Source organism: Oryctolagus cuniculus, chromosome X, assembly GCF_964237555.1.
Source record: "Oryctolagus cuniculus chromosome X, mOryCun1.1, whole genome shotgun sequence".
NCBI lineage: Eukaryota > Metazoa > Chordata > Mammalia > Lagomorpha > Leporidae > Oryctolagus > Oryctolagus cuniculus.
The window spans coordinates 123644433-123788611 of NC_091453.1; positions in this window are offsets into that span (position 1 = coordinate 123644433).

The window sequence follows — 144179 nt, forward strand, 5'->3', positions numbered from 1 at the left end:
TCAGACCCTCCCAAAAAAGAAAAGCCCAGAACTGGATGACTTCACTGCTGAATTCTACAGGACATTTCAACAACTATTTCCAATTCTTCTCACGCAACAGTTGAAAGGGAGGAAATCATTCCAAAATTCTTCCATGAGGCCAGCATCACCTTAATTCTTAAACAAGAAAAAGATACAAAAGATAGAGAACTACAGAGCACTCTCCCTGATGAACATAGATGCAAAAATCTTCAACAAAATACTAGCAAATCGAATCCAACAACACATTAGAAAGATCATTTCAAAAATGATATTCACGAGATTCCAAGATGGCATATTAGGGAAAGAATGTACTGAGTCAGGCTAGGAATAAATAGTACAAAAAAAAGGGTAAGAAGTGCACTCTCAGGTGAGAATTAAAGAGAAAGCCACACTGCCAATTCTGCAAAAGGAAAAGGAATGCTGTGGACCAGTGTAGAAGGTGTGGGCATGTAGCAAGAACAGACGCAATGCGTGACTGCAGCAGCCTAGAGCCAGAGCATGCGGCAGCTTGGTGACAGGTGTGACCAGTCTGTAGCAACCTGTGGTGACATACCTGGAGGGAGAGCATGGTGTCAGTTTGGACTGGACCCATAGGGACTAGCAGTTACTAGTGGTTACCAGCAAACTTAGTGGAAGTAAAAGGGGCATATTTGTCTCAGCCAGTCATCCCCACAATGGCATCTGCTGCCTTGCTGAGAAAGGACTGGCACCATTTTGGTTTAGGTGGCAGCTGCGAAAGCCTTTGTGCATGTGCACAACTGGCTGAGACGGGATGCCATTCCTTGGTTGCCTGGCAGCATTGGCAGGGAGAGGGCAGCATTCAGTCAGTGGCTCTTGTATATGTGTATGATCCAGAGACTCTAGTGGAGGGAAAAATCCACAGTCACCACTGACTTGGAGCCTGGCTGGCAGGATCGACAGGTGCCTGGGCACCCACGTAGGATTTTGAGGCATCCTCAGACTCCAATATGCCACAGGCTCAAGGCACCTAGGCAGAGCTGGCTCAGGGAACATCTGCCTCTCTGTTGACTAGACAGGCTGGAAGGGCAAGAGCCAAATCTCTACACCTAGTGGATGTGGGAGCCTTATGTGGTGAGACCACAGGGACTCAGTTGCTACATGTGAGGGTGCAGAGTGTAGCTGGGTCTCTAGGTAATCACTGGGTACAGCTCCACACTCTCAGAGCTCCTTGGTTGCCTGGGGCAGGTCACTGCAGCTGGAGCTTTACTAAAGCTGAGGATGCTCAGATCATTTGTGTGCTCCCTACAGCAGCGCAGATGAGCATTGAACCCATTGGTGCTAACACTGGGCATTGCTTAGCTTGGAAGAGAGGAGGTGAGGGAGCGATCACCGCAATAGAACTACTATATAATACAGCCATCTCACTCCTGGGAATTTAACCAGACCTAAGAAATCAGCATTTGAAAGAGTTATCTATACCCCCCATGTTCATTGCAGCACAATTCACAATAGCTACAATATGGAGTTAATCCAGATGTCCATCAACTGAAGATGGGATGCGGAAATTATGGTATATATATATATATATATATATATATATTTATATATATGGTATATATATATATATATATATATATGTATTTGACCATAAAATAAATGAAATCCTATCTTTTGCAAAAATGTATGCAGCTGGAAATCTTTATACTTGTGAAATAAGTCAGTCCAAAAAAGACAGATACAATACGTTTTCCTTGATCCAAGGTAACTAATAGAGTGCCTAAAATGTAAGGTACTGGAGTGAAATGGGCATTTTGAGATTTGATGATTGTTTACAGCCCTTGTCTCTTCTGTTGAGAAGCAGTAGTTATTTTTCTTATATATACTTTTTAAAAAATATTTGTTGCTTGCTTTCTTTTTTGTTCCACAAACTTTTTATTTTGTTTAAGGAATACAATTTCATGCATTAATATATACAAAACTGGGAACATGGTGATCCTTCCCACCCATTCTGCCACCTTTCTTCCTCCTCCCTCTTCCTTTCCCATTCTTACTTTGTTGAACTCTTTTACTTAATATAGGGTTAAGTTTATGATCATTAATTAAACCAAAATTATACCTTTGTAAAAAATTAACAGTGGGAATGGGAGAGGTAGAAGGAAGAAAGGTTGGAGCATGGGCAGGGTAAAATGTATTATTCCTAAATCAGTATATATGAAATTATGTGTTCCTAAATCAGTATATATGAAATACATGAAACTTGTATAACTTAAATAAATTTTTTAAAGATTTTTGTTTATTTATTTTAAAGCCAGAGTTACAGAGAGAGAGGGGTCTTCCATTCTGTTGGTTCACTCCCCAGTGGCCAGAGCTGAGCTGATCTGAAGCCAGGATCCAGGAGCTTCTTCCAGGTTACCTACGCAGGTACAGGGGCCCAAGGAACATGGGCCATCTTCTACTGTTTTCCCAGGCCCATAGCAGAGAGCTGGATCGGAAGAAAGCAGCTGGGACTGCATCCAGCACCAATATAGGATACCAGTGCTGCAGGCTGGGGCTTTAACCCACTGTGCCACAGTGCCAGAAAATTAAATAAAATTTTTTTAAAAGATAATATTCGAAAGACCTACAGACACATGACAAAGGGCTCAGAGTCACTAGTCATCAGGGAAATGCAAATCAAAGCCACAATGAGGTTTCACCCCATGAGCCTGTTACAATGGCTCTCATACAGAAATCAACAAGCCATAAACATTGGCGAGGATTTGGGGAATGGTCCCCTAACCCAATGTTGGTGGGAATGCAAGCTAGTACAGCTGTATGGAAGACAGTACAGAAATACCTCAGAAATGTGAATATAGACCTAGCGTATGACCCAGCCATCCCACTCCTGGGAATTTATCCAAAGAAAATGAAATCAGCATGTGAAAGAGTTATCTGTACCCCCATGTTTATTGCATCTCAATTCACAAGAGCTAAGACATGGATTCAACACAATGCCTATCAACCGATGACTGGATAATGTAAATATGATGCATTTATACTATGGAGTAATTACTCAGTCATAAAACAGAATGAAATCCTGTCTTTTGCAACAAAATGAATACAACTGGAAACAGTCAGACATAGTGAAATGAGCCAGTCCCAAAAAGAGAAATATCATATGTTTTCCCTGATCTGTGGTAACTAACAGAGTACAAAAACGTAATGTAGGATTATTTACATTGTAATTGGCATAAAAATATTCTTGTGCGTAAACTGTTAAGAGAAAATGGCTTAAAGTCTAAATGAACTTAATTGTTATAACTACACAAGAAATATTTAGATGTTACATTGTCATTGATTGTATTTTATTGAAAGAAATTGTGGATGACTATGACAAAAAACTGTATAAAGTGAAAGGTTCTTTTTTTCTATTCAATTATTATCTATAGCCATTGTCTATATTTCATCTACACTAGGGTCTTTTTGCTTTATACTTGTTAAACTTTTTACTCAGTGAAGTATTAAGTTTTTTTACGGTAATGTGAATTTAAAATGTTATCTCATAAACTAAAAAGAAAAAAGGGTAGAAATAATGAGGTGTAAGGGACAGAGTGGGGTAGAGAATATTGTTATGTTCTTAGTCTTGTATATACAAATCACATTGAATTTGTTACTAATTAAAATTAAAATAAAAAGTAAAAAAAAGGAATAGAGGTAATACAAAACAAAAATTAACAGAAAATGCATGTTATGAAGAAACAATACATGAATATCAGAAAATTTCTTACCACAATGAACTTTCAATTCAATTCCATCAACTTTTTGATGTATCCCTGCATAAAAGTATTTTGAACTATGCTTAAATATATGCATACTGGTGCCGGCGCTGAGGTTCAATGGGTTAAAGCTGTGGCCTGCAGCGCCAGCATCCCATATGGGCACCAGTTCAAGTCCCGGTTGCTCCTCTTCTGATCCAGCTCTCTGCTATGGCCTGTGAAAGCAGTAGAAGATGGCCAAGTCTTTGGGCCCCTGCACCCACGTGGGAGACCTGGAAGAAACTCCTGGCTCCTGGCTTCAGATCAGCTCAGCTCTGGCCATTGCAGTCATTTTGGAAGTGAACCAGCTGATGGAAGATCTGTCTCTCTCTCTCTGTCTCTTTCTTTCTCTGGCTCTACCTCGCTTTGTAATTCTGTCTTTCAAATAAATAAAATAAATTTTAAAATATATGTATGCATACTAAAGTATTTAAGAAACAGTATACTGATATATATGATAGAGGAAAGATTATTATGTGCATCAGAACATAAAAGATATATTGATGAGTACACGTGAGAAAACAGTGATAGAAAAAGATTAAGGGTAGACGCTATCTAATGGCTATATGAAGTTTCACATTTAACATACCATAACATACCATAGGCCAAATATTTTACTTCTTGTTAAAATTCATAGGCTGAAATCCTTCCCAATGAGTCTGTATTAGAATGTGCGGATCTTTCAAAGTAATTAGGTCACAAGGATAGAGGCCTCATCAATATGATTAATGCCTTTTAAACTACTCAAGAGACTTGATTGTCTCTCCGTGGTCTCCACCATAAGAGGACACAGCAGGAAGATGTACTCATCAAACCCGACTATGCTGGCACCCTGATTTCAGCCTTTGCAGCCTCTAGAACTGTGAGAATTGTATTTCTCTTGTTTAAACTGCTCAATAAATGGTAATTTCTCAAAGCAGCACAGACTAAGTCAAAGCTCTTACAACTTCATATATTTTAAATGATTCTCAATAAATTGTTTTTTAATCATGTTAATAAGACAGACAGAAGAGAGTTATATTGTATAATTCTAGCTATATGATATTCAAGAAGAGTTAAAAGTACTTTATGGGGAGAAAAATGAAGACAGTGACTGACGGTAGAAAGGGGACTGCCTGGAAAGTGTAAAAGGAAACATTGTGATATGATAGAAACACTCTAAGTTGGGGTTGCTTACATGGATATTTATCAAAATTCATTAAATCTACACTTAAGATCTTTGTATTTTAATCTATGTAAATTTTATCTGAATAAAAATGTAGCAAATGTTAAAATAAAAAAACCATTGTGTAATATTGGACATGTTTAATTACAGTAAAGGGTGCTTCGTAGTGAGAAAGTGAACAATTCACATGTACATGTTAGGTGGTGATATTAATGTGTGAAATAAAATAGCATCAGAATTTACAGTGGAATACCACCAGTATAATAAAGTCAGAATCCATTGTTGTGCTTAGTTGCTGACATCTTTCAAGACCAACTAATCCTCTTTCCCTTTCTGTCCTACATCTGATTGAGGTGATAAGAAAGTCTAGGTGCTGCCTTCTGTGATGCTATTAAGAAGTTCAAATCATGCATGCAACACCCACACATAGAGATTATCTCACACCAACCCTACCCTCATGAAAACCTCTAATTTCCTTTCCCTGTGTATCACTTTATTTTTTGTACTTGCTTAGAAGTACCTTCACTCTCTCTAGAATATTTCATTATATGACTGAGATAATTTCAGATGCTGTTTGTGCATATGTGGCTTTATCAGTGTCAACATTTGAACCAGATTTTGAATGACAGAATCCATCTTCAATGGAGTGATTACTTACAACAGAGAATGCAATAACTAGCAAAAGAGCATAGAATACACTTTAATTGACCACTTTGCCCTTGAATTGTCACATACACAATACAAAAGGCATTCTTCTTACCTATTGCTGAATAACAAGACACCTTGTAACTTACAAGTATAAAAATAACATTTCTTATAGTTCTTAGTATTGATGAAGCTCAGTTGGATGTTTCTAACTGGATTGTTTCAAATGTTGTGGATGGAGTCAGCACATGTCTACTTCCTGGGGTCAAGTGGCTAGAAAACTGTGGAGACATCAGCTTCTCCACATAGTTTAGGGTTTCTCACAGCATGTCATTTTCAGGATAGTCACACTGCTTACCAAGAAGCAGGTTATAGATGCTGTTAGGTTTATGCTGTTAGGTTTACTATGTCCTGTGCCTGGAACTGGCACAATGCCATTTCTACCATATTTTATTAACAATCATGGAACTTTCCTAGACACAAAGGAATGGAGAATCAGGCTCCTCCTTTTAGTGGAAGAGTGTCAAGTTTCATTTCAGAAGAGCATGCATAACAGGAGTAAATGCTGGGATTATTTTTGGAAAATACTATCGACCATGATAAAGGAGTGAATTATATAATATAAAGCTGAACTAAATTTTTTATTTAATGCAAGTGCCCCCAGAAAGGCAGAGGTTTTTTTTTTTTTTTTTTTTTGACAGGCAGAGTTAGACAGTGAGAGAGAGAGGCAGAGAGAAAGGTCTTCCTTCCGTTGGTTCATCCCCCAAAAGGTCGCCACTGTCAGCGCTGCACGGATCCGAAGTCAGCAGCCAGGTGCCTCCTCCTGGTCTCCCATGCGGATGCAGGGACCCAAGCACTTGGGCCATCCTCCACTGCACTCCTGGGCCACAGCAGAGAGCTGGATGGAAGAGGAGCAACCGGGACAGAATCCGGTGCCCCGACCGGGACTAGAACCCGGGGTACTGGCACCGCAGGCAGAGGATTACCCTAGTGAGCTGTGGCACTGGCCAAAGCTGAACTAATTGACATGTATTAAACTCTATAACATGCAAACTGACACCTACTCTCTTAAAATACACATAAGACGATCAGAAAACAGAGTATATTCCAAATAGCTACAAGAAAAACAGACTATATTTTCTGATCAATATATCCAAACAGTAAAACATGATATCAATTACAAAACCAAAAATGTAAATGTACATTATCCCCACTAGAACAATTTTTTTTTAGCTTTTATTTAATGAATATAAATTTCCAAAGTACAGCTTATGGATTACAATGGCTTCCCCCCCCCCCCATAACTTGTCTCCCACCCGCAACCCTCCCCTTTCCCACTCCCTCTTCCCTTCCATTCACATCAAGATTCATTTTCAATTCTCTTTATATACAGAAGATCAATTTAGCATATATTAAGTAAAGATTTCAATAGTTTGCACCCACCAGAAACACAAAGTGTAAAATACTGTTTGAGTAGCATTATATCACAATGTACAGCACATTTAGGACAGAGATACTACATGAGGAGTAAGTGTACAGTGACTCCTGTTGTTGACTTAACAAATTGACACTCTTGTTTATGCCGTCAGTAATCCGCTTAGGCTCTTGTCATGAGTTGCCAAGGCTATGGAGGACTTTTGAATTCGTGGACATCAATCTTATTTAGACAAGGTCATAGTCAAAATTGTTCATGAACAGTCAGGGCTGATCAAGTCACTGTTTCTCAGTGTCCATTTCACTTCAACAGGTTTCCATTTTGGTGCTCGGTTAGTTGTCACTGATGAGGGAGAACATATGATATTTGTCCCTTTTGGACTGGCTTAATTCACTCAGCATGATGTTTTCCAGATTCCTTCTTGTTGTTGCAAATGACTGGATTTCATTGTATTTTTGCTCCTGTATAGTATTCTACAGAGTACATGTCCCATAATTTCTTTATCCAGTCTATTGTTGATGGGTATTTATGTAAATTCCAGGTCTTAGCTGTTCTGAATTGAGCTGCAATAAACATTAAGGTGCAGACAGCTTTTTTGTTTGCCAATTTAATTTCTTTGGGGAAATTCCAAGGAGTGGGATGGCTGGGTTGAATGGTAGGGTTATATTCAGGTTTCTGAGGAATCTCCAGACTGACTTCCACAGTGGCTTAAACGGTTTGCATTCCCACCAACAGTGGGATAGTGTCCCTTTTCCCCACATCCTCGCCAGCATCTGTTGTTGGTAGATTTGTGTATGTGAGCCATTCTAACCAGGGTGTGGTTTTGATTTGCATTTCCTTGATTGCTGGTGATTCTGAACATTGTTCCATGGGTCTGTTGGCCATTTGGATTTCTTCTTTTGAAAACTGTCTATTGAGGTACTTGGCCCAACTTTTAAATGGATTTTTTGTTAAATTGTTGTGGAGTTTCTTGATCTCTTTGTAGATTCTGGTTATTACTCCTTTATATGCAGCATAATTTGCAAATATTTTTTCCCATTCTGTCAGTTGCCTCTTCACTTTCCTGACTGTTTCTTTTGCAGTACAGAGACTTCTCAATTTGATACAATCCCAAATGTTAATTTTGGCTTTGACTACTTGTGTCTCCGGGGTCTTTTCCAAGAAGTCTTTGCCGGTGCCAATATCATACAGGGTTTTTCCAAAGTTCTCTAATAATGTGATGGTGTCAGGATAGATTTAGGTCTTTAATCGATGTTGAGTGGATTTTTGTGTAAGGTGAAAGGTAGGGGTCTTGCTTCATGCTTCTGCACGTGGAAATCCAGTTTTCCCAGCACCATTTATTGAATAGACTGTCCTTGCTCCAGGAATTAGTTTTAGATCCTTGATCAAATATAAGTTGGCTGTAGATGTTTGGGTTGATTTCTGGTATTTCAATTCTGTTCCATTGGTCTATCCTTCTGTTTCTGTACCAGTACCATGCTGTTTTGATTACAACTGCCCTGTAGTATGTCCTGAAATCTGGTATTGTGATGCCTCTGGCTTTGTTTTTGTTGTACAAGATTGCTTTAGCTATTTGAGTTCTCCTGTGTCTCCATATGAATTTCAGCATAATTTTCCTAGATCTGAGAAGAATGTCTTTGGTATTTTCATTGGTATTGCATTGAATTTATAAATTGCTTTTGGGAGAATGCACATTTTGATGATATTGATTCTTCCAATCCATGAGCATGGAAGATTTTTCCATTTTTTGGCATCCTCTTCTATTTCTTTCTTTAAGATTTTCTAATTCTCATCATAAATATCTTTAACGTCCTTCATTAAGTTTATTCCAAGGTATTTGATTGTTTTTGTGGCTATTGTGAATGGGATTGATCTTAGAAGTTCTTCCTCAGCCGTGGCATTGTATGTGTATACAAAGGCTGTTGATTTTTGTGCATTGATTTTATACCCTGCTACTTTGCTGAACTCTTCTATGAGTTCCAATAGTCTCTTAGTAGAGTTCTTTGGGTCCCCTAAATACAGAATCATGTCGTCTGCAAAGAGGGATAGTTTGAGTTCTTCCTTCCCAATTTGTATCACTTTAATTCTTTTTCTTGCCTAATGCCTCTGGCTAACAATTCCACTAGTGGAGAGTGGGCATCTCTGTCTGGCGCCAGATCTCAGTGGAAATGCTTCCAACTTTTCCCCATTCAATAGGATGCTGGCTGTGGGTTTTTCATACATTGCTTTGATTGTATTGAGGAATGTTCCTTCTATACCCAATTTGCTTAGAGTTTTCATCATGAAAGGGTGTTGAATTTTATCGAATGCTTTCTCTGCATCTATTGAGATAATCATAAGGTTTTTCTTCTGCAGTCTGTTAATGTGGTGAATCACATTGATTGATTTGCGAATGTTGAACCATCCCTGCATACCAGGGATAAATTCCACTTGGTTTGGGTGGATGATCTTTCTGATGTGTTGTTGTATTCTATTGGTGAGAATTTTATTGAGGATTTTTGTGTCTATGTTCATCAGGGATATTGGTCTGTAATTTTCTTTCAATGCTGTATCTTTCTCTGGCTTAGGGATTAAGGTGATGCTGGCTTCATAGAAAGAATTTGTGAGGATTCCCTCTTTTTCGATTGTTCTGATAGTTTGAGAAGAATTAGAGTTAGTTCTTCTTTTTTTTAACTTTTATTTAATGAATATAAATATCCAAAGTACAGCTTATGGATTACAATGGCTTCCCCCCCATAATGTCCCTCCCACCCGCAACCCTCCCCTTTCCCACTCCCTCTCCCCTTCCATTCACATGAGGATTCATTTTCGATTCTCTTTATATACAGAAGATCAGTTTAGCATACATTAAGTAAAGATTTCAACAGTTTGCTCCCACACAGAAACATAAAGTGAAAAATACTGTTTGAGTACTAGTTATAGCATTAAATCTCAATGTACAGCACACTAAGGACAAAGATCCTACATGAGGAGTAAGTGCACAGTGACTCCTGTTGTTGACTTAACAAATTGACACTCTTGTTTATGGCCTCAGTAATCACCCTAGGCTCTTGTCATGAGCTGCCAAGGCTATGGAAGCTCCCTGAGTTCACCGACTCTGATCATATTTAGACAAGGCCATGGTCAAAGTGGAAGTTCTCTCCTCCCTTTAGAGAAAGGTACCTCCTTCTTGGATGACCCGTTCTTTCCACTGGGATCTCACTCGCGGAGATCTTTCATTTAGTTTTTTTTTTTTTTTTCCCCAGAGTGTCTTGGCTTTCCATGCCTGAAATACTCTCATGGGCTTTTCAGCCGGATCCGCATGCCTTAAGCGCTGATTCTGAGGCCAGAGTGTTGTTTAGGACATCTGCCATTCTATGGGTCTGCTGTGTATCTCACTTCCCATGTTGGATCGTTCTCTCCATTTTTCATTCTATCAGCTAGTATTTGCAGACACTAGTCATGTTTATGTGATTCCTTTGGGTCTTAGTCCTGTCATTATGGTCAATTGTGAACATAAATTGATCACTTGGACTAGTGAGATGGCATTGGTACCTGCCACCTTGATGGGATTGAATTGGAGTCCCCTGGTATGTTTCTAAGTCAACCGTTTGAGGTAAGTCACCTTGAGCATGTCCTGAATTGCACATCTCTTCCCTCTCTTATTCCCACTCTTATATTTAACAGCAATCACTTTTCAGTTAAGTTTCAGCACTTAAGAAGAATTGTGTATTGATTACAGTATTCAACCAAAAGTATTAAGTAGAACAAACAAAAAAAAAATACTAAGAGGGATAAAATGTTAAGTTGTTCATCAACAATCAGGGTGAGGGCTGATCAAGTCACCATTTCTCATAGTGTTCATTTCACTTTAACAGGTTTCCTTTTTGGTGCTCAGTTAGTTGTCACCTATCAGGGAGAACATGTGGTATTTGTCCCTTTGGGATTGGCTTATTTCACTCAGCATAATGTTTTCCAAATTCCTAACAGGTTTGAACTCTGTAATTAACACACAATTATTCTTAGGTGTTTAAATTTAACTGAAAAGAGTTAGTTCTTCTTTAAATGTCTGATGGATTCAACAGTGAATCCATCTGGTCTTGGACTTTTCTTTGTTTGGAATGACTTTATTATTTTTTCGATTTCTTTCTCAGTTATGGGCATATTTAGGTTTTCCTTGTCTTCATGGTTCAATTTAGGTATGTTGCATGTGTCCAGGAATCTATCCATTTCTGATAGATTTCCCTGTTTGCCAGCATACAAGTCCTTGTAGTGATTTCTGATGATTCTTTTTATTTCTGTGGTGTCTGTTGTTACATTTCCTTTTTCATCTCTGATTTTATTGATTTGGGTCTTTTCTCTTCTTTTTTTAGTTAGTTGAGCCAATGGTGTGTCAATTTTATTTATTTTTTTCAGAAAACCAGCTATTCGCTTGGCTGATTTTTTGTAATTTTTTTGATTCAATCCTATTGATTTCTTCTCTGATTTTAATTATTTCTCTTCTCCTAATAGATTTAAGTCTGGTTTGCTGCAGTTTTTCTAGATCCTTGAGATACATTGAAAGATCCTTTATTTGTTGCCTTTACAATTTCTTCATGTAGGCACCTATTGCTATAAACTTTCCTCTCAACACAGCTTTTGCCATATCCCATAAGTTTTGATACATTGTGTTGTTATCCTCATTTACTTCCAGAAAGTTTTTGATTTCTCTTTTGATTTCTTCTATGACCCATTGTTCATTCAGGAGCATGTTGTTCAGTCTCCATGTGATTGCATATGCTCTAGGGATTCCTGAGTTGCTAATTTCCAAGTTCATTCTGCTGTGGTCTGAGAAGCTGCATGGTATGATTCTAATTCTTTTGAATTTGCTGAGACTTGCTTTATGGCCTAGTATGTGGTCAATCCTAGAGAAAGTTCCATGTACTGCTGAGAAGAATGTAATTTCCTTAAATGTAATATTGAAAGTTCTGTAGATATCTGTTAGATCCATTTGGGCAATAGTGTCGATTAAATCTGCTGTTTCCGTGTTGATCTTCTGTCTGGTTGATCTGTCTATTTCTGAGAGTGGAGTATTGAAGTCCCCCAGTACTATTGTATTGGAAACTAAGTCTCCCTTTAAGTCCTTTAACATATCTTTTGAATAAACTGGTGCCCTGTAATTAGGTGCATATATATTGATAATCATTATATCTTCCTGTTGAATTGATCCCTTTATCATTTGTCTCTCTTAACAGATTTTGTGTTAAAGTTTATTTTGTCTGATATTAATATGGCTATGCCCACTCTTGTTTCATTTCTGTTGGCATGGAATATCTTTTTCCATCCTTTCACTTTCAGTCTGCATGCATGTTCGTTGGAAAGATGTGCTTCTTGTAAGCAGGAAATAGATGGGTTTTGTTCCTTAACCCATTCAGCCAATCTTTGTCTTAACTGGAGAGTTGAGGCAATTAATGTTCAATGTGACTATTGATAAGTAGTAAATTTGCCCTGCCATTTCCCCAAAGATAAGTTCTAATATATGCTTTGAGCTTCCTGTAATCTTTTACTGGTAGGTGTTCTTCCTTTCCCTCTTTCATATTGATGAGCGTGTTTCTGTGTTTCTGTGTGTAACACATCTTTAAGCATCTTTTGCAGGGCTGGACAAGTGGCGACAAATTCTTTCAATTTCTGTTTGCTATGAAAGGTCTTTATTTCACCTTCATTCACAAATGAGAGCTTTGCAGGATATAATATTCTGGGCTGGCAGTTTTTCTCTCTTAGTACCTAGGCTATATCTCACCATTCCCTCCTAGCCTGTAGGGTTTCTGATGAGAAGTCTGCTGTGAGTCTAATTGGAGATCCTCTGAGAGTAATCTGACGTTTCTCTCTTGCACATTTTAGGATCTTTTCTTTATGTTTCACTGTGGAGAGTTTAATTACAACGTGTCATGGTGAGGATCTCTTTTGGTCATGTTTACTAGGGGTTCTATGAGCTTCCAGTACTACGATGTCTCTGTCCTTCTCCAAACCTGGGAAATTTTCTGCTGGTATCTCACTAAAAAGGTCTTCTGATCCTTTCTCCCTCTCCATGCCTTCAGGAACTCCTAGAACCCGAATGTTTTTTTTTAATAGTATCCTGTAGATTCCCAACAATATTTTTTAGATTTCTAATATCCTATTCTTTTCTTTGGTTTGACTGTGTACTTTCCTGTTCTTGTCTTGTAAGTCCAATATTTTCTCTTCTGCTTCACTGACTCTGTTTTTAAGGCTCTCTAATGAGTTTGTCATTTTATGTATTGAATTCTTCATTTCATTATGGTTTCTCTTCACTATCACAGCTTCATGTTCTACTAGTTTCTTTTTGATTCCTTCTTAATATTTCATTTTGTTGAAGGAGATTTTCTTTTTTTTTATTTTTTTATTTTTTTTATTTTTTGACAGGCAGAGTGGGCAGTGAGAGAGAGAGACAGAGAGAAAGGTCTTCCTTTGCCGTTGGTTCACCCTCCAATGGCCGCCGCTGCAGCCGGCGCACCGCGCTGATCCGATGGCAGGAGCCAGGATCCAGGTGCTTTTCCTGGTCTCCCATGGGGTGCAGGGCCCAAGCACCTGGGCCATCCTCCACTGCACTCCCTGGCCATAGCAGAGAGCTGGCCTGGAAGAGGGGCAACCGGGACAGAATCCGGCGCCCCGACCGGGACTAGAACCCGGTGTGCCGGCGCCGCAAATTGGAGGATTAGCCTATTGAGCCACGGCGCCGGCCTGAAGGAGATTTTCTATCCTGTCAAGTAAGGATTTCTATAGTTCAAGAATTTGTTTTTGAGAACTTCTTAATGTTGCTACAAATTTTTTGAGATCCACATCTTGCATTTTTTTCTATCTCATCATCTTTATAATCTTGAATTGGGGTGTCTTGTTCATTTGAGGGCGTCATAATGTCTTCCTTGTTCTTGTTTCCTCTGTTTCTGCATTTGTTGCTTGGCAATGTGGAAATATTCTTTGATTTCTTCTTCCCTCGCTGTAGTCATTTTTCTCATTATACTATGACTCTAGATTAAGTGGACTGTCTGCTTTTGATGGAGCCTTAGAGGCTTGAGATGGGTGTGGCTAGAGAGCTCTGTTTGGTTCTTCAGGATTAAGGATGTGCCAAATGTGACGCACCCAGGTTGGGAATGGTAAATCCTCTCTCTCTCTCTCTCTCTCTCTCTCTCTCTCTCTAATTCATAATGGAAATAATTCCACACAGATGAATGGAATTGAGGGTAATCAATGTACAAAATCTGGCTCCTGTGGTTATAATATTCGTCTGCTCTGCCCCAAGAACCACACAAAAGTCCTCAGTGTGATCTCAAATTTCTCTGCAGTCTCCCACCAGGTTGCCAAGGTTTCTGAGTTTGTGTACTCTGTGAGTTCTCTCCCACACCCTCAGTTTTTCCACAGTCTCAGTTCATTAGCTTCACACCTTCACTAGGTCCTAACCTCCTGTTATTTCTCCCCACCAGAGTCAGGTTTTTCTGCTTGGCTGATGGTGAGTGCCACTTTACATATGTCCAAAATGGCAACTGCTCTTTTGTCTTGCTTGCCTTTGTAAGCTGAGTGGAGACAGAGACTCATGTCCGAGCCAGTCCCTTTTATTTATTTATTTTTCTCTCCTCTAGTTAGCCTGGTGAACTTTTTCCCACGGGGTTTCAAGCCTCGTTCCCTCTAGGCTCTTTTTGCTGTTTCCCCGCCAATGTCTCAGGCTACTGAGGTTTCACTTCACCTCCCTTTCCAGCTCTGGTGTGTAGATTCGTGGCTTGGCTCCTGAGCCGTGGGCACCCATGCCGTCCACATAGGTCCTCCTTGTCACATCCACTAGATCTGGAAGAGTTTCCTCTGCAGTTTTTTCCCCGAACCTTTCCCTGAAACTAGAGTAACTCCACTTTCATTAAACTATATTTTAACGGATTATCAGTGCGTACCCTCACTATTCCACCATCTTCCCACTAGAAAATTTAAGCATGAATGTTATAAATCTGCTTTTAAACAACTTGTTTTGCAGAGCTAATCAAAAATAAAGTTTTGGAATCTCAAGAGATAGCAGTAATGAAAATGCTACATCTAAGAAATTTTAAGATATAGCTGAGAGGTAAATTTATATGTAAATATTTATTAGTTAGGATAGACTAATGACAATAACAAATAATCCATAGTACAATGGCCTAAGTGCAATAGAAATATATATTTTGCTCATGTAGAAGTACAATAATATATGTATAGAGTTCATAGGGCTGCCCTCCCCCGCATCGCCATTTGGAGTCTGACTAATTTCTGGCATTCAAGTTTTCCCTAGGTGTTATCTCCATTCTATATACTTAGCAGAATAAAAGAGCAGAGAGGCATGTGTACTGTGATAGGGAGTTATGGCTGAGACCTGAAAGTGGCACTACCCATTTTGGCTCACATTACTTTAACTGGAACTCAGTCACACATTTGCACATAACATCATACCTATGTGTGATGAGCTAAAGAAACAGAGTCAATTTTTATGAAAACAATCAATCAGTCAGCAAGTGTTTATTGAGTGTGTAGTGTTTACTGAGTACTGTACTAAGAATTTGGAATATAGTGATGAATATAAATGAGATGCATTATACTCTAATGAATCAGTCTAATGAGAAAACAAGTAATTATAGTAATATATGAATTGTGATATATTCAATTAATGAAACATTTCAACAGTGAAAATAGATAAATTTTAGCAATGTCAACATGTGTAGATTTTTAAAAGCATTATGTAATGAGACACAAGTTGCATGTTACATTTTATAGGATATACAAATATATGTATTTGTATTATTTGGGAATCTTAGATATTTTAACTAATTAGGACACATATGTGAATGATAACTATCAGATTCAGATCAGATAGTGGTTAGCAATGGGAGGTTTTGGAAAGGTGAAAAGGGGAGGGAATGTCATTTAAATGAATTTCAGGGAGGGAGCTTTAATTGAATTATTGTAGTGATCTGTTATTTACCTAGATCATGGGAACACAAATGTTCATTATATTATACATTGTATGTTTCTATATATCTGAAATATTCATAATAATAAGAAAATTATGAATGTTGTTAAAACTAAAATCATAAGCCTGTGCATTTGTTCAGTAAACATTTATGGAAAGCTTATTTTAAAACATGTGTGGAAGAGATACAACGTGCAGTGTTTACTGGTCCAAGGATTGAATGCATCATTCTTAGACAAGGATGGAACTAGAATGTTCAGTGACTGAATTAGTGTCTCATATGAGCATCTTCTGATCATAAAACGAATTCCTTATATGGCCAATCTGTCCATCTATATTTTTCTTATTCAGATGATTTCCCTTTTAAAATGTCCTTCAACTTCACTGACATATTAGTAAGGGTTTCTCATGACAGGAGCAGGGTGGAATTTTCTACTTAGATTGCTATAACTTCTTGATGATTGTTTGGGCATTTAGGATTGACTGAGAGGCTGGGCAACTATAAACCATTTTGCCAGATTTTTTTTCTGGAATTGTACATCAAATAGCTTCTTACTTATCTCTCTGACAATTAATTTTGGAGATTCTATCTGACAGCAACCATGCCCAAAGTACCACTGGGTCAAGCAGTTTAAATCCCAGAATGATCAAATGGAAAAAAAATCAAGGATAAATTAACTACATGGGGCTTATTTTGTTAAATCTATATGCAAGGCCCTTTTTCTCCTGCTCCCATTAAATGGTTTTTACATCACAGTTTGGATGAAAACTATAAGTTGGGGTGTTGGTTTGGGAGACATTTTTAAGCTGCCTTGAATGTAAATTTGATCTCAATGTTGCATTCTGCCATACTAATTGTCACTTCATTTTACCTAATGGAGATAGCACATTAGATGTATTGGAGAGACTTGGAGTTTCTAGGCTCTCAAATTCTTCTGACTCCTCCCAGATGACCTCATTCAAATAACCAAATTGCATATTTACTCAACCAACACATCTACTGTGATATTAAAAATTTACTGTAGTATGGAATTTAACTGCTACATTTCAATAAATTTCAAAATTATAGAAATCTTGGTAGTCTCAAAACTTCATTTTATTACCGTTTATAGTCCTTGCCTATATTCCTGCTGAACTATGGTCATTTTATTTTTATTTACTGAAGTCTTTATTTAGTGTAGCATTAAGTCTTTGACTATAATTTTGACTATAATGTAATTTAAAAATATGTTATCTTGGGGCTAGCACTGTGATACAACAGGTTAAGCTATCACTTGCAACTCCAGCATCCCATATGAGCAACAATTTGAATCTCAGCCAGATCCGCATGCCTTAAGGGCTGATTCTGAGGCCAGAGTGCTGTTTAGGACATCTGCCATTCTATGGGTCTGCTGTGTATCTCACTTCCCATGTTGGATCGTTCTCTCCCTTTTTTATTCTATCAGCTAGTATTTTCAGACACTATTCTTGTTTATGTGATCCCTTTGGTTCTTAGTCCTCTCATTATGATCAATTGTGAACAGAAATTGATCACTGGGACTAGTGAGATGGCATTGGTACATGCCACCTTGATAGGATTGAATTGGAATCCCCTGGTATGTTTCTAACTCTACCGTTTAAATATGATTAAAAATACAGTTGCATCAGCCACCTTTTATATGCTTCCTAGGCATGTGTAGATCATGGCAACACTGACACAGAACCACTGCATCCTGGTATGAAGTTCTACTAGCCATATGCTGCCCTATGTGAACATACACCAGCTCTTAGCTTCTGCTCTTGTTGCCCTTTATTCCTGTGCCCCAACCTCAGTGTCCCCTTTGTGACAGCCTCATTTCTTAACAGTTTTTACCTGCCAGGTCCCATCAAGAAATATGACATACTCACACTGAATATCTTGTGAATATTTTGGAATATTTTTAGAGTTATGTTCAGGATTTAGGGAAACCAGCAATAGAGAGGACTAAGAGCAAGAGGTATCTCTTATGATCTTTAGGCTTGAGAGTACAAAGGGAGATGCCAGTTCCTAAAACCTCTGGTAGGAATTGTGGGCTCCCATGGAGTGACCAAACAATGGTTACTCTACAGAGTGAGAATCAAAGGAATGAAAGCACTGATGTAACTCTTCTTTTTATTCCCATCCATTTCCTCACACTAGGGAAATCACTGCCATAGTCTACACAGGTCTGCCATGATACAGAGCCAAGTTGGGGGAAGGGAAAAGGGTTCAAAAAGGACAAATGTAAGACATCCAGCACACCAATCACTCTCTTTAAGTTTGTTACCAAAGATCACAAGAGCAACTTACACACTCTGATAACAACTTACTAGCGCTACATCTTAAACTTAAGCCACAGCAGATACATACACTGAATCATTTAGTCTAGTTCACATGATTACATGGATCAATGGAAGGTATTCACCCAATATTTTCTGAGGTTGTTTGTGGTAACTCCAGAAAACCCAAGGAACTCTGATTTGTGTCTCCTTGTCCTGATTAGGACAAAGGAATTCTTTGGAGACAAGACTGATTCAGGACCAGAACGATAAGGCTACTATTTCACATTGGGGCATATAAAAGGTCACAAAGAAGAAATACAGATCCTTGGAGCCACTCCTATAATTGGGTGAATTGGAGAGTGCAGTACATCATTCTGTAGATTGAAAAGAAAATCCAGTAGTTTTTGATAATGGCTGCCATGCTTATTTATGTATACCATGGTTTGAATGTCCCCTTCACAACTAAAGTTGAAAATTTAATCTCCAAATATATATGTTGTTGACACTTGGTTGGAAGGCTTTTGAAGGATCATTGGCATTAAATAAGACCATCAGGGTAGGAAAACCAAGATGTGATGGGTGGCTTTATAAGAAGAAAAGGAGAGAATAAAAAAAAACGTCTGATACGTGCCTGTTCTGTTTCACCATTTGCTGTCCTGTGCTACTTTTTTGTGATGCAGAAAGAAGGCCATCACCAGATGCAAAGCAGATGCCTATGCTATGGTCTTAGAATTCCCAGCTTCCAGAACCATAAGTCAAATAAACTTCTATTCTTTATAACTTATGAAATCTCAGATATTTTTTATAGCAACAGAAAATAGACTAAGATAATGTGATATATTTTGTCCAAATAAAAGCTAACATTATAATATAGTGAAATGATCTGTAGACTCAGATTTGTAAATCTTGTTTTTAATTACTATTTTGTGACTTACAAGTCCTGTGTTATTCATAAGTCACTAAACTCTCTGAACCCTGATGCTATTATCTCAAAAATTACTTTTAATTATACTTGTTCTCACTATCTATTAGATTTTCAAGATCAAAGATCTATAACTAATCATTAAGATATAAGATGAGATAATGTATGTAAAAGTTCTTCCAGAAATTTTAAGCTTTTGGCATTATTTAAATAATTCCACAGCAATTTATTCTATTGTTTTTTCTAACATCTCAAGTTAGACACATATACCATTAATTTGCAGTCTACTTGCTTTTAAGTATAAAATTAAATGATATCCACTTCACTTTTAATGTGATAACTGAACTGCTAAGATTTGATATGTTATTTTTATTATCATTCACTTCCAAATGTTTCCTATTTTCCATTATTATATATTCTTTGTTCCTTGAGTTTTTTTAGAAAGGGTCTTTTAAAACTCCAAATGAATAGATTTTTCTAATGTTTTCTAATTTGATTTCACTGTGGCTAGAGATTGAGGTTTGTATTGTTTGAAAAGTATCATGGTAGATTGTTGCCTTGCTGTCTTTTTTAAAACAAGATTTATTTGTTTGAAAGTCAGAGTTACAGAGAGAGACACACACACACAGAAAGAGAGAGAGATCTTTCATCCACCAGTTTACTCCTCAAGTGGACATAACTGGGCAGAGCCAGGCTGAAACCAGGAGCCAGGAGCTTCATGTGGGTCTCCTCCATGGGTGTCAGGGGCCCAAGAAGTTGGGCCATATTCTTCTGCTTTTCCAGATGCATTAGCAGGGATTTGGATTGGAAGTGGAGCAACTAGGACAGAAACTGGCACCCATATGGCATGTCAGCATTGCAAGCAGAGACTCTATGCCACAATGCCAGCCCATATTCATTCTCTAATATAATATCCTTACTATATTGACTCTGGACTTGGCCATGTGATATACCATGGACAATGAAAAATTAGCAATCCTGATTGAAGATAACTTTAATAAGCACTAGCAACTGAGGCTTGTCCTCTTAGAATATTCCTTCTGGTCACTCAGCTGCCATGCTGTGCAAAAGCAGAGAGGCCACATGGTTTAGTTATCCATTGCTTTATAACAAAGCACTCTTGAAATTTTAATGGCTTAAAACAACAATTATTTCTCATATTTTCATGGGTTGGCGAGGTGGTTCTTCTACTTGATGTGTTGATGCCAGCTGGGATATTACTACAGCTGGAAAGGCCAAAGTGGCTTCACTCACAGGGCTGGCAGTAGGTGCTGGCAGCTTTCTAAGAACACAGCTGGGAATGTTGGCCAGGGGCCTTGGGTTTATGCTATGTGGGCATTCCTAAATGGTTCCTTGGGTCTCCTCCTAGCTTGGCAGCTGGGTTCCAAATAGGAGGATTTCAAAAGGGCATGGGATGAATTAACAACAGAGCCAATTACTCCAAGGAGGAAACTTGTTCACAAAGATAAAAAGTTTGTGAAGCATAAACATTAAAAAATCTAGCATACTAGATATTGATTCCAAAAAAGCAAACCTATTAGAACTGGGAGGCTAATGATATATAATTAGTCAAATAAACATACTAAGAAAGATAAAGGGAAATATAAGCAATAGGTAACAAGAACCATGAAGAAGGAAATAATTTTTGATAGCAAAAATATAATCATTGAAATAAACTACATAATTGATAAGATGATGAGCAAAATGAATACAGGTGGAAAGAAATTGATACTTTAATAAAATTGAAGAAATCTCATAGAAAGAAAAAGAAGATATAGAGATATACATTGAGAGGAAAATATATTAATAGAAAATAGAAAGATAAATAAAATCTTTAAGAAAGAAAAGAATAAATTTAAAATTGTTATATTTTTTATTTACTATTATTTATTGTTATATTTTTAATGTAGTCAAATTTTTGAAATGCAGAAGGAAAATAACAGAATCTGTAATTCATATCTACCTAAATTTTCTTCGTGAAGTCATTATAAAAATATCCATCAGTACATAAGACCACCAGAATTTTTTCATACACTCACTCACAATGTAAACAGTTTTGAATGCAGTACTTAAATAAAGGGACAATACAAATGTAAGGGATATCACAAGAGAAAAATGAAATTATGGTGACCAAATATTTTGGTATAATTATCAATGTCATTAAAAATCTAATACCAGGGATACATGGTATGCCACTGTGATATAAAGTTACATTTATAGTAACTTTTACGATGTAAATTTTAGATAACATTTATATTATGGAAGTTGAGAGTAAGGGAGACCAATGAACTTGATATCAAATTAAGTTTCTGCATTATTCAAGGAGAAATAAGAAACAAAAAATCATGGTATAAAATATATTTCCAGCTAAATCATTAGTTAAATAAATTAAAATGGCATGGCACAGTGGGTTAAACTACTGCTTAGGATGCCCGCATCCCATATCAGAGTGCTAGCTTGAGTCCCAACTACTTTGCTTACAATCCAGCTTCCTGTTTATGAGCCTTGTAAATAGCAGATGATAGCCAACATATTTGGTTTCCTGCAACCTATATGAGAGTCTCAGATGGAGATCTGGGTTTCTCGCCTCAGCCTGTCCCAGTGCATCTCACTCCTGGCTGTTGTGGGCATTTAACGAGTGAACCAGCAGATGGAAAATCAATCTTTCTCTCTCCTAAATAAACACATGATTAAATAAACAGATAAATCTAAAAAATAGAACAACGGAAATATGCATATGACTTAAAAACACCCAAACACTGATGCTTTAAGTATCCCCAGAGTCCAGCACAGCAGGGTGTCAGGTTAACCCGAAAGAGGAACAACATCACATAGATTAAGGAAGCAGACTCAGATTAGATATTTTAATGTGGAGAAATCAGGGGGCACTCTGTCTACCAGCAGAAGCAGAAGAAGAGGCCCAGATGTCTGATTACTCCAAATATTTTTTATCAACGAAGATGTGATCAATTAATCATAAAAATTGTACAGTTTCAAAAAAACAGGATTTCATGATGATGGAGTTTAAAGATAGTGAAACAGGGGCTGGCGCTGTGGTGTAGTGGGTAAAGCCATCGCCTGCAGTGCCGGCATCCCATACAGGCACTGGTTCAAGTCCCGGCTGCTCCACTTCTGATCCAGCTCTCTGCTATGGCCTGGGAAAGCAGTAGAGATGGCCCAAGTCCTCAAGCCCCTGCACCCGCATGGGAAGACCTGGAGGAAGCTCTTGGCTCCTGGCTTCGGATCGGCACAACTCTGGCCATTGCAGCAAATTGATGAGTGAACCAGCAGATGGAAGACCCCTTTCTCTCCTCTGCCTCTCCTTCTCTGTGTAACTCTGACTTTCAAGTAAATAAATAAATCTTTAAAAAAAAAAACAATTACAATGTGCAGGAACCTTGTGGAGGACGAATTATTAACTGGAGCGAACAATCCACTTGCTGTTTATTGGAGCCCATGACATTTCCTTAGCTGCTTCAGTGTCATGTCAAATGACCTTTGCTATTGTTAACACAACTTGAACAATCACCTTTGCAATCTGGCCAAGAAAGCCTTCAACAGAATTCAGGCCATGCATTGGTCTCTGACACTTTTCCTCTAAACTTTAGGCTCCAATCCTTAATTGCCTACTTGGCTTTTTTGTATGTTTAATAATAGCATTGAGCTTATATTCAAAATTTAACTGATTCCTCACTCCAAAACCTGACCTTCCTACAAGTGTTTTCCACTCAGTATTTGTCAGATACATCCTGCCAGTGCTTTAGAACAAAATAATCCATGATATACTTTTCTATTATATTATTACAGTATGTAGTCAATACATCAGCAAATATTGTTAGCTCTACTTTAAAAATATATTCAAAGTCCAACTATTTATCAACACCTGTGCTGCTACTATCCTGGATTGAGTCAAGTCAGCTCTTGCCTGGGTTATTACAACAACCTTCAATATGATCCCCTTGCTTTCTCTCTTGTCCCCTTGTAAACCATTCTCAATATAGCAGCCAGAGCAATTTTTCACAGTAGTATGTTGCAAAATTCTTGTGTTCGAATCTCTCCAATGTTTTCCCACCATACATGGAATAAAATGTAAACCTGATCATAACTATTAAATAAGTTCTGGAAAATGTACACTATATTTTAAATCGTTTTTTCATATATTCTGGTATCTTGCCACCCCTAGTTATATTTGAAATTACTCTTCTACGTCTTTAGAATATATTTTTTATTGTACAGGTAGAGTTATAGACAGTGAGAGAGAGAGGCAGAGAGAAAAATCTTCCTTCCATTAGTTCACTTCCCAAATGGTTGCTACAGCCAGCACTGTGCTGATCCAAAGCCAGGAGCCAGGTGCTTCCTCCTGGTCTCCCATGCGGGTGCAGGGCCCAAGCACTTGGGCTATCCTCCACTGCACTCCCGGACCACAGCAGAGAGCTGGCCTGGAAGAGGAGCAACTGGGACTATAACCTGGCGTCCATATGGGATGTGGGTGCTGCAGGCAGAGGATTAACCAAGTGAGCCACGGAGCCAGCCCTACACTACTCAATATTTTATATACTTTGACCTTACTGCTGGTGTTCAAACAACCCAGGAATATTCCCAGAGTGATGTTTCCTCTCCAGTATTACAAAAGTCTTAATTCAGTTATCTCTCATATAGGATATTTTTTAAAAAATATTCTCACTGGCTTTTCTAGCTATAGTCTTATATCTCCGAAATGTATTATCAGTACTGCTACTAAGATGGCATTTCTATGACACGTATTTGACTATGTGACTCTTTTATCTGAAACCTTTCAAGGTCTTCATTGATTTTAGTGTCAATTTTAAACACATGATCTCAGTTTGGCCTACCTATATAGCCTTATCTAGTTAAATATGCCAAACATGTCCATGATTTGGTAACTTGATTATTAACATTATTTAAATAAATAAGTAAATGGGAAGGGGGGAGAGGGAGAGAGAAAGAGAGAGTGAGAGAGCAGCGTGAAGACAGAGACCGATAGGTATCTCCCATCCGCTGGTGCACTTCGCAAATATCTGCAACAGCCAGGGCCAGGGCCAGCTGAAGCTGGGACTGAGAACACAATTCAGGCCTCCCATGAAGGTGACAAGAATATGAATACTTGAGACAACACTTGCTGCCTCCCAGGGAATGCATTAGCAGAAGCTAGAATTGAGAGCAAGAGCCAAGAATCAAACTCAGGCACTCCATTTTGGGATATAGGTATCCCAAGTAGCATCTTTTTTTTTAACTTTTATTTAATGAATATAAATTTCCAAAGTACAGCTTATGGATTACAATGGATTCCCCCCAATAACGTCCCTCCCACCCGCAACCCTCCTCTTTCCCACCCCCTCTCCCCTTCCATTCACATCATGATTCATGTTCGATTCTCTTTATATACAGAAGATCAGTTTAGCATACATTAAGTAAAGATTTCAACAGTTTTCTCCCACACAGAAACATAAAGTGAAAAATAGTGTTTGAGTACTAGTTATAGCATTAAATCTCAATGTACAGCACACTAAGGACAAAGATCCTACATGAGGAGTAAGTGCACAGTGACTCCTGTTGTTGACTTAACAAATTGACACTCTTGTTTATGGCATCAGTAATCACCCTAGGCTCTTGTCATGAGCTGCCAAGGCTATGGAAGCCCCCTGAGTTCACCGACTCTGATCATATTTAGACAAGGCCATGGTCAAAGTGGAAGTTCTCTCCTCCCTTCAGAGAAAGGTACCTCCTTCTTGGATGACCCATTCTTTCCACTGGGATCTCACTCGCGGAAATCTTTCATTTAGGTTTTTTTTTTTTCCCCCAGAGTGTCTTGGCTTTCCATGCCTGAAATGCTCTCATGGGCATTTCAGCCGGATCTGCCTGCCTTAAGGGCTGATTATGAGGCCAGAGTGCTGTTTAGGACATCTGCCATTCTATGGGTCTGCTGTGTATCTCACTTCCCATGTTGGATCGTTCTCTCCCTTTTTATTCTATCAGCTAGTATTTTCAGACACTATTCTTGTTTATGTGATCTCTTTGGTTCTTAGTCCTCTCATTATGATCAATTGTGAACAGAAATTGATCACTGGGACTAGTGAGATGGCATTGGTACATGCCACCTTGATAGGATTGAATTGGAATCCCCTGGTATGTTTCTAACTCTACCGTTTGATGTAAGTCAGCTTGAGCATGTCCCGAATTGCACATCTCTTCCCTCTCTTATTCCCACTCTTATATTTAACAGCAATCACTTTTCAGTTAAGTTTCAGCACTTAAGAAGAATTGTGTATTGATTACAGTATTCAACCAAAAGTATTAAGTAGAACAAACAAAAAAAAATACTAAGAGGGATAACATATTAAGCTGCTCATCAACAGTCAGGGTGAGGGCTGATCAAGTCACCATTTCTCCTAGTGTTCATTTCACTTTAACAGGTTTCCTTTTTGGTGCTCAGTTAGTTGTCACCTATCAGGGAGAACAAGTAGTATTTGTCCCTTTGGGATTGGCTTATTTTACTCAGCATAATGTTTTCCAAATTCCTAACAGGGATCACTTTTCAGTTCCCTGAAGGGGTTTCTGGCATCTGGCTTTGGCCTACACCAGCCCTGGCTATTGCAGCCGTTTGGGGAGTAAACCAGCATGTGGAAGATCTTTCTTTGTCTCTTTCTGTGTAACTTTTCCTTTTGAGTAAATAAATAACTCTTAAAAAATAAAATAATGTTGCACATACTTAAGCCTTTAATTGGCTGCATTTTCTTGCAATTATAGTAGTTAAAAGTAATATACAGTTAATCACTAGGTTGGTTCAATATTTCAGAGGAAGATGGAACAAATGAGCAATGTGGTCAAGCTTTATAAATTAAGTGACCCTAATAACTGGCACTTCATTTGGTTGTTTGCTATTTCTTTAATGAACTGGAGCAGTTCTCTTAATTAGCAAGGGCCCATCTGTTTCAGGAACAAATATCATCTAGTATAACAAGGGCTGAAACAATAATACAGCTTAATTTTGGAGCCCAAATGGCAATACTAAGTGATATAATTACTATTTTGTGTTTTCCAGATACAGTTTAGTAGCTTTTCTAGAATAGAGGTCAATCTGGTCATCGTATTCTCTAATAATGAATAATGTACTGATTGTTGCTATTTCTTCAGAGAACAAGCAGTACTATCTGTGAGAGGACAAAATTAAACATTTATGAAACAATAAGCTTCTTCTCTGGATTTATAATTTGGCATATACAATAAGGCCATTGTTTTGTGGCAAGTGTATTGTTTGTAAATTGAGTTTTCCATATTAGGAGATTTCATAGGCAAAAGAGCTATTTTTTCTGTAAAATTTTCAACATACTTATTATGCAATCCATATATTATAATCTTTTACAATTTATGGTTCTTTTGGGCTCTTGCCAGATTCAATGATTATTTCCTTTATTGGGTAGACCTATTTTTGGTCCTTTTAAAATAAGTAATGAGATGCAAATTTTAGAAAAAAATAATGCAAACTAGTTAAAGAACTTTTTTCTGCTTTTTTACTAACTTAAACATATTTAAATAGGATTTAGATATTATCTTTCCTACTTTAAGCCATCTTCTTGTTCAATTTTTCTGTTTTCCCATGATATAAACCAGGGGTAAGGAATGTCGAGTCCATAGGCCATATAATGCCTGTGGGATCATTTGGTCTGGCCCTGCCAAGACAATGCAAGTGGGATTCAAAATTCAATATGTCTATAGAAGTACAATTCTTAAGTTGATAATTTTGTATAGACCACAAATGCTAGAAATATCCAAATGACCCTTGATAGAAAAAAAGAAGTTCTCTACCCCTGGGTGCACCCCATGGAGTACAGGCAGGTGGTAAAAAGGGAGTTTGGACCATGCCATAACTATTGTTTCAAATAGGAACATATAATTAGTACATGACACATCTCAGATATAAAGGGTTGGTTATGGTAACAATCAAAATTTTACTATCTAAGTTTCCTCTTTTTCACTAACACTACTAAAATAACAAACAAAAGATTCATCAAAAAGATTTTTCTTACAGAAACTACAAGAGCGTTTCATGTGACACGATTCAGTTGCTGGTTAAACCAAAATTTACTCAGTATTACCTCTCAAGCAAATACATAAAAGTCTTCCGAAAAAGGTTGTTCTAGATAATGACAATACAGTGATGAAATAAATAGAAAAAAAGTCCTGCCCTCAAGGAGCTTATACTGCAGTGAAGAGAAACAATGAGCCAAATAAATAAGTAATGATATAATGAGATTCCGTACAATGGTAGATGTTTCAAGTAAACATAAAGTAGGGTAAATAAATAGAATGGGAGTAACAGGGTTACTCTAAAAATGACAACTATATTTGGCAACTCAGAATTGATTGGAGATATTTACAAATATGTTCTTGATGCAGTGTTACAAGGACAGTGTTGAAAACAATAATCTGAGTGTTATGTGTTCAGTATAGTAAAGAAGTGAAGACAACAAATATAAACATATTTTTCAGAATGTTTCATTTTAAAAAGCATCAGAAACATGGTACTAGTTCAGAACTTCTCTAACTAAAGTAAAATGTGATGAGAGCATGCTATATATTGCTATGTAGCAATGAGAAGGAATGAACTAAGTAACTAAACAGCAGCACATATATGATTGAGTGAAAGATTTAAAGAGGAGAGTGGAATATATACACAAAAGCATTTAAAACAATTACAATTCTGATGGAGAAATGAATGCTATATATTTCACAAGCATGCATATATGTTCAAAGACCAATAGTAAACATATTATCAAGCTAATAAGTAACAGCTAATAATCTTTGTTAAGGTAATTGTGAAATGTTATTGTGTTCCTTTGGGGGTGCGGTCATGGTGTCTTCCTTATTCTTGTTTCTTGAATTTATTCATTTATTTTTAGGCATTTGTGGAGTTAATTGTGTTTTTTTTTTTCCTCTGATGGCTTTTATCTTGAGTTTTCCTCTGTGGCTTAGTGGAATGTCTGTACTTTCAGTGAATACCAAGAGGTGTGTGGTGGGTGTTTTCAGGGAGTTCTGGTCAGTGTTCCAAAATGGGGTGAGTATCCAGGGTAACACCCAAGTTGCATGTGGTAGATCTCCTCTTTTTTATTATTATTTTTTTAATTTATTTGACAGAGTTAGATAGTGAGAGAGAGAGACAGAGAGAAAAGTCCTCCCTCTATTGGTTCACCCCCCAAATGGCTGCTATGGCTGTAGCTACCCAGATCTGGAGCCAGGAGCCAGGTGCTTCCTCCTGGTCTCCCATGTGGGTGCAGGGGCCCAAGCACTTGAGCCATCCTCCACTGCCTTCCCTGGCCACAGCAGAGAGCTGGACTGGAAGAGGAGCAACTGGGACTAGAACCCAGTGCCCATACGGGAGGCTGGCACTGCAGGCGGAGGATTAACCAAGTGAGCCACAGCGCCAGCCCCTAGATCTCCTCTTATTAACAGAAGAGGAGGGATGGTCACCTCTGTTAGTGTGATCACGCCCTCACCTCCTCTTCTCCAATCTGTGCAGTGTTGGACGTTAGCTCTCTGTGTGTTCAACACTCATCCATGCCTCTGTAATAACCACCCATGTATTCTGTGTAGCCATCACTGTGAGTCTAGTTCCTGCTGCAATTACCCACTCCAGACAGCCAAGGAGATCAGAACATGCAGAGATGCACCCAGTGACTGCCCAGAGCCCCAGCTATACCATACACCCTCTCATGTAACCACCGAGTCCCCATGGTCTCAGTACAAAAGGCTCCCACAGTCACTGGGTGCAGAGTATTTCATTCTGCCCTTCCAGCCTGTCTGGTCAACATGAGGCGGATGTTCCCTCAGCCAGCTCTGCCTAAGCATCTTGATCCTGGGAGGCTGCAGGGACCTCTCTATCCCAACTGGTTGTGTAGCCACCTCCCAGCCACATTCAAAGTTAGTGGGGACTGCTATTTTTCCCTCCACTAGAATCTCAGGATCAGGTACATGCACAAGAGCCATGAACCAAAAATTGATCTCTCCCCACCATTGCTGCCAGTACTGCCAAGAAGATGGTGTCTTGTCTCAGCCAGTTTCTGTGTGTGTACACAAATGCTTCTGCAACTCCTGTCTAAACCCAAAATGTGCCTTCTCTTTCTCTTCCAGGCATCAGGTACTGATGTGGGGAGGTTACAGTGAGATAAATGTGCCCCCTCTACTTCCACTGGGTCTGTGGACAACTGCTAGCAACCTCTATCCCCCAGGGCTCTAGTCTGGACTAACACCAGCTATATCACCACAAGTTTCAACAGTTTTGTCTCACCTCCATCTCTAAGCTGCTGCCTGTTCCAGTTCTGGGCTGCTGCAGTTGGCCGTGTTCATGTTGCATGTCTGCACCCTCCACACAGGTCCACAGCATTCCACTTCCTCTTGTAGGATTTTCAATGCAACTTTCTCTCCAGTTCCCCCTGAGAGTGCACTTCCTACAATTTTTTAAAAATAATATTTATCCCTAGCTTAGCGTAATATGTCATCCCCTAATTCACCATCTTGGAATCTATTCCATCTTTATAAATGTACTAATACTGTAATTTCTACTGCTACAGCAGTGATGACTAGCAATTACCTTAACATCAATATTAGAATGTGAAGATGAAGAGAGTGATGAAATGCTGGAAATGGAATTAGAAAAACTAATCAATTGATAACGCAAAAGCAATCAGAAGAAAATCCATGAACTAAAGAAAATCATACATGACATGAATAAAAATTTATCCCATGAAATAAATCAAAATGAAATATTAGAAATGAAGAATTCAGAGATCGGAAGCTCTTTCCCAAGGACCACACAGGGAATCTGTTCTGCCCTCAGAGTGGGCTCAAATTCTCCTTCAGTCTCCCACTGGGTTGCCAAAGTTACGGAATTGTAGCGTCTCTGGAGAGTACTCACGTGAATTCCGTGAGTTCTCTCCCCCACCGTCTCTTTTTTCACAGTCTCAGTTCAGTAGCACCACAAATTTACTAGGTCCTAATCTCCTGTTAATTCACCCCGCCCAGAGTCAGGTTTTTCTGCTAGGCTCAGGGCTGGTGTAGACCTGAGGTCGCTCTGCTTGTGACGTATGTCCAAGATGGTGCCTGCTCTTTGTCTTGCTCACCTTTGAGAGGTGAGCGGAGAGAGAGAAACCCGTGTGTGTACCAGTCACTTTTTTTTCTCTCTCTCTTCTAGTTAGCCTGGTGAACTTTCCCCCGGGGTCGTTCCCTCTAGTCTCCTCTTTCCGCTTGCCTGCCGGTGTCTCAGGCTATTGAGGTTCGGCTCACCTCACGTTCCAGTGCTGGTGTGTTGAGTCTGTCGCTGGTGTCCGAACTGTGGGCTCCCATGCTCTCCACGCAGGTCCACTGTGAATCACTAGTTCCGGAAGAGTTTCTTCTGCTATTTCTTCCCCTACTCTTCCTTGAACCTGCAGTATCTCCACTTTTATTAAACTGTCTCTCCCCGGACTATCAGTGTGCTCCCTTCCTATTCCACCATCTTGCCTCCTCCCAGAGGAATCAACCTACTAAATTGAACCAGGAAGACATAGAAAACCTAAACAGACCCATAACTGAGACAGAAATTGAAACAGTAATAAAGGCCCTCCCAACAAAGAAAAGCCCTCACCCTGACTGTTGATGAGCAGCTTAATATGTTATCCCTCTTTGTATTTTTTTTGTTTGTTCTACTTAATACTTTTGGTTGAATACTGTAATCAATACACAATTCTTCTTAAGTGCTGAAACTTAACTGAAAAGTGATTGCTGTTAAATATAAGAGTGGGAATAAGAGAGGGAAGAGATGTGCAATTCGGGACATGCTCAAGCTGACTTACATCAAATGGTAGAGTTAGAAACATACCAGGGGATTCCAATTCAATCCTATCAAGGTGGCATGTACCAATGCCATCTCACTAGTCCCAGTGATCAATTTCTGTTCACAATTGATCATAATGAGAGGACTAAGAACCAAAGAGATCACATAAACAAGAATAGTGTCTGAAAATACTAGCTGATAGAATAAAAAAAGGGAGAGAATGATCCAACATGGGAAGTGAGATACACAGCAGACCCATAGAATGGCAGATGTCCTAAACAGCACTCTGGCCTCATAATCAGCCCTTAAGGCAGGCAGATCCGGCTGAAATGCCCATGAGAACATTTCAGGCATGGAAAGCCAAGACACTCTGGGGGAAAAAAAAAAAACCTAAATGAAAGATCTCCGCGAGTGAGATCCCAGTGGAAAGAATGGGTCATCCAAGAAGGAGGTACCTTTCTCTGAAGGGAGGAGAGAACTTCCACTTTGACCATGGCCTTGTCTAAATATGATCAGAGTCGGTGAACTCAGGGGGCTTCCATAGCCTTGGCAGCTCATGACAAGATCCTAGGGTGATTACTGATGCCATAAACAAGAGTGTCAATTTGTTAAGTCAACAACAGGAGTCACTGTGCACTTACTCCTCATGTAGGATCTTTGTCCTTAGTGTGCTGTACATTGAGATTTAATGCTATAACTAGTACTCAAACACTATTTTTCACTTTATGTTTCTGTGTGGGAGCAAACTGTTGAAATCTTTACTTAATGTATGCTAAACTGATCTTCTGTATATAAAGAGAATAGAAAATGAATCTTGATGTGAATGGAAATTGATCTTCTGTATATAAAGAGAATTGAAAATGAATCTTGATGTGAATGGAGGAGAGGGAGCAGGAGAGAGGAGGGTTGTGGGTGGGAGGGAAGTTATGGGGGGGTGGGGAGCCATTGTAATCCATTAGCTGTACTTTGGAAGTTTATATTCATTAAATAAATGTTTTTTAAAAAAAGAAATGAAGAATTCAAAAGTCAAGTAAAAATGCACTGGAAAGGCTTAACAGACTTCATGAACCAAAAGAAAGAATATCTGAGCTAGAAGACAAATCTTTGGAAATATCTAAGTCAGACCAAAAAAAAAAAAAAAAACAACAAGAAGACATTAGAAAAATTAAAAATAGTGTTGGATACTATCAAACAACATAACATGTGTGTCTTAGGAGTTCATGAAGGTGTGGAAAAAGACTATGGACTAGAAGCCCTATTTAGTGAAATAATTAAAGAAAGCCTCCCCAATATGGAGAATGAAAGGACCTCCAAATAGAGGAAGCACCTAGAACTCCTAACAGACATGACCAGAATAATATTCACCATAAAATGTTGTAGTGAAACTTTCCACAGTAACACATAAAAAAAGAGTCTAAAATGTGCATGAGAGAAATGCCTGATTGCTTTCAGAGGTTCTCCAATTATACTCACAGCTGACTTCTCATCACAAACCCTACAGGCTAGAAGAGAATTGGTGAGACATAGTCCAAGTCATAAGAGAAAAAAATTCAACCCAGCATGCTGTAACCTGAAAATCTCATTTATGAATAAAGGTGAAATAAAGACCTTCCATAACAAACAGAATTTGTCAGCACTCACTCAGCCTTAAAAAAAGTTGCTTAAGGATGTGCTACACACAGAAACACAGAAAGATAGCTATCAATATGAAAGAATGTGAAGGCAGAAAATACCCCCATAAAAGTACAAAAGAAATCCAAGTAAGCAATAGGAATATTTACAGAAAAATGGCAGGGCCAAGCCATTATGTAACAATAGTCACATTATTAAATAAAAGTTGAAAAAAATTTAAAAAATGTAAATGGCCTTGGCCAGCACTGTGGTGTAGTGGGTAAAGCTACCTGTGGTGCCAGCATCCCATATGGGTGCTGGTTTGAGTCCCATCTGCTCCACTTCTGATCCAGCTCTCTGCTATGGCCTGGGAAAAACAGCAAAGAAAGGCCCACATCCTTGGGCCCCTGCACCAATGTGGGAGACCCAGAGTAGGCTCCTGTCTCCTGGTTTCAGATTGGCACAGCTCTGGCTGTTGAAGCCAATTGGAGAATGAACCATTGGATGGAAGACATCTCTCTCTGCCTCTCCATCTCTCTGTGTGTAACTCTGATTTTCAAATAATTAAATAAATCTTTAAAAAATGTAAATGGCCTCAACTCTCTCGTTAAAAAATACAGGCTAGCCTAATGAATAAAAAAACAAGACTCATCTATATGCTGCCTACAAGAAACACATCTCACCAACAAAGATATGCACAGACTGAAAGTGAAATGACAGAAAAAGATATCCCATGATAACGGAAAGCAAAAAAACGCAGGTGTTGCTAGCCACTAACCTAATATCAGACAAAATAGATTTTAACAGAAAAAAATGCTAAAAGAGGTGAAAATACCACTATGTAATGATTAAGGGAATAATTCAACAGGAAGATGTGAATATAATAAATGTATACACACCCAACTACAGGGGATCTAGCTATTTAAAAGAAATGTTAAAGGATATAAATGGAGGGGCCAGTGCCATGGCTCACTTGGTTAATCCTCTGCTTGCGATGCCAGCATTCCATATGGACACGGGGTTCTAGTCCCAGTTGCTCCTCTTCCAGTCCAGCTTTCTCTGATGTGGTCTGGGAGGGCAGTGGAAGATGGCCCAAGTGCTTGGGCCCCTGCAGCTGCATGGGAGACCAGGAGGAAGCACCTGGCTCCTGGCTTCAGATTGGCACAGCGCCAGCCATAGCAGCCATTTGGGGAGTGAACCAATGGAAGGAAGACTTTTCTCTCTGTCTCTCTCTCTCTTGCTGTCTATAACTCTACCTGTCCAAAAAAAAAAAGGATCTAAATGGAGAAATGGACTTCAATACAATAATAATGGGGGAAATCAAGACCCAACTATTATCAGTGACAGACTAACTAGACTGAAAATCAACAAAGAAACAACAGAGCTAATCAACATTATGAACCAAATGGACCTGATATCTGCAGAACTTTTCACTCCACAGTTGGAAAATACATGTACTTCTCATCAGTGCATGGAACTTTCTCTAGCATAGATCATATGTTAGGCCAGAAAGCAAGTTTCAGCAAACGCAAAAAATTAACCTGATACCATGTATCTTCTCTTACCATAATAGAATGAAGCTGAAAATCACTAGCCCAAGAATCTCTAGATCATATGCAAATAAATGGAGCAGAACAACAGATTCCTGAATAAACAGTGGGTCATAGAAGAAGTAAAAGATAAATTGAAAAATTTCTGGGAATGAAGAGAACAATACATCATATCAAAACATATGGGATATAGCAAAGGCAGTGTTAAGAGGGAAGTTTATAGCAATCAGTGCCTACATAAAGAAAATGGAGAGGTGCCAAATAAATGAGCTATCAATGCATCTCAAAGACCCAGCAAAACAACAACAAACCAAACCCCACGTTAGTAAAAGGAAAAAATAATTAAAATTAGAGAAGAAAAAACATAATTGAAACCAAAATAACAATACAAACGATAAGTGAAATGAAGAGCTGGTTTTTTGAAAAATAATAAAATTGATGCAACATAGGGCTAACTAACCAAAAAAAGAGGATGAAGACCCAAATCAATAAAACCAGAGATGAAAAAGGAAATGTGACAACAGATACCACAGAAATAAAACTAATCAGGCATTGCTACAATGAGCTGTGAAACAACAAATTGGGAAAACTAGAGAAATGTATAGATTTCTAGACACATACAACCTACCTAAATTGAGCCATGAAGTCACAGAAAACTTAAACACCAACACCCAAAACAGAAATTGAATCAGTAATAAAGGCCCTCCCAACAAAGAAAAGCCCAGAACCAGACAATTTCACTGCTGAATTCTACAACATATTTAAAGAAGATATCATTCCAATTCTTCTCAAGATTGAAAAGCTTGAAACAAGATTGAAAGCTTCAAACTCCTTCCATGAAGCATGCTAAACAAGAAAAAGAACAAAGAAAGAGGCCTAAAGACCAATATCCCTGATGAACATAAACGCAAAAAATTTCAACAAACTATTATCTAATTGAATACAACAATGCATCATAAATACATCCCACAAGTGCGATTTATCCCTGGTATGCAGGGATTGTTTGACATTCACAAACCAATACATCATCAATGATTCATCAAATAAACAAACTGAAGAACAAAAAACATATCGTTGTCTCAATAGACAAAGAGAAAGTATTTGATAAAATATAGCATCCTTTCATGATGAAAACCTTAAGCAAATTAGGTATAGAAGGAGCATTCCTCAATACAATCATTGCAATTTATGATAAACCCGTGGCCAGCATCTTATTAAATTGGGAAAAGCTGAAAGCATTTCCCCTAAGATCTGGAACCAGACAAGATTGTACACTCTCATCAATGCTATTTAAAATAGTCCTGGGGGGCCAGTGTCATGGTGCAGTAGGTTAATCCTCTGCCTGCAGTGCTGGCACCCCATATGTGCACTGGTTCTAGTCCTGGCTGCTCCTCTTCCAATCCAGCTCCTTGATATGGCCTGGGAAAGCAGTAGAAGATGGCCCAAGTCCTTGGGCTCCTGTACACACGTGGGAGACCTGGAAGAAGCTTTTGGCTCCTGGCTTTGGATCAGCACAGCTCTGGCCATTGCAGCCATTTGGGGAGTGAAACAGTGGACAGAAGACGTTTTTCTCTGTCTCTCCTTCTCACTGTCTGTAACTCGACCTCTCAATTAAATAAATAAAATCTTTAGAAAAAATAGACCTGGAAGTTTTAGCCAGAGCCATTAGGCAACAAAAAACAGTTAAAAGGATACAAATTAGAAAGGAGGATGTCAAACTATCTATATTTGTAGATGACATGATTCTATATATAGGAGATCCCAAAGACTCCACCTACAGAATATTGAAACTCATAACATGGTTTGGTGAAGTGGTAGACTAAAAAGTCAATACACAAAAGTCAATAGCCTTTGAATACAAAACCAATGCCATGGCTGAGAAAACCTATTAAGATCAGTCCCATTCAGAATAGCTCCAAAAAGAATTAAATACCTTGGAATATATTTAACCAAAAGGATCAAAGATCTCCAAAATGAAAACTACAATACAATAAAAAAAGAAATAGAAGACATTAAAAATGGAAAAATCTTCCATTTTCAGGGACTGGAAGAATCAACATCATCAAAAAGTTCCATACAATTTACAGATTCAATGTGATCCCAATAAAAATACCAATGACATTCTTTGCACAACTAGAAAAAATGATGCTTAAATTCATATGGAACTACAAGACACCCCAAATAGCTAAAGGAATATTATACAAAAAAACAAAGCCAAAGGCATTACAATACCTGCTTTCAAGACATATTACAGAGAAGGTATTTTCCAAGCAGCATGGTACTGGCACAAAAACAGACATGTAGACATATGGAACAGAAAGGAAACCCCACAAGTCAATCTACTCATCCATAACCAACTTATTTTTTACAAATGAGCTAAAATCAATCCCTGGAACAAGGACAGTGTCTTCCACAAATGGTGCTGCGAAAACTGAATCTCCACAAGCAGAATTATGAAATCAGAACCCCTACCTTACACCTTATACACAAATCCACTCAAAATGGATCAAATACCTAAATCTATGACCTGACACCATCAAATTACTAGAAAACATTGGGGAAACTGAAAGATGTGGCAAAGGCAAAGGATTCTTGAAAAAGACACCAGAAGCACAGGCAATCAAAGCCAAAATTGACAAATGAGATTACATCATGCTAAGAAGCTTCTCCACTGCAAAAGAAACACTCAGCCAAGAGAAGAGGCAACTGAGAGAACTGGAGAAAATATTTGCAAACTATGCAACTGATAAAGGATTAACATTCAGAATGTATAAGGAGTTCAAGAAATTCAACAAGAAACCAATCTAGTTAAGAAATGGGAAAGGACTTGAGCAGGCATTTTTCAAGAACAGAAATTTAAATGGCCAACAGACACATCAAAAAATGCTCAGGATCACTAGCCATCATGGAAATGCAATTCAAAACCACAATGAGGTTTCATCTCACTCAAGTTAGAATACCTCTCATATACAGAAATCAACAAACAACAAATGCAGTCAAGGATGTGGGGAAAAGGGTACCCTTATGCACTGTTGGTGGGAATGCAAACTGGTGCAGCCATGGTAGAAGACAGTATGGAGATACCTAAGAAATCTGAATATAGACCTACCATATGATCCAGCCATCTCACTCCTGGAAATTTACCTAAACCAAATGAAATTAGCATATAAAAGAGTTACCTGTACCCCCATGTTCACTGTGGCATAATTCATGATAGTTAAGGTATGGAATCAACCCAGATGGCCATCAACTGTGGACTGGATAAGGAAATGATGATATACATACACTAAGGAGTACTACTCAGGTATAAAAAAATGAAATCCTGTCTTGATTATGAAATCCTGTCAGTTGTTGGATGCAACTGGAAACTATTATACTTTGTGAAATAAGCCAGTCCCTAAAAGATAGCTACCATGTTTTCTCCAATCTTAGGCAACTAATAGAGTACCTGAAATGCAATGTATTGGAGTGAAAATGACATTTTGGTTGTTTATAGCCCCTTGTCTCAAGTAACGGTGTCTTATTCTTCATACTATTTGTTGAATTCTTTTGCTTAGTGTAGGGTTAACATTACAAGCATTAAGTAAAATGAAAATAGATCTTTTTAAAAATTAAGAGAGGGAATGGGAGAGCTAGGAGGAAGAAGGGTTGGAGTTTGGGTGGGAGGGAGGGTTGCATGTGATTATCATTATGTTTCTAAATATATATATATATAATAAATGAAACTTGTGTAACTTACATAAATTGTTTTAAAAATCTGAAAATGAAATAATGACATCTGCAATTTAACATTGTTGTCACAATGGAAGAGAAATGCAATTACAAAGATTTTCAGGAATTATCATAAGTGAACCAATAAATGTGAATAATAGTCTAGATTGTCGATGTCAGATCAGTAGTGGAAGAGCGAGAACAAAAATAAAGATGACATTACTTGCAGAATTTGTAAAAGTGGAGTGATCTAGGAGCCAATGCTAATGTGTAGCAGATTAAGCCACTGCCTGTGATGCTGGCATCCCACTTGGGAGCTTTTTTGAGTTCCCGCTGCTCTACTTCTGATCCAACTCCCAGCTAATGTGCCTTAGAAAGCAGCAGAGGATGGTCCTAGTGCTTGGGCCCCTGCACCGACGTGGAGACTTAGAAGATGCCTCTGGCTCCTGACTTCAGCCTTGCCCAGCCCCAGATGTTGTGGCCATCTGGGAGGTGAACCAAGGAATGGAAGATTTCTCTCTCTCTCTTTCTCTCTCTCTCTTTATCTCTCTCTGTCTCTTTCTTTAACTCTGCCTTTCAAATAACTTAAATAAATTAAAAAGTGGAACGATATAAGTAGGATAATTAGGAGACAAAGTAAGAGCTATGCTGTATACTAAATGGTTTATGTCCACACAAATTTCATATGCTGAAACCCAATCCCAAGTGTGATGAAATTAGCACATGGGAGCCTTTTGAAGGTTATTAAGTCATAACGTTTTAAACTTTATGAATAAAATTAGAGCCCTTATAAAAGGATGCCAAGAGTTCACTTGCCTCTTCTGCTGAATAAGGACACAGGGAGCAGACAGTCATACATGAACAAGGAAGTGAGCCCTACCACACATCAAATCTTTCAGTGCCTTGATATTGGACTTCACAATACCAGAACTGAAAGCAACAAACTTTGGTTGCATGTAAAACAGATAGTCTATTATATTTTGACACTAAACTCTGATAGCTTTGATCTCTATTGGCTTTTGAGATTTTTCTCAATCTCCCAGAAAGTTGCTGATTGGAAGATTCAAATATTAACAAATTAGCCCAACCAGAAATCAGTAGTAGGCCAAAGAAGTGTATTGTTTTGAGACATTTTTCTTTGCTTGACAACTATTAAATTTAAGCTGTTGAAGAACAGATGTCTGGACAAACTAGTTTGCTGGTGAATTATCTTCACTTTTGAGAGTAAGAAGTTCCAAGCTGGTCAAAATGTCCAAGAGGTACATTAGCAAATATATTTCACTATGAAGTGAGAAGAGTATTAGACAATGGAGGATAGTAACATTGTGAAGCAACAATTTCAAGAATCCTAAAGCAGAAGTTGGTGAGAATAGCAGATGTGTGATACATACTTTGTGTTCCTAAGATCCCAAAAAGCGAAGTGCTAATTTTAAGACAAATGACAGAGTAAGATAAAAAAAAAAACAAAAGTAAGAAAGCTATTTGGAAAAAATCAGTTTGAATCAGATAGAATATATTTATGATAGCCATTGTGATTGTAGTTAACTAGACTCAAACTTTCTGGATCTTTTCAACACCAGATTATATCAAATCTTATTTATTTCATCCTGTATTTCAGTACAACTGACTTTTTGAATGGAAATTCATGCCTTATGTCAATCTTTGATAAATTTTGCAGTTTCAGACCCAATTATTTAGACTTTGTAAAATATCTGAGTATAATATATTGGTCCCCTAATCTTCAGCTCTATTTCCTCCACATACCCTTTAAATATCACTGCAAGCCATGGGTCTCACTCCTGTTTTTATAATTTTAATAATTGACTACTAGCTGATGTCATCCCACTCTTCTCTGAATCTACCATATATGCATATGGCATATATATATATATATATATACACACATATGTATATACTCACATACAGACATATGTGTGTATATTTCTGTAAGATCTATCTTAATCATGAATTAATTATCTCCTGAGTTCCAGACACATATATCCTATTGCTCAGTCACTAGCGATATCTTCTTGACTTACCACATATGACGAATTTAAAGATAAACATGTAATTTATAAGCAGGAATTGAGACAGAGTATAACAGTGATTTCCCAGAACAGACTATAGACCTGGGGCATTGAGAGCTCCTGAAAAAACTCTGACATGTGCAGCAGTTGTAAAGAAGTGATGACTGGGCCAGCACTGTGGCATAACGTGTAAGACCGCTGCCTGTAGTGCTGGAATCCCATATGGGCAGCAGTTCAAATCCTGGCTGCTCCACTTCCAATCCAGCTCTCTGCTATGGCCTGGGAAAGCAGTGGAAGATGGCCCAAGTGCTTGGGACCCTGCACCCACGTGCAAGACCAGGAAGAAGCACCTGGTCTTGGCTTCAAATTGGTGCAGCTCCGGCCATTGTGGCCAATTGGGGAGTGAACCAGCAGATGGAAAACCTCTCTCTGTATGTGCCTCTCCTTCTCTCTTTGTGTAATTCTGACTTTCAAATAAAATGAATAAATCTTTAAAAAGAAAAAAGAGGAAATGATAACCTTGGGCATGGCTTAGCACCACTTATATGAGCTTGCCTCATAGATTTAACTCAAAACACTCAAGTTCCCAGGATCCCAAGTGCTCAGTGACCAGAGATGGGAGATCATTGGAGACCACATCCATCAGTTATAGAGAGTAAAGTACAATGAAACCATCCAGCAGAGATGACATGCATCTCAGAGAAGTCAGTGTAGACTACCAATTATTATGGGCCAGAAGCTACAAATCTCTCTGGTTTCAAAATGAAGAAAACCACATATATCCTCCTAGGAATAAAGGAATAGGAGAAAGAGGGGAACCTCCTAAATTTATAAAGCAAAAGACAATTAACTGTGAGCTGAAAGTCACTTAGTTTATTATGAGTCAGCTTGGATAATTTTGCCACTATTAGGGCCGCCATTGTGGCATAGTGGGTAAAGCCACCATCTGCAGTGCCAACAACCCATATGGACGCCGGTTCAAGTCCCAGCTTCTCCACTTCCAATCCAGAGCTCTGCTATGGCCTAGGAAAGCAGTAGAAGATGGCCCAAGTCCTTGGGGCCCTGCATTCGTGTGGGAGACCTGGAAGAGTCTCCAGACTCCAGGCTTCAGGTTGGCCCAGCTCCATCCATGGCAGCCATCTAGAGAGTGAACCAGCAGATGGGAGACTTCTCTCTCTCTCTCTCTCTCTACCTCAGCCTCTCTGCAACTCTGCCTTTCAAATAAATCTTTAAAAATATTTACCACTATTGAGTGTCAATGAACTCTTCCTTTAAAGAAAATTTTACCTTTGCTACATAGGACATGTCAGTAAAAATTAAACACATTAATTCAAATATATTCAGTAAATAAAATAAAATCATAAGTATATTTTGATATTAGAATCTTAGAAATTTCTTTAACAAATACATAGAGCTATACAACTAGAGAAACCATGATGTACCAGTTTTGTAATAGGAAATTTGGACTCATGTAAAAATAAATAGTAGTGGTATATTTCACTGACTGAGTCAGGACACCCTGAACTAAAAATAGCTAAGAGCATTTTCTCTGGAATTGGACAGATGTAGATTTGTGCTTGGCTAAACGACTCATTTGTTGATGTGGGCAAGTTATCTACTTTCTTCAAGCCTCAGTTTCTTTATATGAGACTGAAGAAAATTAAGTCACTTATCTTCCTAAGAAAGTTAAATAAAATATTCCCCCATAAAACACTTAACTTAGGATATAACATATTTAGATAATGAAGAAATCAAATTCATCACTTATACTCTCTCAATATTCTATTAATTAATGATATAACCATCTACTTGGTGGCCCTAGACAGAAATTTGGTGGGTATCCTGGATGATTTTTCACTTTGTCCTCAATCACAACCAAGATATTTGTACCTTCTGTCTTGAATCTTCTGCTTTCTATACATTGCTAGAATATTTACCCTAGGTCGGACTCTTATCATCTTTGTCCTGGATTAGTCTCCTGGAAATAAATTTTAGAGTCCATGTTCTCTTATGGATGATCTTGTAGTAGACCTTTTCTGTAGGTGTTTAGACATATTTTCCCAAAAATTCATGATATGTGTCTCATTCTTAAATATGTGCCAATATTTCAATTGCATGGAAGATAAAACGGGTTCATAAAAAATTAAGAATGTTACTGAAAATCATGAAGTTACTAAGTGGAAAAAATAGTATCATAGAAATAGAAAATTAAAATAAAAGAGAGATATTATTGAGACAAAATGCAATTTTATAAAATAGACTCCCATACACAAATTTAAAGATGACAGCAACTCTTTCATCACATGAGATATAGAAGTTTTGGTAGAAAATAAATCACTCATATTCCAATAAACACGCTTTTAAATTATATAGAACACTGAACACAGGAGTCACAAGGTTGGCAGTAGTATCAACAAATATAGACACAGAAAATGAGCTCCTTAGTAAAACTACCAATAAATTTATTGATCTAGGATTGTTAGAACAGGAGACACTATCATATTGTCCATGTTGAAATGCAGCCCCTCTGGTCTCATGAAAGGCCATATAATTGTCAATGGTATTGCATAATCCAGACTGGGATGCTATTAAATTTTTCAAAGAGATAAGCCAAGCTGCCCTTCTTTGTTTTCCAATGGGGGAGAGGGCTAATTTCCTTGTGACAACCTCTAACTGTTCTGAGAAGCATGAATAAATTCTGACTCCATGCCAGCCTGCTGGCTTGATGAAGCCATGTATAAATGAATTGCATTAGGGTATTAATGCAACTTGTCCTTGAACGTTCATATCCATTCACTCATTTTATAAGTAGTAGGGATAATACAAGACACTGTGGCCTGGATTAAATTAAAGGCCCATTCCAGCGATCCACTTCATTAGGACTAGGCTTCAAATCCTTCTGAGGTTTCCACCTGATATTGGTAAAGAAAAGGAAAGAATAAGGGAAAAATATCAAATGTGACATTTTAGTTAATTAAATTTCTATGGAACTAATGTGTGGCAATTTTACTCTCTACAAAACTATAATGAAATAATTCTAAAGTTCAATCTTTAGAAATTTTCATTGAATTCAGTATTAATTGAACACTGCCTGCTTTCTCTTTAAATCATTTGAATGGCAGAGAAAAAAAAATACAGACTGAAAGAGCGATCGCTCATCCACTGGTTCACTCCTCAAATGCCCACAAGAGCCAGGGCTTGACCAGGCTAAAACCAGAAGCCCACAACTCAATCTAGTCCTCCTATACAAGTGGTAGGGATGCAATGACTTAAACATCTGGTGCCTTGATGTGTTGTGCATTAGCAGGAAGCTGGAATTGGGAGTGGAACCCAGATTCAAACCCAGGCACTCTAGTATGCAATATAAGCATCCAAACTGCTAGGCGAAATGTCTGCCCCTAAAACATCATGGAAAATTAAAGATGAGCAGGACAGATTCTCTGCCATCAAGAGCTAACAGTCTAATATAAGGACCAGTGATGAGGTGAGTATTTTGGTGATTGATAAAAGAAATTAATAGGACAGCTTGACTAGATAGGTGAGAAATTAAGTTTTGAATTGAGCTTTTATACTACGTACTAATATGAGAACATTAAGTAAAGTATACAAGAGAAATTATTTTATTTTAAAATTCAATAAATTGAAAATAGTGGGTAATTCTATGATGAGTTTTTGGAATTCAGCATCGTAAAGAACACATTTTGCAAATGAAAATATACAAGACTCTGTCAGGTCAAAAAGGAGAGGCATTTGTTATTTTAAACTTATAAACTCCAGCACAGCCAGCTGTCATTCTATCAACATACTGATGTGAAAATAAACATTCGGAAGATGGTTGCAAAGACAAAGCACAAAACTGTCACCAAGGTGGGACAGGAAAATATGAGGACAAAAATGACAAAATTTTACTAGCTGCAGGGTGAGCTCATGCATATAGGTAACTTATATCGAAATAATGAAAGAAAAAATGTGTAAAACATTAGCTTCAGACCATTTTGTGTTGCTATTATTACAGGTAGACTCTCCTTGCTTCAGAAACTATTAGAGGTTCTTCGTTAAATGAACAGGAAAATATCACAGGATAAAAACATAAGAAAACTCTTCTTCACAGCGAGTTTATTGCCAGTTTCAAGGTCAGACAGGTATTTGCCTTCTACATCTTGGAAAGGAAGTTTTGGCATTTAAGACCTTTGACACAGAGCGCTGCATTCTCCACTGCTGAGGAGGAGGGCAAGTTGTGGATGCCTGTCAAGTCTTTGGTTATCATAACTGTCACTGAGTTTATTGTTAGCTTTCTGGTCCAGATGACAAAGTAATTTGATTCACAGGCATAGCACTGAAAATCCCAATTGGCTTAAGTCTCTGTGTCAGAGGCAGGAACTGCACATAACATATGACAAAACTTAGAAGATGTCAGGAAGGCAAGAAATAGATCAGACATGAATTAGCAAGCATCATATGGCTAGGGATAAAAAGAAATGCTAGTATTTGCAATTGATCTCATCATCTTTTTTAATCTCTTTTTTGAACATTTATAATACATGTTTTAGAGTGTTAGATGCTTTCATAACTATATTGATTGTATCTGCTGAATAATAACCCTTAGTGAAAGTAATATATATCAAAATTTATGATTGAAGCAAATAAAGTATTTGCATTTATATGAAAGAATAAAAAAAGAATATGAACTTCCATTTCCATTAATATTGCAAACTATATACAATGAGAACTCTCCAGCTAAAAAGAAATATAAACCTAAACCTACCATGAAATGCTGGATAAAATAAAACACCAGAGAGATTCAAGATGGCTCTAAAAAGAAGCCCAGAATTCACCTCCTTTTCCACCAAGAAGACCAAAGGCAACTAGGTAAGTGCCCAGGAAGAGCAGTTGATGCAGAAAGAGAACAATAGGAGCACAGCAGGACCCCAAGAACAGACACAGCAACATAGAGAGTAACAAACACAACCCGCTGCATCTGAATCCCCAGCCCCATGTCCAGGGTGATTCCTTGTTTGGGGGTAAAGGGTGAGCAGGACAGCCTCACTGGATCCCATCTACAGGAATACCTTTTGTGAGCCATCTTTGATTGAGAGGAATCCAGTCAACACAGAAAGCACCTAAGTAAGGAGAGCTCCCTGAAAAACTCAAGGTGGCTGAGCTTCAGAGAAGGAAATCACATTGCTCATGGATTCAAAGAAATGATACCATTAAAATATCTATACTACCTAAAGCAATCTACATATTCAATGTAATCTTTATCAAAATACCAATGACATTCTTTACAGAATTAAAAAAAGCAATGCTAAAATTAGGATGGAATAACAAAAAAGACCTATAATAGCCAAAGTGAACCTGAATAAGAAAAATCAAGCTGAGGGTATCATAATACCTGACTTTAAAGCATACTACAAAGCTATAGTAATTAAAGCAGCATGTACTGGCATAAAAATCAATACATAGATCATTGGAACACAATAGAGCCAGAAATTAATTCACATACATATAGCCAATTGATTTTTGACAAAAGTGCTCAGACCATATGGTGGAGTAAAGATAAACTCTTCAACAAATGGTGCTGGCAAAACTGGATGTATTACATGCAGAAAAATGAGATTAGATCCATTGCTATCACTATATACAAAAATAAACTCAAGATAGAACAAAGACCTAAACATAAGACCTGAGATTATGAAGTTGCAGGAACAAAATGTAGAGGAAATATTCTAAGACATTGATGTAGGGGATGATTTCTTGGATAAGACCCCTAAAGCACAAGCAACAAAAGCAAAACTTTAAAAGAGGGAAAGGTACTAGACCAAACTCAGAAGCTTTTGCACAGAAAAGGAAATAATCAACATATTGAAGAGACATCCAACAGAATGGGAAAACTGCAAACTACCTATCCAACAAGGGATTAATTATCTCAAATATATCAGCAACTTAAAATACTCAACAGCAAAAAAAAAAAAAAAAGATCTAGTTGAGAAATGGGCAAGGGTTTTTTTTAAATATTTATTTATTTGAAAGTCAGAATTACATAGAGAGGGGAAGAGACAGAGAGCATCTTTTATCGTCTGGTTCACTCCCCAAATGACCACAACGTCCAGAGCTGGGCCAGACCAAATCCAGGAGCCAGGAGTTTCTTCTGGGTCTCATTTATGGATGCAGGGGCCCAAGGACTTGGACCATCTTCCACTGCTTCCCCAGGCATATTAGCAGGGAGCTGAATCCAAAGTGGAGCAACCAGGACTTGAACCAGCATCCATATGTGATGCTGGTACCACAGGCAGAGACTTTACCCACTATGCCATAGTGCCAGGCCCTGGCTAAAGGACTTTAAATGACAGTTCTCAAAAGAAGAAATACAGATGGCCAGCAAATTTATGAAAAAATGCTCAACATTACTAAACATCAGGGAAATGAAAATCAAAACCATAATGAGATACAACCTCACCCCTGTCAAAATGGCTAAAATCCAAAACTGAGAGTAACAAATGCTGGCAAGGATGTTGAAGAAGGGGGAACACTTATACACCGTTGGAGGGAATGTAAATTAGTTCAACCACTGTGGAAAATATTGTGTAGATTTCTTCAAAAACTAGAAATGGACATGCCACATGATCCAGAAATTCCTCTACTGGGTATATACTCAAAAGGCTTAAACACAGTGAATCAAACCGCCATGTTAATAACAGCACTGTTCACAGTAGCCAAAATTTGAAATCAACCAAGGTGTCTATCATCAGATGAATGGATAGTGAAAATGTGGTAACTATACACAATGGAATATTATTCAACTATAACAAAATTAAATTCTACCATTTGTAGCAAAATAGATACAACTGGCATCATGTTGAATGAAATAAGCCAGACTCAGAAAGAAAATTACCACATCTCCTCCCTTATACCTGGAAGCTAAAATTGAAAAAACAAACAAAAAAGAGAAGAAAGAAATGTCTGCGTGTATCAGTATTGCTGTAGATATAGCTTTGTAAAGCATTATTTTATACGTTCGTCAAACCTGTTGTTAAGAATTTTATAGGGGCTGGCACTGTGGCCCAACAGATTAATGCCCTGGCCTGAAGTGCCAGCATCCCATATGGGCACTGGTTCTGGTTCCAGCTGCTCCTCTTCCAAACCAGTTTTCTGCTATGGCCTGGGAAAACAGCTTAAGATGGCCCAAGTGCTTGGCACCCTGTGCCCACGTGGGAGACCCAGAGGAGGCTCATGACTCCTGGCTTCAGATTGGCACAGCTCTGGCCATTGGAGACAATTGGGGACTGAACCAGCAGATGGAAGACCTCTCTCTCTCTCTGCCTCTCCTCTCTCTGTGTAACTCTGACTTTCAAATAAATAAACAATCTTAAAAAAAAGAATTTTATAATACAATAGTTCTAATAATCTGTGATTACTTTAAAATTACTGTGTAGGGCTAAAATTGCCATTTTCCCATTCAATTATTGTTTACAGCCATTGTCTATATTCCTGCTAAACTAAATATTCTTTGGTTTTTACTTGTTAATCTTCCAATTCTGTAAAATATTAAGCCTTTTTACTGTAATGTAAATTTAAAAGATGTTATTTCAAAAACTAAAAAAAAAGAGAGAAGAAAAATGATTGGACAGAGGGAGTTAGAGAGGAAGAGAACATCCTTATATTCTTGGAATTCCATCTACAAATTGCATTGAATCTGTTAAAACTAATTAAGATTAAAATTAAAATATAAAAATTAAAAAAAAACCCACATTTTCCCAGAACCAGAAAAAAACAGTCCTAAAATTCATATGGAAACGCAAAAGACCCTAAATAGTCAAAACAATTTTAAACAATAAAAACAAAGCCAGAGGTATCACAATACCAGACTTCAAGACATAAAACAGGGATATTACAACCAAAAATTGGTACAGGCACAAAAATAGACACGCAGACCAATGGAACAGAATGGAAACATCATCAATAAATCTATGCATCTTCTACCAAGTTATTCCTGACAGATGTGCTAAAATCATTTTCTGGGGAAATGATACTCTCTTCAATAAATGCTGTTGGGAAAAATTGGATTTATACATGAAAAAGTTTGAAAAACAGACCCTTACTTTATATACTATACAAAAATCCACACAAAATGTATCAAGCATCTAAATTTAAGACCTTTAACTATCAAGCTACTAGAGAAAACTATTGACATAGTTATATATAGAGAGAAATTGACATAGACAATGCCTTTTTGGATAAAACCCAAAAAGCACAAGCAATAAAAGCAAAAATAGGCAAATGGGATAATATAAAACTCCAAAACTTCTGACAGCAAATGAAATAATCAACAGGGTGAAGTGGCAACCAACAGAAAGGGAGGAAAATATTTACATGCTAGGCATGTTATAAAGGAGTAACATCAAGAATACATAAGGATGCTGGCACTGTGGCATAGCAGGTAAAGCCACCACCTACAGTGCCAGCATCCCATATGGGTGCCAGTTCAAGTCCCAGCTGCTCCACTTCTGATCCAGCTCTCTGCTATGGACTGGGAAATCAATGGAAGATGGCCCAAATCCTTGGGCCTCTGCACCTATGTGGGAGACCCAGAAGAAGCTCCTGCCTCCTGCCTTTGGATCGGCACAGCTCTGGCCATTGTAGCCATCTGGGGAGTGAACCAGCGGATGAAAGATATCTCTCTCTCTCTCTCTCTCTTTCTCTCTCCCTTTCAAATAATATAAATAAATCTTAGGAAAAAGAATACATAAGAAGCTTGAAAAATGTCAATACTAAAAGAAACAATCAAACTAAGAATGGGCAAAGATATGAAATGACATTTGTAAAAGAAGAAATGCAAATGGCCAACAGACACATAAAATGCTCAATAGAAACATAAAAGTGAACACCAGCCTTCAGGGAAATGAAAATAAAAACCACAATGAGCTTTTATCTCACTCAAGTTAGAATGGCTATTATCCATAAGAAAAAAAAAGCTATTGGATAATGAAAATTAGCACAACCATTATGGAAAACAGCATGGAGATTGTACAAAAAAAAAAAAAGAAACTAAAAACGGATCTTCAATATGACCCTGCTATCCCACTTCTGGAAACATATTCAAAGGAAATTAATTCAACATATGAAAGAGATACCTCACTCCCATATTTATATCAGCTTAATTCACAATAGTAAAGGTGTAATCAACATAGATGTCCATCAACTGATGAGTGGATAAAGAACATGTGGTGCAGATACATGAAAGGAGAATACTCAGATACAGGGGTTTGTGTCGTGACAGAATGGGTTAAGCCACTGCCTACAATCCTGGCGTCCCATATGGTTGCCAGTTTGAGACCCAGCTGCTTTACTTCCCATCCAGCTCTCTGCTATGGTCTGGGAAAACAATAGAAGACGATCCAAGTCCTTGTGCCCCTGTACCCACTTGGGAGACCTGGATGGAGTTCCAGGTTCCTGCCTTTGGCCTGGTCCATCCCTGGCCATTACGGCCATTTGGGGAGTGAAACAGCAGGTGGAAGATATCGCTCTCTCTCCTCAGTAAGTCTGCCTTTCAAATTAATAAACAAATCTTTTTAAAAAGGATACATATATATATATATACATATATATATATATATATATATATATAAAGAATGAAATTCTGACCTTTGCAACAAAATGAACAGAACTGGAAATCATTATGCTAAGTGAAATAAGTCAGACCCAGAAAGACAAATATTACACATCTTCTCTCCTATGTTGAAGTGTATGTGTATGTGTATATATATGTGTGTGTGTGTATACACATATACATACTATATTTATATAGTATAAAACTTATGGTTGCCATATTATTTGTTATATAAATATTTATAAATGTTATCTTCACTGAATTATACCCTTTGTATTATAATATACCTGTCTTTCCTCTCTTTGTAATCTTTGTCATAAATCATGTTATGTGGTAGTTATTATTCATCCCTACTTTCAGGAAAAATAGGATCTAAATGTGTAAATATATAATAGTTACATATAACATGAATATGGCAAAATGTTAAAAATTGTTAAATCTACATATGGTCATTGAAGTCTTATTTATATTTTTCTGTATTTGAAATATTATGAAATAAAATTTTCAAAAGGCTAGACAGAAATAAAATAAAATTGTGAAGGTTTATAGTGACAAAGTCACAAGAGATTGTCCTTCTAACAATGTGAAAACTAAGATAATAAACAAAGCTACAGGTTAGGAAAATAAGCTACCAGAGAGCTGAGAATGTCTCAATAAATTAAATTCATGCATTTCTAGCTCTTTTAGGTGATACAAGAAACTTCTGTACCCATTCCCTGGCACAATGGGAAGAGGAAGAGAAATCTTCTAGTTAGGATTAAGGAGAAAAGATAAAAATTTTAATAAGCATTTAACCTCTATATGTGGGCTGGAGTTAGATCCTCTAGCTCAGTTAATCTGCATTTACCATTTACCTATCAACTACTTCCCACGGGCCTTTAACAATATCACAGATGTAGCCTAGCAAAAACTGGCTACAGATAGTAAGACTGAGAAATTTCCTGTACTGAAGCACAGATGGAGTAGTGTCACTGAGAGGCCAAAGGCTGAAGGTGTGACGGGAGAGCTGATTCTTTATCCAGGTCACTTAAATAGCTTTGCAAAAAGTTTTGGGAGAAAATCAGCACTGAATAAGGAGAAATCTACCAAGAAGCAAATCCAGGGACAAAACTAAATAACAAAGAGAACTCTAAGGCAGTTCAATGACTGACAGCCAAGCTGTGAAACAGAGGATGATTTCCCACGGATCTAAGGTGACTGCACTGTAAAGCCTGAAACACTCTCTACAGTTTTACTGATGCTCTGGTCTCTATTGAAGGGGAAGTTCTGACCTTACCCTGAAAATATTTGAAACCAACCATGAAATAAATCTAACCAAAAGTGAAGAAAAAGCTCATACCCTAGCTCAAGTATATATTGGATTGACTCAGTTACCTCCCACCACTAACACAATAGTGGTCCAACAAGAGAAAGGAAGTGACATTTTCCTGGGTAAATAGTATTTACTTAGATTCTACTGTGTTTTGATACACAATATACAGCACTAAATAATTTATGGGAAATTTAAAGAAGCAACAACTTGTAAAAAATAATCAAAAGAAGAAATAGTTGATAGTAACATACCCAGAGATGGTCACATGTTGAGATTTTTTTTAGACAGGGACATTATAATGTCTATGACTAATAAGTGAGGTATTTAGTGGTAAAGGTAGACAATGGAGGTTAACTGCTGCATAATTTTATCAAAAATTTGGAAAGTATTTTAGAAAACTTTCAAACTGAAAACACTAGAATTATAAAACACAAACTCATAAACGGAGAATTTATGAATGGGATTAATGTCAGACTGGACACATTAGAACAAAAAATACTGAAAAACGAAAAGTACAGAAACTATCATGCATCCCTGATAACTATGAAAAATAGAAAAAATATTTTAAAGAATTATTTGTGATTTCCTTATATAATTCAAACATGTATATACTATAATCCAGTAATTCCACCTAGCAAATTCCTAGGTCTTTACCCAACAGAAATGCAAGCACATATCCACAAAAAGTACTTCCATAATTATGCTTAGTGAAATAAGCCATTCCTCAGAAGACTTTCATCATGGTTTCTCTAATATGTGGTAGTTACTATAGAATACCAAAAAGTATAAAAATGAAACTGATATCTTCTGATTTGATTATTGTTTATATCTCTTGTATATATTTCTAAGGAACAGTGGTCTCTCTACTTTTTACTTGTTGAACATTATAGTTAGTGGAGTGTTAAGCCTGTGATAAAGTAAATTGAAACTGTTTATTGCCTGGGGCTGGCACTATGGCACAGTGGGTTAATGCCCTGGCCTGAAGTGCCAGCATCCCATATAGGCGCCAGTTTGAGACTCAGCTGCTCAACTTCCAGTCCAGCTCTCTGCTATGGCCTGGGAAAGCAATAGAAGATGGCCCAAGCCCTTGGTCCCCTGCACGCACATGGGAGACCTAGAAGAAGCTCCTGGTTCCTGGCTTCAGATCGGCACAATTCCAGCTCTTGAGTCATCTGGGGAGTGAACCAGTGGATGGAAGACCTCTCTCTCTCTCTCTGTCTCTCTCCCTCCCTCCCTCTCTCTCTGCCTCTCCTCTCTCTGTGTAACTCTGACTTTCAAATAAATAAGTAAATCTTTAAAAAAAGAGAAATTGTTGCAAAAATTAAAGGTAAAAAAAGGAAGAAAAGGAGAGAGACAGAGGCAAGTATGGTTATCTTCTTAGAATTGTATATATGAAATACATGAAATATGTTCTCTTTATATAAATAAAAATCAAAATTGAAAAGAAATAAGAAGGAATTATAATAATATCATCATTCATGACAACAAAAATGGAGAAAAACCCAAATGTCCATCGATGAGGCATGGACAAAATATAGTATATTCATATAAAAATTTATGGTGAAGGGGGCAAGATGGCGGAATAGAAAGGGAGCACACTGATAGTCCGGGGAGAGACAGTTTAATAAAGTGGAGATACTGCAGGTTCAAGGAAGAGTAGGGGAAGAAACAGCAGAAGAAACTCTTCCGGAACTAGTGATTCACAGTGGACCTGCGTGGAGAGCGTGGGAGCCCACAGTTCGGGACACCAGCAGCAGACTCAACACACCAGCGCTGGAATGCAAGGTGAGCCAAACCTCAATAGCCCGAGACACCGGCAGGCAAGCAGAAAGAGGAGACTAGAGGGAACAACCGCGGGGGAAAGTTCACCAGGCTAACTAGAAGAGAGAGAGAGAGAGAGAAAAAGAAAAGTGACTGGTACGCACACGGGTTTCTCTCTCCGCTCACCCCTCCAAGGCGAGCAAGACAAAGAGCGGGCGCCATCTTGGACATACGTCATAAGCAGAGCAACGTCAGGTCTGCACCAGCCCTGAGCCTAGCAGAAAAATCTGACTCTGGGGGGGGTGGTGAATTAACAGGAGATTAGGACCTAGTAAATTTGTGGTGCTACTGAACTGAGACTGTGAAAAAAGAGATGGTGGGGGAGAGAACTCATGGAATTCACGTGAGTACTCTCCAGAGACACTACAATTCCGTAACTTTGGCAACCCAGTGGGAGACTGAAGGAGAATTTGAGCCCACACTGAGGGCAGGACAGATTCCCTGTGTGGTCCTTGGGAAAGAGCTTCTGATCTCTAGCTCCTGTGGGTATATCATTTACCTGCTAACTACCTCCAACTTCGTTCAGCTGTGCGGAATTACTTCCCTTTTGAATCAAAAAAAGAAAGAAAGAGAGATCTACCAAGCCTAACCTGGGAGTGTCACCTTTGGCACACCAAACAGAGCTCTCAGGCCACACCCATCTCAAGCCTCTAAGGCTCCATCAAAAACAGACAGTCCACTTAATCTAGAGTCACAGTATAACAAGAAAAAGCACCACAATGAAGAAACCAAAATCTCCAATATGCCAAATAACAAACGCAAAAACCAAGGTAATAAGAACAAGGAAGGCACTTTGACGCCCCCAAATGAAAAAGAAACCCCAATTCAAGATTATGAAGATGATGAGATAGAAGAAATGCAAGAAGCTGATCTCAAAAAATTATAAGAACATTAAGAAGTTCTCAAAAACAAATTCTTGAACTACAGAAATCCTTAATGGACAAGATAGAAAATCTCTCTCGTGAAAATGAAATATTAAGGAGGAATCAAAATGAAATGAAACAACTAATAGAACAAGAAACTGTGATAGTGATGAGAAATCATAATGAAGTGAAGAATTCAATAGATCAAATGACAAACAAATTAGAGAGCCTTACAAACAGAATGGGTGAAGCAGAAGAGAGAATATCGGACTTAGAAGACAGAGAACAGGAAAGGATACAGTCAGACCAAAGAAAAGAAGAGGAAATTAGAAATCTAAAACATACTGTCGGGAATCTTCAGGATACTATTAAAAAACCCAACATTCGGGTTCTAGGAGTTCCTGAAGGCATGGAGAGGGAGAAAGGATTAGAAGACCTTTTTAGTGAGATACTAGCAGAAAATTTCCCAGGTTTGGAGAAGGACAGAGATATCCTAGTACAGGAAGCTCATAGAACCCTAATAAACATGACCAAAAGAGATCCTCACCAAGACACATTGTAATTAAACTCACCACAGGGAAACATAAAGAAAAGACCCTAAAATGTGTAAGAGAGAAACGTCAGATTACTCTCAGAGGATCTCCAATCAGACTCACAGCAGACTTCTCATCAGAAACCCTACAGGCTAGGAGGGAATGGCGAGATATAGCCCAGGTACTAAGAGAGAAAAACTGCCAGCCCAGAATATTATATTCTGCAAAGCATTCATTTCTGAATGAAGGTGAAATAAAGACTTTTCATAGCAAACAGAAATTGAAAGAATTTGTCACCACTCATCTAACCCTGCAAAAGATGCTTAAAGATGTGTTGCATACAGAAACACAGAAACATGGTCATCAATATGAAAGAAGGGAAAGGAAGGAAACCTCACAGCAAAAGATCACAGGGAATTCAAAGCATATATTAGAACTTATCTTTGGCAAATGGCAGGGCAAAGTTACCACTTATCATTAGCCACATTGAACGTTAATGGCCTGAACTGTCCAGATAAAAGACACTGATTGGCTGATTGGATTAAGGAACAAAACCCATCTATTTGCTGCTTACAAGAAACACATCTTTCCAACAAAGATCCATACAGACTGAAAGTGAAAGCCTGCAAAAAGATATTCCATGCCAACAGAAAGGAAAAAAGAACTGGCATAGCCATCTTAATATCGGACAACATAATCTTTACCACAAAAACTGTTAAGAGAGACAAAGAGGGACACTATATCATGATTAAGGGATCAATTCAACAGGAAGATATAACAATTATCAACGTATATGCACCTAATTACAGGGCACCGGTTTATTTAAAGATTTGTTAAGGGACTTAAAGGGAGACTTAGACCCCAATACAGTAGTACTGGGGGACTTCAATACTCCACTCTCAGAAATAGACACATCAATAGGACAGAAGATCAACAAGGATACAGTAGATTTAAACGACACTATAGCCCAAATGGATCTAACAGATATATACAGAACTTTTCATCCTACACAGAAAACATTTACATTCTTCTCAGCAGTACATGGAACCTTCTCTAGGATTGACCACATACTAGGCCATAAAGCAAGTCTCAGCAAATTCAAAAGAATTAGAATCATACCATGCAGCTTCTCAGACCATAAAGGAATGAAGTTGGAAATTAGCAACTCAGGAATCCCTAGAACATACACAAACACATGGAGATTGAACAACATGCTCCTGAATGAACAATGAGTCATAGAAGAAATCAAAAGAGAAATCAAAAATTTTCTGGAAGTAAATGAGGATAACAGCACAACATACCAAAACTTATGGGATACAGCAAAAGCAGTGTTAAGAGGAAAGTTTATATCAATAGGTGCCTACATCAAGAAACTGGAAAGGCACCAAATAGAGGAGCTTTCAATTCACCTCAAGAATCTAGAAAATCTACAGCAAACCAGACCCAAATCTAGTAGAAGAAGAGAAATAATTAAAATCAGAGAAGAAATCAACAGGATTGAATAAAAAAAAAATTACAAGAAATCAGCCAAACGAGAAGCTGGTTTTTTGAAAAAATAAACAAAATTGACACCCCATTGGCCCAACTAACTAAAAAAAAAAGAAGAGAAAAGACCCAAATCAATAAAATCAGAGATGAAAAAGGAAACGTAACAACAGGCACCACAGAAATAAAAAGAATCATCAGAAATTACTACAAGGACTTGTATGCCAGCAAACAGGGAAACCTATCAGAAATGGATAGATTCCTAGACACATGTCACCTACCTAAATTGAACCAGGAAGACATAGAAAACCTAAACGGACCCATAACTGAGACAGAAATTGAAGCAGTAATAAAGGCCCTCCCAACAAAGAAAAGCCCAGGACCAGACGGATTCACTGCTGAATTCTACCAGACATTTCAAGAAGAACTGACTCCAATTCTTCTCAAACTATTCAGAACAATCGAAAAAGAGGGAGTCCTCCCAAATTCTTTCTATGAAGCCAGGATCACCTTAATTCCTAAGCCAGAAAAAGATGCAGCATTGAAAGAGCATTACAGACCAATATCCCTGATGAACATAGACGCAAAAATCCTCAAAAAATTCTCGCCAATAGAATACAATAACACATCAGAAAAATCATCCACCCAGACCAAGTGGGATTTATCCCTGGTAGGCAGGGATGGTTCAACATTCGCAAATCAATCAATACGATTCACCACATTAACAGACTGCAGAAGAAAAACCATATGATTATCTCAATAGATGAAGAGAAAGCCAGAGGCATCACAATACCAGATTTCAGGACATACTACAGGGCAGTTGTTATCAAAACAGCATGGTACTGGTACAGAAACAGATGGATAGACCAATGGAACAGAATTGAAACACCAGAAATCAATCCAAACATCTACAGCCAACTAATATTTGTTCACGGATCCAAAACCAATCCCTGGAGTAAGGACAGTCTATTCAAAAAATGGTGCTGGGAAAATTGGATTTCCACGTGCAGAATCATGAAGCAAGACCCCTACCTTTCACCTTACACAAAAATTCACTCAGCATGGATTAAAGACTTAAATCTATGACCTGACACCGTCAAATTATTAGAGAGCATTGGTAAAACCCTGCAAGATATAGGTACCAGCAATGACTTCTTGGAAAACACCCCAGAAGCATAGGCAGTCAAAGCCAAAATTAACATTTGGGATTGCATTAAATTGAGAAGTTTCTGTACTGCAAAAGAAACAGTCAGGAAAGTGAAGAGGCAATCGACAGAAGGGGAAAATATATTTGCAAACTATGCAACAGATAAAGGGTTGATAACCAGAATCTGCAAAGAAATCAAGAAACTCCACAACATCAAAACAAACAACCCACTTAAGAGATGGGCCAAGGACCTCAATAGACATTTTTCAAAAGAGGAAATCCAAATGGACAACAGACACATGAAAAAATGTTCAAGATCACTAGCAATCAGGGAAATGCAAACCAATAACACAATGAGGTTTCACCTCACCCCGGTTAGAATGGCTCACATGCAGAAAGCTACCAACAACAGATGCTGGCGAAGATGTGGGGAAAAAGGGACACTAACGCACTGTTGGTGGGAATACAAACTGGTTAAGCCACTATGGAAGTCAGTCTGGAGATTCCTCAGAAACCTGAATATAACCCTACCACAGGGTGAATTAAGCCAGTCCCAAAGGGAAAAATATCATATGTTCTGCCTGATTGGCGACAATTAACTAAGCACCAAAGGGGAAACTTGTTGAAGTGAAATGGACACTATGAGAAACAGTGACTTGATCAGCTCTTGTCCTGACGGTTGATGTACAATGTAATACTTTATCCATTATAGTATTTTTTTTGTTCTAGTACCATTAGTTGAACTCTGTAATTAACACACAATTATTCTTCGGTGATTAAATTTAACTGAAAATTGATCCCTGTTAGGAATTTGGAAAACATTATGCTGAGTGAAATAAGCCAATCCCAAAGGGACAAATACCACATGTTCTCCCTGATAGGTGACAAGTAACTAAGCACCAAAAAGGAAACCTGTTAAAGTGAAATGAACACTATGAGAAACGGTGACTTGATCAACCCTCGCCCTGACTGTTGATGAACAACTTAATATGTTATCCCGCTTTGTATTTTTTTTGTTTGTTCTACTTAATACTTTTGGTTGAATACTGTAATCAATACACAATTCTTCTTAAGTGCTGAAACTTAACTCAAAAGTGATTGCTGTTAAATATAAGAGTGGGAATAAGAGAGGGAAGAGATGTGAAATTTGGGACATGCTCAAGCTGACTTACATCAAACGGTAGAGTTAGAAACATACCAGGGGATTCCAATTCAATCCCATCAAGGTGGCATGTACCAATGCCATCTCACTAGTCCCAGTGATCAATTTCTGTTCACAATTGATCATAATGAGAGGGCTAAGACCCAAAGGGATCACATAAACAAGAATAGTGTCTGCAAATACTAGCTGATAGAATAAAAAAGGGAGAGAATGATCCAACATGGGAAGTGAGATACACAGCAGACCCATAGAATGGCAGATGTCCTAAACAGCATTCTGGCCTCAGAATCAGCCCTTAAGACATGCGGATCCGGCTGAAAAGCCCATGAGAGTATTTCAGGCATGGAAAGCCAAGACACTCTGGGGGAAAAAAAAAAAACCTAAGTGAAAGATCTCCACGAGTGAGATCCCAGTGGAAAGAATGGGTCATCCAAGAAGGAGGTACCTTTCTCTGAAGGGAGGAGAGAACTTCCACTTTGACCATGGCCTTGTCTAAATATGATCAGAGTCAGTGAACTCAGGGGGCTTCCATAGCCTTGGCAGCTCATGACAAGATCCTAGGGTGATTACTGATGCCATAAACAAGAGTGTCAATTTGTTAAGTCAACAACAGGAGTCACTGTGCACTTACTCCTCATGTAGGATCTTTGTCCTTAGTGTGCTGTACATTGAGATGTAATGCTATAACTAGTACTCAAACAGTATTTTTCACTTTATGTTTCTGTGTGGGAGCAAACTGTTGAAATCTTTACTTAATGTATGCTAAACTGATCTTCTGTATATAAAGAGAATCGAAAATGAATCTTGATGTGAATGGAAGGGGAGAGGGAGTGGGTAAGAGGAGGGTTGCAGGTGGGAGGGACGTTATGGGTGGAAGCCATTGTAATCCATAAGCTGTACTTTGGAAATTTATATTCATTAAATAAAAGTTAAAAAAATTTTTTTCAACCTCACTAAACAAATAATAATTAACTGGTGTTCTATGTGAGACATAAATAAATTTTTGAAAAGTAATTCAGATAATGCTAGACAAAAAGTTGTACTATATATTTCATATATATAAATCCATAAAAGCCAAATCAAATTTATAGTGATAGAGATCAGAAAATAATTGCCTATGGGACTCATAAGAAGAGGACTTTTTGGGGTGAGGAAAATATACTATAGCTTATTTTTAGGGTACATTTATATAGAATTACAGATTTGGGGCCTGGTATTGTCGTACAGTAAGTTAAGCCACTGCCCACAATGTCAACATTCCATATGACCATGGTTTGATTCCTGGCTGCTCCACTTTGTATGCATCTTCCAGCTATTGCTCCTGGGAAAGCAGTGGCCTTCCATGTAGGAGACACAGATGGAGTTCCAGGCTCCTGGCTTTGACTGGTATGGCCATTTGTGAAATGAACCTGTGGGTGGAAGAAAGATCTTTCTCTTTATTTCTTTGCATTTGTCTTGGTAACTCTGCCTTTCAAATATTAATTGAATTATATAAACTTAAGATTGATAAATTTTATTGCATGTAATTTGCAACTAAATTCTTTCCCCTGACTAAGAAACATTTTATTTAAGGAATACAAACTTCATGTATTCCATAAGTAAAACTTTAGCAATATAGTCATTCTTCCTAACATACTTGTCCTCCCACCCACTCTCCCACCCCTCCTCCTCCTCCCTCTCCCATTCCCAGTACTATTCTCCATTAAGATCCGTTTTTGATAAACTTTACACACAGAAGACCAACTCTATACTAAGTAAATTTTTCAACAACTTACAAACTGTTCCTCAACAGTTAAGACAAGGGCTGTTCAAAGTCATTGCATCTTGAAGTTAATTTCACTTTTTTTAAGAAACTTAATTAAATTTTAAGAAGCACCTAAGATTGATACATCGTTTGTGAGCACTTAGACATAATTATAATACAACACTTTGAGGACAGAGGTCCTGCATGGGAAGTTAGTGCACAGTTAATTTGTTGTTAATTTAACAGTTAACACTCTTATGTATGATGTCAGTGATCACCTGAGGCTCCTGACATGAGCTGCTAAGGCTAGGGAAGCCTTTTAAATCCACAAATTCCATCAATGTTTAGACAAGGCCATAAGCAAAGTGGAAGTTATCTACTCCCGTTAGAGAAAAGTACCTCCTTCTTTGATGACCACTTCTTCCCACTGGGGTCTCACTCACAGAGATCCTTCATGTAGGACATTTTTACCACAGTGTCTTGGCTTCCCATGCCTGAAATGTCTCATGGGCTTTTCAGCCAGAACAGAGTGCTGTAAGGGCTCATTCTGAGGCCAGAGTGCTATTTAAAGGGAAAGTCCTTCTATTAGTCTACTGTGTAGACTGCTTCCCATGTTGGAGCATTCATAACTTTTTTTTTTTTTTTGGGACAGGCAGAGTGGACAGTGAGAGAGACAGAGAGAAAGGTTTTCTTTTGCCATTGGTTCACCCTCCAATGGCCGCTGCAGCCGGCGCACTGCGGCTGGTGCACCACACTGATCCGATGGCAGGAGCCAGGTACTTATCCTGGTCTTCCATGCGGGTGCAGGGCCCAAGCACTTGGGCCATCCTCCACTGCACTCCCGGGCCATAGCAGAGAGCTGGCCTAGAAGGGGGGCAACCGAGACAGAATCCGGCGCCCCTACCAGGACTAGAATCCGGTGTGCCGGTGCTGCAAGGTGGAGGATTAGCCTAGTGAGCTGTGGCGCCAGCTTTTTTTTTTTTTTTTGCATTCACTACTTTTTAATTCTGTTTTTATTGCCAGACACTGGTGATCACTTTAACACTTGAGATGGTATCTAACATCAAGCTTAAGGGGATTTGGAGTCCCATGGATAGTTTTTAAACTGTACCCTTAGAAGTAAATCCATAGGAATGTATACAGAACTATATAGATTTACTGTTATAAGCATAATACATTTCATAATTACAAATTTAGGAACAAGGTGATTCTTCTCACTGTGTCCATCTTTCCACCCATACTCCAAAGCTGTCTTCCTCCTCCCTCTCTTATTCTCACTCTTATTTTTATGGAGATCTATTTTCAATTGACTTTATGCATCTATGTTTAACTCTACGTTAAGTAAAGAGTTCAACAAATAGTATATAAAAAAATAACTGTTTCTTAACAGTCAAGACAAGGGCCATTCAAGTCACTGCTTCTCAAAGTGTCAGTTTCACTTCTATAGATTGCCTTAAGTGGTCTACTAGTTATCACAGGTTAGGGAAAACATGTGGTATTTGTCCCTGTGCAACTGGCTTATTTCACTAAGTATGATGTTTTACAGATTCATCTACTTTGTTGTAATGACCAGATTTCTTTTTTATCACTGTATAGTATTGCATAGTGTATATATCCAATAATTTCTTTATCCAGTCTTTAGTTGAAGAGCATTTTGGTTGATTCCATGTCTTAACTGTTGTGAATTGAGCTACAATAAACATGTTGGTGCAGATAACACTTCCATATGCTGCTTTCATTTCCCTTGGGTAAATTCCCAAGAGTGGGATGGCTGGGTCATAAGGTTGGTCCATATTCAGATTTCCGAGGTATCTCCATACTGTCATCGGTAGTGGTTTTACCAGTTTACATTCCCACCAACAGTGGATTAGGGTACTTTTTACGCACATCCTCGCCAGTATTTTTTGTTGATTTCTGTATGAAAGCCATTCTAACAGGGGTAAGGTGCAACCTCATTGTGGTTTTGATTTGCAATTCCCTGATGGCTAGTGATCTGAGCATTTTGTCATGCGTCGGCCATTTGGATTTCGTCTTTTGAAAAATGCCTGTTTAAGTTCTTTGCCCATTTATTCACTGGGTTGTTTGTTTTGTTGTTGTTGTTTCTTGATCTTTTTATATATTCTGGTTATTAATCTTTTATCAGTTGAGTAGCTAGCAAATAATTTCTCTCATTCTGTTGGTTGTCTCTTCACTTTGCAGTGTTTCTTTTGCAGTGTAGAAGTTTCTCAATTTGATGTAACTCTATTTGTGAATTTTGGCTTTGATTGCCTGTGCTTCTGGGGCCTTTTCCAAGAACTCTTTGCCTGTGTCAATTTCTTGCAGGGTTTCCCCAAAGTTCTCTAATAATTTGATGGTACTGATTCATAGATTTAGGTCTTTAATTCATTTTGAGTGGATTTTTGTATAGGGTGTAAGGTAGGGGTCTTGCTTGTATGTGGAAATCCAGTTTTCCCAGCATCAGTTGTTCCACGGTTTTTTTTTTTTAATCTCCTTTGTCAAAAATAAGTTGGTTGTAGATGCTTGGATTGATTTCTTATATTTCTATTATGTTCTATCAAGTACCACTGGGTTTTGATTATAACTGCCCTGTAGTATGTCTTCAAATATGGTATTGTGATGAATCTGGCTTTGTTTTTGCTGTATAAGATTGCTTTAGCAATTTTGGGTCTCCTTCGTTTCCATATCAAGTTCAGCATCATTTTTTTCTATATCTGAGAAGAATGTCCTTAGTATTTTGATGGGTAACTCATTGAATCTATAAATTGCTTTTGGAAGTATGGACATTTTGATGATATTTATTCTTCCAATCCATGAACATGGAAGCTTTTTCCACTTTTTTGTATCTTCTTCTCTTTCTTTCTTTAATGTTTTGTAATTCTCAGCATAGAGATCTTTGACATCCTTGATTAAATTTATTACAAAGTATTTGATTTTTTGTATATATTATGCATTTGATTGATCTTAGAAGTTCTTTCTTACCTGTGATAATGTCTGTGCATACAAAAGTTGCTTATTTTTGTGTATTGACTTCTATCCTGCTATTCTACCAAACTCTTCTGTGTTCCAATAGTCTCTCAATGGAGTCTTTTGGATCCCCTATATATAGAATCAAGTCATCTGCAAAGAGGCATAATTTGAGTTCCTCCTTTCCAATTTGTATCCTTTTGATTTCTCTTTCTTTCATAATGGCTCTGGCTAAAATTTCCAGGACTATATTGAATATGAATGGTGAGAGTGGGAATCCTTTTCTGGTTCTGGATATCAGTGGGAATGCTTCCAATTTTTCCCCTTTTGTAGGATGCTGACCATGGGTTTGTCATAGATTGGCTTGATTGTGTTGAGGAAAGTTCATTCTATACCCAATTTGCTTACAGTTTCATGATGAAAGGGTATTGCATTTTATCAAATGCTTTCTCTGTATCTATTGAGATAATCATATGATTTTTGTTCTTCCATTTGTTATTGTGATGTCTCACATTGATTGATTTATTAATGGTGAACCATCCCTGCATAAGGGATAAATCTCATTTGGTCCAGGTGAATGATCTTTCAGATGTATTTTTGGATTCAATTGGCTAGGATTTTGTGGGGGCTTTTTCTATCTATGTTCATCAGGAAAATTGGTCTTTAGTTCTTTCTTAGCTGCATCTTTTATAGGTTTAGGATTTAAGGTGATGATGGCTTTGTAGAAAGAATTTGGGAGTATGACCTCCCTTTAAATTGTTTTGAATAACTTGAAAAGAATTGGAGTTAGTTCTTCTTTAAATGTCTGGTAGAATTCAGCAGTGAATCTGTTTGGTCCTGGACTATTCTTTGTTTGGGGGGGTGGTCCTATTTTACTAATTCAATTACCTCTTGGTTATGGATCTCTTTAGGTTTTCTGTGTCTTCATGGCTCAATTTAGGTAGGTTGTATGTGTCCAGGAATCATGTCATTTCTTCAAAGCTTCCTACAGCTCTTTGTAGTAATTTCTGATGGTTCTTTTAATTTCTGTGGTATCTGTAGTTTCATTTCCTTCTTTATCTCTAATTTCATTAATTTGGGTCTTCTTTCTCCTTTTTTGTTAATTTGGGCTAATGCTGTGTTGTTGTTTTTTTCCAAAAAACAGCTCTTCTTCTTGATCTTTTGTATTGTTTTTTTTCTGGTTTCCATTTTGTTTATCTCTAATTTTAATTATTTCTTTTTCCTAGTAGTTTTGGTGTTGGTTAGCTGCTATTTTTCTAGGTCCTTGAGATGCATGGATAGCTCATTTATTTTGTGCCTTTCCAAATTTTTTTTTTATGTAGGCACCAATTGCTATAAACTTTCCACTTAACACTGCTTTTGCTGTATACCATAAGTTTTGATATGCTGTATTGTCATCATTTGTTCCCAGAAATCTTGTTCATTTCTATTTTGATTTCTTCTATGACCCACTATTCATTCAGGAGCATGTTGTTCAGTCTCCTAGTGTTTGTACATGTTCTAAAGATTCCTGAGTTGCTGATTTCCAGCTTCAGTCCATTGTGGTCTGAGAAGTTGCATGGGATGGTTTTGATTTTTTTGAATTTGCTGAAACTAACCTTATGGCCTAGCCTGTGGTCGATACTATAGAAAATTCCATGTATTGGTGAGAAGAATGTGTATTCTGCAACTGTAATATGAAAAGTTTTGTAGATATCCATTAGGTCCAGTTGGTTTAAAGTGTAAATTAACTCTGTAGATTCCTTGCTGATTTTCTGTCTGGTTGTTCTTTCCATTGATGAAAGTGGGGTATTGAAGTCCCCTATTACTATTGTATTTGAGTCTATGTCTCCCTTTAGATCATTTAACATTTCTTTTAAATAGCCAGGTACCATGTAATTAGGTGCATATACATTTATGATAGTGACATCTTCCTCTTGGATTGATAATTAGGTAGAGCCCTTCTTTGTCTTTTTAACAGCTTTTGTGTTAAAGTCTATTTTGTCTGATATTAGGATAGCTACACCGGTTCTTTTTTTGGTTTCTCTTATCATGAAATAACTTTTTTCCATCCTTTCAATTTCAGTCTGTGTGCATAGTTGTTGGTGAGATGTGTTTCTTGTAGGCAGCAACTAGATGGGTTTTCTTTTTTAATCCAATCTGTGTCTTTTAACTGGAGACTTGATGTTATTTATATTCAAGGTTACTATTGATAAGTGATGACTTTGCCCTGCCATTTTTCCATAAATATTCCTAATTTTTACTTTGGATTTCCTTTGTACTTTTATGGGAGATTTTCTTCATTTACCTACTTTCATAGTGATGACCATGTTTCTGTATCTCTGTGTGCAGCACATCCTTAAGCATCTGTTGCAAGGTTGAATGGGTGGTGACAAATTCTTTCAATTTCTGTTTGTTACAGAAGTATTTATTTTACCTTCATTCATAAATGGGAGCTTTGAAGAGTACAGTATTCTGGGTTGACAATTTTTTTCTCTTAAGATTCATAGTATATCTCACCTTTCTCTCCTATCCTGTAGGGTCCCTGTTGAGAAGTCTGCTGTGAGTCTAATTGGAGATCCTCTGAAGGTAATCTGGCATTTCTCTTGTGAACATTTTAGAATCCTTTCTTTATGTTATACTGTGGAGAGTTTGACTACAATGTGTTGTGAACTTCTTTTCTGGTCCTATCAGGGTTCCTATGTGCTTCCTATACTTGGATGTCCCTTTCTTTCTCCAAATTAGGGAAGTTTTCTGTTATTATTTCACTAAAAAGGCCTTCTAATCCTTTCTCTCTTTTTCTATGTATTCAGGAACTCCTAGAACCCATATGTCGGGTCATTTGATAGTATCCTGTAGATTCTAACAGTGTTTTTAAGTTTTCTAATTCATCGTCTTGTTTTTTGACTGACTGTATAATTTCCTTTGATTTGTCTTCTAGGTCAGATATTCTTTCTTCTGCTTAACCAATTCTGTTGTTAAGACTTTGCACTGTATTTTTTGTTTGTTCTATTGAATTCTTCATTTCCAAGATTTCATTTTGTTTTCTCATGAAGATCTCAATTTCGTGGGAGAAATTTTCTTTCATGTCATGTACAGATTTCATTAGTTCATGCATTTGCTTTGGATTACTTCTAAGTAATCCTATGGTCAATTTTTGTATTCCATTTCTGGCATTTCTTCAATCTCTTCATCTTCACAATCTAATATTGAAGTGTTATATTCTTTTGGGGACATCATGCTGTGTTCCTTGTTCTTGTTCTGGAACTTGTGTATTTATTATTTGGCATTTGTTGAGATACTCTTTTTTTTTTCTTTTATTTTGTTTTTTTTTTTTTTTTTCCTGTGGTGGTTTTTATCTTTGTACTATGTCTGTGTTGATTAGTGGAGTGTCTGCATGAGGCATGTGGTGGGTGTAGCCAGGGAGCTCTCTTCTGTGCTCCAAATTTAAGGGAGTGTTAAGGTGACACCCAGGTTGGGTGTGTTAAATCTCTTTTGTTTTATCAGAGGAGAGATTTTTTTCTGTTCTATTGGCATAGACTCAGCTCACTTTCTATCCTCAAAGGACACCAGTGCCTGAGTGCTAGACCCAGTGGGTATAATATTGATCTGTGCTTCCACAAGGGCCACACAAAGGATCTGTGCAGTCGTCAGGGTAAACAGATTCCTTAGGAATGTCCTTCACCAGGGTACCAGGGAGCCCTGATAATGTGGAACTTCCCACAGTGACTGCCCATCATCCCAGCTACACCCTGAGCCTTCCCATGCAACCTCAGTGTTTTCACAGACCCAGCACACAAGCCTTCCACAGTCACAAGCACCCAATCCCTTGTCAGTTCCCCCTGCCAGACTCAGGAGTCTCTGCTCGGCTGGCTGCTGGGCACAGGCATGAGCTGGTGCACCTGTTACATATGTCCAAATTGGCACCAGCTCTCTATCAGCTTGTTACAGGACACCATTGCAGGGTGATCAGGGAGAGCAAAAAGTGCCCCCCACCATTTTTTTCTCCTCTTGTTTGGCAGGTACACTATCCCCCACAGGGCTCCAAGCCAGATTCCCTTCAGGCTTTTCCTGTAGCTTTATTGCAAGTGGCTTGGGCTGCTGCAGTCTGTCTTCACCTCACTCTAAAGCTGATGCAGAGGCTCTCAGCTGCTGGGATCCATAGGTCCGCTGTGTCCCTCTAATTTGTATGGAGTTTCCTCTGCCATTTTCTCCCTAACTCTTCCCTGAGATTGCACTCTCTCAGTTTTTTTTTTTAAACTCTCTTCTCCTAGACTAGAGCAGTAAGCTCCCTCCCTACTCTGCCATTTTAATCCAATCTCTGCAATTCAATTTAAAATATGGAAAGAAAGGAAGAAGGAGGGAAGGAGGGAATGAGGAAGGGAATATCATATTCTTAGAATTTTATCTATGAGCTACATTGATTCTGTTCTCTTTGTATTAATATCACATTAAGATAAAAATAAAAATACTAAAATATGTATTGTTAGAATTAAAGCTATATAACAAAGAAACACCAGCATTTTAGTTATAGTATTTTTCTCTCATGTAACAGTTCAGTTGTTCTGTGCTGAAACAGCTGTTCAATGTACTCACTCAAGGAGCAGTATTCATATATTTTTGCTCTTCCATTGTTTGAGGTTGTCTTCAATTGCCAGGTCAAAGCAGGGTTGCTGCTATGTCAGTGTTTTATTTCATGAATGGTGGGGGGCGGGCATAAAGTCAGAAAATTCACTGTCTTTAATTTGGGCTGAACTGGAGTTCAAGTACTTGAATGCCACTCCCACTCCAAAAACTCAAAATTAGTCACATGACTCCTCCTGGCTGAACCTCATTATCAGAGAGTTAAGAGGAGGAATTTATAAAGTGTGTTAAGAAAGAATATAAAAACTAATCAGTAAACTGACTTAGGGGAACAGTGTGATTGCAGATAGCATTAAAGGCTCACTGGAGATTTTGATTAGTCATTTCAAGGGAGCGTAGTTAACACAGTTGTTCCTTTTCTAACTTTGCTGAACTCCACTATGCATACATGAACTATCTTGGGAGTTGTATTCAACGTGGAATGGCTTTGCCAGAGGAATATAATGAACTGAGAGAGGAGTAAAAGAACCATGATTGCATGCAAGGGAGTAATTATAATGACTGACTACTGTATAGATGAATAAATAAGCTTATAGATGATCAAGGGTTCACCTAAGTAATAATTGCAAAAATATGTGAAGCCCAGGATTTGAACCCCACACAACCTCATAAGAATTTGTAGCCTTATTACATTGTAGCACAGAGACTCATTGCTTTAAGACAGGGCTGAACAACCCAATCTGATGGATTACTTTATATAATATTAATAAACTATTTAGGGTGGGTATTTAGCCTAGTGTTGAAAACACCCACGTCCTGTATAGGAGTATCTGGGTTCTCTAGCCAGCTCTGGCTGCTGACTAGCTTGCTGCTAATGTAGGCCCTCAGCAGTGGTTATGGTTTAAGTAATTGGATCTCTACCACCCAGATGTATGACCTGGATTCAGTTTCTGGCGGCTGGATTTAGCTCCAGTCCAGCTATGCCCACTGTGGGCATTTGTGGAAATGAGCTGTAAGCCAGTAGATGGAAGATCTCTCTCTTCTGTCTCTCTCTCTCTTTTTCTCTCTCTCTCACTCCTTCCTTCTCCCTCTTCCTCTCAAGCAAATTCAAAAAAATTTAATAGTCACCAAATATTTGACTTCACAATTAAAATAAATATGACATTTCAACTGAAACATATGTGATGATATAAAATAAATAAAAAGAACTCCCTAATGGAGCTGCACAGCATTTATTTAAAAGATTTTTTGTTATCATCTAGTTACTAGAAGTGTCTAAACACAAGTTTTTAATGCAGAAACTGAGGTTTAGAAGATCTAAGGCAGAAGTTGAACTAGAACAGAGATCTTGTATCTAGGCTCTTATTCTTCCTATTATATTTTGAAGGGTTTAGTTACAGTGCAGCCTAATAACAAGAATATTGGATACAGGCTTTTTGACATTATTTCCATTCCATTATTTTAAGATACTTCCTCAGATTCTATAACGTCTGCCACAACGTTATAAACACTGACACCTAATAACATTTTTTATCACTCTTTGTTATTCTTTCCATGATTTTATCCTAAGTATTCATAGAGGTAATGAATCCAGTATATTAATTTGGCTATTTTAAGAAAACCTGAGAGTAAAAATAAATAAAAGATGATAATGGAAAAGTAGCAAGTTTTTCATACTCTCCTAATTTTCAACTGAAGAAACCCTAAATGAGTTTAGGAAATATAACTGGTAGATAGTGCTTATTGAATATTTTCTTACATTGCCAAGTAGCTTCAGATTACTTAGGCTGTGTCATTATGTATTTCTCTCACAATAGGGAAAAAACATTAAACTAATGAATGTCTTGCCTCGTTTGTCAAGTTATGAGTCACTAGCATGAAACATCTTTCATTGTAAATGCAATTTGAGAGATTCAACCATGCTTCGCTGTTTGAAAATACCCAAGTGGTTAGTACCAAGCCATTTTACTAATACATTGAGCATAAAAATGATTTGACATATGGGAAAGCTATTCAAGACTAGATGATTAAAAAGAAAGACTAAATGGGAGGATGCATGTTTGATTCATACAAACTACAGTTTATCCTTTTGAGAAGGATGTCAAGGTTGTTCTGAAAATGCACACACACAGAATGTCTTATTGTTTAAAAGGTTATGAAGAAATTGAATTCCATTTTCCTCGACACTTTCATCAAGATGCTGATATTGCAAGTGTCAAGTGGGTGTCTTCACTGTAACATTAAGGGCACACTTAAAGACAATGGGCAAACCGGTTAATTTATATTTGCAATGTCAATCTATTGAGACCAGGAAAATGTCAGGGATTGGAGGGGTAAATAAACAATCTGCTGAAGGAAGGAAGAGAAACATGTCAGACCTGCCTTTTTTCTACCTGCCATTTCTGAAACAGAGTTCTAACTTCCATCTGGAAGAAATAAAAGAAATTAACTTTAGGTAAATGGGAAGGGGTAGACATTTTGCAGGATTCATGGAGTAGTCTTTCCTATCAGATTTTTTATGTGATCTTCTGAATATTAAATTCATGCCTGAACATTGTTTATCTGGGAGAGAATAGAGTTGATACCTTCTTGGATACCTACACACCATAGTCGGTGGCCTGATTATAATGACGGATTCATGAGATATATTTGGCACACAATACCTCTGAAGAGAGATATAAGCGTATCCTATGGAAAGATAATTCCACCATAATGCCAGTGGTAGGCAGACCTTAAGTGAACTCTACTGATTCCCGCTCATAGTAATCTCTTTGAGGGTGAGCACAATTTGTGACTTGTTTCTAACAAAAGATTTTGAGAAAGGCAATTTGATGTCACTCACATGAATAGGCTACATCATTTGGCAAAAGTGATGGGTTATTACATCTGTCATTATGTTTATTTGAAAAATAGAATGAGAGACAGAGAGAGAAAGATCTTCCATTCACCGGTTCACTACTCCCCACAACTGCTGGGGTTAGGCCAGGCCAAAGCCAGGAGCTTGAAACTTCACCCTGGTCTCCCACATGAGTCACAGGGACCCAAGTACTTGAACAATCCTGAGCTGCTTTCCTAGATGCGTTGGTAGGGAACTGGATTAGAAGCAGAGCAGCTGGAATTCAAATTTGCACTATGATATGGAGTGTTGGCTTAAACCACTGCACCACATGCTGGCCCCTCTCCTTGAGAATTTATTCAAGTAAGCCAATGTGGGAAATCTGAGTGGTCTTTAGGATTTGGAGACAGGAAAAAAAGGCTCAAAGATTCCTTGGGACAAGAGGAAAGAAGACAGAGGCACTGTGCAGCACAGCCAGGTGCTAGCTATGATTACTTTAAGGTAGGAAGAAATCGCTGTGTACCCTGCCACTCCTAGTGTCAGTTAAGAGGGAATTCCACAGTAACCTACTGACTTTTGCCTCAGCCTGGAGAGTTGGTTAGGGTCTGAGCAACTGCCAGGCTAGGAGCAAGGAAGCAGCTTTGCTTTCCTTTCTTCCCCTCCCCCACCCACACAGAGCACCTCTATTATGCTCCTACCAGCATCTTAGTCACAATCAGGGCAATGTATGAGGAAAAACATAACCACTGCATCCTGCAACTGTGGGAGTTTTGGGGAATTAACCCCAGAGCTATGCTCACACAGTGTGAGCTGGGGCATTCTCCTAAGCTGTTGGATGCTAACACCAGAAGCAGCCCACAGAAAAAATCCATTTCCACCTTGGAATATCTGGATAATGATCCCACTATATCCTACAACACTAGTATTATAATAATATGTTCGAAATTTCTTGGTGCCACTGGAATATATCCATTGGACCTAAAGAAGAACCTACCTGCATTCCACCTCTTTGGACTCATATCCACCAGAGTAAATTGTACCTTGTGGTCACTCTGTAGGACTGGAACAGGGTTCACTTCACATACTCTAGTCCTAGGAATAGAGCTGTTGGTGTTACAAACCACAGCACCAGTTGGGCTCTCCTGGCAGGAACTGAGGAAGGGTTCCTCAGTATCACACAGTCCCAGAGCCACAGCAATTGGGGCCACAAGTCCGGGCATCTCTCAGGCTTTCCAGGACAAGGGTACAGCCATGCCTGTCTCCCTCAGCACCAACAACAAGGCTTTGGCTATCACATTTGCAAGTGAGACTGACACCACTCTGTGGGCCAAATATACACACCCAAGGAAATCCTTAATTATCTCACAGCCACACTTCCATCCCCACAGACTGCAGCAAAGTAGACCACTATGTCTCTTATAGACACAGCTGACATTGATTAAGGCAAAAGAAATCACTCAGACAATCTACGTCTGGGCTCACTTAGAACCAAAGCCAAAACAACAAGCCTAGTGATACCTTCATTCCAGCTAAACAATAAACTCTTTTCCAATAAAACTTATGCCACAAAGAAGAAGGAACAAGTACATCAGAAGGGCAGACATCAATGTAGGGACACAGGAGACATGAAGAAGCAAGGTAGCATAAGGCCTCCAAAAGAACACAAAAATTCTCCAGAATTAGATTCTGAATTGAAGGAAATCTATGAAATGACAGATAAAGAATTCAAAATAATGATTGTAAGGGAACTCAATGAGATGCAAGATAACACAGATTAAACAAATGAGGAAATCAATGAGTAACATGAATGAAAATATTACTAAGGAAATAGAGCTCATTAACAGAACTAAATAGAAATTTTGTAGATGCAATCTTCAGAGAAATAAAAAATACAATTGAGAGCTTTAACAGCAGAATAGACCAAGTTGAAGAAAGAATTTCTGACCTCAAGTTTAAGAACTTTGAAATAGCCCAATCAGACAAAATTAAAGAGAAAAAAATTTAAAAGAATGAAGAAAATCTATGTGAAATATGGGATACCACTAAATGACCAAATATTCATATTATAAGTATTCTTGAAGGGGAAGAAAAGGAAAAAGGCATTGAAAACCTGCTAAATGAAATAATAGTTGAAAATTACAAGAACTCCAAGCAGACTCAACTGATAAAATTGTATTCTCTAAGGCATATTGCTGTCAAATTGTCAAAAGTTAAAGACAAGGAAAGAATTTTAAAGAGAATAAGAGAAAAGCTTTAAGTTACATATAAAGGAAAACCAATTAGATAAACATCCAACTTCTCAGCCAAAACCCTGCATGCCAGAAGAGAGTGGAATGACATATTCAAGGTCTTAAAATAAAAAAAGGAAAACCTCCACCCAGGAATATTATATCCAGAGAAGCTATCCTTTAAATGTGAAGAAGAAATATAATATTTCCTGATAAGCAAAAACAGAGAATTCAGCACCACAAGACCAGCTTTACAAGAAATTCTGAAGGATGCCCTGCCTTAGAAGTAAACATGAACACATGTTACTAACTAATTCACTGACAGAATAAGTACAATAATTATCCAGCCGACAAACTGACAGGTCTCACTACTTATCTATCAATACCAACCTTGAATGTAAATGGAATAAATTCACCAACCAAAAGCTTAGGTTGGCTGGATGGATGAAAAACCATGAACCCACTATATGCTGCCTACAAGAAATTCACTTCACAAACAAAGATACACACAGTCTGAAAGTGAAAGGTTGGAAAAAACTATACCAGGCAACAGGAAACCAACTGTGACCTGGTGTAGCTATCCTGATATCAGATAAAACAGACTTTAAATCAAAAATTGAAAAAGGAGATAAAGAAAGACATTATATTTTGATGAAAGGTTCTACTCAGCAAGAAGATATAGAAATCACAAACGTATATATGCACAAATGCAAGACTACCCACATATGTACAACAAATACCATTAGACCTAAAGGGAGAGATAGAATCCAATATAACAACAGTGAGAGACTTCAACACCCCACCCTCATCAATGGACAGGTCATCCAAACATTAAATCAATAAAGATACATCAGAGTTGAACCATACTATCAAGTAAATGGACCTAACAGATATTTCCAGGACATTTCACGCAACAGCTACAAAATATACATTCTTCTCATCATCACATGGAACATTTTCAAAGATAGACCTCATGTTAAGCCACAAATCAAGTCTCAGAAAATTTAAAAAGATTGAAATAATACCACATATCTTCTCAGACCATAGATGAATAAAATGAGAAATCAACAAGAAGACAATGGAATACTCATAAATATTTGGAAATTAAGCAACATGCTATTGAATCATCAACAGATCATTAAAAACATTAAAAAATAAATCAAAAACTTTATTGAAACAAATGAACATGAAAACATAACATATAAAAACCTATGGGATTGAGCAAAAGTAGATTTAGGGGGAAGTTTAAAGCACTAAGTCCTTACAATAAAAAAAGAGTAAGAGTTGTCTCTCAAGTTAAAGATCTAATGATTTATCTTGAAGACTTAGGAAAATAAGAACAAACCAAACCAAAAATCAACAAGAGGCAAGAAATAATAAGGATCAGAGCAGAAATAAGTGAAATTGAAATGAAAAAATATTTTGAACAGTCAACAAAGAAAAAATAGAAAATATTCAAATAAATAAAATTAGAGATGGAAAAGGAGACATTACAACCTACACCAATGAAATACAAAGGATCATAAGAAGCTACTAGGAAGAACTATATGCTAATACAGCAGAAAACCTCAAAAAAATGATAAATCTTAGATTCATATAACCTACCAAGGTTAACTTAAGAACATATAGACAACATAAACAAACCCATAACAAGCAATGAGATTGAAGCAGTAATCAAAAGTATTCCAGCAAGGAAAAGTCCAGGACCTGATGGCTTTACTACTGAATTCTACAAAACATCCAAAGAGGAAGTAACTCCAATACTCATCAAACTATTCCAAAATGTTGAACAAGATGGAACTCTGCCAAACTCTTTTATGAAGTCAGCATTACTTTGACACCAAAACCAAACAAAGACATGACATGAAGTGAAAACTAGAAACCTATATTCTTAATGAATATAGATGCAAGGATTCTCAAAATACTAGCAAATAAAATCCAAAACCACATCAAAAAGATCATACATCACAATCAAGTGGAATTTATCCCAGAAATGAAAGGGTGGTTCAACAATCACAAATCAATACACATCATAAGTAACATCAATAGAATGTAGAATGAAGAACAAAAAACATATAGTCATCTCAATAGATGCAGAGAAAGCATTTGATAAGATTCAATATCCTTTATGTTAAAAAATTTCCAAATTAAATATAAAAGGAACATTCCTCAAAATTATAAAGGTTATGTATGAAACCAACAGCCATTCTACTGAATGTGGAAAAGCTGAAAGCAATTCCCTTCATATCAGAAACAAGACAAGCAACTCCACTTTCATCACTCTTATTCAACACAGTACTGGAAGACTTAGCAAGAGCAATTAAGGGGAAGAAAGAAATAAAGGGCATCAAAACTGGATACAAGGAAGTCAAATTATTTGTGTTTGTATATGACATGATATTTTACTTGGAAAAACCTAAACACTCCACCCAAAAGATGTTAGAATTGATAAACCAATTCAGTAAAATGAAGGTTTTAAAATAAACATTAGTGATAAACTCATAGAAAGAGGAATAAAAAAATCCCATTCACAACAGCCACAAAAAAATCAAATATTTAGGAATAAATTAAACCAAGGAAGTGAAAGATCTACAACAAAAATTATCAAACATTGATGAAAGAAATCACCAAAGACACAAAAAATGGAAAGCTATTCCTTGCTCATGGATCAGAAGAATCAATGTCATTAAAATCTCTACACTATCAAATGCAAATTATAGATTCAATGCAATCCCTATCAAAATAACAATGACATTCTTTACAGAATCAGAAAAAGCAATCCTAAAATTCATATGGAATCACAAAAGAATCATAATTGCCAAAGCAATCCTGAACAAGAAAAATCAAGCTGAATGCATCACAATACCTGACTTCAAAGCATACTACAAAGCTATGTACTGGCCTAAAAACTGATACATAGATGAATGGAACAGAGTAGAGAGCCCCAAAATTAATCCACATACATACAGCCAATTCATTTTTGACAAAACTGCTAAGACCAAATAGTGGAGTAAGGACAGTCTCTTCACCAAATGGTGCTGACAAAACTAGATATCTATATCTATCTATCTATCTATCTATCTATCTATATATGAACGAAATTACATCCATAATGCCAGTGCCGTGGCTCACTAGGCTAATCCTCTGCCTGCAGCACCGGCACCCCGGGGTTCTAGTCCTGGTTGGGGTGCTGGTTCTGTCCCGGTTGCTACTATTCCAGTCCAGCTCTCTGCTGTGGCCCGGGAAGGCAGTGGAGGATGGTCCAAGTCCTTGGACCCTGCACCCGCATGGGAGACAGGAGGAAGCGCCTGGCTCCTGGCTTTGGATCGGCACAGCATGCCGGCCGTAGCAGCCATTTGCGGGGTGAACCAACGGAAGGAAGACCTTTCTGTTTCTCACTGTCTAACTCTGCCTGTCCAAAAAAAAAAAAAGAAAGAAAAAGAAAAATCAACTCCAAATGGATCAAAGACCTAAATTTAAGAATTGAGACTGGGCCAGCGTCGCAGCTCACTTGGCTAATCCTCCGCCCGCGGCACCGGCAACCCGGGTTCTAGTCTTGGTTGGGGCACTGGTTCTGTCCCAGTTGTTCCTCTTCCGGTCCAGCTCTCTGCTGTGGCCCGGGAGGGCAGTAGAGGATGGCCCCATTCCTTGGGCCCTGCGCCCCCATAGGAGACCAGGAGGAAGCACCTGGCCCCTGGCTTCAGATCGGCCAGCCATGGCAGCCACTTGGGGAGGTGAACCAATGGAAAAAGGAAGACCTTTCTCTCTGTCTCTCTCTCTCTCTCTCTCTCTCTCTCTCACTAACTCTGCCTGTAAAAAAAAAAAAAAAAAAAAAGAACTGAGACTATGACATTGCATGAAGAAAATGGAAAATGTAAGGGAAACACTCCAAGGCATTGGTGTAAGAGACAACTTCATGGACAAGACCCCAAAAGCACAGGCAACAATAGCCAAACTAAATAAATGGGACTATGTCAAACTCATATGCTTGTGCACAGCAAAGGAAATGATCAACAGAGTGAAGAGACATCCAACAGAATGGGAAAAATATTTGCAAACCACTTATCTGACAATGGCTTAATATCCCAAATATATGAACAATTTAAAGAACTCAACAACAAAAAATCAACCAACCCAGTTGAGAAATGGGTAATGGACTTTTATAGACAGTTCTCAAAATACGAAATACAAATGGCCAACAAATACTTGAAAAAATGCTCAACATCACTAGACATCTGGGAAATGCATATCGAAATCACAAATATCACTTCACCCCTATCAGAAAGGTTACAATCCAAAACACAGAGAGGAACAAATGCTGGTGAGGATGTCGAGAAAGGGGAATACTTATACACTGTTCGTGGGATTGTAAATGAGTGCAGTCACTGTGAAAAACAGTGTGGAAATTTCTTTAACAAGTAGAAATAGACATGCCATATGATCCAGCAAACCCACTACTGGGTATATACCCAAAAGGCTTGAACACAATGAATCAAAGAGATACTCGCTGCACCATGTTCAATGCAACACTGTATATATAATGAAATATTATTCAGCTATGAAAAGAATGATATTCTCCATTTGCATCAAAATGGATGCAGCTGGAGAATATCAAGTTGAGTGAAATAAGCCAGAAACAGAAAGACAGATACCACATGTTCTTTATACATGAGAGCTAAAATTAGAAAAGAAACAAAGAAGAAGAAAGAAAAAAGAAAGAAATATCTGTGTGTATCTGTCTTGCTGTAAATATAGCTTTACAAAACTCTGGTTTATACCTTTGACAAACCAGTGGTTAATAATGTTATATCACTCTAGTTTGATGATCTATAGTTAATTCTGTATATCGTTGAAACAGTCATTTTCCATTAAATTATTGCTTATAGCCATTTTCTATATTCCCACTAAGTTAGGTTCTATTTACTTTTTACTTATTAATCCGCTTATTCTGTGAAGTATCAAGCCTTTTTACTGTAATGTAAATATAATATATGTTATCAAAAAGCTTAAAAAAGAAAGGGGAAAAGAAGGTGAGTCAGAGAGCTGGCAGAACTGAACAAAAAAAAAATAAGAACTTCCAAATAAGAGCATGTTGTCTGACTCAGAACCATCAAGAAGGGAAAGTTGGGGAATGGGTATCTCGTACAATGTGTTAGTTTCCTAGAATTACTGTAATGAAGTACCACAGACTGAATCACTTATAAACAACAGAACTTAATTTTCTCACATTTCCAGAGCTTTCAAGTCCGAAACCAAATGCCAATAAGATTAGTTCCTTCTGAGGGCCATGAGACAAGACTTTTCTTCTTGGATTGTGAATGGCCATCTTCTCCCCATGTCTGCTCCCATCATCTCTTTATGCATGTGTCTGTGTCCAAATTTTCCTATTTTATAAGAATACCAGTCATACCTCATTTTTAATTTATTGCCTCTATAAATACAGCATTTCCAAATAAAGTCATATTCTGATCTAGTGAAGGTTGTAGATTCCAACATATCTTTTCATAGAGACACAATTCAGCTTGTAACAGTAATGAAGATCCTCTGTGGCTTTCTGGACTTAGTTGTGAAAATGTATGTACACCGGGCTGTTATTTGGTGGTGCAAAAGTTTAATTTATGGTGAGAAAAATAATGGAGCACAAACAAACTCATTTTCTCCATTACACTATAAATCTCCAATACAGAAATATGTCCTAAATAGATTAGTCTAGAGAATATCTTTCATTTTTATATGGTGACAATATATGAGCATGAGGCACACACACATACACACAAGTGAACCCAAGGTATCTTTACAAAGCTCACGAAAAATGCATATCATGGAAAAATGTTTATTTGTGGTTATCACAATATTTTCCACAAAAATGAACTTATATTTTAGTTCCCTTTCCACAAACTGAAGTATCCTCACACAAGTGCTGGTGTGTGTACATGTGTACATGTTTATTGAGTCCTGACCACATTCAATTAAATAACTTGACAAAGGTCACACAGCTAGTAAATAAAAAAGATATAGTTAAGAGCCAGGAAGCAAATCCAAGTAGCTTGACTCAACCAACTCCAAGTTCCACCATTACATTATTATATAGCACAACACAAAGATGTGAGATCAGCCATCCTATGAATGTACATACTAGTGGCATTGTTCTAGGTCTGTGTTTATTTAGTATTCAAAGCTCTGTGAGGACTGCTACATATTTTATTTTCGTGGTACTAGTAATGTAATACAAATCAATAAAAGCATATACTACATCCTTTATATTATTTCCTTTGAAGATTTCTGCCCATATATTAGCGTCTCTGCATTTCCCTAATGGTTCAAATAGCATTAAATGATCACCTAAAGCATCCTCTTTTCAATTATATTTCAATCTTTCTCAAACATGAGTACACAGAATATTCAGAATTTATATTTTGTTGTGATAACTTGCCAACTTCATAAAATACTCACCTGGCCTAGGATAGAAGACTATCATGAACAAGTTGGAACAATAGGCCATTACCAGAGTTAAATCCAAAGTGGGATTATAGTCTATGGAAGGCATGGAATAAAGGACAGGGTTCTTGGTCAGAAGTATGAGAGGGGAAGAAATCTACAACCCTCAATACCACCATGCTCCAGTCCCCCTCCCCCCAGGTGCTCAAGTGAAAGAACAAGCAAGCAAGGATATGCATGTATACATTTCATCACACACACACATACACACACACACAAACATGTACACTACACATGTGCACTAGTATGAAGAGCTTTTATTTTATCAAAGAAAAAAATGTGACTGGAGATAACTTGAGGGAAAAGAGATTAGAGATGGTCCTAGGGGACTAAACCTTAAGTCTAATTGTCAATAAGTCTGAGAAAGGAATTCAAGAATACAGCCAGTTTGCATAAAACTCCAGGTCAAAGATGATGATTTAATGATAAATCCTAGACCTTCATTACCCAAAGTGCTGTTCCCAGAACAGCAGAAACATGTGGAAGCTTCTCAGAAATTTGAGGGCTCAGGCCCCACTTCAAAGTCATTGTATCAGCATCTGCATTTTAATATGATCTCCAAGTGATTCCTAGGCACACCAAGTTTGAGAAACAAGACTCTAGCTCAGTGGAGCTCAGACTCTAGTACTTGGAAAACTTAGTAAATAGAAGATTTTGGAGCTCCAATGCCAATGCTTATATTTAATAGATCTGAAATGGAGTATTTCTAAAACTTTTCCAAATAATACTGATTCTGATGCTGATGGTCCATGTGCTATACTTTTAGAATCACTGGCCTAGTGTGGGCGGAGCCAAGATGGCGGAATAGAGAGGGCGTGCACCGACAGTCCGGGAAAAGATAGTTTACTAAAAGTGGAGTTACTGTAGCCTCAGGAAAAGGATCAGGGAAAAACTACAGAGGAAATTCTTCCGGATCTAGTGGCTGTGACTTGGAGGACCTAAGGGGAGAGCAAGGTCACCCACCGCGTGGAAGCCGAGCCGCGGGAGCCGCCAGGGCTGCCGGACCCGCTGGACCCGCTGGACCCGCCAGACCCGCGAGACCCGCCAGAGCAGCCAGAGCAGCCGGACCCGCTGGACCCACCGGCCCCGCCGGAGCCGCAGAGTCTGCGTGCCAGCGATGGAAGGGGAGGTGAGCTAAAAACCTCTCGGTAACCCGAGACATTGGTGGGGAAAGGCAGAAAAAGCCTGCAGAGAATGAGGCCTGAAACGCCATGGGGGAAAGTTCACCAGGCTGGCTTGAGAAGAGAAAAAATCGAATAAATAAGGGGAACCTGCATGGACATTTAGCCTCTCTCTCCACTCACCTTACAAAGCCGAAAAAGACAAAGGGCAGGCACCATTTTACGTAAGTAAAGCAGTGCACGCCATTTTGCATATGTAAAGCGGGTGTCTCTCATTAGCCAAGCAGATAAACCTGACTCTGGTAAGCAAACAAATACCCACAGGGGCCAGATTTCATACATCAACTACTCTCAATTCCACTCAGCTGTGTGGAATTACTTCCAACTGAGTCAAAAAAAAAAAAAAAAGAGAGAGAGAGAGGGAGCAAGAGAACAATCATGGTGAATTACCTTTAGTACACACTTAACCCTGCAGAACCATAGCTCTCTGGCCACACCCATCACAGCTCTAAGGATCCATCAAAAGCAGACAGTCCTCTTAATCTAGAGTCACAGTAAACGAGAAAAAAACAAAGAATATCTCCAATATGACAAACAAACGCAAAAGCCGAGGTAACAAGAACAAGGAAGACACTATGACGCCCCCAAATGAAAGACACCCCAATTCAAGTTTATGAAGATGATGAGATAGAAGAAATGCAAGAAGAGGATCTCAAAAAATTGATGAGAACATTAAGAAGTTTTCAAAAACAAATTCTCGAACTACAGAAATCTTTAATGGACAAGATAGAAAATCTCTCTCGTGAAAATGAAATATTAAGGAGGAATCAAAATGAAATGAAACAACTAGTACAACAGGAAACTGTGATAGTGACGAGAAATCATAATGAAGTGAAGAATTCAATAGATCAAATGACAAACACATTAGAGAGCCTTACAAACAGAATGGGTGAAGCAGAAGAGAGAATATCAGACTTAGAAGACAGAGCACAGGAAAGGATACAGTCAGACCAAAGAAAAGAAGAGGAAATTAGAAATCTAAAACATATTGTTGGGAATCTTCAGGATACTATTAAAAAAACCAACATTCGGGTTCTAGGAGTTCCTGAAGGCATGGAGAGAGAGAAAGGATTAGAAGGCCTTTTTAGTGAGGTATTAGCAGAAAATTTCCCAGGTTTGGAGAAGGACAGAGACATCCTAGTACAGGAAGCTCATAGAACCCTAATAAACATGACCAAAAGAGATCCTCCCCACGACACATTGTAATTAAACTCACCACAGTGAAACATAAGAAAAGATCCTAAAATGTGTAAGAGAGAAACGTCAGGTTACTCTCAGAGGATCTCCAATCAGACTCACAGCAGACTTCTCATCAGAAACCCTACAAGCTAGGAGGGAAAGGCGAGATATAGCCCAGGTACTAAGAGAGAAAAACTGCCAGCCCAGAATATTATATCCTGCAAAGTTCTCATTTGTGAATGAAGGTGAAATAAAGACTTTTCATAGCAAACAGAAATTGAAAGAATTTGTCGCCACTCGTCCAGCCCTGCAAAAGTTGCTTAAAGATGTGTTACACACAGAAACACAGAAACACGGTCATCAATATGAAAGAAGGTAAAGGAAGGAAACCTCACAGCAAAAGATCACAGGATGTTCAAAGCATATATTAGAAAATATCTTTGGGAAACCGCAGAGCAAAGTTACTACTTATCAATAGTCACATTGAACGTTAATCGCCTCAACTCTCCTGTTAAAAGGCACAGACTGGCTGAATGGATTAAGGAACAAAACCCATCTATTTGCTGCTTACAAGAAGCACATCTTTCCAATGAAGATGCATGCAGTCTGAAAGTGAAAGGATGGAAAAAGATATACCATGCCAACAGAAATGAAAAAAGAGCGGGTGTAGCCATCTTAATATCGGACAACATAAACTTTATCACAAAAACTGTTAGGAGAGACAAAGAGGGGCACTATATAATGATGAAGGGATCAATTCTACAGGAAGATATAATGATTATCAATGTATATGCACCTAACTACAGGGCACCGGTTTATTTAAAGATTTGTTAAGGGACTTAAAGGGAGATGTAGACCCCAATACAATAGTACTGGGGTACTTCAATACTCCACTCTCTGAAATAGACAGATCAACAGGACAGAAGATCAGCAAGGATACAGTAGATTTAAACAAAACTATAGCCCAAATGGATCTAACAGATATCTACAGAACTTTTCATCCTACACAGAAAGCATTTACATTCTTCTCAGCAGTACATGGAACCTTCTCTAGGATTGACCACATACTAGGCCATAAAGCAAGTCTCAGCAATTTCTAAAGAATTAGAATCATACCATGTAGCTTCTCAGACCATAAAGGAATGAAGTTGGAAATTAGCAACTCAGGAATCCCTAGAGCATGTGCAAATTCATGGGGATTGAACAACATGGCCTGAATGAACAATGGGTCATAGAAGAAATCAAAAGAGAAATCAAAAATTTTCTGGAAGTAAATGAGGATAACAACACAACATATCAAAATTTATGGGACGCAGCAAAAGCAGTGTTAAGAGGAAAGTTTATAAGAATAGGTGCCTACATCAAGAAATTGGGAAGGCACCAAATACATGAGCTTTCACTGCATCTCAAGGATCTAGAAAATCTGCAGCAAACCAAACCCAAATCTAGTAGGAGAAGAGAAATAATTAAAATCAGAGAAGAAATCAACAGGATTGAATCCAAACAAAATTACAAAAAATCAGCCAAGCGAAGAGCTGGTTTTTTGAAAAAATAAACAAAATTGACACCCCATTGGCCCAACTAACTAAAAAAAGAAGAGAAAAGACCCAAATCAATAAAATCAGAGATGAAAAAGGAAACGTAACAACAGACACTACAGAAATAAAAAGAATCATCAGAAATTACTACAAGGACCTGTATGCCAGCAAACAGGGAATCCTATCAGAAATGGATAGATTCCTGGACACATGCAACCTACCTAAATTGAACCAGGAAGACATTGAAAACCTAAACAGACCCATAACTGAAACAGAAATTGAAACAATAATAAAGGCCCTCCCAACAAAGAAAAGCCTAGGACCAGACGGATTTACTGCTGAATTCTACAAGACATTTAAAGAAGAACTGACTCCAATTCTTCTCAAACTATTCAGAACAATCGAAAAAGAGGGAATCCTCCCAAATTTTTTCTATGAAGCCAGCATCACCTTAATCCTTAAGCCCGAAAATGATGCAGCATTGAAAGAGAATTACAGACCAATATCCCTGATGAACATAGATGCAAAAATCCTCAATAAAATTCTCGCCATAGAATGCAACAACACATCAGAAAGTTCATCCATCCTGACAAAGTGGGATTTATCCCTGGTATGCAGGGATGGTTCAACATTCGCAAATCGAACAATGTGATACACCATATTAAGAGACTGCAGAAAAAAAAACCATATGATTATCTCAATAGACACAGAGAAAGCATTTGATAAAATACAGCACCCTTTCATGATGAAAACTCTAAGCAAATTGGGTATGGAAGGAACATTACTCAATATAATCGAAGCAATTTATGAAAAACCCACGGCCAACATCCTACTGAATGGGGAAAAGTTGGAAGCATTTCCACTGAGATCTAGTACCAGAGATGCCCACTCTCACCACTGCTATTCAATATAGTTCTGGAAGTTCTAGCCAGAGCTATTAGGCAAGAAAAAGAAATTAAAGGGATACAAATTGGGAAGGAAGAAGTCAGACTATCCTTCTTTGCAGATGATATGATTCTTTACTTAGCGGACCCAAAGAACTCTACTAAGAGACTATTAGAACTCATAGAAGAGTTTGGCAAAGTAGCAGGGTATAAAATCAATGCACAAAAATCAACAGCTTTTGTATACAAAGGCAATACCACAGCTGAGGAAGAACTGCTAAGATCAATCCCATTCACAATAGCCACAAAAACAATCAAATACCTTGGAATAAACTTAACCAAGGATGTTAAAGCACTCTACGATGAGAATTACAAAATCTTAAAGAAAGAAATAGAAGAGGATACCAAAAAATGGAAAAATCTTCCATGCTCATGGATTGGAAGAATCCATATCATCAAAATGTCCATTCTCCCAAAAGCAATTACAGATTCATTGTGATACCAATCAAGATACCGAAGACCATCTTCTCAGATCTGGAAAAAATGATGCTGAAATTCATACGGAGACACAGGAGAACTCAAATAGCTAAAGCAATCTTGTACAACAAAAACAAAGCCAGAGGCATCACAATACCAGATTTCAGGACATACTACAGGGCAGTTGTAATCAAACCAGCATGGTACTGGTACAGAAACAGATGGATAGACCAATGGAACAGAATTGAAACACCAGAAATCAATCCGAATATCTACAGCCAACTCATATTTGATCAAGGATCCAAAACCAATCCCTGGAGTAAGGACAGTCTATTCAATAAATGGTGCTGGGAAAATTGGATCTCCAGGTGCAGAATCATGAAGCAAGACCCCTACCTTTCACCTTACACAAAAATTCACTCAACGTGGATTAAAGACTTAAATCTATGACCCGACACCATCAAATTACTAGAGAGCATTGGAGAAACCCTGCAATATATAGGTACGGGCAAAGACTTCTTGAAAATACCCCAGAAGCACAGGCAGTCAAAGCCAAAATCAACTACTGGGATTGCATCAAATTGAGAAGTTTCTGTACTGCAAAAGAAACAGTCAGGAAAGTGAAGAGGCAACCGACAGAATGGGAAAATATATTTACAAACTATGCAACTGATAAAGGGTTCATAACCAGAATCTACAAAGAAACTCCACAACATCAAAACAAACAACCCACTTAAGAGATGGGCCAAGGACCTCAATAGACATTTTTCAAAAGAGGAAATCCAAATGGCCAACAGACACGTGAAAAAATGTTCAGGATCACTAGCAATCAGGGGAATGCAAATCAAAACCACAATGAGGTTTCACCTCACCCCAGTTAGAATGGCTCACATTCAGAAATCTACCAACAATAGATGCTGGCGAAGATGTGGGGAAAAAGGGACACTAACCCACTGTTGGGGGGAATGCATACTGGTAAAGCCAATATGGAATTCAGTCTAGAGATTCCTCAGAAACCTGAATATAACCCTACCATTCAACCCAGCCATCCCACTCCTTGGAATTTACCCAAAGGAATTTAAATTGGCAAACAAACAAGCTGTCTGCACCTTAATGTTTATTGCAGCTCAATTCACAATAGCTAAGACCTGGAACCAACCCAAATGCCCATCAACAGTAGACTAGATAAAGAAATTATGGGACATGTACACTATGGAATACTATACAACAGTCAAAAACAACGAAACCCCATCATTGCAACAAGATGGAGGATTTGGAAAACATCATGCTGAGTGAAATAAGCCAGTCCCAAAGGGACAAATATCATATGTTATCCCTGATTGGCGACAACTAATTGAGCACCAAAGGGGAAACTTGTTGAAATGAAATGGACACTATGAAAAACAGTGACCTGATCAGCTCTTGTCCTGACTGTTGATGTACAATGTAATACTTTATCACTTTTAGTATTTTTTTGTTCTAGTAATATTGGTTGAAATCTGTAATTAACACACAATTATTCTCAGCTGTTTAAATTTTAACTGAAAAGTGATCCCTTTTAGGAATCTGGAAAGCATTATGCTGAGTGAAATAAGCCAGTCCCAAAGGGACGAATACCATATGTTCTCCCTGATCGGTGACTACTAACTGAGCACCAAAAAGGAAACCTGTTAAAGTGAAATGAACACTAGGACAAACAGTGACTTGATCAGCCCTCACCCTGACTGTTGATGAGCAGCTTAATATGTTATCCCTCTTAATATTTTTTGTTTATTTGTTCTACTTAATACTTTTGGTTGAATACTGTAATCAATACACAGTTATTCTCAAGTGTTGAAACTTAACTGAAAAGTGATCGCTGTTAAATATAAGAGTGGGAGTAAGACAGGGAAGAGATGTGCAAATCGGGACATGCTCAAGCTGACTTACCTCAGACGGTTGAGTTAGAAACATACCAGGGATTCCAATTCAATCCCATCAAGGTGGCATGTACCAATGCCATCTCTCTAGTCTGCTGATGAATTGTGAACAGAAATTTCTGTACACAGTTGATCATAATGATAGGACTAAGAGCCAAAGGGATCACATAAACAAGAATAGTGTCTGCAAATACTAACCGAGAGAATAAAAAAGGGAGAGAACGATCCAACATGAGAAGCGAGATACACAGCAGACCCATAGAATGGCAGATGTCCTAAACAGCACTCTGGCCTCAGAATCAGCCCTTAAGGCATGCGGATCTGGCTGAAAAGCCCATGAGAGTATTACAGGCATGGAAAGCCAAGACACTCTGTCAAAAAAAAAAAAAAAAAAAACTTACTGAAAGATCTCTGCGAGTGAGATCCCAGTGAAAAGAACAGGTCATCAAAGAAGGAGGTACCTTTCTCTGAAGGGAGGAGAGAATTTCCACTTTGACTACGACCTTATCTAAATATGATCAGAGTTGGTGAACTCAAAAGGCTTCCATAGCCTTGGCGACTCATGACAAGAGCCTAGGGTGTTTACTGATGACATAAACAAGAGTGTCAATTTGTTAAGTCAACCACAGGAGTCACTGTGCACTTACTCCTCATGTAGGATCTCTGTCCTTAATGTGCTGTACATTGTGATTTAATGCTATAACTAGTACTCAAACAGTATTTTTCACTTTGTGTGTCTATGTGGGAGCAAACTGTTGAAATCTTTACTTAGTATTTGCTAAACTGATCTTCTGTATATAAAGAGAAACGAAAATGAATCTTGATGTGAATGGAAGGGGGGAGGGAGAAGGAAAGGGGAGGGTTGCGGGTGGGAGGGAAGTTATGGGGGGGGAAGCCATTGTAATCCTTAAGCTGTACTTTGGAAATTTATATTCATTAAATTATAGTTTAAAAAAAAAAGAATCACTGGCCCAGCAGATAGGGATGGGGTAAGCAGTACAGAGGCTTATATACACATAGTGCTTTGTTCAGGATTCACACAGGAGATGACGTGTGCATGATTTTCCAGCTGGAAATTACCAATCACTCCAGCCTTGAAGAGCTAGCAATGCTTGAATGTTATAAATTTTACTTCTTTCCACCCATGAGCAAACCTTTTTCATTTTTATTTTAGTAATTTCGAACACCACATAGTCTTGGTTGCTATAATGAATTTTTAAATCATTAGTACATTATTTGATTGGCTGTGGTAGCCAAATAGAAATGTTATCGGTGTCTTGATCTTTTGTGCAAAAATTGCTAAAGTAGGGGCTGGCATTGTGGCATAGCAGGTAAAACTGCTGCCTGTGATGTCAGCATCCCATTCAGGTGCTGCTTCGTGTTTGGATGCTCCACTTCCAATCCAGCTCCCTGCTAATGGCCTGGGAAAAGCAACAACAAATGGTCCAAGTACATGAGCCCCTGCATCTCATGCAGGAAATCCAGATGAAGCTACTGGCTTCTGGCTTCAGCCTGGCTCAGCCCAGGCTATTGTGGCCATCTAGGGAGTGAACCAGCAAATGGAAGCTCGCTTGCTTGCGTGCGCGTGCTCTCTCTCTCTCTCTCTCTCTCTCTCTAAGTCTCTGTAACTCTGACGTTTAAATAAATAAATCTAAAAAAACTTGCTAAAAAATCTTACTTCTAAAATTATCTCATCACTCTGTATCTCAATTTCATAATGCCTCTTGTGCCTAGCATGTACCTTCACACTGTACCTTAAAGAACTGTTGTGAAGATGAAATTAAATTGAGAATCAAATTAAGCTAATTCAATGGAATGTGATTACTCTCTCTCTCCCTCTCTCTTCCTCTTCTTTCTATTGACTTCAGCTACATATTCACCACGTTTTTGTGAAAATTTATCCATCATTTCTGTGTGTTTGTAGCAGAATGGAACTTACCAGCATTAGCCTGCTTCTTTCTATTGCAGGAAGTAGTGTAGGCCAGTCTTCCAGAAACTGCAGTTTTCTGTATCAAGTCACGTGAGATGATTATTAAAAAGGTAGATTTCTGGGCTTAATGTTGTGGCACAGTTGTTTAAGCAGCCACTTGCAATGCTGGCATTCTTTATGGGAGTGTTGGCTGGAGTTCTGGCTACCCACCTTTCAATCCATCTCCCTGCTAAGGTGCCTCAGAGGGCAATAGAAGACAGTATAAATACTTTGGACTCTGCTCTCCATGTGGGAGATCCAGTTGGGGTTCCTGGCTCCTAGGTTCAGCCTGGCCCAGCCCCAGTCACTGCAGCAATTGGAGTAGACCATCAGATGGAAAGTCTTTCTCTCTCTCTCCCTCTCTTTCTGTTGCTCTTCATTTCAAATAAATAAGTAAATAATTTTAATGAAGATTTCCCAGACTAAACCAAATGTAATAAGTAGAATTTTGGAGCACCCTTAACAAAATATATTAAATACAATTTTGGAGCATGACTCCTGGGATCTGCATTTTAAACATGTGTTACCTGTACACATTTAAGCATAGTAGCCCAATTTTGGGGATTTCCAACTTAGTGCTTCAGGACTGAAAAGAAAAGAACACCAAAGCCTTATCAGAGAGAAGAATACCAATTATATAGACTCCCTTACTTGATTTTCCACATGAATAATTTCTTTCTCACAAAAGCAAAGGGAAGTTCCACAAAATATGAGAGTTATTTTGCCTTCTCCCTGAAATTCAGAGCATTGTTGACTTTCTGATTCTTTTTGCCTTCATAATGAGTTCCTATATGTCTGAGTGATTGTCGCAGGCATTTTATAGCAAAGCATAAACAAGCAAGGCAACTTCAAGCAGAGCAGAGAGACATCAGAGTACAAATCTGTTTGGTTTAGATGGAGAAAAGGAGAAATTTTCTGCTTCAAGCCTACTGGAGTCTATAGTGGCACTGCATTCCATCTGTTGAAAAAAATTCCTATGCCAATTAAATGTAGCATATTTTAATTTAGTTTACAATATTTTTGATTGTGGAACTCAACAAATTTAAAAAAAGATATTCTTTATACATTACAGTTTAGTACCTAACTCAGTGAGTTCAATCATTGCTAGAGGATAATACAATGCATGTTTGAAATATATCAAGTAAATGTGTATAGCCATTATAAACAATAATATGGATATTTCTCAAAAAATTAAAACTAGTACTATTCTAGTACCCAGTAATCCCACTCGTGAGTATATATATGTGTATGTGTATATATATATATATATATATGAAATTAAATCAAGCTGCCCAAAAAACATCTATACTCTAATTTTTTTTAACTTTTATTTAATGAATATAAATTTCCAAAGTACAGCTTATGGATTACAATGGCTTCCCCCCCCCATAACTTCCCTCCCATCCGCAACCCTCCCCTTTCCCACTCCCTCTCGCCTTCCATTCACATCAAGATTCATTTTCGTTTCTCTTTATATACAGAAGATCAGTTTAGCATACATTAAGTAAAGATTTCAACAGTTTGCTGCCACACAGAAACATAAAGTGAAAAATACTGTTTGAGTACTAGTTATAGCATTAAATCACAATGTACAGCACACTAAGGACAAAGATCCTACATGAGGAGTAAGTGCACAGTGACTCCTGTTGTTGACTTAACAAATTGACACTCTTGCTTATGTCATCAGTAAACACCCTAGGCTCTTGTCATGAGTAGCCAAGGCTATGGAAGCCCCCTGAGTTCACTGACTCTGATCATATTTAGACAAGGCCATGGTCAAAGTGGAAGTTCTCTCCTCCCTTCAGAGAAAGGTACCTCCTTCTTTGATGACCTGTTCTTTCCACTAGGATCTCACTCGTGGAGATCGTTCATTTAGGTTTTTTGTTGCCAGCGTGTCTTGGCTTTCCATGCCTGTAATACTCTCATGGGCTTTTCAGCCGGATCTGCATGCCTTAAGGGCTGATTCTGAGGCCAGAGTGCTGTTTAGGACATCTGCCATTCTATGGGTCTGCTGTGTATCTCACTTCCCATGTTGGATCGTTCTCTCCCTTTTTATTCTATCAGCTAGTATTTGCAGACACTATTCTTGTTTATGTGATCCCTTTGGTTCTTAGTCATCTCATTATGATCAATTGTGAACAGAAATTGATCACTGGGACTAGGGACTAGTGAGATGGCATTGGTACATGCCACCTCGATGGGATTGAATTCGAATCCCCTGGTATGTCTCTAACTCTACTGTTTGAGGTAAGTCAGCTTGAGCATGTCCCGAATTGCACATCTCTTCCCTCTCTTATTCCCACTCTTATATTTAACAGCAATCACTTTTTAGTTAAGTTTCAGCACTTAAGAATTATTGTTATACTCTAATATTTATTGCAGCACTAATCCACAATAGCCAAGAAATTAATACAAGCTTAGTGTCAACTCATTGGTGACTGAAGAAAATGTGATACATAATGCACAATGGAATTGCATTCAATCATAAAAAGTATGAAAGATTGTCATTAGTAGCAATATGGATGGAAAAGGAAGTCATTAGTTTGACATAAGCCAACCACAGAAAGAATGAGTACCACATGACCTCACTCATATGTGGAATCTAAAAGAGTTTCTCTCATAGATATTAAGAGTATAATGGTGGTTACCAGAAGCTAGGGAAAGTAGGGAGAATGGAAGGATAGGAAAAGATTGATTGACAGGTGCTAAGTTATAATCAGCTGGGAATAAAAAATTTCTGATCTGCTCTACTGAAAAGTAGGGTGACTATAGATAATGGCAATGTACTGAAAGAAGTATTTTGAATGTTTTCACTGTAAAGAAATGATAAATGTTTGACTAGTAGATATGTTTATCCTGATTTGGACACTACATTATGCATGCATGTATCAAGACATCACATAGTACTCCACGTATATGTACAACATTTAAATGTTAGTGAAAAGGCTTTTTTTAAAGTTAATATCTTCAGTGGACAAAGAGGTAAGATTAAGAGTTACAATCCAACAACTCTTACATCCTTCTGAATGTAAGAGGATGATCACAAGGTTGAATGTAGAGACATGGTATTAGTGATTTTTTCCTCTTTCTTACCAAATTGAAATTAAAAAAAAAAGTTATGCTTAGTATTTCACTACATAATTTTGAACTGTAGGAAAGAAACAGCATCTTGTTACTGATTGCTTGGGTAACTGAGGTCTTTATTTTTAGAAGGATTAATTTGTGTAGGGAACAGTTGAAAACAGTGAAGGGACAGAGAAAAGGAGAACAAGAAACATCTCCATGAGGACTGAAGGATATCCAGGAGCCAGCATTACTATGCATACTGAAAGATGATTCCACTTCATGAAAAATACAGCCATTATGTGATTTCAGAGAGATTCTTATAAACTTCTTGCTCTTCTCAAATATTGTGAGGACTGAGCACATGCCATGCCTGCCCACTTACTGTGTGCTGAAAACTATAGCACACATAGACACACACACACACACACACACCTGAGGGTTTACTGTAAACTACAAAGCACTACAGACCTTCTGTAGTATCTCTAAATAGGAATACCAGTTAGGTCTAATTGAGTTTTACTTCTAAATTACAAAACATTTCCCAAGAAAATAAGCCAGATATGTCAGAAATGAAAGCATCCTTGCAAAAGTTTAGATTTTATTTAACATAAAAGAGCAGAATTATATAACTTAAATGAAATATTAAAAATCCTTGAAAAGCACAAATTATTAAAGATGACTTAAGCAAAAATAGAAAATCTGGATAGACCTATATGAAGAAGTTAAGTTCATAATTTAAAAACTTCATCCATAGAAAAACCAGACCCAGGTAGTATCACTGTTAAATCTACTAAGTATTTAAAAAGAAATAATCACCAGTCCTTCACAAAATGTTCCAAAAAAAGAAGAAAAGGAAATATTTCCCACCTCTCTCTGAAAGCAATAGCATTCTTATACCAAATAACATAATAATGACATCATAAGAAAACTGTAGACTAACATAGCATATAACTATGGATGTAAAATTCCTTAGTAAAATGAGTCCAGCAATAAATACAACACATCAGGTATCAAGGGGAATTGGCCCAGGTATGTAATGGTGGTTCAGCATTTTGAAAATAAACTAATGCGAGCCATCAATTTAAACAAATTAAAGAAGAAAAGTCATGCAACCTTTAAGTTGTTGCCTGAAAAGAATTATCCTTCATGGTAAAAATGAGCACACAAAATTTGGTGATATTAAAAACACAATACAATTTATGATAGCATCAAAGATAGAATATTTAGTTATAGATGTAACAAAATATATATAGAATCTATATGGAGCAAGCTCAAGACACTCTGACGAAAGGAACATAAAAGGATCTAAATAACTGGAAACATACTCCATTTAATGGATTACAGGAGTCAATTATTAAGATATCAATTCTTCCCAACATAATGTATTTATATTAATACAATGTCAGTCAAAATCCTAGCAAACTTTTTCTTATTATAGACAAATTGGTCTTAATTTATGTGCAAAGGTAAAAACCTATTAGAACACCTAAAATCCAAAAAAATTGACAATGCTACATCCCAGCGATGACCAGAGCCTCAGAAATTCAAATTTATTGCTGGTGGGAATACAAAATGTTATAATAATTTAGATGACAGCTTGGAATTCTGAAATAAAGCTAAACAGAATTTTAATACATACAATCTAGCAATCACACTCCTATGTATTTATAAAATTGATTTGAAATAATCCTTGTCAATACTCTTGAGGAATAATTGTCCTATCACTACTTGCTGAATTCTGTGTTTAATGGATGTTACTCTTGTGACTATAAAGAAAATCGAAATTACAACATTGTAAAAATTAAAATAAAGATAAGAAAAGGAGGAGGAAGGTGAGAGTGAGAGAGGAAGAGAGGGTATGGTGGGAAGTATTATTACTTAAAAATGTATATATGAAATACATGAAGTTTGTTTCATTTTTATAAATAAAATTTTAAGATAAGATTAAAATATATTTTTCATATAAAATGTATATAAATGTGTATTGCTTAATTTTTAATGTCAAAATTTGGAAGCAACCAACATTATCTTCACCTGGTGAATAGGCAAAATGTGATATAGCTATAATGGATCATTATTCAGTGATACAATGAAATAAACTATCAAATCATTTAAAGATGTAGCTGAATCTTAAATTCATGCTGCTAAGTGAAAAAAAAACAATATATACACACCATATTCTTTGTGATTTGCAACTTTTATGTCATTCTGTAAAGAAAAATAAACTATAGTGAATTCCAGCATTTGGGAAGAGAAGGAAAGGATGAATAGGTAAAATAGGGGATTTTAGGGCAGTAAAACTATTCTGTACCTTACTATGTTGGTGGATACAAGAAATTATACATTCATCAAGATGCATATAACTTTAGAGTGAAATTTAATTAAATAAATTTAAAAATAATTTTGGAGTTCAGGGGGTCCCACTAAGGAGTGAAGACTGTTAAGAAAATCTAACTGCATTTAAAACGTGTGAAACAACTTCCCTGAGTGGGATGAAGTGCTGCTTATTGACCTGAGTAACTTTGGAAATAAGTTATGTCTCTAAGACTAAAGGCAAAAATAACATGCACATACACATAAACACTGAACCATACTTAATAAAGTTGGTTCCTATGAAGGCATGGGTTAAGAATTCTGATACTTATATACTTACAGACAGGAATGAAATAATTAAGTAAATGATGGCAGACAGTAGAAAGTAGGATTCTCACTGATGGAATGCGAGTTTATAGATAAAGAAACGGGAGTAAGCTAGAGTGATCCATGCAGTCATAGAACTGTAAACCTCATTGGTATGAAGTTATATATAGCTTAATATAGATCTATTATGGTTCCATGAAAAATAGGCATGCATACACACATGCACAATTACACATACATATATTTGTCCTATTAGCTGAGAGGCTAGGAGGGTCTCAAGGAAATGATATTCTAGTAGCAATGAGCACATTTAACTCATAGATCTTGGTTTCTAATACAATTCACCAATAAAAAAAAAGTGATCTGGGCCACTTTAGAGAAATGACTGATTCTACGACTGACGCAGGAAATAAGTAAGATGAATCTGGAGGATCTTCTAGTAGCACAGAGTAAGTAAGTTGACAAAAACACAGGAATCAGTTAATTCCCACTCACCATTGCTGGAGCAAGTAGATTACAAATCAATGTATAAAATAAACATTGAAGATATTCATACTGATGTTAATTAATCATATGTTAAGAGGCAAATCTGCCATGTGGAAAATTTATATAGTTACTTGGCCTTCAAGGAGGGAAGCACAACCCCCAAGTCCTTAAGTATGTGTTATGTGTAGATATTTTCTTCCAAAATGTACAGTATGTAAAGAGAACAAATAATCAAAAAGAATAACTTTACAGTGGAGGAAACTGATAAGGCACATCAGTCTGCTGCTTAAGTTCAACATCAACAATCATGAATCATGTAGAGTGTACGGACATTTTATATAACAGGACATAGAATGAGGTACATGGGTGGAGGGTCCAGATATCCTATGATAGACATAGGTAAAAGATCCTCAAGACTCAAGTCCATGAAGGATGTAGAGGAAAGCAGCAGAAACTCAGTAATTACAAAGTAAGACACATGGGTGCTAAGATATGGTTCAGACAGACAAAAAGGCCACCATTGGAGAGAGTACGTAGAAACTTAGAGACCTAGAAACTGAAAGGCCAGAATTTAAAAAAGGAATTGGATTCTATTAAGAGGACATGACTTCTTTAAAGTGTTGGGTAATAGCCTGGAACAGCCCAAGCAGGGAGGGTGGAGTTTTTCAGAGAAGGAAGATGTTTACTTTGGTGGAGTAGGCCCAGGTTTAAACTGAAAAGCTCTTTTCCATTGGCCAAAGACCCACTGTTCAGCCTTCAAATCTCTCTGCAGTTCAGCTCAGAATTCAGGAGCAAATTCTTGATCCTTCATTCAGACTGGACTGTCAGAACCAGAACGCCCATTGTTCCTCCCTAGAAACATTACCTGCTATTCTAATCGTGGTTCTTCAGGTAAAAGATTAAGAGAGATTAACTTATTTCAAGGAATTGGTTCATGAAAATTTGGAAGCTGTCAAGTTCAAAATATGCAAGGTAGGCCCATAGGCCGGACACCCAGAAAGGAGCTGATTGTATAATTTAATCTAACAGCCTCTAAACTAGAGACACAGGAAGAGCTGAAGTTTCAATTCAAGTTCAAAAGACTTCTGCTGGCAAAATTCTCAATTACTCTGAGGAGGTCTGTCTTTGGTTTATTCAATTGATTGGATGAAACCTGCCCACCTTATGGAGCGCAATCTGCTTCACTCAAAATTCTCTGATTTAAATGGATTATGAAAACTAAATTGTAATGGACTCATTAAAATTTTAATGCACTCATTAATCTCATCCAAAATCACCCTTGCATAAATATCCAGAGTGGTATTTGACAACATATGTATTTGAACACCATGACCCAGGCAAGCTGTCAAAGAAAATTACCTATCACACCTGCCAATGTCAGAAGGAGGGTTATTGGCATTTCTACATTGTCCATTTCAACGAACATCTGTAGATTCGCAGTTTTAGGCCTGCAGTGATTATGTAAAATCAGGAACGGAGCACTAGCACAAGCATCTTCAGAGACAAAGAGTTCTGGATTCACAAGTGAAGGCCATGCTTTTGACTCTTCCACCAAGCATAGATCTTCTGATGCTAGTGTGATCCTCCTAACATTATGGGAGCACAGTTCCAAAACATGCCAATGATGACAAGCTTGGTTATTGTCTGCTTCAAATCTGCTAGCACTGATGATGTGGTTTGCTTGACTTCTGTATACTGGAAACCATCCTTAAAACTCCCTATTATGCTTTGCATTGGTCCCTATAATATTTATGTACTGTATAATGTTAGGTGATTACTTGTAGTGCTTATCTGCTTAATCCTAATAGCCATGTGAATTTAACTCTTCTGACATGGAGTGAGCCCTAATCATTGTTTTTGTCTTAAGATGACTTATTCTACCATGAATATGTTTGTGAAAAAAGATTCTAGCCAAATAACATCATTCATATATTTTGTTTAATTTTCCCTGTCTTCATGAGGTAAAGAAACAGAATTAGATTACATTTGATTCGATTTTCCAACGTGAATATCCCTTTCTGAGCAGAGGTATGCTATTCAGATATGACTCTCTTAAGCTAACAGTCAGGTTGGAACTTATTTCTACCATAGTCCTTCTTTGTATGAGTCAAGGTTGTCATCAAGGCAAGAGATAGGGCAAGAGAGTTTAGGGAGTAGTGTAAAGCAGACAGGTTATTTTGAGGAAAACCTACCTTCTTTCCTTTTTTAGGAGTTCACCATTGCTTCCTAATGCTGCTTTTGAACCTTATTGATCTTGGATTCTGTAGCTATCTCTTCACATCTTTAGCCTCTTCTCTATTTGCTCAGTCCTTCCCAAGTTTGCTGTTCTGCAAGGCTATTTAGGTGAATTTATAGTGGAGGGAATGGTAGGATGTATTTTGAAGTTGGGAGTCACTGATATGAACTTATTAGCTCTTTTCTGGGTCATAAGGAGTCCCAAATATTACAATGCCCAGCTATTCAAACAACTATACTGGAAGAAAAGTATAATGTCTACTTCCTTCACCTATGCCTTAGTCTTACAACTGGGTCTTCTGTTACAACTCTATGAGTTTTGATATCATCTTAAACTGATATTTTCCAATTTGGAAAAAAAATTATTTCCAGGGAGTTCAATAACTGTCCACTCTATATTTGTCTTTCTGTGTCCACAGGTTCAGCTTTTCAGTTATTCAATGCCATTACAATAGGATGCATATACTATTATGTGTTTAAACATTTATTAAGAAATGCTGCCTTATGTATTTTCAAATATTTAAAGGTAAATATTATCTATAAAATGTTCCCAAAGAAAAATCTTATATTTTATATCAACAATTCTAAATTTTGCAGTCCTGTCCAGATAACTATACTTCTTTCTCATACTGCTTTTACTTACATTGTCTTGCACTCTCGGACGATTGGTAGTCTTTAATTTTGGATTATTTAATGGATCATCTTGAGTGGGTGTCCTGTGGGCCTACACTAAGGAAATTTAAAATCTATATGAAAAATACAAAGGTATAAAAGGGTTTATTCATTTATGCATTCACTCACTTATTCATTTATTTAAAAGACAGAGCAACAGAGAGAGAGAGAGACAAATCCTCTATCTGCTGATTCACTCCCCAAGTAGCCATGAAATCCATATCTGAGCCAGTCCAAACCAGATCCAGCAATCCCATCCTGGTCTCCCACATGGATGGAAGGGATCCAAGCACTTGAACCATCATGTATTGCTTTTGCAAGTACATTATCAGGAAGCTAGATTGCAAGGGTAGTAGCGACTACTCAAACCAACACTCCTATATGGCACGAAGGTATTCCAAGTGTCAGCTTAGCCCACTGTGTCACATATCCAACCCTATGAAGTAACTTTAAACTCCAAAATTACCTAGCAAGTTTATCTCAAAAGCCTCTCAATCATTTTCTTCCTTCCTGTGAATATTTTTTTCTGATATTCATTCTCTTTTTGTCTATGGTTGTATATATCTCATATTTCTTATTGTGCTTTCATTCTGGTACATGGATTAAAATAAAATTCATAAACTTCACACTTTCAGAGTTCAAATTAAAATTTTGAGTTTGCTTCACATACCATTATATTTATTATTACTATTAATTTACTATGCTTTTGAAATTGATTCACTTTTTGTGTCAATATATTTCAAAGAAAGAAATATATATCTCATTGATGCTAACACAAAAGCAGTGTATTCGGGCTGATATTGTGATAAAACAGCTTAAGCTTCTGCCTGTGATGCTGGTATCCCACATGGGTGCTAGAGAGTGTCCAGGCTGCTCCACTTCTGATCCATTTCCCTGCAAATGTGTCTGGGAAAGCAGTGAAATATGACCCAAGTGGTTGAGTCCCTGAACCCATATGGGAGACCTGGAAGAAGCTCCTGGCTCCTGACTTCAGCCTGGCTTAGATCCAGCTGTTGCAGCCACTTGAGGAGTGAACCAATAGCTGGAAGATCTCTATCTCTACCTCTATAACTCTGATTTTTTTTTGACAGGCAGAGTTAGACAGTTGGTTCACCCCCCAAGTGGCTGCTACTGCTGGCACACTGCACCGATCCAAAGCCAGGAGCCAGGTGCCTCCTCTTGGTCTCCCATGTGGGTGCAGGGCCCAAGGACCCGGGCCATCCTCCACTGCTCTGCTTTTTAAATAAATGAAATAAATATTTAAATAAAAAGCAGCATATCACTTGAAAGACAAAGATATACATAAAAATTAGGCCCCATAAAATGCTGTTGTGAAATATTAAGTAAATGTAGGGTCAATGGGAATCATTAGAGAAATTAAATATCAATGTAAATTATATGAAATAAAATAATTATTCTACTCCATTCTTTAGAGAAAGGATGAAAATTGTTCTGAAACAACTAAAAGTGAAACTTAAGAAGATAATGTTAAGTGAAATGAACCATACACAGAAAAACAAATACTGTATTTTCTTTCCCTCATATGTGGAAATAAAAAAAAAAAAACACAAATAAACCTCAATCTGAAAGTGGTGTGGTGAGGCTATCAGGAGTAGGAGGGATAGAGGGAGTTTGGTTATAAAAAATAGTCAGGGGCTGGCGCTGTGGCATAGTAGATGAAGCCGTCAGCTGCACTGCTGACATCCTGCATGGGTGTTGGTTCTAGTCTCGGCTGCTCCACTTCCAAGCCAGCTCTCTGCTGTGGCCTGGGAAAGCAGTGGAGGATGGCCCAAGTCCTTGAGCCCTTTCATTCATGTGGGAGACCCAGAGGAGGCTCCTGGCTCCTGGCTTCAGATCTGCATAGTTCTGGCCATTGCAGCCAATTCGGGAGTGAACCAGTGGATGGATGATCTCTCTTTCTGCCTTTCCTTCTTTCTGTATAACTCTGACTTTCAAATAAATAAAGAAATCTTTAAAAAAGAATATGATTGTGCTTCATTAACTATGACATATAATTCTGTGTAACTCTGACTTTCAAATAAATAAATAAATCTTAAAAAAGAATATGTTTATGGTTCATTAACTATGACAAATATAATAACATGAGATGTTGTAATTTTTTTAAAGTATACATTGTACTTGCTAATATGAGTCAATGGAGACCTTAGAATTCTAACTGGAGACTTTCTGTCTGGCATCTCTCTCTCTCTCTCTCTCTCTCCCCCTCCCTCCCCCCTCCCTCCCTCCCCCTCTATATCTCCCTCCTTCTATCCCAACCTTTTATCTTTTTCCTCCCAAAGAAATAGAAACAAATGAAATAAAACTTTAAAAAAGTCAAAATTCAATGTATACTTCACAATTAACAGAACGCTGTAAGTTATGTGTGAAATGTCCATCAGAAATACTTGATTTGTATTTAGATTACTTAAAATGTATTATTAGGAAAGTAGATTTACTTTCTCAAATTATCCTAAACATATTTAACAATGTAAATTATTTTCAATAACTGAATTGAATTTTTATCTTTTAAAATTTAATGCCAAATAATAGAAATCAAAAATCAAAGATGCCAAAGAAGTTTCCAAGATGGCAGAACAGGGGAAGGACTATTGAAGTCTTGTGTGCTGATACAATGAGATTCTGTGACTGCACAATAGGGCACAGAGTGTAACTGGATCTCTGTGCAATCACTGTGTGCAGCACCACAGGCTCAGATTACCTGGGATTGGTTATTACAATGAGAATTATGCTAACACTGAGAACTGCAGAGATCCCTTAAGTGGTTCATGTGGTAGCACAGGTGACTGTTGCCCCCACTGTAGGATAACCCTGAGCATTGATCACCTTGGAATAAGGAGGTGAGTATGTGATTAAGCCAACAAAGGTGATCATACCCTTCTCCCTGCTAACAAGAGATCTACCACAATCAACTTAGGTTATCCACTCAGCCCTGGAGCACTGACCAGAGCTCCCTGACCACACCCAGCACATGCCTCTTGGTATTCACTGAAAGAGCAGGCACTCCCCTAAGCCACAGGGGTATACCTCAAAGAAAAAAGCTATCAGAGGGGAAAACCAACAATTCTTTCCACAAATGCCTAAAATTAAATGCAGAAACTCAAGAAACAACAATAAGGAAGAAAACATAACCCCCCAAAAGGAACACAAAAACAGAATGTTAGAATGTAAAGATAAAGAGATGGATGAAATGTCTGAAAATTCTGGCAAGATGGTGGAATAGGAAGGGAGCACACTGATATTCTGGGGAAAAAACAGTTTAAAAAAGTGCAGATGCTGCAGGTTCAAGGAAGAGTTAGGGAAGAAACAGCAGAGGAAACTCTTCTGGAACTACTGGTTCACAGTGGACCTATGTGGAGGGCACTGCTGCCCACGGCTCGGGACCCTGGCTGCAGAATCTACGCACCAGTGCTGGAAAGCGAGGTGAGCCGAAACCTCAGTAGCCTGAGACACCAGCAGGAAAGCAGAAGGTGGAGCCTAGAGGGAACGATGCTTGAAGTCACGTGGGGGAAAATTCACCAGGCTAACTAGAGGAGAGAGGGAAAAAAAAGGACCAGTACGGACACGAGTCTCTCTATCCACTCACCATTCAAGGGCGAGCAAGACAAAGAGCAGGTGCCATTTTGGACATACTTAGGGGCTGCACCCGCCATTAGCCAAGGAGAAAAACCTGACTGTGGGGCAGGGGGAAATGAAATAACAGGAGGTTGGGACCTGGTGAATGTGTGGAGCTAATGAACTGAGACTGTGAAGGACTGAAGGTGTGGGAGAGATCTCACGGAGACGTGAGTGTTCTCAGGAGAGTACACAAACTCAGTAACCTTGGCAACCCTGTGGGAGATGGCAGAGAAATTTGAGCTTACACTGAGGACTGCATAAATCCTTTGTGTGGGGTACTTTGGACAGAGCAGACGAATATTATACCCACAGGAGTCAGAGATCAGAAATTAACTGCCTACAATTCTGCTCAGCTGTGCAGAATGACTTCTCTTCTGAATCGAGAGAGAGAGATTGATTTACCACGCCTAAACTGGGTGTGTCAGCTTTGGCACACCCTTAACCCTGAAGAACCAAACAGAGCTCTCTGGCCACAATCATCAGAAGCGTCTAAGAATCCAGCAAAAGCAGAGAGTCCCCTTGATACAGTCATAGTATAACCGGAAAAAACACCACAGCGAGGGAAGAAGAAACCAAAGAATATCTCCACAATGCCAAGCAACAAATGCAGAAACAGGGGAAACAAGAACAAGGAAGACATTATGACGCCCCCCCCCAAATGAACAAGACACCCCAAGCCAAGATTATGAAGATGATGAAATAGAAGAAATGCAAGATATGGATTTCAAAAAATTTATAAGAACATTTAGAAGTTTTCAAAAACTACAGAAAACTTACTGGACAGAAGAGAAAATCTCCTTCAAGAAAATGAAATCTTAAGGAGGAATCAAAATCAAACACACAAACTAGTACAACATGAAACTGTGAGAGTGAAGAGAAACCAAAATGAATGAAGAATTCAATAGATCAAATGATAAACACAATAGAGAGCCTTAAAAACATGGTCAGTGAAGCAGAAGAGAGACTATTGGACTTATAAGACAGAGAACAGGAAAGTATACAGTCAAACCAAAGAAAAGAAGTGGAAATTAGAAATCTAAAACATATTGTTGGGAATCTACAGGATACTATTAAGAAACCAAACATTCGAGTTCTAGGAGTTCCCGAAGGCATGGAGAGAGGGAAAGGATTAGCAGGCCTTTTTAGTGAGATGCTAGCAGAAAATTTCCCAGGTTTGGAGAAGGACAGTGACATCCTAGTACAGGAAGAACCATAGAACCCCTAATAAACACGACCAAAAGACATCCTCACCACGACACATTGTAATTAAACTCACCACGGTGAAACATAAAGAAAAGATCCTAAAATGTGCAAGAGAGAAACGTCAGATTACTCTCAGAGGATCTCCAATCAGACTCACAGCAGACTTCTCATCAGAAACACTACAGGCTAGGAGGGAATGGCGAGACATAGCCCAGGTACTAAGAGAGAAAAACTGCCAGCCCAGAATATTATATCCTGCAAAGCTCTCATTTGTCAATGAAGGTGAAATAAAGGCCTTTCATAGCAAACAGAAATTGAAAGAATTTGTCGCCACTCGTCCAGCCCTGTAAAAGATGCTTAAAGATGTGTTACACACAGAAACACAGAAACACGGTCATCAATATGAAAGAAGGTAAAGGAAGGAAACCTCACAGCAAAAGATCACAGGAAGTTCAAAGCATATATTAGAAAATATCTTTGGGAAACCGCAGAGCAAAGTTACTACTTATCAATAGTCACATTGAACGTTAATGGCCTCAACTCTCCTGTTAAAAGGCACAGACTGGCTGAATGGGTTAAGGAACAAAACCCATCTATTTGCTGCTCACAAGAAACATATCTTTCATACAAAGATGCATGCAGACTGAAAGTGAAAGACTGGAAAAATATATTCCATGCCAACAGAAATGAAACAAGAGTGGGCATAGCCATATTAATATCAGACAAAATAAACTTTAATACAAAAACTGTTAAGAGCGACAAAGACGGGCACTAAATAATGATTAAGGGATCAATTCAATAGGAAGATATAACATTTATCAACGTATATGCACCTAATTACAGGGCACCAGTTTATTTAAAAGATTTGCTTTTGATTACAATTAAAGGGAGACTTAGACCCCAATAATATAATACTGGGGGACTTAAATACCCCATTCTCAGAAACAGGAGAAGAGAAATAATTAAAACCAGAGAAGAAATCAACAGAATTCAATCCAAAAAAATTACAAAAAATCAGCCAAACGAGGAGCTGGTTTTGTGAAAAAAAAATAAACAAAATTGACACCCCATTGGCCCAACTAACTAAAAAAAGAAAAGACCCAAATCAATAAAATCAGAATAAAAAGGAAACGTAAAAACAGACACAATAGAAATAAAAAGAACCATCAGCAATTATGACAATGACTTGTATGCCAGCAAACACGGAAATCCATCAGAAATGGATGGATTCCTGGACACATGCAACCTACCAAAATTGAACCAGGATGATATAGAAAACCTAAAGAGACCCATAACTGAGACAGAAATTGAAACAGTAATAAAGGCTCTCCCAACAAAAAAAGCCCATGACCAGAATTCTACCAGACATTGAAAGAAGAACTAACTCCAATTCTTAAACTATTCAGAACAATCGAAAAAGAGGGAATCCTCCGAAATACTTTCTATGAAGCCAGCATCACCTTAATCCTTAAGCTAGAGAAAGATGCAGCATTGAAAGAAAATTACAGAACAATATTCCTGATGAATATAGCAACATAAATCCTCAATAAAATTCTCACCAATAAAATGCAACAACACATCAGAAAGATCATCCACCCAGACCAAGTGGGATTTAGCCCTGGGATGCAGGGATGGTTCAGTGTTCACAAATCAATCAATGTGATACACCACATTAACAAACTGCAGAAGAAAAACCATATTATGGCCGGCGCCGCAGCTAAATAGGCTAATCCTCCACCTAGCGGCACCAGCACACCAGGTTCAAGTCCCGGTCAGGGCGCCCGATTCTGTCCCGGTTGGCCCTCTTCCTGTCCAGCTCTCTGCTGTGGCCCAGGAGTGCAGTGGAGGATGGCCCAGGTGCTTGAGCCCTGCACCCCATGGGAGACCAGGATAAGCACCTGGCTCCTGCCTTCGGATCAGCGCAGAGTGCTGGCCACAGCGCACCAGCCGTGGAGGCCATTGGAGGGTGAACCAATGGCAAAGGAAGACCTTTCTCTCTCTCTCTCTCTCTCTCTCTCTCTCACTGTCCACTCTGCCTGCTAAAAAAAAAAAAACATATGATTATCTCAATAGATGCAGAGAAAGCATTTGATAAAATACAACACCCTTTCATGATGAAAACTCTAAGAAAACTGGGTATAGAAGGAACATTCCTCCATACAATCAAAAAAATTTATGAAAAACCCACGGCGGGCTGGCTCCGTGTCTCACTAGGCTAATCCTCCACCTTGCAGCACCGGCACACCGGTTTCTAGTCCCGGTCAGGGTGCCGGATTCTGTCCCAGTTGCCCCTCTTCCAGGTCAGCTCTCTGCTGTGGCCAGGGAGTGCAGTAAAGGATGGCCAAGTCCTTGGGCCCTGCACCACATGGGAGACTAGGAGAAGCACCTGGCTCCTGGCTTTGGAACAGCTCCGTGCGCCGGCAGCAGCACGCCGGCCACGGTGGCCACTGCAGGGTGAACCAACGGCAAAGGAAGACCTTTCTCTCTGTCTCTCTCTCTCCTGTCCACTCTGCCTGTCAAACAAAACAAAACAAAACAAAACAAAACAAAAAAACAGAAATCAACCACGGCCAGCATCCTATTGAATGGATAATAGTTGGAAGCATTTCCACTGAGATCTGGTACCAGACAGGGATGCCCACTATCACCACTGCTATCAATATACTTCTGCAATTATTAGCCAGAGCCATTAGGCAAGAAAAAGAAATTAAAGGGATACACATTGGGAAGGAAGAAATCAAACTATCCCTCTTTCAAGATGATATGATTCCATACTTAGGGGGGTCCAAAAAACTCTACTAAGAGATTATTGAAACTCATAGAAGAGTTCAGCAAAGTAGCAGGATATAAAATCAATGCACAAAAACCAACAGCCTTTGTATACACAGGCAATGCCATGGCTGAGAAAGAACATCTAAAATCAATCCCATTCACAATAGCCACAAAAACAATCAAATACTTTGGAATAAACTTAACCAAGGATGCTAAAAGACTCTACAATGAAACTTACAAAATCTTAAAGAAAGAAATAGAAGAGGATAACAAAAAATGGAAAAATCTTCCATGCTCATGGATTGAAAGAATCAATATCATCAGAATGTCCATTCTCCCAAAAGCAATTTATAGATTCAATGTGATGCCAAACAAAATACCAAAGACATTCTTCTCAGATCTAGAAAAAATGATGCTGAAATTCATATGGAGACACAGGAGAACTCAAATAGCTAAAGCAATCTTGTACAACAGAAACAAAACTGGAGGCATCACAATACCAGATTACAAGTCATACTACAGGGCAATTGTAATTAAAACAGCTTGGTACTGGTACTGAATCAGATGCATAGACCAATGGACCAGAATAGAAACACCAGAAATCAATCCAAACATCTACAGCCAACTTATATTTGAAAAAGGATCCAAAACCAATCCATGGAGTAAGGACAGTCTATTCAATAAATGGTGCTGGGAAAACTGGATTTCCATGTACAGAAGCATGAAGCAAGACCCCTACCTTTCACCTTACACAAAAATCCACTCAACATGGATTAAAGACATAAATCTATGACCTGACAATATCAAATTATTAGAGAACATTGGAAAAACCCTGCAAGATATAGTTACCAGCAAAGTCTTCTTGGAAAAGATCCCAGAAGCACAGGCAGTCAAAACCAAAATTAACATTTGGGATTGCATCAAATTGAGAAGTTTCTGTACTTCAAAAGAAACAGTCAGGAAAGTGAAGAGGCAACCGAGAGAATGGGAAAAAATATTTGCAAACTATGTAACAGATAAAGGATTAATAACCAGAATCTACAATGAGATCAAGAAACTCCACAACAACAAAACAAACAACCCACTGAAGAGATTGGCCAAGAACCTAAATAGACAGTTTTCAAAAGAGGAAATCCAAATGGCCAACAGGCACATGAACAAATGATCAGGATCACTAGGAATCAGGGAAATGCAAATCAAAACCACGATGAGGTTTCACCTCACCCTGGTCAGAATGGCTCACATACAGAAATCTACCAACAACAGTTGCTGGCGAGGATGTGGGGGAAAAGGGACACTAACTCACTGTTGGTGGGAATGCAAACTGGTCAAGCCACTATGGAAGTCAGTCTGGAGACTCCTCAGAAATCTGAATGTACCCCTACCATTCAACCCAGCCATCCCACTCCTTGGAATTTACCCAAAGGAAATTAAATTTGCTAACAAAAAGGGATCTGCACATTAATGTTTATTGCAGCTCAATTCACAATAGCTAAGACCTGGAATCAACCCAAATGCCCATCAACAGTAGACTAGATAAAGAAATTATGGAACATGTACTCTATAGAATACTATACAGCAGTAAAAAAAAAAATGAAGTCCGGTCATTGGTCATTTGCAACAAAATGGAGGAATCTGGAAGACATCATGCTGAGTGAATTAAGCCAGTCCCAAAGGGACAAATATCTTATGTTTTTCCTGATCGGTGACAATTAACTGAGCACCAAAAAGAAAACCTGTTGAAGTGAAATGGACACTATGAGAAACAGTGACTTGATCAGCTGTTGTCCTGACTGTTGATGTACAACTTAATACTTTATCCTTTTTGGTATATTTTTTGTTCTACTTAATACTATTGGTTGAACTCTGAATTAACACACAATTATTTTTAGGTGTTTAAAATTAACTGAAAAGTGATCTCTGTTAAATATAAAAGTGGGATAAGAGAGGGATGAGATGTACAATTTGGGACATGCTCAAGCGGACTTGCCCCAAATGGTAGAGTTAGAAACGTGCCAGGGGTTTCCAATTCAATCCCATCAAGGTGGCATGTACCAATGCCATCTCACCAGTCCATGTGATCAATTTCTGTTCACAATTTATCATAATGATAGGTCTAATAGTCAAAGAGATCATATAAACAAGACTAGTGTCTGCTAATACTAACTGATAGAATAAAAAAGGGAGAGAACGACCCAACATGGGAAGCGTGATACACAGTAGACTCATAGAATGGCAGATGTCCTAAACAGCTCTCTGGCCTCAGAATCAGCCCTTAAGGCATTCAGATCTGGCTGAAGAGCCCATGAGAGTATTTCAGGCATAGAAAACCAAGACACTCTGGCAAAAAAAAGGACCTAAATGAAAGATCTCTGCAAGTGAGATCCCAGTAGAAAGAACGGACCATCAAAGAAGGAGGTATCTTTCTCTGAAGAGAGGAGAGAACTTCCACTTTGACTATGACCTTGTCTAATTAAGATCGATGTCCACGAACTCAAAAGGCTTCCATAGACTTGGCAACTCATGACTAGAGCCTGGGGAGATTACTGACGCCTTAAACAAGAATGTCAACTTGTTAAGCCAACAGGAGTCACTGTGCACTTATTCCCCATGTAAGATCTCTGTCCTTAATGTGTTGTTCAATGTGAATTAATGTTATAGCTAGTGCTCAAACAGTATTTTACACTTTATGCTTCTGTGTGGTTGCAAACTGTTGAAATCTTTACTTAATGTATACTAAATTGATCTTCTGTATATAAAGATATTGAAAATGAATCTTGATGTGAATGGAGAGGGAGTGGGATTTGGGATGGTTGTGGGCAGGAGTGAAGTTATGGGGAGGGGAATCCATTGTAATCCATAAGCTGTACCTTAGAAATTTATATTTACTAAATAAATGCTTAAAAAATAATTCAAAAGGTTAATCATTGAATTACTCAGAAGCAATGAGAAGGAAATGCATGAGTTATAGAAATACATATATGAAATATAAGAAAAATTCTCCCATAAGAAAAAAAAATCAAAAATGAAAAAAAAGTTTCCCATGAGATTGACTTAAAAAGAAATCAAACAGAAACATTACAAATGAAGAATTTAATATATCAAATAAAAAAATAGAGTGGAAACCATAATAACATATTTGGTGACACAGAAGAAAACATATATGAGCTGGAAGACAAGTTTCTCAGATGAAGAAGAAGGAGGAGGAGGACAAAAAGGAAAAGAACATGAGGCAGATGAGGAGGAGAAGAAGAAGAAATTAGAAAATTAAAACAGTGTTGGAGATTTATAGAACACTATCAGAAAACCAAATATATAGATCTTAGGAGTTCCTGAAAGTGTGGAAAGAAAGAATGGAATAGAAGGCCTATTCAGTGAGGTAATTACAGAAAACTTTCCTAATTAGAAGAAAGAAAGAGATGTCCAAGTACACAAGGCACATAGAACGCCTGATGAACATAACCAGAAAAAGATCTTCACCTAAATACAATGAAGTTAAACTTTCAACAGCAAAACATAAAGAAAAAATTCTAAAATGCATAAAATGAAGAGGCATATTATGTTCAGATTATCTCCAATTAGACTCACAGCTGACTCCTTATCAGAACTCTAAAGACTAGGAGAGAATGGAAAGATATAGTCCAAGTTGTTTTTTAAGAATTTATTTATTCATTTGAAAGGCAGAGTTACAGAGAGGAAGAGGCAGCGAGAGAGAGAGGCAGAGATAGAGATCTTCTATCCGCTGATTCACTCCCCAGATGGCTGCAATGGCTAAAGCTGAATTGATCAAAGCCAGGATCCAGGAGATTCCTCTGTTTCTCCCACATGGGTGCAGGGGCCCAAGGACTTGAGTCATCTTCTACTGCCTTCCCAGGCCATAGCAGAGAGCTGGTTGAAAGTAGAGCATCTGGGACTTGAGCCTCACTCATATGGGATGCTAGCACTGCAGATGGTGTCTTTACCCACTTTGCCACAGCACCAGCCCTAGCCCAAGTCTTAAAAGAAAAAAACTATTGGGGCTGCCACTGTGATGTAGTCAGCTAAGCCTCTGCCTGTGTTGTCAGCATCCCACATGGGTACAGGATCAGGTAGCAGCTTCTCCTCTTCCAACCCAATTCTCTGCTATGGCCTGGGAAAGCAGTGGAAGATGGCCCAAGTGCTTTGATCCCTGCACCCATATGGGAGACCCCGAAGAAGCTCATGGCTCCTGGATTTGGATAACCCCAGCTATGGCCATTGGAGCCATTTGGGGAGAGAACTAGCAGATGAGAGACCTCTCTCTGTCTCTCCCTCTCTCTGGAACTCTACCCCTCAAATAAGTAAATGAAAAATCCTTTTAAAAAGAAAAAATACTGTCTACACAGAATACTGTACCATTCAAAGCTCTCATTTATGAATGAAGATGAAATAAAGACATTCCATAACAGAAATTGAAAGAATTTGTTACTACTTGCCCAGCATTACAAAAGATGCTACAGATGTGCTACAGACACAAACATAATCATCACTATAAAAGAATGTGAAGGCATAAAATCTCCCAGGAAAAGTACAAAGGAATTCCACAGCAAAGAGCAGGAATATTTACAGAAAAAATCAGAGGACCAAGTTATTACTTATCAAGGGTAACCTTGAATGTAAGTGAGCTAAATCGTCCAGTTAAAAGATGCAATCATGCTAAATTGACTACAAAACAAGACGTATCTATTTCCTGCATACAAGAAACACACCTCAGCAACAAAGATGTATGCAGATTAAAAGTGAAAGGATGGAAAAAGATATTCCATGCTAATGAAAACCAAAAAGAGCATGTGTAGCCATTCTAATATCAGACAAAATAGACTCTAACAAGAAAAATGTTAAAAGAGATGTTAAAAATGTTAAAAGAAGGGCACTATGTAATTATTAAGGGATCAGTTCAACAGGAAGATGTGACTATAATAAATGCATATGCACCCAATACCAGGATGTCTGGGTATTCAAAAAAACATTAATGAATTTAAAAATGAGATATAGTTTCCAACACAATAGTAATGATGGGTTTCAGCATCATCAATGGACAGATCAACTAGATGGAAAATCAACAAAGAAATGACAGATCTAATTGACACTCTTGATCAAATGGATCTAACTGATACTGACAGAACATTTTACCCCACAGTAGCAGAATACACATTATTTTCATCAGTGCATGCAACTTTCTCTAGGATAGAACATATGCTAGGCCATAAAGCAAATCTCAGCAAATTAAAAAAAAATTTTGAAATCATACCCTTCATCTTTTCTGGCCACAATGGAATGAAGCTGGAAACTCAAGAATCTCTAGGACATATGCAAACACATGGAGACTGAACCACACACTTCTGAAAGAACAGTGGGTCATAGAGGAAATCAAAAAATATTTATAAATGAATGAAGACAATAAAAAACATATCAAAGCTTGGGGATACAGCAAAAGCAGTGTTAACAGGAAAGTTAACAGCAGTTGGTCCCCCCATCAAGAAATAAGTAAGGCACCAAATAAATGAGCTATCAATGCATCTAAAGGACCTAGAAAAGCAACAAACTAACCCAAAACTGGGAGGAAGAAACAAATAATTAAAATTAGAGAAAAAATAAACAAATTGAAACAAAAAAATTACAAAAGATCAATGAAATGAAGAGCTGCTTTAAAAAAAAATTAATACATCATTGGTTTAACTAACCAAAAAAATAGGAAGAAGTTCCAAACTAATTCAATCACAAATGAAAAAGGAAAAGGAACAACAGATACCACAAAAATAAAAAGAATCATCAGGAATTACTACAAAAAGCTATATGCCAGCAAATTGTAAAATCTATAAGAAATGGATAGATTCCTGGACACATAAAATCTACCAAGATTAACTCATGAAGACATAGAAAACCTACACAGACCAATAACCAAAGTATGCAATGAATCAGTAATAAAGAACATCCCAACAAAGAAAAAACCCAGGACTATATGGCTTCACTGCTAAATTCTACCTGATGTTTCAAGAAAAACTAATTCCAATTATTCTCAAGCTATTCAAAACAATTGAAAGGGAGGGAATCCTTCTAAATTCCTACTATGAAGCCTGCATCACCATAATTACTAAACCAGGAAAAGATACAATAGAGAAAGAGAACTATAGACCAACATTATTGATGAACACAGATCCAAAAGTCCTCAACAAAACAGTAGCTAATCAATTCCAACAACACATCAGAAAGATCATGCACCCAGACCAAATGTAATTTATGCATGGTATGCAGGGATGATTCAACATAACTATTCCTGTTTGTTGATGACATGATTCTGTATCTAGCGGAGCCCAAAGACTCCACTAAGAGACTATCAGAATCATAAAGGAGCTTGGTAAAGCAGCAGGGTATAAAATAAACACATAAAAATTAATAGCCTTTGTATACACAGACAATGCCATGACTGGAAAAGAACTTCTAATGTAAATCCCATTTACAAAAGCTATAGAAAAAATTAAATCCTTAGAATATATTTAATCAAGGAAGCACCTCTACAGTGAAAAATCACAAAACATTAAAGAAATAAATAGAAGAAGACACATCTTTGTGGATGGAAAGGATTAATATCATCAAAATTTCCATACTACTGAAAGATATTTATAAATTCAATATGATCCCAAAGTACCAATGACATTTATCTCAGATCTATAAAAAATGGAAATACAACTCATATGGAAACACAAGAGACCCCAAATTGCTAAAATAATATTATATAACCAAAGCAAAATCAGAGGCATCTCAAGATCAGATTTCAGGATATACTATAGGGAAGTTATAATCAAAACAGCCTGACACTGGTACAAAACTGGACATGTAGCCCAATGGAACAGAATAGAAGCTTCAGAAACCAGCCCATGCATCTACAACCAACTAATCTGTGACAAAGCAGCTACAATCAATTCCTGGAGGAAGTACAGTCTCTTCAACACATGGTCCTGAGAATTGGATCTTTGTGAGCAAAAGTATGAAACAAGACTCCTACCTTACACCTTACACAAAAGTCAACACAAAATGTATCAAGGATCTAAATATATGACCTGATACCATCAAATTACTGCAGGAGAACATTGGGAAAACTCTATGAGATATTAGCATAGGAAGACTTCTTCTAAAAGACACCAGAAACCCAGGCAATCAAACCTAAAATTGACACATGGGATAACATCAAGCTGAGAAGCTCTGCACTGCCAAAAAAACACTCATCAAAGTGAAGAGGCAACTGACAGAATGGTACAATACTTACAAACTATGAACCTGATAAAGGGTTAATATTCAGAATCTATAAATAGCTCAAAAAACTTAACAAAAACAAAGCAAAGATATGGGCAAAGGACTTGAACAGGCATTTTTTAAAAGAGCAAATACAAATGCCCAAGAGATACATAAAAAAATGCTCAGAATCACTAGCCATCAGGGAACTGAAAATCAAAACCACAATGAGGTTTCATCTCACCCCAGTTAGAATGGCTCTCATCCAAAAACCAACAATAAATGCTGTTGAGAATGTGGGGAATAAGGTATCTTAACCCTCTGTTGGTGTGAATATAAACTGCTCCAGCTATTGTGGAAGACAGTATGGAGATACCTTGGAAAGCTGAAAATAGGTATACCATATGAGCCAGCAATCTCACTCCTACAAATTTACCCAAATGAAATGAAATCAGCATATGAAAGAGTGCTCTATATTGTTTATTATAGTTCAATTCTTAATAGCTAAGATATGGAATCAACCCAGATGTCCATCAACTGAATATTAGATAAAGAAATTATTGTATATATACACTATGGTGTACTACTCAGCAATAAAATTAATGAAATCCTGTCTTTTGCAACAAAATGGATGCAAATGGAAACTATTATACTTACTGAAAAAAGTCAATCCCAAAGACAAATACCATATGTTTTCTCTCATCTGTGGTAACTGACAGAGCAACAAAAATGTAATGTATAGTGTATAGGAATGAAATTGACATTTGAGTGTCAATGATTGTTTACAGCCCTTGTCTCTACTGTTGAGGAACAATGTGTTTTTCTTTTATTTGTTGAACTCTCTACTTAGTGTAGGGTTAATCTTATGAGCATAAAGTAAACTGAAAATAGATTATTCTAAAAATTAAAAGAGGAAATAGGAGAGGAAAGAAGATGAAGGGTATGTGCATAGGCTGGAGGAATGATAGAGTAGGAAGTACCACTATGTTACTAAATCTGTGTATATGAAATACATAAAATTTGTATATCTTGAAACAAATAACAAAAATAAATTAAAAGGAATAATATAATTTTAAAAATCACATTAAGTATTTGGAAGTGACAACAAAGACACAAAATTAAAATAAATAAGATGGCTCATTAAAAGGAAAAGCAATTCTTTTAAGGATTGAAATGTATTAGGCAAGGACTAATTAATAAATAGGTGATTATTGCCATTATTTCTTGATTTTGTGTTTCAAGTTTATCTTTTTGTAATCCTGAAAAGAATAAATGACACCTTATGGTTTGTTACTACAACCTTAATGCTGTATGTCATTCATTATGTTTCATGTCTTATACAAATATTAACATCTTTACTCAACCTATTAAACAAATAAGTATTCTTCCATTAAAAATTTAAAGTGTGGCCATAGTGGTGGTGTAACAAGTAAAGCTTTGACCTGCAACCCCAGCATCATGTATGGTGTACCCATTGATGCCTTGGCTGCTGCACTTCTGATTGAGCTCCCAGCTAATGGCCAGGGAAAGGCAACAAGAGCTGGCCCAAGTGTTTGAGCCCCCACTCTTACCCCCACTCATGGGAGAGCTGGAAGCTCTTGGCTCAGTCAACTAGCAGATGGAAGTTCTCTTTCTCTCTGCTCCCTATCTTTCTCTATTCCTTTCTCTCTTTCTCTCTCTCTCTCTCTCTCCCTCCCTCCCTCCCTTCCTTTCTGTAAATCTATCTTCCAAAGTAAATAAATATAAATTTTAAAAAATAAATTAAAAATTAATATTCCCTGGCTCCTGGCATCCACCACTCTGGTTCTTTAGTTATAGAATGCACATCTTAAGTATTCAACAGCTACATATTTGGGACAATGCATTTCTGAATGATGGACATGAAATCTAAAATTTCTGAGATAGGAAAAGTGTAATTGAGAATGTAATGATGACTATGGATAAAGAAATCAGGATGATAAAATGACTGGAATTTGAGGACACTTGCTAAGGGTAAGGATAAGTAATAGGTGGTAATGAGAGAGGAAAGTGTGCTTTGGAGGTGAAGATATCACTCCTGATGATTATGTTCAGATTGTAACCACAGGAATTTTAACTGCAATGGAATGGAAGAAAAGATCAATGGAATTAAAGATGACAAGGAAATGAGTGCATGGAGTTTCAGTTGGGCCATCCATACACTTATGTTTAAGTCATGACCGATGGTGACAGATATAAGGGAGGAGATAGAGGACATGAGCCAAAAGCTTAGGCCCCAAATGGAAGAGGAAACTTCAGCAGGATGCTGGTCATGACTGCAGAAGAAGGGAGGTAGGCGTTTTTTAATGAGAAAGGGATTAAATGGAGTTTAATGATGTCAAACATACAGTGTTTCTTGTATGATGGGAGACAAAATTGGCAAAAGAGAAAAATAATAAGGATGGCATTGAAAAAGAGAAGTGTCAGTGACAGCACTCTGGTGAAGCCGGTAAAGCCATCCTCTGCAGCACCAGCATCCCATTGGGCACCAGTTCGAGTCCCAGCTGCTCCACTTCCAATCCAGCTCCTTGCTAATGTACCTGGGAAAGCAGTGGAGGATGGCCCAAGCGCTTGGGCCCCTGCACCCGCATGGGAGACATGAAGAAGCTCCTGGCACCCAGCTTCAGATCTTCCCAGCTCAGGCCATTGAGGTCATTTGGGGAATGAACCAGCAGATGGAAGATCTCACTCTCTTGCTCTCTCTCTTTCTGTGAGTGTGTGTGTATCTGCTTTTCAAATAAATAAATCTTAAAAAAAAAAAAAAAAAAAGAGAAGTGTAAACCCAAGGCTTTTGTCACAATTGAGTGCAGAGTTGACCTTGGCCAGCATTCCCTGGGGCTTTGTAAACACAGCAGGAGGAAGAGACAAAGCATTATTTATTTATTTAATGCAGTCCTGTAGTTCCAGGGATGAATACTGAATTGAGAAACTGGAAGTCCGGGCCATAAAGGGTTTTTACTCAGTTGATATTATGTTTCAGTCAAAACAAAACAGCCAGTAGCTAATGAACAATCCAGTTTTGCTGCTGAATATAAGCTTTCCTGTTAAGGAGGACAATAGCGTGAGCCTGTCTGGAAACTGGGATGACCAACCATCTATCTCTCACAAAGAAGAGCTTCCTATCCAAGCAGTGACTCTACCTGGGGACACGAACAGCTACATCCACAAATACAAAATGCAGAGACTTTTATTAAGTACTGTTTTGAATAATTAAACATGTAACATCCTAAAGTGGACCTGGACCTAGGGGTTTTCTGGACCCAAGCCAGAGGTAACTTTTCCAAAGGCTTATATCCGCCACTTGCAGATCAGATTCTGGCCTTGGTAAGATATTGCTGGGGAGAATTAAATTTCTATTGATGAAGCTTCTGGAAGAAAAAAGCATACTTGATAGTTTCCAGTTACTATCAGTGCCTCCCTGTTCCCTGAATCCATTCCAGACCCCTGTTTCTCACTCTTTGTTTGCATCCACAGCTCAAGCCAAGCAACAATCATAGAATAGCTTCCCCTTAAGCACCTATAGTAGTACCCACCCTCCCAGACACTGCGTCTGTAAGTCTCACTGTGTGAAGTGTTCTTGAAGAATATATTTTCAACCAGAAGCATATGCCACAGCCCTGCAATGCATATCAGATCCACTCTTCTCCCTGGGAAGAATTTCAGGGGAATAGGCAGTCCAGATTTCCACACCATGTTTTCTTCAAGAGCGAGGTAAAGCATTGAGCATTGAGCAAAGGCCTCGTGGGTAGGGATCTTCTTCCCTCACCACAAGTGAATTGAGCTTCACTACTCCAGGAAGCTCCAGACAGACTGCTTCCTGGGAAGGAGAGGTTGAGTAACACACAGGACAACAGAGCACATGAACCATAGAGATCTGACACCAGGCAGTCTGCTCAGAGCCCAGGCCCCTGATTGCTATTCTAAGGAGAAAATATCTCAGAGCCCAGCATGGGGAATGGGAGATGAAGGGATGTGAGTAGGAGAATTTACACTTCGGAAAACAGGAGCTAATGGGGGTAGCTAAACTTGAGATTCTAGACTTTGGCATTTCATGAGCCAGATAAAAGCCTGGGAAGCACGCAGTTATTTCATCAATTAAGGACATTTATATAGACATCACATAGCATCTACTCTCCCCAGTATTTCACAAAAGAAAGAAATTTAAAACCAAATAAGGCAAAGAACATCATCTCCAAATAAGGGCCATCTTCTAAATTAAGATCATCACATTGCCTGATTGTTTCATTTATTGGCAAGATCTGAGAAGCTGTGTCAATTAAACAACTGGAGCTAAGACAGTGCCTAGGACAGGACTGAAGCCTGGTCAGGGCTCATGGCACAGCATTTGCTTCTCTTTATATTTTCCCATGAGGGAAGGGGTGAAAGGAATGGCTTTCTCGGCTACTTATCTGTGCCATTTGATGATGAGCCTATGCACCCTCGACAATCATCTCCCACACTAGTGGAGGAAGGGCCTATATTTTAGAAAACAAGGGATCACCCTATGGCTTCCTGGGAACACTGAGATCACATTTTTCCCCAAAAGATCCCAGGACAGTGACAGCAAATGTCTACTAGGTGCCTGTTTGACTCAGTTTCCTTCTAGGAAAACAGCTCATCACTGACAATCCTTCCTAGCTGGGCAGTGGGGACCCTGTTGCCCAACCAAGGGGCAGTCGGCTTATCTCTCACAAAAATCTAGGCTAAATGAAGATCAAATACTAAGAGCAGCCTGTGATGGGCACTAGTGTGTGAAGTAAAAGGGAATATGGATTGCAAAGTCCAAGTGTAGAGAAATATTGAGAATAAAGATGTAAAATTTGCAGACAAAAAAAGAGGTAAGGAAGCTGGGGACCTCAGAGAATGAGAACTCGCGTGGCCAATTTTTGGACCAAACTGGCTGTATCAGAAAAAGCCGATTGGAATGAGCAGATACAAAGAAATAAGTAATGACAAGAGACCCCAAGGCCAGAACATATCATGGTTCCATTCAGTTGTTGATTTTAGTCTCTAGTGGGGTCCCACTGGATATTCTGTCCTTGGCTTCTATAATATATTTCCATTCTCTTCCAAAAATTCTCCCTTTGTTCTGGATCATTTTGAATGAGACTCTGATTCTACCCCTCCTAATCCCTGAAAGAGACACAGGGAAAGCAGGCAGGACAGGAAACTCAAACAAGGCAGGAGCTGCAAGGAGGAGGTAATGCAGGCACTCAGTGTCTTCTGGACAGCAAGGACTGAAGCAAGAAGACAAAATGAAGGAGTCTGCAGGTTCTCTGAGAGAGGTACAGGGCCCTTTGTGTCATGTCATCTGGGCTGAGACCTCTGGATGAAGGTCCACATTGTCAAATGTCATTCAGTCCTAGAAAATAAAAGAGGAGCAGAGAGTTGGCCTTGTGGCTATGGAACAGAGCTAGAGTTCTGTCAGCTATGGGCAAAGATTCAGAGGAACTCAAACTGAATCATTGTGTACGTCCTGAGGGCCTAGCTCTGTGCTGGGCTCAATGAGGAGGTGTGTTCTGCCTTTGAACAGAACGCAACTGTGTCAGAGTGAAGAGGTAACAGTCTTCTATGGGGAAGCCGTTGGAGAATGACACAAGACAATAAGCCTGTGTGTCCCAAGAGCAACAGACAACAAACACTCTACAACATCAGAGGAAGAAGGAAATAATGACAACAATAACCATAATACCAATAATAGCAGCAGTAGCAGCAGTTGCTGAGTCTTATTGGTCCTTCTTGTGTGCCTGGCTGTGCTAAGCATTGTCATGCCATATTAAAGTGACTAAATGTTCCAAGTTCTGGAGCCAGATTCCCAGGTTTGTATCCAGCCCTTGAGTCTGATGCTTGCCAATTGTACGTCCTTGGGGAAATGACTTCATTCGTTTGAGCTGTGATTTCTACATCAAAAATAATAATAGTTCCCACTTCACTAAATTGCACAAATCAAAGAATAAATGTTGATAAGGTGAACACTGGAATGCGTGATACATGCATGTGTTTGGGTAATTTTGCTCCTTGTGTTAATCCTCTGGCAGACTGTAAGGTAAACAGTACCATCATCTCCTTGTCACAGTGACCTGAGGATCAGGGCGCCTTATCAAGCCACCTAGATTCACATGCCTGATGAGCACCAATGTGAAGTCCGCAGCCTCTGGTTCAGGGTCTATGTGTATAATCCCCATGCTCCTCCACTACCACAATCAGGTCACAATTAACATCCAGCACTTGATCTACTGTTAGAGTTTCAAAAACATGCCTCATCACATGGAAGGGGCCCACAGCAACCATACAGGCACCTGATGCTTCCTTACATACCACATATCCCTGCCTGTATCCATGTGACTCCCCCTTTCTGGAATACCCTCTATACCATCCTCAGACCCATGCTTACCTGCTGGAGGGAAACCTGTTCTCTATGCAATGTTGACTTCAGGTGTCACTGCCCATGCCTCCCCAACCCACTATGAATATGGTGGTTAACAGTGGGGACCCTGAGTTTCTGCTGTTAAAGAGCTGTGTGATCTTGGACAGGTAACTTAATCTCTCTGGGTATCAAGTTCCTCTTCTGCAAAACACAAATAAAGCTATTAACATGAGTGCTTCAAAAGTTCATGAAAAAATTGAACTAAAAAATCAGTTTACTTTGGTGCAAAAAATTGAGCACACATAGTGTTTTTCATAATACATTTAATGCAATGAAATTTTGAAGACTTCTTTTAACTCTAAGAAGCTAATAGTTAAATGGGGTTATATGTGCTTACCGCCACTCAGTGCATATAAAGAGCTCAGGAAAGGCCAGCTATTATGGCCATTTTGTTATTAGTTATCATCTTTCCTACTTTCTCACCCAGCAGTTTGCAAAAGCCTGACCCAGCCCACATCTCTACTCTTGTATTTGTGCCAAATTATCTGCACAAAAATGCCAAAGCAAGGGCAGGCACAGACAGGGGATATTTTCACTTGGAACTGCCAGGAAAGGCCTCTCCAAAGATGTGATGCTTGGGCCAGGCCTGAAAGGATGTGAAAGGGCAGCCAAGGAGAGATCTGGGTACAATGTCCCAGTGAGAGGGAACTCCACGGGCAAAATCTCGGAAGAGCTTGGCATGCTCAGTCCGATGTGCCTGGAAGCAGTGAACAAGGCAACAGGGAAGGAGACAAGGTCAGAGATGGTCCTCCAGGACAGGTAGGGACTATTTATTTTAACTGTGATTGGAGCATCATTGCCTCATCAACCTTTTACTGGGCAATCATAAAAAGGGATAGTACTATTCTACAAGCCTGGGGATAGAGCACAAATAGGAGCTCCCATTCTGGGACTGGAGAGAGATCATCCATAAGATACTATAAATGAGCAAGAAACTGAGAAGTCTTTATGAGTTCTGAAGGACACAAAACAGGAGTGGGAAGTCCAAGAGATTGGCAGTAACTTTCCATGGAGCACCCATGGAAGGCTTCCTCAAGGAAGAGACACAGGCCAGCCTGGAATGAAGTGAGGGATTTGGCCATGTGGACGATAAACAAAAGAATAAAGCAAGCCCTGATGAGAGTGAAGAGAGTGACTGCCAGGGAGGAACCCTGCTGATGATATTTTATACCCAAAGAGACACCAAGCTCCTGCACACAATTACTGAACATTGCGATGGATTTGCTTTTCAAATTGAAAACAGTTTTCCACAATAAAATCTATTTACGATTGTCTGTGACTTGCCAAGTCCACTTGCAAAAGGATGGCGACTGTATTTATAGTTTAACTGCCCTTTTGGGTTTTCAACCTGCGCTGGGGCCCTTTGTGAGAGAGCAGAGCAGCAACTCCAAAAGTAGTGCTCTGAGCTCAGTTTTGTCCACAGGCTTTCTTCCCTTGCCCAGCCCTCAGCTGTGGACAGGTCTGTGGCCAGGAAGGCCTGAGGGCTGGGTTCCCTCTAGAGTGGGCCCCTAACTAAGACCCAGGGACACAGCCTTCTTGGTAATTGCTGCCCTGCACTCTCTGGTTAAGTGCTTCATCCATTTCTCCCCGGTAATGACAAGTAGCACTTTAAGGAATGCCAGGAAGTGGTGCCTTCCAGCTCACGAATGGAGATCTCTTCTTAAAGGTGACATACCCAGATTTCCACGGCCACCACAGGAGCGCATGCTCACCATGAAAGATCTCCACAAGGTGACCCATGTTCTTAGAGGTCGGGGATATTTGCAGCCTCTGAAGCGAGCGTCAGTCCTTCTGACTCTATGGCCTTGGGTGAGCAACCTCCCACCTCAGAGCATCAAGGACCAAAATGTAAAGTGAGGAGGAAGATAACTCCCTTGCCAGAGGTTTGTAAAATCACAGTGAACAAGCCTCTAATTCAGTGGTTCCCAAACTGTGCTCCATGGAGGAGCAGCAGCAGCAGAGGCACATGGGCATCTGTAGGAAATAGAAGTTGTTTAGGCCCTACTCATACGTACTGAATAAACAGATCTTACGTTCTAGCCCAGCAGGCTGGGCTTTAACAAGCTGTTCCACGGCATGTCAGTATTCACTCAAGCTTGAGAACCAAGGTTCTAATTCAAAGTCCACTGATTAAAATGGAAAAATACTCATACTCACTTAAAGTAAGGTGATGTATAGCATCTCAGGCATGGAAAGCCAAGACACTGTGGCAAAAAAAAAAAAATGACCTAATAAAAGGTCTCTGTGAGTGAGATCCCAGTAGAAAGAACGGGCCATCAAAGAAGGAGGTACCTTTCTCTGAAGGGAGGAGAGAACTTCCACTTTGACTATGGCCTTGTCTAAATAAGATCAATATCCGCGAACTCAAAAGGCTCCCATAGCCTTGGCAGCTCATGACAAGAGTCTCCAGTGATCACTGACGTCATAAATAACAATTTCAATTGTTAAATCAACTATAGGAGTCACTGTGCACTTGCTCCCCATGTAGGACCTCTGTCCTTAATAAGTTGTACTCTGAGAATTAATAGTAAAACTTGTCTTCAAACAGCACTTTATACTTTGCGCATCAGTGTGGGTGCAAACTGTTGAAATCCTTACTTAGTATTAGTCTTATGTATATAAAGACAATTAAAAATGAATCTTAATGATAGGGTAAGTGTCAAAGAGATTTTACAAATAAGACCAGTGTAAGCAAATAATGAAATATAGAATTGAAAGGGAGAGAATGATCCTGCAGGGGAAGCAGGACACACAGCAGACTCATAGAATGGCAAATGCCCAAAACAGCACTCCGGTCTCGGAATCAACTCTTGGGGCATTCAGATCTGGCTAAAGGGCCCAGGAGAGTCTCACAGGCATGGAAAGCCAGGACATGGTGGCAAAAACAATCTAAATGAAAGATCCTGGTGAACAAGACCCCAGCGGAAGGAACAGGCCATCAAGCAGAGAGGTGCCTTTCCCCAAAGGGAGGAAGGAACCTCCACTGTGATATGGCCTTGACTAAACAAGTTCAGTTGGTGAACTCAAGGGGCTTCCATAGCCTAGACAGCTCATGGCAAGAGCCTCAGGTGATTGCTGAAGTCATAAATAAGAGTGCCAATTGTTAAATCAACAACGGGAGTCACTGGGTACATGCTTCCCATGTAGGATCTCTGCCCTTAATGTATTTTAATATGAAACTTAAAAACAACACTACTAGTCGAACAATACCCTATACCTTGTGCGGTTGTGTGAGGGAAGCCTGTTGAAATCCTTGCTTAGTATATACTAAGTTGATCTTCTGTTTATGAAGGTAATTGAAAATGAAACTCTATGAAGGGTGGGATGGGAGAGGGACTGGGAGGGGGAGAGCCGCGGGAGGGAGGGAGGTTGAGGGGGGAGCCACAACAATACAAAAGTTGCACTTTGTAAATTCACATTTATTAAATAATAAAAAAAGAAAAAATGAATCTTAATGAAGAATTGGATGGGAGAGGGAGTAGCAGGTGGCACGGGAGTGGGGATGGGAGGGCAAGTATGAGAGGAAGAACCACTATAATCCAAAAGAGCTATATCTATGAAATTTATATTTATTAATAAAAGCTTTCTAAGAACAAAAGCTTCAGTATAGGGCCTGGCACATGGCAATAAATACATACAAGCTGCTATTATTAAGATTTCATTTATTTATTTGAGAAGTAGAATCATAGAGGGAGAGACAAAGAGAAAGGTCTTCCATCCAGTGGTTAACTCTGCAGATGATGGCAATAACTGGAGCTTGGGTCCTGGCCAGGAGCCAGGAGCTTCTTCTCAGTCTCCTACACAGGTGCAGGGACCCAAGCACTTGGGCCATCTTCCACTGCTTTCTCAGGCCATTAGCAGAGAGCTGAATCAGAAGAGGAACAGCCAGGACACGAACCAGAGCCCATAAGGGATGCTGGTGTGGCAGGCAGAGGCTTAGCCTACTATGCCACAGCACTGACCTCTCACCTCCACCTTCTAGCCTTCTGTTTGCATAGTCATGGTAGCCAGAATCAAGTACAAAGTTGTGATAATGAGATGACTCATTCTGATGTCCAGTGACTCTGGACTTCATCAAAACACAAGCAGCCTAAAACCACCAGCCCTCATGGCAGCACTAAACTCTGACATGCAATATTGGAATCACTGGAGTTCAGGAAACAAACCCCAAAAATCATAAGAAAAAAAAACATAATGAAGACAATATTTCAAGTTGAGTACCAGGGAAGGGTTAATAATGAGTCTTACAACCAAATCACCTGTGTTCAGATCACCACATTTCCTCTTACCAGGTGTAGAACATGGACAAGGACTCAATCTCTCTGTGTCTTAATGTCCTCATCTGTTAAACTGCATAGCAATAGAACTCATCTTTTGAAACTGTTGTTATCACCCACTGTTTTAGTACATGCAAATGCTAAATATCAGCTTTTACTGTCCACAAGTGTAACACTTTTGTAAATGATTTTGGTATAAATAAAGGTGATGAGCTTTTGAAAATGTAGAAGTCTTCCCTACTTTTTTATTTTTATTTAGTAAATATAAATTTTCAAAGTACAGTTAATGGATTACAATGGCTTCCCCCTCCCCATAATTTCCCTCCCACTCACACCCCTCCCATCTCCCGCTCCCTCTCCCATTCCAAGCATTTAAAAAGTTGTGCTATTTAAGACTGTTGATTTTAATCAAATGCTTAGAAACGTACTAATTTTTCAAACAATTATGAGTAATTTGCATAAATGTAGCTAGTTAAATGTTTAAAGAAGCAATTATTTCATAAATAAGTAGAGTCTGGAGGTGGGCCTACACAGGCTGGTGGGATGACAGCTTTTTCAGTAAGGAAGAGGAGCTGTCTCGGGCCCTTCCACGGGACCACTGGACCATCCCTCACCCTGGGGCTCCAGTTGCTGGAGCAGTCTTGCCCTGGTCTGGAACTGTGCTGCTCCTCTATCATAGCTGACATATCATCCCCTCATCGAGTGTGGACACAGAAGTCTGCTGAAGCCACAGGGTGGTGACTACACATAATATCACTGCTCAGTGTCCATCCCCGACCTGGCTCCTTATGCATGACAGTCACCCCCTTCCCTCTGATGATAGCTGGAATCTACTGGGAACAGAGGACTCTTCCCCCTCGGAAGCAGTCACAGGGATATTCATTACCTCTGCCTGCTCTCTAGCCCTCCCCTCTCTCACTTTAGGGGCACTTGGGGGAAAAAAGCCTTAAGAATTCCTTCTCTTAAAGCATACTCCAAGGCTATGGCCTGGTCCAAGTCTCCAGCCTCCTTGGGCAACTCAATTCCCAATCCCTACTGATACTGCTAGTCCTGCTTGTCCAGGTCTGTGAGACACATACACACACTTTAGGGAAATCTCAAGGACCTGCAACTAAAATTAATCCCCACCTCCCCCACACCATATCCTCTGGGAAACGTAAAATCCTAACCTAAATTGTCTCTCTGATGTTCACAATTCTCCGTGGCTTGTAGCAAGGACTGAAGACCCAGCTGTTCAGGTTACCATTCCAGGTGTGTGCCTCCTCACACACTCTCTTCCCTGCAGGCAACAGACACATACCAGGTTTCTTATGTTCTCCAGACTCAGTGACAATTCCGGGCTTTTCCACATGCCCACAACTCTCTCACACCTACTCTCACTGGCTATAAGGACTGGGGCCCCAACTCATGACCACCCCTTTTGTGGATACAGCGGCCTGGGCCACAGTGATCTGAACAAGGGATTGTATTTGGGGTTTGAGGATCCGGGTAGAGCAAGGTGAGAACCTAGGAGACACAGCAACACCTACCCTGGCAGGTCTGTCAGTGCAGCCCACAGCACCAGAGCCTGTGAGCAAAGTGGGATCCTGAACAGCAGGCAATGACGGCGGGACTCCGCTTCCGGCACTGCCAAACTCGCCTTTGCGGCAGACACACTAGCCGCAGACCTCCCTCTGTGCAGGTGCAACAGCGCCTCCTCTACCATCACCTCAGGTACCACACTGCCCCAGAGTCTACCCAAGAACAAAGGCCCGCCCCGAGTGGTGCATCATGCTCATATACACCTCTCTCCATTGGCCCAGGGTTTTCTGGTTCTAACAGCGGAGAACCTTCTGGGTAATGTACTTCCTACTGTGCCAGGCAGTAGCCAAGAATTTTGAAGTTAATAAACATTATTTCACTCGATATAAGTAGCCTGAGGCTTTAGATTCAGTTTTGTGAACATCATTTTTGATTTTTATTTTTTAGTCAGGGACAACAGATAAAAAAGATTTCAGACTCGTGGCAGCCAAGGGGAAAGAGGCTTGCTAAGTAGCCCTGAAGCAGACAGCCAAGTGTGGTACCTGCCTCTGGTTCCCTCAAGGAAAATAATCGCTCCTGCCTATGTAGTCAGTGATCGCATCCCAGGCCAGTGAGAAGCACTCTTTTATCCAGACATTATTTTGCAAATCTTAAGACATACTCAGTTCCTTTTAGGAATATGACAAATATTGGGAAAGAAGAGAAGAGAAGAGAAGAGAAGAGAAGAGAAGAGAAGAGAAGAGAAGAGAAGAGAAGAGAAGAGAAGAGAAGAGAAGAGAAGAGTTCCCTACTTAAGTGCCTAGTTCCTGTGGAAACAATGACTGCAATGGTAAAGTTCAGCATGTGTAGGGAGGGCCCTCTGAACCCTGAAAGCAGCGTTTGGGACACCAAGATTTCATCTCCCTGCTGTGTGTGATTACCATTTCACTTCCAATGTCAGTGACCCAATCTGAATACGGTGGTTGAGATTATCTCAGAAACACAGTTAAGAGATGTCTGTAATTAATTAAAGATTTTAATCATGATTATGGAATTATTTAAGCTACTGGCAGAAATAACCAGGTAAGCATGTCTGCTACATATGGAAACGTTTATGATTTCATTGATACTTTGTTAGGGAACACCGGAGTCTTGAGAAGATGAGGAAACAGTTACACTGCAAGTTTAGCTACCCTGAAGCTTCGACATTCTCAATACGATGATTCAATCATTCTGCAGAACGGTGAAAAATACTGATTTAAAAAGGGGAATTCAGAAAAACACGTCAGGATGTTAATGGTCCAGTATTTACAAAAGTGCTCAGCAGTTACCTGTAAACGTGATCAAAGATTTATGAGGTTTCCCTCTTCCCTACAGGTCCCTAAAGGTTGGCTCACACCCAAACTAAAGCAGGCACTATGATGTAGTTCATTCCTGGGTATCCACAGAAAAGCATTTCCTGTAAAACAGCCCTGAACACGCTATTTACTCACCACCACCGCTTCTCATCCTGCTATGATTTGACTGGCCTCTTCAATACTCTTGTTGAAATTCAATTGCCATTAAGAAGAAATTAAGCTGTGTCGGCTCCACCCTCATGGGTGGGTTTATGCTTTAATAAAAGGGTTCTAGCTGTGGACTTGCTCTCTTTCCCTCTCATATTCCACCACATGATGACACATTAAGAAATCCCTTGCCAGAAACTGGCACTCCATTATTGGACATCCCAGACACTCAAATTGTGAGCCAATAAGTTTATGTCCATTATAAATCATCCCACCTCCTGTATTGTGTCATAGCATCACAGACCAGACTAAGATATGTTCTCACCAAGTTCTGTTTAGCCCTGTTCACCTCTCCCTTTGGATGCTTGATTATGACACATTTGCGGCCGGCGCCGCGGCTCACTAGGCTAATCCTCCGCCTTGCGGCGCCGGCACACCGGGTTCTAGTCCCGGTCGGGGCGCCGGATTCTGTCCCGGTTGCCCCTCTTCCAGGCCAGCCCTCTGCTGTGGCCAGGGAGTGCAGTGGAGGATGGCCCAGGTGCTTGGGCCCTGCACCCCATGGGAGACCAGGAAAAGCACCTGGCTCCTGGCTCCTGCCATCGGATCAGCGCGGTGCGCCGGCCGCAGCGCGCTGGCCACGGCGGCCATTGGAGGGTGAACCAACGGCAAAGGAAGACCTTTCTCTCTGTCTCTCTCTCTCACTGTCCACTCTGCCTGTCAAAAAATAAAAAAAAAATAAAAATAAAAATAAAAAAATAAAAAAAAAAAAATGACACATTTGCACAGCATATGATTACAGATTTTTCCTCTTGCAATATTATTTTTAAATGAGGTTTCTCCTTCTAGAAGTTTAGATTACTTATTATTTGGGAGTAAAAACTAAACAGGAAATCTGTGGTGTAGTTTTTACCGTTTAAAAAATATTAATGAAAGCCCTACTGGTTTTTTTTTCAGGCACTGTTATGGATGTATGGGACATATCAAGAACCAAAGAGACACAGACCCCTGCCCTCTTGGGGCTTACAGTCTAATAATGAAAGCATTAACAACAAAATAAAAATCATATGCTATACAGAGAACTTTCAGGGTGATGAAAAACAAGGAGAGACATCTCCTAAAAGTTACTAAGGGAAAGCATTACCCAAGGGTATTTAAGCAAACACTAAAAGAAGTAACAAACTGTACTTCTGCTAATTACAAGAAAAGGAAACAGCAAGGATTAGGCCCTAAACTGATATTTCTGTGCCTTTCTGAAAAGCAAGGAGGCTAGTGCAAGTGGAACCAGGGGTGGTCAGTAGCACTCCTTTGGAGACACACTAAACTAAGACAATTAGGATAATTTTACTGTATGTTCCAAAGGAACAGGCAAGAGCCCAAACTTTAGCCAATTAGGTCATAGAATGTACCTGATAAGCAGAGTTATTGTGTTTAAGATTTATATGATCATAAATAAGGTTAAGACATTTTTTAATGAGTGTAGGAAGCAGAACATTTTCAACTCTTAGAATAAACAAAGAATAACATATCCTCAGATTCCAGCTACAAACATTACATTAGAGTACTCTAAAGAAACAGGATCAATAAGATATCTGCTTTTATTTTAACGAATTGACTCATGGGGCCAGCGCTGTGGCACAGTAGGCTAATCTTTGGCCTGCAGCGCTGGCATCCCATATGGGCTCAGGTTCTCATCCCTCCTGCTCCTCTTCCCATCCAGCTCTCTGCTCTGGCCTGGGAATGCAGTAGAAGATGGCCAAAGTGCTTAGGCCCCTGCATCTGCATGGGAGACCAGGAGAAAGCTCCTGGCTCCTGGTTACGGATCAGCACAGCTCCAGCCGTTGTGGCCATTTGGGGAGTGAACAAGCAGATGAAGACCTTTCCCTCTGTCTCTCCTTCTCACTGTCTGTAACTCTACCTCTGAAATAAATAAAATCTTAAAAAATAAAAGAATTGCCTCATAATTACGGATGCTGGGAAAAACAAAGTCCACACAGATAGTAAGCTGTAAATCAAGGAGAGCTGATGGTATAGTTCCAGTATGAAAGTCAATACAAAATCTCAATGTTTCCATTTGAGTCTGAAAGCAGTAAAAGACCAATGTCTCAACTCTAGGCAGTCAGGCAGGGGTAATTCCCTCTTACTCAGTCTTTTTGATCTATTTGGATCTTCAACTGATTGGAAAAGGCCTACCCATGCTAGGTATGGCATTATGCTAATGTTATCCTGAAATACCTTGGGGCAAACATCCAGAGTTATGTTTGATTAAATGTGTGGACATATCGATTATCCGAACTGATACATAAAATTAACTATCAGATCTTGAATTTTTAAATAAAATATTTGAAGCAGTGGTTTCAATTGACATCCCAAGCCATTGAAAAAAATCTCAAGGCTTAAGCAAAATTCAAGAGGGGTGGCATTTCTACACTATTAATTTACACATATGCAAACATTTAATATTTAATATTTATATGTTAACATTTAATATTAACATTTTCATATGTTTTCTTTAGCCAAAAAGTGTTACATCATCTTCACAGTTATGTGACAGTTATTTTATTGGAACCATTAAAGAATTCTTACTAGGGCCTTCTTTTGAGATATATAGTTTCCTTGATTTTAAATCTGATTATAATCACTGGTGCTATTTTAAGAAATTATTTTAAACAGTGTATCTTAAATATAAGTATGTAATGATACAATTTATTTTTTAAATAAAGTGTTTTGTGCATGAAGAGGCTTTAAAAACAAAAGCAAGTATACACAGAAATAAAATATTCTGTCAGCAACATTATTTGAGAAGTGCTCATTTCATCTCCAAATAAAGAATATAAGAATTTCCTTCAGAAATCATGCACAAAGATAAATATGAACACAAAGATTTAAAACAGAAGAAAAATCGAATTAGTGCTTTTGATATTTTAGAATTTGAACTATCTAAAGACATTCTTAGTCTTCAGAATTGACACTGAAGACTTCTAGTTTAAGCTATGAAATGTGAAGAACTTGAAAGTCATAATTCCTGCCCTGAAAACAGAAAACAGGCAGACAAGCTGAAAATAAATGACTTCTCTCAGACACATCAGAGAATTGAAGGCCAGGGCAAAATGTCACTGGAGAGTACGGAGTAACAGGCAAGTATACAAGCGCTCAGCTGAGAAAAGACTATTTGCAGCAGCAGACCCTGGAGTCATAAACTGGTAGGTTCACTTAAACAGTAATTTTCATGAATTCCTGGAGCTTAAGTGTAGACTAGGGGAGAGTAAGAACTCCTTGGGGCTACAGTATTAGAGAGGCCTTCACACTTTCATGGATTTTTACATTCTGAGTCTCACTAGGTTCTCATGGTGAAAAACTAAAACAAATTCCTTGTAGCTCTGTCTGGAGGAAGATAGAAGTATACATCTTTAAACAGTTCAATACATTCTTTTATTAGAATATTGAGAGAAAAGAGCCTGTAGAACGACTATACTTATAGAGATTAATTATAAGAAATTGGTTAATGCAATTATGGAGGATGAGAAACCCCATGATTTGCAGCCAACAAGCTGGAAACCCAGGAGAGTTACTGGGCTTTTAGTCCAAGTGTGAAGGCTTGAAAACCAGGAAAGTCAATGTTATAAATTTCAATCTGAAGGGTGCCAGGAGAACTGATGAGATCCAAAAAGGGCTGATGTTCCATTTGAGTTCAAATGCAGGTGAAGACCAATGTCCCAGCTCAAAGACAATTAAATAGGAGTTTCCAATGATTAAATGCAAATGATCTAGATATACTAAATAACAGATATTGCCATAGTGGATTGAAAAATAAAGCTAAGACCTTACTATATATTGTCTACATAAAAATGATTTTGAGAAATTGTATTGAACAATAATGGAAAGGAAAAATTAAAATGAGTTCAGGGAAAAATATCTTTACCACCAAAATAAGCAAAGTTTTTAAAAGGACATTCAATTAATGTTTAATCAAAAGGAAGTAAAAAATAAGTCAACTTATGGAAAACAAAATGGCTTTGTAAAATGTTGTTAATTGTCTCTAATTTGATATACAGATAAATAAAAATAGATTAATTTATAACATTCACTCATGAAAAACAATTTCCCAGTACCTAAACTCTTACATTAAAAACATCTGCTGCACAGTAGCCACAGGTGGCAAAATTGTAAGAAAAACCATTATGTTAGCTTAGGAAAGTAGATGATGCTTCAAGTAGAATATTTGAAAATGTTTAATTCCCTTTTTAATATGTATTTTGTTTTTATTTGAGTTTCTTTTCATAAACTCATTTTAAAATCAAAATAAATAGAATATATGACACAGAAAGTTCCCCTCCTTTATGGTCAAGATTTTCTTCTCTGATTTGATATTTGTCATTCATGTCATCTAGCTTTAATGTGGTCCCAGGACCTTCAGGAAGTTTGGGGGCCCATATTTATTGGCATATATGTTTTTCCTTTTTTTTCCTTTCTGCTTTTTACTTACTATGTAAATTCAATTACTTTAAAATGGAAAGAATAAATTCAAATTAATTAATTCAAAAAGAAGCATTTGTTGAATACCTACTTTGTGCCATATATTCTACTGTATATTTGGGATACATCAATAAACACAAGAAGCAAAACCCCTGTATTTGTGAATCTACATTATTTAACCCTCTTGATAATTATATTCAATATTTTAAAAATATTTTATATTTATGGAAACTGAGACCTAGACAGGTCAAGTGAGTTGTGAACATCATATAGCAATAAAAGTTTAGGCCAATTTATAACCCAATTTTGCCTTTGACTTTCAGGATAACTTTAGGAAATGACATTGTTCTTATTACTGGAATGATGATGCTATATTTGAGTGAGGACTGTTTCTGAAATCAAATTGAAAAATGACAAAAAACAGTTACTGAGCCCCATCTAGCTTATTAAATCTTTTGGGATTTAATGTGTATTCACTGATTTTTAATGTCTCCATTTCCTCTAGGATTTAAGGCACACAAAACATCTTCAGACAGATACTGGAATTTGTGTGCTAATTAGAAGAGTTCAGAGATTTAAACCTAATATTTGGGTAAGGCCTTTGATTAAAGAAATCCCTGCATGAATATCTGTGTGCTTGTACTGGATTTTGCATCATAAGGAAAATGTTCCTAGCACAAAAATATATGTGTATAAAATAAACCAATGTAGTTTTTTGACATCATAGGTCATATTCTAATCAGAAAAGCATTTTTCTAATAATAGTTCCATTTGGAACTATGCAAAGAGTAAGCACTTCAGAAAATAGAGCTTCTTGATGTACTTACCAATATGTTTCCATCATTCTACAATTTCTTTATTTTGGGGGGGAGTAAATTACAGCATGTGAATGAAATATTATAAAGGACATCAAGAAATAGTGAAAACAAAGAAACTAAATAAAGGCCAGCGGAATGGCTCAGAGTCAAGCTGCCATCCAAAAAGCCAGCATCCCATAGGGGCACTGGTTTGAATCCTTGGTGCTCCACTTCCTATCCAGCTCCCTGCTAACCTGTCTAGAAGAGTGATGGAACATAGCCAAAGTATTTGTGCCCCTGCACTCACAAGGCAGAAGTGGATGGAATTCCTGGCTCCTGACTTTCAGCTTGGCCAAGCCCCGGCCATTGCAATAAATTGGAGGAATGAACCCAGTGGATGGAAGACCTCTCTCTCTCTCTCTCTCTCTCTGTCTTTCAATTAAATAAATAAAATCTTTAAAAAAAAAAAAAAACTAAAAACAGAGAAAGAGAACTATAGACCAATGTCTGATGAATACACATGCAAAAATCCTCAACAAAATAATGGCCAATCAAATCCAACAACACACAAGAAAGATCATTCACCCAGACCTAGTGGGGTTTATCCCTGGTATATAAGCATGATTCAACAATTGAAACTCAATAAATGTGATACACCACATTGACAAATTGAGAAAAAAAGTGATTATCTCAATAGACACAGAGAAAGCATTTGATAAAATACAACACTCTTTCATAATGAAAATCTTAAGCAAATTGGGTATGGAAGGAACATTCCTCAGCACAATCAAGACAATTTATGACAAACCAATGGCCAGCATCTTATTGAATGGGGAAAAGTTGGAAGCATTCCCACTAAGATTCAGAACCAGACAAGGATGCCCACTCTCACCATTACTTTTCAATTTAGTCCTGGAAGTTTTAGGCAGAACCAGACAAGAAAAGAAAAATCAAAGAGATACAAATTGGGAATGAGGAAGTCAACTATCCCTATTTGCAGACAACATCATTCTATATATAGGGGATCCAAAAGACTCCAATAACACACTATTGGAACTCATAATAGTTTGGTAAAGTAGCAAAATATAAAATTAATGGACGGCTGGCGCCAAGGCTCACTAGGCTAATCCTCTGCCTGTGGCTCTGGCACTCCAGGTTCTAGTCCTAGTTGGGGTGCCAGTTCTGTCCTGGTTGTTCCTCTTCCAGTCCAGCTCTCTGCTGTGGCCCAGGAAGGCAGTGTAGGATGGCCCAAGTGCTTGGGCCCCTGCACCCGCATGGGAGACCAGGAGGAGGCACCTGGCTCCTGGCTTTGGATCGGTGCAGTGCAGGCCATGGCGGCCATTTGGGGGGTGAACCAACAGAAAGGAAGACCTTTCTCTCTCTCTCTTTCACTGTCTAAATCTGCCTGTCAAAAAAAAATTAATGGACAAAAATCAATACCCTTTATATACACAGACAATGCCATGGCTGAGAAAGAAATTCTAAACTCAATCTCATTCATAATAGCTACAAAAATTTAAATATCTTGGAAAAAAATAACCAAGGATGTCAAAGATCTCTGTGATGGAAATTATAAAACATGAAAGAAAGGAATAGAAGACACAAAAAATGGAAAAATCTTCCATGTTCATGAATTGGAAGAATCAATATCAAAATGTCTATACTACTAAAAGCAGTTTATAGATTCAATGCGATTTCAATCAAAATATCAAAAACATTCTTCACAGATCTAGAAAAAAACAATGTAGCAATTCATATAGAAATACAGGAGACTTCAAATAGCTAAAATATCTTATACAAGAAAAACAAATCCAGAAGCATTGCAATTCCAGATCTTGAGATATACTATAGGGCAGCTATAATCAAAACAACTTGGTATTTGCAAAACAAAACAAAACAAAAACAAACAAACAAACAAAAACACAGAAGAGTAGACGAATGGAACAGAACAGAAATTCCAGAAATCAATCCAAGAATCTACAACCAACTTACCCTTGACAGGGAGCTAAAATCATTTGCTGGAGCAAAAACAGCCTCTTCAACAACTGGTGCTGGGAAAACTTGATCTCCACATGCAGAAGTATGAAACTAGACCCCTTTCTTACATTTTACACAAAAATCTACTCTTAATGGATCAAAGACTTAAATCTAATACCTAATACCATCAAATTATTAGATAACATTGGGGAAACCCCACAAGATATTGACATATGCAAAGACATATTGGAAAAGACCCTAGAAGCACAGGTAATCAAAGCTAAAATTAACAAATGGAATTATATCAAGCTAAGAAGATTCTGCAATGCAAAAGAAACACTCACCAAAGCAAAGAGGCAATCAACAGAATGGAAGAAAATATTTGCACAGTGTGTAACTGATAATGGATTAATATCTAGAATCTACAAAGAATTCAAGAAACTCAAGAACAACAAAACAAACAATCCAGTTAATAAATGGGAAAAGGACTTGAACAGTCATTTTTCCACACAGGCAATTCAAATGCCCAACAGATGCATGAAAAAATGCTCAGGATCAGTAACCATCAAAGTAATGCAAATCAAAACCATAATTAGGTTTCACCGCAAGCAAGTTAGAATGTTTTCCATACAGAAATCATAACCAACAAATGTTGATGAGAATGGGGGGGGGGGTGAAGATATCCTAATCCACTGTTGGTGGGAATGTAATTTGATGTGGCCACTGTGGAAGACAGTATGGAGATACTTCAGAAATATGAATATAGACCTACCATATGACCCAGCCATCCCACTCCTGGGAATTTACCCAAAGGAAATAAAATCAGCATATGAAAGAGTTATTTATACCCCCATGTTTATTGAAGCTCAATTCACAGTAGCTGAGCTATGGAATCAATCCAGATGCCCATCAACTGAAGACTGGATAGAAATTATGGTATGTGTACACTGTGGAATACTACAGAGTGCCAAAAAGATAAATTCTGTGATTTGCAACAAAATGGATGCAATGAAAACCAATATACTTACTGAAATAAGCCAGTCCCAACAAGACAAATACCATATGCTCTCCCTGTTCTGTGGTAACTTATATATACTTTTGGTAATTTTTAGAAGTGAAATTGACACTTTGTGATGCATGATTTTGAACAGTTTTTTTCTTGACTGTTGAGAACTTTTTTTTTAATTTTATTTTGCTTTGTTTTCTTTTCATACTATTTGTTGAGCTCTTTACTTAATGTACAGTTAATGTTATGTGTTTAAAGTTAATTGAATCTAGATATTTGTAAAAAAAAAAAAAAGAAGAAGAATGGGAATAGGAGAGGGAGGAGGAAGAGTGTAGGAGTGCAGCCAGGAGGGAGGGTAGGTTGGGAAGAGTCTATATGTGCCTAAATTTGTATACATGAAATGTATGAAGTTTGTATACCTTAAATAAAAGGTTTCTAGTTTAAAAAAATTAAATATCTTTTATTTTTATTTGACAGGTAGAATTATAGACAGTGCGAGAGAGAGACAGAGAGAAAGGTCTTCCTTCTGTTGGTTCACTCCCCAAATGGCTGCTGATCTGAAGCCAGGAGCCAGGTGCTTTTTCCTGGTCTCCCATGTGGATGAAGGGGCCCAAGTACATGGGCCATTCTCCACTGCCCTTCCAGGTCACAACATAGAGCTGGACAGGAAGAGGAGCAACTGGGACTAGAACCCGGTGCCCATATGGGATGTGGGTGACACAGGTGGAAGATTAACCCAGTGAGCCACCGTCCCAGCCCCCCCAAAAAAGTTTTTATTATCTTCTGAATGAGGCCTCTTGTGTCTTTTGTTTTGTGTGGTTTCATTTCAATACTTTCATTAGTACATATGGATTTGAATTTCATACTATACTTCAATAACTCCTTTTCTGAATTTTCACATGAACTCTGAAGACATATCCTCAACTATTAGCTGAACATCTCCCCCTGGTTGACACATAGTCAACTGAAACTCAATGGCACTAAGAGCAAACCAAGAAAATTATTTGAATAGGCAACAGGATAATTGTGATTGACCTTAGCTGGCAGTATTAGCAATTCTTTCACAAATGAGACAAAGGAGTTTCTATATGAAGATATTCAGTTAACAAAGGATTTATCTTTGGATTGTTTTTATTTTCTGTGTGAATTGCGCAGCAGGATTGTCTGATTGAGAGTAAGGATAGTAAAGGAGGTGATGTACACTTGCAGAGAAAGGAGGAAGTATGATAAGGTCACCTACAAGTGTGGGAGAGTAAATAAATTAGGAAAATATAATGGGATTATTTCTCTCACATGAGGTTATTGATATTGGATACAAGATAAGAGTAGTCTGCATGGCCCAGGAGTGCAGTGGAGGATGGCCCAAGTGCTTGGGCCCTGCACCTGCATGGGAGACCAGGAGAAGCACCTGGCTCCTGGCTTCGGATCAGCGCGATGCGCCAGCCGCAGCGGCCATTGGAGGGTGAACCAATGGCAAAAGGAAGACCTTTCTCTCTGTCTCTCACACTATCCACTCTGCCTGTCCAAAAAAAAAAAAAAAAAGAGTAGTCTGCATGGATGCTGAGGTATGTTTGTGTCTATCCACATTAAGATTCATCAGTATTAAGATAGAATAGGCAGAGCTGGATAGAATCGGAAATAATTGTGATTTAGCCAAGTGAGTACAACAATTCATATAGAAAGGGAGAAGAGTTGAATGTATGTAATTAAGTGACATTTATAACTGACGATTAAATATAATTTGGGTAAAGAGGGATCTGAGGATATAAATGAGGAGACATATTAAAAAAAAAAAAAAACAAGGTATAGACTCAATGTGTTGGAGACCCTAGAGTGACAAAAGGCTGCATCTGATTCGATTCTAGAAGGAGTGACTTGGAATGTTAGGAGGTGGTGGTCAAGGAATGGGATTATGGAGGAGTGGGGATTACTGGAAATGACGACACCTAGGGTAAGACCGTGAGAGTGACTGGCCAGGGGATGAGAAGTTCATTAGAGCCAAGGAAACAGAACTGAAAGACAGAGGATTGGTAACACCATTTGTGTTTATATTGGAATTGCCCAGAATTAAAACAGCAGTAGTATTACAGAGAGTAACAAGGAGCCAGGGGTCTAAAAATGCCTGCAACAGGAGGGAGGGAAATGAGATATATGCTTTGAAAAGATGATGTTTTCCCCATGGAGGGGTTTACATTGATAATGATCATTTCCACGGGGGTCTCATGAATGAAATTCAGGAGTTGGTGAGGTATAGGATAACTGGCAAGACAGTATGGGTTTTAGACTCCAAAAGTTGAAGGATAGATGACCCAGGACCCTTGTTGTCTTATAAATGAGAAAACACAGGATGAAATTTTTGTTTTTATGGTGGTAAAATACATATTACATGAAATCTACCCATTTAACAAAAATTTTAAGTGTACAATTATGTTAAATATATACACATTGTTTTCCTGCATTATCACTAGACATTTTTCATTTTATATGCTTGAAACTCCATGCCCATTCAACAGTGATTCTCTCTATCTCCTGACTCCCACTCCTGGCAACTATCATTCTACTTTGTTCTTCTATGACAGTGACTATCTTAGATACCTCACATGAGTGGAATCATGAAATATCTGTCCTTCTGTGACTGGCTCATTTCAGTTAACATGATGTCCTCAAAGTTCACTCCTGTTGACACATATGACAGGATTTTTTCCCTTTTTATTACTTTTCAAAATGGTAAAAACCTTACTAGCAATAATTGTACATATTTATCATGTGCACTGTGACACTTATTTAAGGCTAATAATATTCTACTGTGAATATACACATTTTCTTTATCCATTCACCCGTTGATGAACATTTAGGTTGTTTCCACCTCATGGCTATTGTGAATAATGCTTCAGTGAACAGGGAATTGTAAATCTCTTTTAAAAATCCTGAACCAATTTTTGGGTAAATACCCAGAGGTTGGATTACTGGATCATAGATTCATTTTATTTTTGGAGAAACCACCATAATATTTTCCATAGAAGCTACAGAATTTTATATTACTGCCAACAGTGCACAAAGATTCTAATTTTTCTACATCTTCACTAACAATTGTTATTTACTGTTTGATAATGATTATCTTAAGAGGTAAGTGATAATGCCTCATTAAGATTTTGATTCGCAATTCTCTGATGATTAATGAGTGACCACAGTCATCTTTTCATGTACATGTTGGCCATTTGTATGTCTTTGTAGAAATGTCTATTCAAGCTCTTTTTGTATTTTGTAACTGGGTTATTTGTGTTTTTGCCATTGTGCCATAAGATATTTTCATATTTTTTAATTAACCTTTTATGAGATACATGGTTTGCAACTATATTCTATGTCATAGATTATCTTTTCATTTTGTGAATTGTTCCGTTTGCTGTGCAGAACTTTTTAGTCTGATGTAGTCTCATTTGCATATATTTTTACTTTTGTTGCCTATACTTTGTAGTTATATTCAAGTAATCTCCAAGTCCATTGTTATGAAGCTTTCCCCTGTGTTTTCATCTAGTTTTATAGTTCTAGGTACTGTGTTTAAATACTTAATCCACTTTAGCTTGATTTTGGAGTAATGATATAAGACAAAGCTCCAATTTAATTATTTTGCATATAGCTATCCAGTTTTTCCCAATACCATTTGTTCAAGTGAAACAGGATGAAATTCAGAATGATAATGTCAAGCAGAGATAGATGGTAGACCTATATAGGGAGGGTACTTTAGTGAAGGGCCCTACCAGGAGCCTGTAGAATTCTTGAATTCCCATTTAATCATTGACAATTAAGAGTGTGGGTCTTGCAGAGAGGTTTTCTCAAGTTTATCACATAAATTTACTCTTAACCTCTGCAGAAGACTTCTGATGATAGTGTTTTTGATATAGTCAATTAAGTCACAAGCATCCCATATTTGAGTATCAGTTCCCAACTGCTCAACTTTTGATCCAGCTCCTTGCGAATGTGCCTGAGAAGGCAACAGAAGATGGCCCAAAAACTTGGGCCCTTACCACTCATGTGGGAGTCCTGGATGGAGTTGAAGTCTCCTGGCTTTGGCCTGGCCCAGGTCTGGCCATTTCAGTCATTTGGGGAATGAACCAGTGAATGGAAGATATCTCTCTCTCTCTAGCTCTGTGTCTTTCCTTCAGTCTCTTTGTCACTCTGCCTTTTAAATTAATTAATTAATTAATTAATCTTAAAAAATTTCTGGGTCAGCAGTGTGATGGTATTATTCTGGGACCTTAGATATTCTCTTGACCTCTGCTTATGGTATACTACAAAGGAGTGGTGTTAATACAATGACATAGAGTTTCTTTTAAATTTTTATGAGTGTCTCTTGTTTAAATTCCTTCCACCTGTTACTCTCCAGTTTGTCTACATTTTTACTGTATTTTCAAAGCAGACTTTTAGACATTGGTTGCAGAATAGAGTATTACCTTATAATTCTAGACCACTCTACTAATATGTACATAGATTTGATATCACACTGTTGATTTCCAGAGAACTTACCCCTCTAGCGTGTGTTTCTAACAAATTACATATTCAAATAACTATCTTAAATGAAAAATAAGGTATATAGTAAAATAAATACACAGAAATAATAGAGAATATAATAGTTGATGGAGTAATTCCAAGAAAAACTTAAGGAGGTGTCCATTAGGCTGATCTTTGAAGGTTATTAGATTCTGAATTACATCAGAGCATGGATACCAGCAAAGAGGAAAACAAGGATCTTAGATAAACAGCAATCTTAGGTGAAATTATTGCAGTAGTCAATATGTCTGTCACATGGCTTGCTTAAATAGAGGTGTGGAAGGGGCTAGAAGGTAAGTTGGAGGCTCTTTATATTGGACCTTTAGTATAACTTTAGAGATCACTCCACATTTTGTAAATGCCAAAGAGTAAACTGCAGCTTTTGCAATGGAATGTGGCTTTTGTGGTTTATCTAAAGCACTATAGACTACCCTTTTCAAAAGCAAACACACCGATCTGATATTGATCTTATATTTGTTGTTCTCTATATTTTTTCTCTATGACTTTATTGTTTCTTTTTTCTCTTTCGACCCTATGTATCATTGGATCCTATGTAAACTGTGTCATTAATTCTTCATAAAATATAACAATAAATTGAAATGATCTTTTTGCAAAAGTTAAAGAAAAATAGAAAAGAAGGAAGGAGAGGGATTGAGAGAAAGAGAGAGGAGGGATGGAAGTATGGTTATCTTCTTAGAATTGTCTATTTAACACATGAAATCTGTCTCTTTATATTAATAAAAGTTAAAAACAAAAAGCAAAAAACAGGCTGGCTTGCTCTCTCACTCTTTCTCTTTCCATATTTAAATATGTACCAGGGTTCCTTGGAGAACAATCTAAGCTCCCCAGGCATAGAAATCTCTTACATAGAAATCTCTGTAACAGCAAGTATGTCAGCAGGTCCCATGACAAAACATTAAAGTACAAGAATGTTAAATTGTTATAACGTATGCAGAGCAAGAATAACAGCAGAGGCCTATCCCTGAACTTAAGCACTCTCTGTCCACATCATCCTGGTAACTGCTTTAGATAATCAATTTTCTGCAAACAAGGCATGAAAGTACTCCCACTTCCTTTGAAAGGACAGCACACTGAGGGTGTCTTTCACTCTTATTGATTTTAAATCACATTCAGTGACTGATTTTGAATCATCAGTGAGTTTCCCTGGAGTTAAAGTGCTGGAAAGATTTAGTTCGAACTGCAGTTTAGATAAATAATACCATATAAGGAGGCAGGCATTGGTCTAGTGTTTAAAACACCAGTTAGGGAATCTGTATCTCATATTGGAACACCTAGGTTGGATTCCAGGACCCACTTCCTGAGTCCAGCTTTCTACTAATGCAGACCCTGGAAGGCAGCAGTGATGGCTCAAGCAATTGGATTCTTGACACTCATGTGAGAGACCAGGACTGAGTTCCTGGCTCCTGGCTTTGGCCCCAGGCATGGGCTGTTGTGAGCATTTAAGGAGCAAACCCGAGAAAGGGAGCTCTTTCTTTATCTATCTGTCTTTCTGCCACTTAAATAAATATTTTTTTGATACCATGAAATTTATTTAAAGTCTGAACTGAATTTCTTTTTTGATGCTGATAGGTGGGGAAAATAGATTTAATTGTTTCTAATATCTTCCTGAGGCCATGTGGACTTCCTTTTTTTGAGATTTATTTATTAATTTGAAAATCAAAGTTACAGAGAGATGGAGAGACAGAGATCTCCCATCTGCTGGTCCACTTCCCAGATGGTCATACCAGCCAGGGCTAGGCAAGGCTGAGCCAGGAGATTCTTCCAGGTCTCCCATGTGGGTAGCGGGGGCCCAATCACTTGGGCCATCTTCTGCTTTCCCAAGCTATTAGCAGGGAGCTGGATTGGAAGTGGAGCAGCCACGTCTCAAACCAGCACCCATATGTATACGGATGTCAGTACTGCAGGCAGCAGCTTTACCCACTATGCCACAGCACTGAGCCCACACGTGGACTTCTTGAGATCAGGGACTCTGCCTTATGTCTCTCACAGAAGACCTGGCCCTGAGCAGGCATTCTGGAAGAATTTTCAATTAATTTGATTGAATAATCTTTGATTATTAAAGGCATTTCAAAATGAAAGTTAACACCAACTCAAATATTCCGTATTCTAAAATGATTAACAAAAAGTCAGTTCCAAACACAAATAGCCTGTCTTGATCACTTCTCTAACACATGTGTTAGGCTTAATAAGAGCAAGAAGTATCTTATTAAGTAGTTCAAATATGAAACTTGCAGTTTTTGCCACACTGTTATATTTTTTGAATGAAATGTGTACTTCATATGAAAATTTATAGAACTATTTGAAAATTTCTACAAATTTTTGGTTTTAGAGTATGCATATATTAATTGATTAATTAATGACAAATTACTCTCCAGAATGGCTGTACCAGTCTACATTCCTATCATCAGTGCAATGTCCCAACATTTCAGACTGAAGTGGCATTATCCACTTTCTAAATTTGCCCTTCTAATAACAAGGGATTAGTATTTAATTTTCACATGAACTTACTGAAGTATTTTAGATTCTCTGGTTTACACATGAGAAAACTGAGACATAGCAAGCTGAAGCATTTGCACAGCTAGCTAGACATGTGCTGTCAGGCAGTGGACTTGTTTTGCTCATTGTTACTGGAGTCTAGGTGACCTCTTCAAAGCATTTCTTTCATTGGGGAATTGCATTTTACAAAACATTACTCCAATTCTTATTCAGCTAATTGCCCACAAGTTCTTGATTCTTTTGGATACAGGATCTGGCTCAAAGTAAAGCTAGAACTTTATTCATAAACTTTGACCTATCAACATAGTCTGATTGGGCATAAGTATTTAAGAACAATCGTTTTGCCTCATTTCTTACTTTTAATAGCCTATATATATGAAAAACAAACAGTAATAAAACTTTTCATCTCATTACTAATAATTTTTTACGTGAATACTTCTCATGTACTAGTGTGAGGTTTTGAGTCCAGCCTATCGTAACTGATAGAACAAGGACACAGCCTTAAGGATTCTAGCTCCTTGCTTGAAGACAGATAAAATTGGGATTTTACCCCTTATTCCTACATCCTTTGAAGTCTGGAGTTTATCCATTATCCCTGCATCCCAATTCAGTCTCACACCCTGTATTGTTCCCCACCCCACCCCTTGCATTCTTCTCCAGCTTTGGAAGCCAATGGGCTAAACTTGAAGAACCTGTATGAAGGAATTAATCTCTGCCTACTGCCCTCTACCCTCCCCCTTCAGACCCCTAGCCCACCTACGATATATATAATAAAAAACCAGTCTGCTGGAGTCTGGGCCCTCTGCCAAGTAATCTGTCTGTGTGCATGCTGGCAATTGGGCACCCACCTCTGCAAATTTATTTATTTTGTTTGAATAAATGCAATCTGGCCATGAGTTCGTATCCTGTCTCCTCTCTGTTTCTGTGCCTCCTTTCCTTATATTTGGTGCCCTGTGTGAGAAGGGGAGCAGAGGATCCAAACCAGCTACCACTGCATCCTCTGGGTAACAGCTGTGACTCCCCCACTCCTTCACCTGAACTTTCTTCTCTTTCTGAACTCTTTCTTTCTTTCTGTGGCAAACTGGGGGTGAGGACCCCAAGGGGACTGTTGAGCATCCAGCCTCTGGGGGCCCTTTGATCCCCAGGGGAACCCCCAGTCAAGCTGTCCTGCATAACCAAATCTCTGCCCACTCATTACCTTCTCCTTGCTATAATCTCCATTTGTCCTTTCTGGAAGGAGACCATGAATGTGTGTGACCTGGGCTAAACCTGGGTGGGAACTGAGGATCCCTGGCCAAGGCTACTCTTCAGTGTGATCCAAAACTCCTTAGGTGAATACCGGCACCAACTATCTGAGAGGGTGCTCTAGAGTCACCTTCCGCTTTTTATCATTTTTTTTCTGACTAAATGCATCTCCTTGTTGGAGGGAGGGTATAACTCTCAGGTCAACCTACCACCACCACCACCAATCATTCTTGGAGTGGCCCAAAAGGCTCTGGGAGACACCTCTCCAGAATTCCCCAGACAAGTTGAGAATTACCTTGGCCTCCTACCTCCCATTCCATCCTTAACCTTTCTTGTCTCTTTGCAGGTTCACAGCCAGAAGCTGCCAGTCAGATCTCTCCTACATGCAACACTAAACCTAATCTCTAGCCCAGCACATCTGTAAGAGGTTGGTTCTTGTCTCCCCAAAGAGAACTGGGGCAGACCTGCCTTTGTGCCCTTCCTCTTGGAGGTCTAGGATAGACTTTGTTCTCCCCACATCCCATTTGTTCCAGGAACAAAAAGGGGCCTCTGGGAGATCTAACAGAATGGGCATGTCCCACTTTGGGGCAAGAATGCTTGTCTAAAAGTAGGGACCACTCTTCCTATTACATGGGATTCCTTGGGAGAAGCCCTAAGAAAGTGACCCTCCAATCTCCGGCCCATTCTACCAAATCCATTAGTTTCAAAATTTCTCACATTTCACCTGAATCTTCTCTGGCTTTTCTGTTAAAAAATAAAAAACCTGTGCAGATTAGGCCTAAAGGGAGAGAGAAAGCCAAAACAAATAATTTTTCTCTGTACGAAAGCCTGGCCACAAAGTAAACAGGACAATAATTCTAAGTGGCCAGAATTCAGCATGCTGGACCCTCAGATTCTCCATGAGCTTCATGAGTTCACAAAGAGCAATGATAAGTGACCAGAGGTCCCCTTAATCCAGGCTTTTTTCCTCCTCCAAGGCTGACTCTCCTCTGCCCAGGTCCTCTTTGGGTGGGAGAAAGGCCTGGAGTCCCCTCCCCCTTGTTCACCTCTCTATCCCTTCCTCAGGGCTCCAGGACCATGAACCCCTAGAAGAGCTAGAATGAGGCTCCTCCTCCCATCGCCCATCAGTAGCAGATGTAAATGCCCCTCCACCCTCTTTCTACCCTCCCTGCAGTCCTAACCCCTCCTCCAATCTGCCTCCTTCTTCCCCCTCACACTTTCTTTATCCTGTTATCCCCAGGGAAAAAAAGTCTCCCTACAGGGGCCAGCACTGTGGCACTGTAGGTTAATCCTCCACATGTAGCACCGGCATCCCATATGGGTGCCAGTTCTAGTTCCAGCTGCTCCTCTTCCAATGCAGCTCTCTGCTTATGGTTTGAGAAATCAGTGGAAGATGGCCCAAGTGCTTGGGCCCCTGTACCTACTTGGGAGACCCAGAGAAAGCTCCTGGCTCCTAGCTTTGGATCTGTCCAGCTCCAGCTGTTGTAGCCATTTGGGGTTTGAACCAGTGGATGGAAGACCTTTCTCTCTGTCTCTCCTTCTCACTGTCTGTAACTCTACCACTTTATTAAATAATTTTTTTAAAAAAAGCTTCCTTGTATAGCCCCCGCCCCACCATCCCCACCCTTATCACATCCTCTTTGTGATTCTTACCTAGCTGATGACCCTCCTACCTACCCACCCCAGGGCCAGTTTCCATCTGGTAACTCCTCTCTGGCCAACTCACCTGACTCCTCATCTAATCCCTCCTCCACCTCCTCCAGCTGCCTTGTCTCTTCCCCACTCTTGCTTTCAAACTGCACAACCTAAACCTATCTTTCCTTTGAGCAGGGTGACCAGAGTGGAAAATCCAGTTAGGGTCTATGTGCCCTTCTCTCTATCAGACCTTAGTCAGATTGAGGAGCATTTAGGATCATTCTCAGAAAACCCCTCTGAATATCCCAAGGGATTTCTTCACCTGACTCAGTCCTGTAGCTTAACCTGGCACAATCTCTATTTTGTCTATGCTCTACCCCAGCTCCACAGGAACAGCACACGGATGAGATGCATCACCAGGCCCCAGATAGACACTCACCAGAGACTGCTTGGGCTATCCCCAGGACTT